The 144,179-nt window shown below is 34.8% G+C and overlaps 2 protein-coding genes across 2 annotated transcripts; one reads left to right on the top strand and one right to left on the bottom strand.

Moving 5' to 3' along the window:
• Positions 1 to 25,700: 25,700 nt before the first annotated feature.
• Positions 25,701 to 134,750, bottom strand: LOC128246715 (ephrin type-B receptor 1-B-like). Its single transcript, XM_052965088.1, has 21 exons — positions 134,663 to 134,750; positions 104,184 to 104,281; positions 79,056 to 79,737; positions 67,356 to 67,511; positions 62,422 to 62,602; positions 62,012 to 62,204; positions 60,881 to 61,027; positions 55,970 to 56,042; positions 55,538 to 55,567; positions 54,615 to 54,641; positions 53,581 to 53,695; positions 52,758 to 52,810; positions 51,914 to 51,955; positions 49,618 to 49,761; positions 48,303 to 48,494; positions 46,762 to 46,823; positions 41,740 to 41,838; positions 34,375 to 34,488; positions 33,544 to 33,738; positions 32,977 to 33,119; positions 25,701 to 31,387 (listed from the first exon to the last, which is right to left on the bottom strand). The coding sequence occupies exons 1-21, from the start codon at positions 134,748 to 134,750 to the stop codon at positions 31,093 to 31,095; spliced, it is 3,129 nt and encodes a 1,042-aa protein (XP_052821048.1). The 3' UTR covers positions 25,701 to 31,092.
• Positions 134,751 to 136,705: 1,955 nt separating this feature from the next.
• On the top strand, positions 136,706 to 140,385 carry LOC128245908 (uncharacterized). Its single transcript, XM_052964127.1, has 2 exons — positions 136,706 to 136,745; positions 137,783 to 140,385. Exons 1-2 carry the CDS (start codon positions 136,706 to 136,708, stop codon positions 140,383 to 140,385), a joined length of 2,643 nt encoding a protein of 880 aa, XP_052820087.1.
• The last annotated feature ends 3,794 nt before the right edge of the window (positions 140,386 to 144,179 follow it).

The following is a 144,179-nucleotide window of genomic DNA, read 5'->3' as shown; positions in this document are numbered from 1 at the left end:
ATCATGGTTGTATCTCGTCAACATGTGTGTATTGGCTCTGGTATCATGGTTGTATCTCGTCAACATCTGTGTATTGGCTCTGGTAACATGTGTGTATTGGCTCTGGTATCATGGTTGTATCTCGTCAACATGTCTTATTGGCTCTGGCAACATCTGTGTATTGGCTCTGGCATCATGGTTGTATCTCATCAACATCTGTGTATTGGCTCTGGTAACATCTGTGTATTGGCTCTGGTATCATGGTTGTATCTCGTCAACATCTGTGTATTGGCTCTGGCAACATCTGTGTATTGGCTCTGGTATCATGGTTGTATCTCGTCAACATGTCTGTATTGGCTCTGGCAACATCTGTGTATTGGCTCTGGTATCATGGTTGTATCTCGTCAACATGTGTGTATTGGCTCTGGTATCATGGTTGTATCTCGTCAACATGTGTGTATTGGCTCTGGTATCATGGTTGTATCTCGTCAACATGTGTGTATTGGCTCTGGTATCATGGTTGTATCTCGTCAACATGTGTGTATTGGCTCTGGCATCATGGTTGTATCTCGTCAACATGTGTGTATTGGCTCTGGTATCATGGTTGTATCTCGTCAACATGTCTGTATTGGCTCTGGCAACATCTGTGTATTGGCTCTGGCATCATGGTTGTATCTCATCAACATCTGTGTATTGGCTCTGGCAACATCTGTGTATTGGCTCTGGTAAAATGCGTGTATTGGCTCTGGTAACATGTATGTATTGGCTCTGGTAAAATGTGTGTATTGGCTCTGGTAAAATGTGTGTATTGGCTCTAGTAACATGTGTGTATTGGCTCTGGCAACATGTGTTTATTGGCTCTGGTAACATGTGTGAATTGGCTCTGGTTAAATGTGTGTATTGGCTCTGATAAAATTTGTGTATTGGCTCTGCCAACATGTGTGTATTTAGTTATTTAGTTAGTATTACACCAATCGAAATAAATAAATACTCCATAACGGCACATTATAGGGATTCATAAGTAAAGTTACCCGTACACATAACCATTTTACATGGTACATGGTATTATATGTTATTTAATCTTGTACATTACATGACTTGCTATTACCATAAAACAGGTCGAGTAAAACAATACATTTTCATTCCAGTTCACCAGACAGAAAAATGTGTACAGAAAAGTAAAAATATAATTTGCTTTAAATTTTGGAAGCATCTCTTCAGCTATTAGTACTATTCGTGTACAGGCACGACTTCATTTGTACCAAGTAAAAATGTTTCACTTTTTATTTTTCTGTTTTCTATCAAAGCAATATTTTAGGGTTACAAAGGTAAAGTAACCCTTATGTATGTCAAAGTTACGTTTCTTGTATACCACTTCTCTGAAAACTATTTACAATACAAAATCGTGTATATTGCACGACTTTCTAAAACATAATGTTAAAACAAACCGTGTTTAACACTAAATCCATTGACATTCCGGTACATGAGTCTATGAGGTCAACAGATTGAGTAAGGACAAGAAGCGTTTTAATTTCCGATACACCAGACCATATTTAAGCAGAATTAAAACCTCACTTGATTATTCTCTTTTTCCATCACATATAGATTACACATTACCATTTTTCTATCATGCAATGTGAAATAATTATTATAGACTATATTTAAAGGCATTTTGACTAATGCAGACTTTGATAATCATATAATCTCCCACCTCAGATAAGTAGATCCAAACATTTGCCCATGCTAGAAATTTTTATCTTGCCCAGGGGCAAAGATAAAACAAGTACCCATAAGGAACTCCTTTTTTTTATTGTCAACACACAATTACCTCCCTTGTTGAAGAACGTCGTCTCTAGCATCATGGAAACCTTGTCTTGTGGCAATATTTAGAATCCTTATTAATTAATTATCGCTTCAAATGACACCTTAAAAAGGTTTTCGCACACCATTCAAGAAATAATCCTGCACTCTCCTCAGAACTATTGTAAGAACGATTTTACAATTTACATAATCTGAATCATTGCGCGCATATCCATTACAACCACAAAATATCATTTACTCATATACTCATTTATTTTCACTACGCACAAAGGAGTTCCAGCGAAAAGATACAATTTTACATTATTTTGTTTAACTGAGGTGGTAGAAAATCTACAATAGCGGCTCGTGTAAGATAGGTTCATCCCAACCCTCGCGGAGGGTGCTCTGCGAAAACTCGGTAAACCTCGTTTCCGCAAAACACAGCTCGGCCATGGAAAATACTTATAAGCTTGAGTACAAGCTTTGAATTACCTTTTCATCCAATACTAAGGGGGTTTGAATTATTCCGAAGAATAATCTCTCCGCATTTGAAACAACAGATTATTAAAATTGCTCAGTCCGCCGTGACAGTTCTTTCAAAATTACCTTACAACTTAAGGGCAGCAGTAAACTCTTAAAGATTTACTTTAAATGATAAATCAAGCAGTATTAGATACTATAGGAATAAAATATTTAGATAAAAATAATCGATTCACAGTGTATTGAGCATGAGAAAAAAATAAACGAAAACTTGAGATTGTTTTTATTTATTTATTTTTTAAATTTTTAGATTCCTTTTATTCTTGGACAAGTATTTAATTAAATTCTTAAATGAAATATAAACATGTAGTAGATGAAATGTACAAATAGCCAGCATTTTTCTAGCGGAACGCCGGAAATGAAAGACACTCCTATCAAGATCGATTGCCACTAATCAAACTCATAGAACATCCCAAACAAAATATCTCGTCATGAAACAATGCTTGCCAAAGTACAATACTTAGACCACTTCAGAACACTTCAGAACAGATAATGTTACAATTGCAGAACATGCTTATTTATGGAAAATAGCTCTATTTACTACATTAAAATCGAAAGGTACCCCCCACTCCCCACATTACTCAGCATTCCTGTACTTACTCATAGCGTATGCTTCAGGGCTCCCATGGTTAAAATTCTTTAATTTAAATAATCTACTATCAAGCCAGAATCGTATCACAGAAATGCAATGACATTATATTTCTCATAAATATATTGCCAAAGAACTTAGACCACTTCAGAATAATTGATGTTCCATTTGCAGAACATGCTTATTGATGATAAACAGCCCTAATTACTATATCAAAATCGTAAGGTACCCCCCCCCCCCCTCCCATTACTCAGCATTCCTGTACTTACTCATAGCGTATGCTTCAGGGCTCCCATGGTTAAAATTATTTAATTTAAATAATCTACTATCAAGCCAGAATCGTATCACAGAAATGCAATGACATTAAATGTGCTAAGTTATTTGCAATTCATTTCATGATATTTGCTCATTTGGGTGCATTATCTGTAAGCTGCTGGGACTGAAAACAATGTGGAGGTAAATTACAAAGACGTTGTGTCCGAATCGTGTCATGAAAGAAATTAGTAAAATCGTCCATGATGTAGTCGAATTTACTTTGTATAACCACCGACCTATGAATCTTCTTATTGACTTGATGTAAATCAATCATATGATCGGCAACAAACGATTAAGATCTCTTGTTATATTTGTTTTATGAATATTTCATGATCAAGGCATTTTTTTTTCTGCTGCAAACCAATATATGCTCTTTCCGTTTTCTTGACATCTTTCCTGACAAGATGAGGGAACATCAAGTGTAGTTAACAAGTGGCCTAATTGAAAAGATCTAGTTGCTTTAAATGGCATTCATATTGGAGATGAAAGAGGCGTATGTATGTGATTTGTTACATTATTCATTAAAACGCTTCGAGTGCTATTAGTTTTATTCTAATAGTCGATTGTAATAAAAAATAATTGATTGGGCCTGAACTCGGCGACATTCGATTACATTTGATCATAAGTAATCAACAGTTCACCCGGCTAGTTTTTTTTTCTTATTTTATGTGTTCGATTACTTTCCAACAGTATCTCCTTTGAGTTCATTTATACATTCGGTTGTGTTCAGTTTTTACCGTTAACAAATTGGCCGAAAGGAACAACATCACCAAATAACTTCAAACATACAGTATAAAACTTGAGTGTCATTCGAGCGACCAACATTTTTTTTCAAAACGCCTCACAACTAAAAAAACGAATTTGCACATTTTAAACAACACTTAAACAGTTTTTCTTTTTATAATATAACCAGAATATATCAACGTAATGGTGGTTTGTATATTTATTTATCTTAATAAATCATTGTATTAATGTCGGGAACATACATTGTAGATCTCAAAGCTTTCGAAAAATACAATTAATACGTTTTTCCTCCGGTTGTTGGAATACGTCAGAGAAAAAAATGGTTTGCGTTGTGTCAGTAGTGCTAGATGTAGTGTCAGTAATGGTATGTGTAGTGTCAGTAGTGGTATGTGTAGTGTCAGTAGTGGTATGTGTAGTGTCAGTAATGGTATGTGTAGTGTCAGTAGTGGTATGTGTAGTGTCAGTAGTGGTATGTGTAGTGTCAGTAGTGGTATGTGTAGTGTCAGTAGTGGTATGTGTAGTGTCAGTAGTGGAATGTGTAGTGTCAGTAATGGTATGTGTAATGTCAGAAGTGGTAGGTGTAGTGTCAGTAGTGGTAGGTGAAGTGTCAGTAGCGGTACGTGTAGTGTTAGTAGCGGTAGGTGTAGTGTTAGAAGTGGTAGGTGTTGTGTCAGTAGCAGTAGGTGTAGTGTCAGTGGTGGTAGGTGAAGTGTAAATAGTGGTAGGTGTAGTGTCAATAGTGGTAGGTGTAGTGTCAATAGTGGTAGGTGTAGTGTCAGTAGTGGTATGTGTAGTGTCAATAGTGGTAGGTGTAGTGTCAGTAGTGGTAGGTGTAGCGTCAGTAGTGGTTGGTGTAGTTTCAGTAGTGGTAGGTGTAGTGTCAATAGTGGTAGGTGTAGTGTCAGTAGTGGTAGGTGTAGTATCAGTAGTGGTTGGTGAAGTGTCAGTAGTGGTAAGTGTAGTGTCAATAGTGGTAGGTGTAGTGTCAGTAGTGGTAGGTGTAGTGTCAGAAGTGGTTGGTGTAGTGTCAGTAGTGGTAGGTGTAGTGTCAGTAGTGGTAGGTGTAGTGTCAGTAGTGGTAGGTGTAGTGTCAGTAGTGGAAGGTGTTGTGTCAGTGGTTCTAGGTGTAGTGTCAGTGGTGGTAGGTGTAGTGTCAGTAGTGGTAGGTGTAGTGTCAGTAGTGGTAGGTGTAGTGTCAGTAATGGTATGTGTAGTGTCAGTAGTGGTAGGTGTAGTGTCGTAAGTGGTAGGTGTAGTGTCAGTAGTGGTAGGTTTAGTGTCAGTAGCGACAGGTCAAGTGTCAGGAGCGGTAGGTGAAGTGTCAGTACCGGTAGAGGAAGTGTTAGTAGTGGTAGGTGAAGTGTCAGTAGTGGTAGGTGTAGTGTCAGTAGCAGTAGGTGTAGTGTCCGTAGTGGTAGGTGTAGTGTCAGTAGTTGTACGTGTAGTGTCAGTAGCGGTAGGTGTAGTGTCAGTAGTGGTAGGTGTAGTGTCAGTAGTGGTTGGTGAAGTGTCAGTAGTAGTAGGTGTAGTGTCAGTAGTGGTAGATGTAGTGTCAGTTGTTGTACGTGTAGTGTCAGTAGTAGTAAGTGTAGTGTCAGTAGTAGTAGGTGTAGTGTCAGTAGTAGTAAGTGTAGTGTCAGTAGTGGTAGGTGAAGTGTCAGTAGTAGTAGCTGTAGTGTCAGTAGTGGTAGGTGCACAGTCAATAGTGGTAGGTGTAGTGTCAGTAGCGGTAGGTGTAGAGTCAATAGTGGTAGATGTAGTGTCAGTAGTGGTAGACGTAGTGTCAGTAGTGGTAGGTGTAGTGTCAGTAGTGGTAGGTGTAGTGTCAGTAGTGGTAGATGTAGTGTCAGTAGTGGTAGGTGTAGAGTCAATAGTGGTAGATGTAGTGTCAGTAGTGGTAGGTGTAGTGTCAGTAGTGGTAGTGGTAGATGTAGTGTCAGTAGTGGTAGGTGTAGAGTCAATAGTGGTAGATGTATTGTCAGTAGTGGTAGGTGTAGTGTCAGAAGTGGTAGATGAAGTGTCAGTAGCGGTAGGTGTAGAGTCAATAGTGGTAGATGTAGTGTCAGTAGTGGTAGGTGTAGAGTCAATAGTGGTAGGTGTAGTGTCAGTAGCGGTAGGTGTAGTGTCAGTAGTGCTAGGTGTAGTGTCAGTAGTGCTAGGTGTAGTGTCAGTAGTGCTAGGTGTAGTGTCAGTAGTGGTAGGTGTAGAGTCAATAGTGGTAGGTGTAGTGTCAGTAGCGGTAATAGTAGAGTCAATAGTGGTAGGTGTAGTGTCAGTAGTGGTAGGTGAAGTGCCAGTAGTGGTAGGTGTAGAGTCAATAGTGGTAGATGTAGTGTCAGTAGTGGTAGGTGTAGTGTCAGTAGTGGTAGTGGTAGATGTAGTGTCAGTAGTGGTAGGTGTAGAGTCAATAGTGGTAGATGTATTGTCAGTAGTGGTAGGTGTAGTGTCAGTAGTGGTAGATGTAGTGTCAGTAGCGGTAGGTGTAGAGTCAATAGTGGTAGATGTAGTGTCAGTAGTGGTAGGTGTAGAGTCAATAGTGGTAGGTGTATTGTCAGTAGCGGTAGGTGTAGTGTCAGTAGTGCTAGGTGTAGTGTCAGTAGTGGTAGGTGTAGTGTCAGTAGTGGTAGGTGTAGTGTCAGTAGTGGTAGGTGTAGAGTCAATAGTGGTAGGTGTAGTGTCAGTAGCGGTAATAGTAGAGTCAATAGTGGTAGGTGTTGTGTCAGTAGTGGTAGGTGAAGTGCCAGTAGTGGTAGGTGAAGTGTCAGTAGTAGTAGGTGTAGTGTCAGTAGTGGTAGGTGTAGTGTCAGTAGTGGTAGGCGAAGTGTCAGTAGTAGTAGGTGTAGTGTCAGTAGTGGTAGGTGTAGTGTCAGTAGTTTTACGTGTAGTGTCAGTAGTTGTAGGTGTAGTGTCAATAGTGGTAGGTGTAGTGTCAGTAGTGGTAGGTGAAGTGTCAGTAGTAGTAGGTGTAGTAACAGTAGTGGTAGGTGTAGTGTCAGTACTGGTAGGTGTTGTGTCAGTAGTTTTACGTGTAGTGTCAGTAGTGGTAGGTGTAGTTTCAGAAGCGGTAGGTGTAGTGTCAGTAGCGGTAGGTGTAGTGTCAGTATAGGTACGTGTAGTGTCAGTAGTGGAAGGTGTTGTGTCAGTATAGGTACGTGTAGTGTCAGTAGCGGTAGGTGTAGTGTCAGTATAGGTACGTGTAGTGTCAGAAGTGGTAGGTGTAGTGTCAGAAGCGGTAGTTTTAGTGTCAGTAGTGGAAGGTGTAGTGTCAGTATAGGTAGGTGTAGTGTCAGTAAGGGTAGGTGTATTGTCAGTAGCAGTAGGTGTAGTCAGTAGCAGTAGGGGTAGTTTCAGTAGTGGTACGTGTAGTGTCAGTAGCGGTAGGTGTAGTTTCAGTAGTCGTAGGTGTAGTGTAAGAAGCGGTAGGTGTAGTGTCAGTAGTCGTAGGTGTAGTGTCAGTAGTGGTAGGTGTAGTGTCAGTAGCGGTAGGTGTAGTGTCAGTAGTCGTAGGTGTAGTGTCAGTAGTGGTAGGTGTAGTGTCAGTAGTCGTAGGTGTAGTGTCAGTAGTCGTAGGTGTACTGTTAGTAGCGGTAGGTGTAGTGTCAGTAGTCGTAGGTGTAGTGTGAGTAGTGGTAGGTGTAGTGTCAGTAGCGGTAGGTGTAGTGTCAGTAGTCGTAGGTGTAGTGTCAGAAGCGGTAGGTGTAGTGGCAGTAGTGGTTGGTGTAGTGTAAGTAGCAGTAGGTTTAGTGTCAATAGTGGTATGTATAGTGTAAATAGCGGTAGGTGTAGTGTCAATAGTGGTTGGTGTAGTGTAAGCAGCAGTAGGTGAAGTGTCAATAGTGGTTGGTGTAGTGTAAGAAGCGGTATGTGCTGTGTAAGTATTGGGAGGTGTAATGTCTGTTGTGGTAGGTGAAGAGTCCGAAGTGGTAGGTGTAGTGTAAGTAGCGGAAGGAGAAGTGTCAGTATTGGGAGGTGTAGTGACTGTAGTGGTAGGTGAAGAGTCCGAAGTGGTAGGTAAAGTGTCAGTATCGGTAGGTGTAGTTTAAGTAGCGGTAGGTGAAGTGTCAATAGTGGTAGGTATACTGTAAGTAGCGTATGTGAAGTTGCAGTATGGGAGGTGTAGTGTCTGTTATGGTAGGTGAACAGTCAGAAGTGGTAGGTTAAGTGTCAGTAATGGTAGGTGTTGTGTCAGTAGTGGTAGGTGTAGTGTCAGTAGTGGAAGGTGTAGTGTCAGTAGTGGTAGACGTAGTGTAAGTAGTGGTACGTGTAGTGTCAGTAGTGGTAGGTGTAGTGTCAGGAGTGGTAGGTATAGTGTCAGTAGTGGTAGGTGTAGTGTCAGTAGTGGTAGGTGAAGTGCCAGTAGTGGTAGGTGTAGTGTCAGTAGTGCTAGGTGTAGTGTCAGTAGCGGTAGGTTTGGTGTCAGTAGTGGTAGGTTAAGTGTCAGTAGAGGTAGGTGTAGTGTCAGTAGTGGTAGGTGTAGTTTCAGTAGTGCTAGGTGTAGTTTCAGTAGTGCTAGGTGTAGTGTCAGTAGTGGTAGAGTAGTATCAGTAGCGGTAGGTTTGGTGTCAGTAGTGGTTGGTGTAGCGTCAGTAGCGGTATGTGTAGTGTCATAAGTGGAAGGTGTAGTGTCAGTAGTGGTAGGTGTAGTATCAGTAGCGGTATGTGTAGTGTTAGAAGTGGAAGGTGTAGTGTCAGGAGTGGTAGGTGTAGTGTCAGTAATGGAAGGTGTAGTGTCAGTAGCGGTATGTGTAGTGTCAGAAGTTGAAGGTGTAGTGTCAGAAATGAAAGGTGTAGTGTCAGAAGTGGAAGGTGTCGTGTCAGAAGTGGAAGGTGTAGTGTCAGTAGTGGTAGGTGTAGTGTCAGCAGTGGTAGGTGTAGAGTTAGTAGCGATAGGTGTAGTGTCAGTAGTGGTAGGTGTAGTTTCAGTAGTGGTAGGTGTAGTGTCAGTAGTGTTGGGTGTAGTGTCAGTAATGGTAGGTGTGGTGTCAATAGTGGTAGGTGAAGTGTCAATAGTGGTAGGTGTAGTATCAGTAGCGGTAGGTGAAGTGTCAATAGTTGTAGGTGTATTGTCAGTAGCGGTAGGTGTAGTGACAGTAGTGTTGGGTGTAGTGTCAGTAATGGTAGGTGTGGTGTCAATAGTGGTAGGTGAAGTGTCAGTAGTGGTAGGTGTAGTGTCAGTAGTGGTAGGTGAAGTGTCAATAGTGGTAGGTGTAGTGTCAGTAGTTGTAGGTGTAGTGTCAGTAGTGGTAGGTGTAGTTTCAGTAGTGGTAGGTGTAGTATCAGTAGTGGTAGATGTAGTGTCAGTAGTGGTAGGTGTAGTGTCAGTAGTGGAAGGTGTAGTGTCAGTAGTGGAAGGTGTAGTGTCAGTAGTGGAAGGTGTAGTGTCAGTTGTGGAAGGTGTAGTGTCAGTACTGGTATGTGTAGTGTCAGTAGTGGTAGGTGTAGTTTCGGTAGTGGTAGGTGTAGTGTCAGTAGTGGTAGGCGTAGTGTCAGTAATGGTATGTGTAGTGTCAGTAGTGGTAGGTGTAGTGTCAGTAGCGGTAAGTTTAGTGTGAGTAGTGGTAGGTGTAGTGTCAGTAGTGGTAGGTGAAGTGTTAATAGTGGTAGGTGTAGTGTCAATAGTAGTAGGTGTAGTGTCGGTAGCGGTAGGTGTAGAGTCAGTAGCGGTAGGTGAAGTGTCAGTAGTAGTAGGTGTAGTGTCAGTAGTGGTAGGTGTAGTGTCAGTAGTGGTAGGTGTAGTGTCAGTAGTGGTAGGTGAAGTGTTAATAGTGGTCGGTGTAGTGTCAATAGTAGTAGGTGTAGTGTCGGTAGCGGTAGGTGTAGAGTCAGTAGCGGTAGGTGATGTGTCATTAGTAGTAGGTGTAGTGTCAGTAGTGGTAGGTGTAGTGTCAGTAGTGGTAGGTGTAGTGTCAGTAATGGTATGTGGTGTCAGTAGTGATAGGTGTAGTGTCAGAAGTGGTAGGTGTAGTGTCAGTTGTGGTAGGTGTAGTGTCAGAAGTGGTAGGTGTAGTGTCAGTAGCGGTAGGTGTAGTGTCAGTAGTGTTTGGTGTAGTGTCAGTAATGGTAGGTATGGTGTCATTAGTGGTAGGTGTGGTGTCAGTAGTGGTAGGTGTGGTGTCTGTAGTGATAGGTGTAGTGTCAGTAGTTGTAGATGTAGTGTGGGTAGTGGTAGGTGTGGTGTCTGTAGTGGTAGGTGTAGTGTCAATAGTGGTAGGTGTAGTGTCTGTAGTGGTAGGTGTTGTGTGAGTAGTGGTAGGTGTTGTGTCAGTAGTGGTAGGTGTAGTGTTAGTAGTGGTAGGTGTAGCGTCAGTAGTACTAGGTGTAGTGTCAATAGTGGTAGGTGTGGTTTCAGTAGTGGTAGGTGTGGTGTCTGTAGTGTTAGGTGTAGTGTGAGTAGTTGTAGGTGTAGCGTCAGTAGTGATAGGTGTAGTGTCAGTAGTGGTGGGTGTAGTGTCAATAGTGGTAGGTGTGGTTTCAGTAGTGGTAGGTGTGGTGTCTGTAGTGATAGGTGTAGTGTCAGTAGTGATAGGTGTAGTGTCAGTAGCGGTAGGTGTAGTGTGAGTAGTGGTAGGTGTAGTGTCAGTTGTGGTAGGTGTAGTGTCAGTAGTGGTAGGTGTAGTTTCAGTAGTGGAAGGTGTAGTGTCTGTAGTGGTAGATGTAGTTTCAGTAGTGGTAGGTGTAATGTCAGTAGTGGTAGATGTAGTGTCAGTAGTGGTAGGTGTAGTTTCAGTAGTGGTAGGTGTAGTGTCAGTAGTGGTAGGTGTAGTGTCAGTAGTGGTAGGTGTAGTGTCAGTAGTGGTAGGTGTAGTGTCAGTAGTGGTAGATGTAGTGTTAGTAGTGGTAGGTGTAGTTTCAGTAGTGGTATGTGTAGTGTCAGTAGTGGTAAGTGTAGTGTCAGTAGTGGTAGATGTAGTGTCAGTAGTGGTAGGTGTAATGTCAGTAGTGGTAGGTGTAGTGTCAGTAGTGGTAGATGTAGTGTCAGTAGTGGTAGGTGTAGTGTCAGTAGTGGTAGGTGTAGTGTCAGTAGTGGTAGGTGTAGTGTCAGTAGTGGTAGGTGTAGTGTCAGTAGTGGTAGATGTAGTGTCAGTAGTGGTAGGTGTAGTTTCAGTAGTGGTAGGTGTAGTGTCAGTAGTGTTAGGTGTAATGTCAGTAGTGGTAGATGTAGTGTCAGTAGTGGTAGGTGTAGTGTCAGTAGTGGTAGATGTAGTGTCAGTAGTGGTAGATGTAGTGTCAGTAGTGGTAGGTGTAGTGTCAGTAGTGGTAGGTGTAGTGTCAGTAGTGGTAGATGTAGTGTCAGTAATGGTAGGCGTAGTGTCAGTAGTGGTAGGTGTAGTGTCAGTAGTGGTAGATGTAGTGTCAGTAGTGGTAGGTGTAGTGTCATTAGTGGTAGGTGTAGTGTCAGTAGTGGTAGATGTAGTGTCAGTAGTGGTAGGTGTAGTTTCAGTAGTGGTAGGTGTAATGTCAGTAGTGGTATGTGTAGTGTCAGTAGTGGTAGGTGTAGTTTCAGTAGTGGTAGGTGTAATGTCAGTAGTGGTATGTGTAGTGTCAGTAGTGGTAGGTGTAGTGTCAGTAGTGGTAGGTGTAATGTCAGTAGTGGTATGTGTAGTGTCAGTAGTGGTAGGTGTAGTTTCAGTAGTGGTAGGTGTAATGTCAGTAGTGGTATGTGTAATGTCAGTAGTGGTAGGTGTAGTGTCAGTAGTGGTAGGTGTAATGTCAGTAGTGGTATGTGTAGTGTCAGTAGTGGTAGGTGTAGTTTCAGTAGTGGTAGGTGTAGTGTCAGTAGTGGTAGGTGTAGTGTCAGTAGTGGTTGGTGTAGTGTCAGTAGTGGTAGGTGTAGTTTCAGTAGTGGTAGATGTAGTGTCAGTAGTGGTAGGTGTAGTGTCAGTAGTGGTAGGTGTAGTGTCAGTAGTGGTAGGTGTAGTGTCAGTAGTGGAAGGTGTAGTGTCAGTAGTGGAATGTGTAGTGTCTGTAGTGGAAGGTGTAGTGTCAGTAGTGGTATGTGTAGTGTCAGTAGTGGTAGGTGTAGTTTCAGTAGTGGTAGGTGTAGTGTCTGTAGTGGAAGGTTTAGTGTCAGTACTGGTATGTGTAGTGTCAGTAGTGGAAGGTGTAGTGTCAGTAGTGGAAGGTGTAGTGTCTGTAGTGGAAGGTTTAGTGTCAGTACTGGTATGTGTAGTGTCAGTAGTGGTAGGTGTAGTTTCAGTAGTGGTAGGTGTAGTATCAGTAGTGGTAGGTGTAGTGTCAGTAATGGTATGTGTAGTGTTAGTAGTGGTAGGTGTAGTGTCAGTAGCGGTAGGTTTAGTGTGAGTAGTGGTAGGTGTTGTGTCTGTAGTGGTAGGTGTAGTGTCAGTAGTGATAGATGTAATGTCAGTAGTGGTAGGTGTAGTGTCAGTAGTGGTAGGTGTGGTGTCTGTCGTGGTAGGTGTAGTGTTACTAGTGGTAGATGTAGAGTTAGATGCGGTAGTTGTTGTGTCAGTTTTTGTTGGTGTTTTGAATTTAGTGGAAGTTGTAGTGTAAGTATTAGTAGGTGTATTCTTTCAGTAGTTGTCAGTTTTCTGAACTCAATACATTTTAATCTAATAATGATTCCATATCATTACAAACAGGCGAAGTCAAAGTGTTAACCATTTAATGTCCTTCAGTCCTTCTGCGTTAAGTACGAACAAGTGTTTTGCGACATGTAAAGCATGCAGATTTATGATGTTTTTCTATCGTAATATTCCTTTTATTATATAAATCCTACTCAATGTTTAACGTTCTTATCTTACTTTAACTCACGAAACTGAATATTCTGGAAATTACGTCATTATAAAATCGAATTAATAAAATCTTGCATTTTTATTATTTAAAACCCAAACGTTATCACATTTAAGTAGTTCACAAATTGAAGACATAAATGCCATTTACGTATTTTTTTAATATTAAAATTCCTGCACAAACAAAACACTTCCAAAAATTACATTGAATAGGTAATTACTTATTTATTGGAACAAAAATTGCTAAATTTGTACATTCGTACGTAAACTGGAAAGGTTTGCCAATCGGACCACCTTGGTCACATTTCTTCGAAGACAATCTTGGGAGTATATGGACGGCTTACAATGTTAGAAGTCTGATAACCACGTTGCAGTTAAGGCTAAGGAATTAAATCATAGAATTCTTAATTATTTATGCAACAATACACTTTATTAATGGTTATCAATTTCAAATAAGAAATACAAATAACACGTTTAAACACTACACTAAATTGATATTTTTATAATTGAATTTACGCACTACTTTCATTAACGCAAATGTGTACGACAGTAGAAGTGCAGATGTACGGCAATGTGTTTGGCAAATTACGGCAGTGGTATGGCAGTTGAACATTACTATGATGGCAGATGAGCACAGAGGGACTTGAAAGTATGATGCAGAATCCAGCAGCTGCCCCTGGCTTACTTTAAATAGTTGCATGTGGCCTCAGTTAGGTAAAATCAGTCCTGATCCTGAAAATAAAACTTATTTTTAGGGTCAAGACTGATTTTGACCAACTGAGCCATCAGTCGTCTGGCTCATTGTATTAAAAAGACGAGATTGAGACATTGAATTTGACTTCTTCGTCTTAAAAAATATAATTGTACCAGCATTTCGCATACCATTAAAAGGACATAAACTTTTCTTGCCACGGCAATGTGTACGGCTGTTGTATGGTCATATGTACGGCATTGGTATAGCAATGTGACTTGCAGCTGTATGGCAAATAATAATTGTCTTTAAAAGCACTTTTTGAAACATAACGTTAATTTTGTTTTTAACCAATTATAAAATTTGATAGGGTACGGCTGCCCGTTCTTTTAAAATAGTTCTTTTTATAGTGTTTGATAACTGCATATAATATGTTCACTCGGCAAACATATGTTATGCTATTTTCAGGTCGTTTCACATGAGGTGTTCTGAGTGTCCTGTTTGACACAATATGTCCTATGCTCAGGACAAATATGTTATCGTACAGTGATCTACTTAAAGAAGAGGATGCCAAGAACTGGGTCAAGGCAGCACTCGCGCTTCAAATAACAAAAGAGGGACTGAAAGAATTCATCGAAGATGGACTCCAGTGTATCCACAGTGACATTTACAACAGAGTCAGGTCTGCTAATTGCCAACCACCAGAGGCACATTGCACAACTTGTTTCATTGAGAACTTGCTGCAGTGCCCTGACCGCTTCAAATGTCACAGGTACAGAAACTGCAATTTTCACACCGTGCATCAGTACACACCTTGTCCAAACAACATATGTCAACATGTTCGTGATGAAATCATTCAGCACCACCGATTTTCGGGTCCATCATGGAAAAACACGAATGCTGACAAATGGTGTACCAGCCCCTGGGAGATGGGCAAGTGCTTTCTCCCTCCTGATGGCTACAAGACCGTGTCCTCAATCCAGGACAGCGACTTCAACGGCGTGATCAGTTTGCTCATCAATTGCAAGGACTTCGAGGGAAAACTCTCATTTAACATATCAACACCGACACATCTTTTGACAGAGGTAAGAATATCTTACGTTATTTATAACGATTATGCTGTAACTTGTTTGTTAAATTGCAAATATGGGGTTTACATTGCCTTCAAGGCTAAATAGCCAGAAATGCGTCTTTTTTGAAAGGATACAGAAATGAATTATTTTTATAGTTTTTTGGGAACCAATTATTTATAAATAGGTTTTACAACATATTACTCTTGTTTGTACGGTAACCATTTTCTTTTAAAAACAACAGCGCTGAACCATTAAGATTTTCAATCTTCAGAGGGCTTTGCAAACTCCACCTTCTCAAAATACTTATAAGCATTACAATATTTGGAAATGTTCTCTAGTTACGCCTTTCAAAAACACGTTGTGCATTGTATTGTTTACATTCTTTTAGAAGATATTTTTCTGTTTCCTTTTAGTTAGTGAAATCAAAATAATACAATACCGATATTTAAAGCGTTTTGTTTAAATAATACTCTTGTGTGTTGATTAACATGCAGAAGATATTTTCGTGGTGGTATTTTTTGCTAACATGTATTTAAATCTAAAAATGAACACTCAGTATGACAGCAACTTGGAAAAGTGACAGCAACGGCTAATTTTGTAATTTCATAATAATGGTTTGTCACGCAATTCCGTCCCAATTAGTCGATGATTAAACGTTTCTAATACTGCAGGCAGGTCAAGCATTGCATTTACTTTCTTTTTTAAAATCAAATTCACTCTAAATCAAAAACAATATATGGAATGATATAGAAGGAACCAAAGTCTTAAATATAGTTAAAATGATTCAATTAAACTGAAGTTCTGTTTTGCCATCCATTTCAAGAATTACTTTTACTCAATTTGGTGCAGTTACACTATACGTAGTTCTCAAGTATGTGTTGAACACGTATTGGTGTATCAAAATGTGGGTTACATTCTATGTCAGTAGATAAGAAAGTAAATCAATTTCGGCTTAGACGAGGGCTCGCCCGTTACACATGTGTCACCCCTTCCTAATGAATAAGATTTTACTTAACATATTACAGGTATTACAAAATCTGCTAGTATGTAAGGACACACTGACATAATAGTTACCATGATAAAAAGATATTGAGCGTTCAATAAATGGTTTTCACCATTCTTCTCATCATCGTCACTGTGAGATCAGTCGAGAGTCGAGATCATAAAAGCTATTATCAGTGCATGTACTCGTATATACCCGTGGCATTCCACTCTCAAATGTTTATACCTATGCGTTTGTCATTCATGAAAGTTATAATGTAACTTTTTATTCTTATTAATACTATTATGGGAGAACTTTATGACGCTTTGTAGCATTTAAAACCAAATACACGTTCATATATTTCATGTTTAAACCAGTTTAAAAACGGGACTTATTATAGTTTCACCTGTTATTTTATTGTTTTACAATTAATTATTATATTAACTTTAAACCTAATGAATTGATTCACAGTAACGATGTGCTCTTCTGAGATAAGTAATATAAATTCAAATTCAATATTGTTTTAGTTATGGCCCATTTATTGTTTGGACGGGCGGTGTCCAGTATGTTATCTGATCAATAGCTTTAGAAATCTTTGTCCAATCATGACTAAAATTTGGTCACAATATTTTGGCATAAGTTTAATTACCAGCCATAAGCTCTAGTCACTTGAAAGTTATCACCCTTTTATAATAGAAATAACATAAATGAAATTAGCTTAAATTTTCGGAAAATCGATAACCAATGGAATTTCTGTAGTCACCCGACAGTTATTGCCCTTTAATTATAAAATAATGTCTAAAAAAGCACAATTTAAGTTTTACTCATGTGAGCGATATAGGGCCATCTTGGTCCTCTTGTGTTTATATATTAGGCTTTTGTACAGCAACAACAACTACACCAACAACAACATCAACACCACCGCCACAACCAATAATTACTTTTATTAAATAGACGATAAAAATATCGCAACAACAAATGATTGCTTCATTTTGAATAATCACGTGTAAACATTATTGTTGTTATAGGTCATTCAGCGATGATATATTTAATAGTACAGTTTCACGCTGAAGGCTGAACAGCCAGACAATTTCTGAATAATACGTATCAACACTTATTGACAATTAGAAATTAACCGTCCCCAATAAAACATGGTTAAATACTATTTTACAAGGCAAACACTGATACATTTACTATAGTGTGTTTTATAATCGAAGATTTCCATCTTTTGACTGTAACATTAAAAACTGTATATTAGCCACATTTAGATTTTGATTAAAATTAAATGTTATACGGAATAATCACCGAATATCTTGACTCTATAGTATATGAAATTACAAAACCTCAAACATTCATTTTCCTAAAATAAAAAAAATCGGATTATTTCATAACATTAAATGCTTGCATTTCAAACTTGATATATTGATATTATCTTTGCCTTGTAACAGCTCCGTGAAATCGGACGTGCTATGCGACATTCCTCAAGTCTGAAGGTGACAAGAGCTAAACTGCACGAGTACCTGAATAAGCTAAGGACGCTGCTCAAGGATTCAAAAGAACTGGTGAACCGACCAGAGGGTAACAGGGCCGTTTACGAACTGGATAAGGTAAGCTTTTTAAGGAAATAGTTATATGGCAACCTTTTTCAAAATAATTTAACAGAACCTAGGCTATGGAAACACTTGTGATATGAGTTCATATCATACGTTTAATGTGTCGTTTCCACAAAAAATCTCATAACCTAAGATATGCAGAGATATCAAAGGGTTTGGGAATATTGTACAAGTCTGTAAAACTGAACATTGGATAAAAGATAGATTTCTCCAAAACTGTGAAATACCTTTGAACATAATTTTCACGATAGTGTATGCACAACCAAGGTATCAAAGAAAAGTGTGGGTACATCCAACTGTCTGTTTGTGCTTTTTGTGTCTTCCTCAAGGCTTTGCAGCGCGGATATCTGGGCGAATATCACCCTTTTCATGAAACTCAGATCAAATGTTCGTCACAGCGTGTAGAACAGACGTTTAGATGCTCCGGCTCAAAGTCAATGTCACAGTTCAAGGTCAAATGTTCGAGCCTTAGGTTTCATGTTCGCTTCCTATCTTCTAAGCTCCTTGAAGGATGTTAGCGAAAAGGGGGTCAAATATTCACACTAATGAGGCGACGTGCAGAACACACATAACAGGCCCGCCGACTAAGCAAATGTCACTGTTAAAAAAACTTTGGAGTAGTTGAGTTCATATCTGTTCTCTATCTCCTAAGCCCCTTCAATGATTTCCAAAAAACTAAAATAAATTCCAAACCACATTAACACGATGCAGGATTTACACTCCAGGCAATTAAGCTCAAGGTAAATGTCAAATGTTCAAGCCATATATTTATTGAACACTCTATACCTCCTTAACCCCTTGAAAGACTTTCATGAAACATAAAAAGGCAGAACAGCTCAAGGTCAAGATCACAGTTTAAGGTCAAATACTCTAGCCATGCACATCATAACCGACCCGCATTTCCTTAATCCCTGGTGGGATGAACATGAAACCTAGGTCACATGTTCACTTAACCGAACCAACGTGTAAACCCCACATTATAGGCGAGCCGACTCAAGGTCAAGGCCACAATTAAAGATTTACGGTTGGAATAATGGAATTCATGTCCGCCCGCAAGCTTCTAAACCCTTGAATGAAATTATGAAACTTGAGTGAACTTTAACCACATTTACATAAAATGCAGTACTCACACTGTAGTTGTGCCAGTTTAATGTAAAGTAACAAATCGAAGTCATAAATTTCACATCGGTTCCATATCTTTTAAACTTGCGATCTCTCACTACATCAAATATTGTGGAACAAAATGAGACAACCAATAAAGAAGACGTCTGTTTTTGTATCGAAAACAAATAACGGTCTCGTTAAGTTTGTCTTATTATTTAAATTTAATTTTCTTAGTGTTTGCTGGTATGTCTTCACCAATAAGATCGAATGACAGATTATGATTATGTCTTTTAGAAAGCCTCCGATATAAACAAACTACATAAATCATGAATTGATTTTACTTAGTGAATTCTACGGCGGATTGTGCATGTTTGTATTGTCAACATCTAACTCCATACAGTTATTTGTTTTATGATCGATTAATTATACATGTACATTCTAATTATTTTAGCTCGAGAGCGACGATTTCACTATCTGTCCAGAAAAGACTGAAGCTATACTGAATGAAGGTAGGTTGTTAAAACATTGTTTAGTTGGCATAATGGCTTTTGACGAACACAATTGTTATTGATTACAATTTTAAATGACATGTTTCACATGCTCTGTATATTATTGTCAGACTGTATTTATCAGCGTATAAGTTTATCAGTTAACTTTTCCACTTTGTAAATAACAATAATATCAAAATGCGGTTATGTTGTTGTTATATGATACCCTCAATTAAGAGGAATCATCAATTTGAGCTTCTCAAACACACTATATTATGTTTAGAACTGGAGTTATGTTAAGAACTTAAAACATCGAAGTTTATATATCTGGTATACGTAATGAATGTCTCCGGAATAACATTAGATCAATTAAATCGCTCACACTGAAGTTCATTCTCAATTTACAAATTAATCGATAAAGATATGTATGTAAAGCATGTGATGGTTTTGATTATTATCCATAGATCTACGACTACGTTTGGCGAGCCACTACCGAGACAACCTTGCAAATATGCCGATATCTCCTATTCTTCCAGACAGGGACGCCAAACTTGTCATGTTCTACGTGGCGCCAAAAATAGTGGAGAAGAACCATAGAACGCCTGATTCTGAAGCTGAAGGTAAAGATGTTACCAGATACAAAGATCTGTTCGGTTCAGAGTTCCGGAAAAACAACATATTCCTCGTAGGAGAGCCAGGCAGGGGGAAATCAACATTCTCAGCAAACTGTGCCCAAGAATGGAGCAGGAAACATTTAAGAATGGACACGAAAGAAACCATGCAGCGCGACACCGCTTTGTTTAGCGATACAGACTATTTTGAAAGTGTTGAGTTTATGTTTCACATCAAATTGCGAGATGCTTGTGATTTCTGTGACCTGAACGAAATCATAAAGGATCAGATTATAGCTCAAATATATCAACCTGATGATGTTGACGCCGGATACAAATTAGCACAGAAAGTGCTGGAATACAACAACTGCATCATCATAGAAGACGGTCTGGACGAGTGGAAACACCCGACGGACAGCCTGACGGACCGGCTCTGTCGTTGTCCTAGAGATGAGAAAGGCATTATTCCGTTTCGCAACTCCGCAATAAAAGCGAACGTTCTTATCACAACACGTCCATGGCGATTATCTCAGCATCGCGTTAAGGATTCAAAAATTCATAAATACCTAGATATCAATGGTGTCTCAGACGTGGATGAGTTTGTCGATAACGTTCTGTCTGTCATAAATGGCGAAACCGGGACCAAGCGTTCTAACGATTTTTTTAAATACGTTGAACAGCTAGGAATAAAAAAGGTGGTGTCAGTACCAATCATCACAATGCAGCTTCTTTGCATGTGGTGTGATGGCCTGACATGCAGTGGATCGCTCTGTGACACATATGCAGCCATGATGGATATGCTGTTTGGACGTTGTTCCGGTCACTCGGTAACTCTCATTCAATTGGACGAAAACAAAATGCCTGATTGTTTTTCAAACAAAGAAAACGTCATGAGCAAACAGGCAGTTCTTATAAAGCTGTGTCGTTTAGCGTTCATTACACTGTTTTCTCGAGCAGATAAATCTGCGGTTGTCTTTGATGAAACTATAGTCAGGAACGAAATGCTCGAGGATGATAAAATGGTGTCTCTGGAATCAGGCATTCTAACTGAAAGAAAATCAAATTCATATGGCCGAAAGTCTTCACATTTTTCTTTCATTCACAAAACGTTCCAAGAATTCCTTGCCGCAGTGCATCTTTCTTTAAACGAAGACGAATTCGAAAAAACAGTGAAAAGTCGACACATTGGTAATTCTGGAAATAATGTATTAGATATTTCACAAGTGTTTATTTTCATATGTGGAATAAAACCAGACCTAGGAGTGCAAATTTCTTCTTGGATTGGAGATTGTATTCCCAAGACCTCAGTCCAAAACTCATTGGAATATAATTACGAGTACGAGACTCCCCGCCTGGACCATAATATCATTGATGCACTACAGTACATGATTGTATCCGGGTATCTTGAAGCCCAAAAAAACAACCACGTTGACATCCCTTTAACTCTCACTCACTTCTTGATTAACATTTACGAGGATGTCGCTACATTAAAAAAGCTGATGCGAATAAACAAATGCCGTGTTTCATCATTATATATTTGGGACTGCAATGACACAGTGAGTGTTGGGGAGCTTCATACGGTGTTCACCTCCTCCTACAAATCCCTCACATCAGTTGAACTGAATTACCGTAAAGGCATGTATGACCTGTCAATGTGTAACAGGCTGAAACATCTGAGAATAGCTGAAATCAATACTTTAGACGTGCAGGTGGATACAACAAATCTTACGACATGTGAACTGTTGAACGTGTCAAGAAATGTTGAAGATGCTATCATTTTTTCGTTAACCTGGACCAATAGTGTGAAACTGAAACACCTCATTTTAAGAGAAGTGAATAATACTATCTGGTATAATTTTCCATTAACGTCTCAGTTACAATACATTTGTATAAGCTTCGTAGATCTGCGTGAGCTCCACTTATTACTCCCAAACTCTATCACCTGTATTGAACTGAACCGTGTGACAATGACAGCGGAGGCGTTGAGGAAGCTAGTCGAGCGGATGGAGGAAATACTGCACACCGTGAAATGTGTGTTACGTGGCTGTGATGTGAAACCTGCCAGTGATGTGGAACACATAAAACAGTATGTGAAAGATTCAAACGTATTTACTCTTGAAACGTGTAAAACTGAACAAGGATATGAAAAACTCGATTTTGTTTTCAGATCAAATGTGCAAGCTGTAGCTTGTAACCACAACTGGAGAAGAATGTGGGGAAGAATGAGAAAAAGAATCATGTGCTCACGGCCCCCAGAACACAAGGCCCCAGAACTCAAGACCCGAGGAACTCATTGCCCCCAGAACTCAAGGCCCCAAGAACTCAAGGACCCCAGAACCTAAGGCCCAAGAACTCACGTCCCTAGAACTCAAGGCCCCAAAACCTCAAAGCACCAAGACCTTACGGCCCTAAGAACTCAAGGTCCACAGAACTAAAGACCCAAAGCACTCATTGCCCCCCAGAACTCAATGCCCCAAGAACTCATTGCCCAAAGACCTTACGGCCCCTGAATCTAAGGCCCCCAGAACTAACGGCTACATAATTCAAGGCCCCAAGATCTCATTGCCCCCCCCCCCCCAGAACTCACGCTCCTAGAACTAAGGCCACAAGAACTCATTGCCCCAAGAACTCACGCCCCTAGAACCAAGGCCCCAAGAACTCATTGCACCAAGAACTCAAGACCCAATAACTCAAGGTCCCAAGAACTCATTGCCCCACGAACTCAAGGCACAAAGAGCTCAAGGTCCCCAGAACGCACGCCCCCAGATTTAAAGGCCCCAAGAACTCAACTCCAAGAACACAAGGCTCTCAGAACCCCGGCCCCAGAACTTATGGCCCCCTTAGAATACCTCGCTTGTCAAAATACATTATTCATGTTATGTTTAGTGCTTTAACAGCAATGATTGTTAGCATTTTCATTTATATTATGAAAAATAATGATATTTTATTGTATTAATGATTTATTAACATACTTACTTTATTAAACGATGAGATTAGAAGTATGATTATTATTTCTTCAGTATGCATGTAACAAACACCAAATAAATGTGCATGCACCTGTTAAAACTTTTTTATCACTTAGATAACGTAAAGTGAATTTGATGACAATATTACACTTATTTAGAAATTAAATATTACGCATTTGTATATTTGACCTAATAAATATGTTGTAAACTGCGTGTTTTTATGATTTGAAATTGATTTAACATATCGAGTATTTGTGTCGAGCCCGCTTGCGATGATTTGGAGTTGTCGCCACAATGGCGGTTCGATGTATATGCGTCCTCCCGTCTGTGAATGCGTACGTCTGGTTTTGGCACGTCTGGGCTGTAACTTACTCATGCATTGATTGCTTTCAAAATAACGTTATACAGGTGTTCACATGGAGAAGACGGCGTGTTGCGGAAAATGTATATAAGTGAAATAACATGGCCACAATTGAGGGTCATTGGTTAAAATATATCTCTATTATTGGTTTGGTCGTCTGTAACCCGGATATGCATTGGGTGAACTGAATAATTTGTCGCAAATTCTCACCATGAGAAAACGGTGTGTAAACAACACTTTTGACTATGGTCAAAGTTCAATATCAAACTCGAGGGTTATGGGTCAAAATCCCCTTAATTATGGCTTACCGGGCTGTAAACTGGCTATATATTCTGTGATTTAAAAAAACTTAATTGCATTAATTGTCACCATGAGAAGACGGTTTGTAACCAAAACTTACGCCAATTGGTCAAAGGTCATTGGTAAAGGGTCAAAATCCCTTGTTATATGGCTTGTCCAAGCTGTAATCATACTATACAGTCGTAGTTTTAAAACAACCGAGGACAAATAGTCACCATAACAAGATTGAAAGTCGGGTGTACAACCTATGGCCGTAGGTAAAAAATCCGGGTCAAACTTAAGGCTAATATAATTATCAAGTCCCTTGTATTTGAATTCTCCGTACTGTAATTTGGCCATGCATTTATGAATTGTAAAATAACTGGTCACCAAAAGAAGAGATCGTGTCGCGTTTAGGACCAGTTTTTTTGGTTAAAGGACCCAGTCACACTCAAGGGTCATTGGTCAAAATTCTTTTGTTTTATCTTGTGCGGGCTGCAACCTTGCTTTGCATTCGGTGATTAAAACATATCAAATTGTCACCATTAGAAGATGGCGTGTAGCGTGCCAGACCCATGTCTATTGGACGATGGTTCAGATCAAATTAAAATCATTGGTCAAAATCACTTCGTGACAAATACAATTTTGAGGTTTCATTTGACGTAATAACTTTAAATGAACACTTTATATATCAGTAACTATTGCAAGATTTATTGACAAAAAATACGAAATTGCAACCAACGTAGTATATAAATAATAATGTTAAACATTATAATATATATTGTAAAGCAGCGCACGTGAAAGTTTTGTACGTATAAGATTTCAAATTGTAATTTTGAACAGGATATCAAAGAAGTCCCCTAAATAGCACCTGAACGTCACAATTACTATGACGTGATATGTGAAAACTGAAAAACGTCCAAACAGCTTTTATTAGCAAATTGCATGGGCAGTCTTCAATTATTGAGAAGTCGGAGATAACAAACGGGGCGTCCGAAGTTCATAATAGAAGACAAGGGACAGAAGCATAGAATGTGTTCGGGAAACTGTTAAAGTAACCAAATTAAGTAAAGCCTCGGTTCATCGGATCCTTACCGTTGACAAGAATATGACAATGTATTTGCAAGATCAGGATCCTCCGATTTTCACAACAGGAGAAAAATAAGAGACGGGTGGCATACGTCTGTTGAGTTTATCGTGCGAGTAGAGGATTCCCTTTTAGACTGTACTATAATTACAGAGGAAACTTGACTACATTTCTTTGATCCTGACAAATAGGCTCGTAAGCGCTGGAAAGATTATGTTAATCACCTTTCTCGTCAGAGGCGGGGTCACACGCGGAACAACGGGGGGGGGGGGGGGACATCCGGCACCCCCCGGTCCCCTAAAATTGCCCAAGTTTACGTTTTATGTCAATATAAGAGAGAAATAGAGTAAAGAAAAACGCGCAAAATGCGCCATTTCAGACTGGAAATTGTAAACCTTTTCTTTGGGACATACCCACAAACCACCCTATTAACACTTTAAACCAAACTCAGAAGGGGTTCTGAGCGCGGGACGCAAGTCAAAAGGTTATACCCCCGAAGCTACGCCCACCTTGGGGCCGTCTTGAACAAACGAAGTGGTTGGTCGGTCGATCGGTCAGTCAGTCCGTTGCAATTTTCCTTGTCAAGTGGATAATTTCAAAACTACTGGATGTAATTTGATTAATCTTCAAATTGTCATATTATGATATAACATAATGAGAGGAAGCACAGTTCACAAGAATCATAACTCTTTTTCAACTTACTGAAAAGTTATTGTCCTTTGTGAAGTTTTCTTGTCCGTAGCATAACTTGAAAACTGTGGATAGAATTTAATTAAGCTTCATACAGTGATAAGACATAATTAGATGAAGTGCTGTCTGCAAGTACCATAACTCTATTCAAGCTTATTAAGAGTTACTGCCTTTTTTTACTCCTCTTGTCCTGACCGTGACTTGAAAACCACTGGTTGGAATTTTATTAAACTTCATCCATTTGTTGAATGCAGAGGTACATGTAGTGAACTGTACAAAACAATCACATTATTTTAGCTATTAAAGGAGGTGTTGCTCTGTGTTACTTTTCCTTGTCCGGAGCATTACCTGGCTACTAAAGAATGGATTTTGATAAAACTTCGTACAAGGGTAAAGCTCAACGACAGGAAGTACAGTGTACAAAAAAACAATATAACTTTATTTTAGCTATCAACAGAGTAATTGCCCTCTTCACTTTTCTTGTCAGCAGCTAAAGGCAGTCTTAATTTCTCAATGGATTTAATTAAGCAACACTCATTGGTTAATTATGATATATGGAAATGCAGTGAACAATAACCTTGGAGTGATGGCCTTTTGTCAAAGAAGATGATTGCTGTTTTTGTGTTAAGGTGGCAGTCGGGGGTATTCGTCACTCCTGTGACAGTTTTATATAATATTATATATAGTTTATATTTTCATTTACTATGTTTCGTATTTCAATATGGCGTATTGAAGTGATTTTGAACAACAGTGTATGATCTTCCTGTTCATATTCTTCATTTTTGAAACTCTTTTAAAGAATACTTCATCATTCCTCAATATCAAATACTGTACTATAATGTTCATACATGTATATCATATAAAAATACTTTATTTCCTAACTCACATGATTGTACTGTACTGTACATATTCTATATGTGTATTATATGTAGTCTACATATTTTATATGTATCACTTCTAAAGAATACTTCATTTCCAGTATCACACAAAGGTACTGTAGTGTACGGCTATGCAATAATAAAACAAAAACACATACTATATGTTTTGATATTTTTATTCGTCTTAAGAAATTATAACAGTTCCCAATTGTACCATCAATAATCATATATAATATATTTATTTCAAAATATCCAAAAAACATACACAACATCATTATGTACACATGTAACAATCTGTCTTCAAAATACAAGTACATGTATATATTCATTGCAACATTATCTCCCTTTGATTTCTTCCATCTGTCACAACTCTATATACACACGCAGAATTATTCATACGACAAAAACTGTATGATTTGTAAACAGGTTAATATTCCGACTTCAACACACAAACACATAGATTTTTTTAAATGTTCCATTATCCTAGCATTAATGTTATTGCTTTTCAACTTAATCAGTAACTAATTTAACAGGCTTTTCCTAAAAAAATTAGCAAACTTTTATGAATTAAACATTGTTAATTAGTCTTTGTGTCATTACTGAATGCACCATATGGTTGAGTTAACTCTAAAGACAACAATACTTTATTTCGGTGTAGCAAATAAAGAGGTCTGTAAATATTGTGTATCAAGTGGAGTAATTAATAATCTCACAATTTAATGTTTATATTCTTTATCTTTATTTCATAAGTTTTCTGAGAGAAAGACCATATTAAAATGATAATTTATGCACTGCTAAAAATTACTTTCACTTTAAAACCATTCTGAAATCTTTAAGCATTTTTTTGCATCTTTATTAAAGCTGTTGTAAAAATGGGTTAAAATAAAGGTATAAATTTAAGACATTTAGCACAGGAAAGCAAAATGCTGCAACACGTTGATAGTTTTGTAAAAAATAGGAATTTAGCCGAGTGATTTCCTAGAGGAGAGTATTCTATATTTCACAAGTTACAAAAGTCTATGAAATGCTGATATTAACTGAACTGATACCTATAAGAAGGTGAACATTAAGACAAATTTTCAGAGCAAAAGATCCTAATATTTACATAATTTAAAAGTCAACATAACAACTCAACATATCTACACTTTTAGAATGATCTTTCTTTTTTAAAACACATACTCAATGCATTTAGAATAGATTTTATTTACAATATTTACAACATATATAACGAAAGCGTGCGCACTATTGATGTGTATTCATCAACTTATTAAAACTAAAAAGAGTTTTAAATGAAAGGTAATAACACAATTTGTAACAAAGACTAACTTGTCCACAAGAATGGATGGAAAACGGAAAATTCAAAATCTCATTTACATATAACTTTTAAAACGTAAAACAGATTGTGCATAGAGTTGAACAAATAAAAACGAAATCCCTGTCTATCCTAGGAAATTTTATTGATTAGTTATTTCATTATTTAACATATATATAAAACTTATTTAAATTGTTCCGAAAAAAAGATATGTTTGATAATTTATTATTACCCATTATTTTGTATCTAATATTCATTTGAAAATAAAGACTTTCAAAAGTAAAACCATGGTAAAAAATTTCAACAAACAAATAATTATTCATTGAGAAAGTTTCGTATTGTGTGTATTTAACGTAAGAAGATAAAATGAATTAACATTGCCAAGATCGATAAGGGATTTGTCTTACTCGTTTGGTGGGAAATACTTAGGTGTATGATTAATCGAATTATTAACAACATAAAAATAACAAGTAGCCATTTCACAAAATCTATAGAGTTTATCCGGGCATGGATTTCAGTCTTTCAACACTAACGCTGCTATCAATATCAGCAGCAACAGTTTCCTTGGTGAATATATGTTCTCCGATTGAATATGCTTCTTTAATACGAGATAAACAAATTGATTTGGAGGTAAACATTTACATAGCAAATGCGATTTTGCTCAACAAACTAACTTAACATACAAATAACAATTCTGCCAAAATGATGTTAATAACTTTGTGTACATGTTACGCATAATTTGCATATTTATTATTATCATTGAAAACACACTATTATTTTAAGCTTCTCTGCGTAGACCTTATTGCTAGTTGTAAAACAAAATTGCAGCTGTATGGAAGATATGGTGTGCATAAGAAAGGAACAATTAAACAAAAGTATGCGAGTTTTACACACACTGCTCAGTGAAATTATGAATATATGAATGATGACATTGGCTTATAACAAATTTAACTCCAACATGAATAAGGTTATAAAATGTTCTTCCTCTTCTCATGCATTATTTCTCTCTGAAATTACAGAAACCGTTTAAAAAAACTTTTGAAAATTCCAAGTATGTACAAACCATTGTCAGTTATAAATATAAGTAGATATACAGCTATTCAATTAAGCGAGGACAAGGTCAAATATGGAGAGAAATTGCGAATGAGTGAATGACATGTGATATGTTGTAACAATGAACAACACTTAACCCTGTAGCGCCGATTTCGTGTCATGAAATTTATCTCCTTGGGTAGTTATAGTGGGGTTTATAATGAACATATCCTAACCCTGTAGCGCCGAGTGCGTGTAATGGAATTTATCTCCCATGGTAGTTAAACTTGGGGGTAATAATGAACATATCCTAACCCTGTAGCGCTGAGTGCGTGTAAGTGAATTTATCTCCTTGGGTAGTTGAAGTGGGATTTATAATGAACATATCCTAACCCTATAGCGCCGATTGCGTGTAATGGAATTTATCTCCTGGGGTAGTTAAAGTGGGGTTTATAATGAACATATCCTAACCCTGTAGCGCCCAGTGTGTATGGAATTTCTCTCCTTGGGTAGTTAAATTTGGGGTTAATAATTTACAACACCTAACCCTGTAGGAAGTAAATGTGGGGCTAATATCGAAAAAAATGATAACATCACAAGCTATAACTATACCTTATTTACGATAAATGTTTTTATAACAATTAAGGAGCTCAGCACTTTTTATATAAATTTCTTAAGCAAGTTTCTCTTTTAACAACTTTTACAATTTGCATTCATAGTAATGGTGTGATATTCAGACCAGGCGGTAATATTGAACCCCGAAAATATTCAACCGTATCAGGTATCGGAAAAATCGTCTAAAATAAATGTAACATTCTTGAAATAATGATTAATAAGCAGATTAATTCTAATTTGTGGTTTTAGTAATTTGAATGGAAACAAAATGGCACAAGAGTATTGCTATTGTTTGCATGAACATTGGAATGTATACTGATAAAGAGGAAAAAGTCTTTGCATAAATGTGGTAAAATTGTGGCATAATTAAGCTAGAATGTGGCATGTATATGTCATACTTCGATCCTGACATGCGGTCATTACGGTGATAATAAGTTGGTGGGAAAAAGACCCTGTACTCAAATTCAGCAGTAAATTGATTCATTGCAACAAAAATGTTAAATATTGTACACACCTTAGATTGACATAAATATGACACCTGACTTCCAGTATAGACTCTCCGACACAAAATGTTACAATATGCAAGATATTCATAAACATTATTCTCAACTCAACTTTAAATGTTATAAATGCATTAAAATGGTTGGAATTTTTAACAAATATAAATTATATTGGGTTTTTTTCTGTAATAAAATTATTTTTTTCTGATATAATCTCTGTTCTGTAATATCATTTAAAACTAAGTGAGAACAGGGAATGTTCTTTCCTTAAAATAACACTAATCTTTTACAGTAACGGCATAAAAATAGCTCATTTTCTCAAATACAAATTATAAAATGAAAATATATTATTTTTTTAACAATATTTTAGTTTTACCTTTATTTTGGTAGTGAAATTAAAACTCAGTTTTAGCTTTAAACAGTCAGAATTTCATCTACTTTGTTAGATATTACATGCTTGATGCTTACATTGTAAGACTCACAAATATGATATAAACATGGTTTAGTAAGACTCATAAAAACAACTGGTAAAACCTTGATAAAATCAAACCAGAATTTATATGAAAATAGGTAATGTTTTATTTCTGACTGTGAAACCTAAGCTTAAACCTTATATGCACTTCTTTTTGTTTCTTTTTAAACACTCCAGTTTTACTGGTATTTTAATTTACGAAGATCTCATATAGTATTTTTCTTAGCTAAATATATCCTACATTATATTATATAATACAAAGAAGATTGGACAACTTATACCAAACTATTTTGCAATTTGAGCTGTATAAGCACTTAACTTTACAACTTGATAAATTATTCATAATTTTTCCCTTGAATTTATGCTTTGAACAGACCAAAACTTGTTTATCATTCAACTTTCAAGAAAAGTTGTAGCATTTTTGCAAAGGTTCTTAAACAAGACATAAGTTGCCCAAAATTCCAATCATCACATTTTTTTTAAAGTTGCTCCCTGCAACATTGTCACATGACCGACACCTTAATCATGTGATCGTCACATGACCGACACTTTAATCCTGTGATCGTCACATGACCGACACTTTAATCCTGTGATCGTCACATGACCAAACACCTTAATCATTTGATTGTATTTGACAAAAACTATCAAAACACAATTGGAATAAATGACTACATCAGATACAGAACATTGATACAGAATGGTATGACAAGAGATTTCAAAGATCTGGAAATTATGCAAACAATATGGAACAAGAATGATAGCATGAAGGAAAAATATATTCACAATTACATAAGCACTATATTTCAATTGTAAGACAAAAACAATAATGTCATGGGCTTGATTCTGCAATACAAATTATAGAACAAATATATATTCATGAGTACTCATGAAGTTTAATTAAAACAGTGCTTGACGATTTAAAAGTAAGAAGAGAAAGTCAATACCAGTTTCAGTTTGAAAAAATGGGTAAACAGAAACGCAAACTGACATGTTCAGTGAAAGAGAGCAAAAAGTCAGCATTCAAAAGTGACTTAAACATGACTTTATAATATTACAACACCAAGTTGTGTAATGCACGGAAACAAAGAGTTGGGGCAACATATATGTTGCTCTAGTTTGTGTATCACATTAAGCACTGGGAAGTCTCCTCGGAGCTGGTCAGGATTGTGGTTGCTAGGTACCCAGTTGCCATGATGATGTTTCCATGGCGATATCATCTAGTTGTCATTGTGTTATCAGATGGTTGCTATGGTGATATCAGCAAGTTGTCATGGTGATATCAGCTGGTTGCTATGATGAGATAAGTTGGAGGCTATGGTAATATCAGGAAAAATATTATCTTTGTGATGGTCATTTATCTTGATGAAATAATGGCATATACTTAGAATCAAAAACCAAGCAACACGGTAGTTGTTGCAATTCTTACATTTGTTAAACGTTTTTGAAACTAAATCTAGTATGGTACATTTGGAGCACTCAAAATAACCTATTTATCATTTCAAATACCACACAGCCACAAATTCCTGCCAGCTTCCAACAAAACATTTACAACAATGTTGAAGCATTCACTGCAAGTCAATTCAAAAATCGTCTTTTGCCGAATGCTTCGGAACCCCTGTCGCTATACAAGAAATCCCTCGGACATTTGCATATGCGGCAAGTGAACTGTCGGTCCGAGCAACTGAGCACGAAGCGTCTGTATACTGTTCATGATTTTCTTCTGGTGCCCAAGAAGCGAGACACCGATTGTTTCCATGTCCTTGACAGTCAGTCTCAACACTTGCTCCATGCTGGTCACCCCCGCCGACACAAAGTTGTCCCGATACCGCTCCATCTTGATTGCATTAAGCCAGTCCTCTATTGAGGCGTATGTATTGCTGTTCTCTGGTGGGCTGTTGTCCATGAATATGTGAGGCCTACAAAATATTTAAGTCAATGTAAATTTATCATAAATGTCTTCACAAGCATGAAATAACCTCATTGTATCAATATTAGTTGTTTAAAGATGCACTCATATGGTCTGACAGTTTTGGCACTTATTTAAAAAAATTGTCTCAGAATCAGCTGATTTTGGCACTGACCCCTTCAATTCAGTCATGATTAAGTTGCAATAGAAAATGTCTCAATTGTGAGGAAAACAGCTGAAAATATCAATTTTCTTAAACCATACAGCCTTAGTAGGCTTCTAGACCTTGAACATAAATTTCGACAATTTACATGTAAACCTGTGGTCTAACATTTAGTTAGCAGCCAACCTGCAAAGTGCAGCTTTAAACACTTATATGGCATAATAAATGAGGAGCTTTAATGTTATTGATCAATTGAGTATTATTCTGAAATTAATATAAAAACTCTTTTATTTATTTTATAAGGCGATGAAGGACTTCTGAATCTATAATACCATAACTGTACACTCTGCAAGTAGAAAAAGTAGTGCAATGATTTGTCACACACAAAACATCAAAATCTTGCAGAAAGGCGTACTTTAGAACAAGAAAATGTTTAAAATGAGATATTCACACTGCACAACTACCCCTGTGATTTCCTTATGTTTAAACTTTGACAATGTGTTAAAAGACCAATTCTAAACTTTTTATTTTTAGTCATACAGCAATAGTTGTTGAATATGGTCTCAAAGTCTTCCATCCGTCCATGTGAAAATGAGGTGCAAGTGCGATAATTTCTTAAGGTAAAGACCTTCCTGATCTATATGGTATAATATTAAAGCGGTAAGACCTAGCTTATAAATTTATTAAATTTATCATTAAACAAGATGAAAATAATCCTCATTTCACAACCAATCAGAAACCCCTAATGCATATGCGATCTGCCTCCAATCCTATTGACAGCCAATCAGAAATCCCTAATGCATATCCGATCCGCCTCCTACCAATTTACAGCCAATCAGAAATCCCTAATGCCTATGCGATCCACCTCCTACCTATTTTTAGCCAATCAGAAAATAACTAGAATAAGAGTGTCATGAAATAACTCATTATTTGTTTCAGTGCAATGTTGATGAACTCTGCATTGCTTTGTATACCTGTGTTACATTACGGCTGACCTCGTTACAGATGACGATAGCAAATGGAACTCAAAGTGCTCGCTAAATTTTGAAAATGAACATGAAATCTTGAAATAAAGTCTTAATTACAACAAAAGTCAACTGTATAAGCTTAGATTTTTTTATTCTACATGGAATGGTTTAGAAATGCATAAAATAATATAAAAAAACAGCATTAAACAAAAGTGAAACACAAATATCCTGTAACAATAATTTAACTCAAAATCACAACTCTAAATGATAGTCTTTCATGTTGTTTAACATTAAGTTGCACCCTAACCTAGCTTTAGCCATTTTTCAGAGTAGCTCTGGCACATCTTCATTTCTAGTTAATTGTTTGTTAATCATTCAGTTGCCTCCCTTATCTAAGTTCAGCAATATTTCTGAGAAGCTCTGTTATTTAAGTACTGTTTTATCAAAACATTCAGTTGCCTGCCTTACCTTGGTTTAGCCATTTTTCTGAGCAGCTCTGGTGCGCGTATGAGTTTGTCTAGTGACTTGACAATGTTGACAAACTTGGGTCTATTGCTGCGATCTTTCTGCCAGCAGTCTAACATCAGCTGGTGGATTGCCTCCGGACACTCCTGTAACCAGGGCAAATGAAATTCTAGAATGATATCTTCAAAACCGGCCTGTATTGTGTATTATAGTATTGAGTGACAAGACGCCCCCAACCCTAACTGTTAAACCAATTGAGGATTCGCTATTAACATGATAACATGATAACTCTGAACAAACAATGCATGTGTGCTACGTTAATGAATTCAATTTTTATTTTATATAACTAAGTATGTAATTATTGAGGTTGGTCGTATTCCGATTTCAGCGCCATATTAATTATGAAAAGCTGCTTCATTTTCAAACGTTTATTTAACATTAAAATATTGCTTATGATATGTCAAATATTTTGACCTTGACATGTAAATCAAATAATGATTAAATTGTTCATAAGTTCCAAATAATAAAACCTTTATCAATATTATCAACCAAACTTCTCCTCTGACTCACCATTGGAGGCGGCAGTCGGTACCCCTTCTCAACAGCACGAATCACATCCTGGTTAGACCAATTCCAATATGGCCGCTCGCCGTACGAGATCACTTCCCACATTACCACACTGAACGACCAGACGTCGGACGCTGATGTGAATTTGCGGAATGTAATGGCTTCTGGAGCTGTCCATCGTACAGGTATTTTACCGCCCTGTTTGCATTAGATGTTAAAAATGTATACAAATATTTCACTTGGACAGATTGATATTTACAAGTCTGCAATATAATGCAGATTGTATCTTAGTTATAATCCAAGGGAGGCTACCCAATCTAAAGCTGTTAATGATTTCCCATCATGTGTTGCCTCCCTTAGCAAAGGGGCTTTTGAATCAGGAAATAAAGTTTGATCACAGTATCATTTTAAGTTGAAGAGAAAGTCAACTCGCATAGCTTAAAAACGGCAGTGAATTTCAAGACAGTGAAAACTACAACCCAATGAATTTCAACACTTCAAAGTTTTTGTTTGTAACTAGGACGTTCACAATTTAAAGCTACAAATCAATTTGTCGGCAAGAATCAGGGCTTCATGTCCAAAGTAGGGTAAGTGGCTTAGACCGGTTGAAATTGTTTCCAAAGCTGTTTAGCTGTTAAGATATGTTTCTCACTATTTTTATTGCAAATATCCAGCAAAACAACCACAAAGGTTACAACAGTTATTGTACAATAGTCATTTATTGAAAGCTTTCAATCCCGATTCAGGATTAACTCTATCATCCCTGTTTAAACTTGGTCTCATCTTATACTTGCACCTACGATAAAAGCCAAAGCATTGGGAAGCCTGTATTACCTTTGTTGTATATGCGCCATCCGTAGTGTCGATGTCCACCTCGCGGGAGAGGCCAAAGTCTGCTACCTTACACACCAAACTCTCGTTGCACAAAATATTCCTGGCAGCTAGGTCCTGTAATATACACAGACATTCTATTATATACCATAAGTTACAAAGTATTCCTGGCAGCAATGTTCTGTCATATCGCACACATTCTATTACATAACATGAGCTTCAAAATATTTCTGGCCATTAGGTCCTGTAATATACACAGACAATCTATTATATAACATGAGTAACAAAATATTCCCGGCCGTGAGGTTCTTTGATATATGGAGAGATTATATTATATAACATGAGTAACAAAATATTCCCGGCCGTGAGGTTCTTTGATATATGGAGAGATTATATTATATAACATGAGTAACAAAATATTCCCGGCCGTGAGGTTCTTTGATATATGGAGAGATTATATTTTATAACATGAGTAACAAAATATTCCCGGCCGTGAGGTTCTTTGATATATGGAGAGATTATATTATATAACATGAGTAACAAAATATTCCCGGCCGTGAGGTTCTTTGATATATGGAGAGATTATATTATATAACATGAGTAACAAAATATTCCCGGCAGTGAGGTTCTTTGATATATGGAGAGATTATATTATATAACATGAGTAACAAAATATTCCCGGCCGTGAGGTTCTTTGATATATGGAGAGATTATATTATACAACATGAGTAACAAAATATTCCCGGCCGTGAGGTTCTTTGATATATGGAGAGATTATATTATATAACATGAGTAACAAAATATTCCCGGCCGTGAGGTTCTTTGATATATGGAGAGATTATATTATATAACATGAGTAACAAACCATTCCTAAGATCTCAAAACATATCAAGGTAATAAACTATGGCATGAACTTAGTTTTATACAATGTACCTATAATTATAATGGAAATATTAAGAAAAAAATGGCTGGGAGCACGATTCGAACCGGGGTCCTCTAGGTCGTAAGATTGGACCATATGCATTACACCATGCAGTCATTGATGAAGAGATAAACCCAAAGACCAAAAATATCCATGAGTCTCTGTCACTTTCCATTGTTTTTTAATGAAACAAAATACATCTAAACATTTTATTAGCTAAAACTGCTTTTTCTTGTGATCTGAATTCATAATATAGATGTCCAGATGCCAATCTATAATTAACGGATTCCGTTTCCCAGTTATCAGTGTTGCCTGCTTTTTCTCTTAAAGCCATTTTATAAGAGCATTATTGTCATTACCTCATTGGCGACTCAGAAAAGATGTTTTCAGTTTCCATCAACTTTATAATTACTACTTGAGTTAAGTATGAAAAATGGAAATGAATCCTGAAAAGCGGTCTTAATTGATAAAATCCCTTTATTTTCATCATTCTCAACAAAAATTACCCTAGTATCTCAGTTTACCAACTCGCTTGGTTTTGCCATACTTAAGCCCTCCAAAGTCGGCACTGTCAATGAAATGAAAGAGTTTTCATGTCAAATCAAGTGCTGATTGTTTTTATAACAGATTCACACTAAATGGAATGAATTCATACAAAGATGTTCTGACAGAAAACAACAGAAACCAATATTTTGGTGAAAAGTGATACTCATCCAAACTATCAATCATTGTACACAAGTCACATATTTCTGACACTAACACTAGTATGGGGTCAAACCGTTTGATGTGACAAATAATCTTTTCAAAGAATGACAAATGGCACAAAAATAAACCTCAATTTTGCCAACAGTTTAATTTCTGAGTATTTGGTACTTCAACAATTTATGTTGCATCAAATAATAACAGTACATGTAGTACATTTTATCCTCCAAATAATGGAAGGAAAATTGTCAGAACTTTCTTTTCTATTGTGAAATTTAAATCTTGAAGGAAATATACCTATACTTTGTGTTAACACTCATGTCACAGCCAATGGGATTGGCGGACAGATTTGATTTAAAACATTAACAATGCTGAAAACGTACCCCAAAAGTCATCAATTGTATTAATTAAATGGGTTACTAGGAAGTCTGAGCATGAATTATCTGGCTAGTCAAAAGACCTGCATCCAGCTTATGGAAACTTGATGGTAAAGTGAAGCAATATAGACCTGCATCCAGCTTATGAAAACTTGATGGTATGGTGAAGCAATATAGACCTGCATCCAGCTTATGAAAACTTGATGGTATGGTGAAGCAATATAGACCTGCATCCAGCTTATGAAAACTTGATGGTAAAGTGAAGCAATATAGACCTGCATCCAGCTTATGAAAACTTGATGGTAAAGTGAAGCAATATAGACCTGCATCCAGCTTATGAAAACTTGATGGTATGGTGAAGCAATATAGACCTGCATCCAGCTTATGGAAACTTGATGGTAAAGTGAAGCAATATAGACCTGCATCCAGCTTATGGAAACTTGATGGTATGGTGAAGCAATATAGACCTGCATCCAGCTTATGGAAACTTGATGGTATGGTGAAGCAATATAGACCTGCATCCAGCTTATGGAAACTTGATGGTATGGTGAAGCAATATAGACCTGCATCCAGCTTATGGAAACTTGATGGTATGGTGAAGCAATATAGACCTGCATCCAGCTTATGAAAACTTGATGGTAAAGTGAAGCAATATAGACCTGCATCCAGCTTATGAAAACTTGATGGTAAAGTGAAGCAATATAGACCTGCATCCACCTTATGGAAACTTGATGGTAAAGTGAAGCAATATAGACCTGCATCCAGCTTATGGAAACTTGATGGTAAAGTGAAGCAATATAGACCTGCATCCAGCTTATGAAAACTTGATGGTAAAGTGAAGCAATATAGACCTGCATCCACCTTATGGAAACTTGATGGTAAAGTGAAGCAATATAGACCTGCATCCAGCTTATGGAAACTTGATGGTAAAGTGAAGCAATATAGACCTGCATCCACCTTATGAAAACTTGATGGTAAAGTGAAGCAATATAGACCTGCATCCAGCTTATGGAAACTTGATAGTAAAGTGAAGCAATATAGACCTGCATCCAGCTTATGGAAACTTGATGGTAAAGTGAAGCAATATAGACCTGCATCCAGCTTATGGAAACTTGATGGTAAAGTGAAGCAATATAGACCTGCATCCAGCTTATGGAAACTTGATGGTAAAGTGAAGCAATATAGACCTGCATCCACCTTATGGAAACTTGATGGTAAAGTGAAGCAATATAGACCTGCATCCAGCTTATGGAAACTTGATGGTAAAGTGAAGCAATATAGACCTGCATCCAGCTTATGGAAACTTGATGGTAAAGTGAAGCCATATAGACCTGCATCCAGCTTATGGAAACTTGATGGTAAAGTGAAGCCATATAGACCTGCATCCACCTTATGGAAACTTGATGGTAAAGTGAAGCCATATAGACCTGCATCCACCTTATGGAAACTTGATGGTAAAGTGAAGCAATATAGACCTGCATCCAGCTTATGAAAACTTGATGGTAAAGTGAAGCCATATAGACCTGCATCCACCTTATGGAAACTTGATGGTAAAGTGAAGCAATATAGACCTGCATCCACCTTATGGAAACTTGATGGTAAAGTGAAGCCATATAGACCTGCATCCACCTTATGAAAACTTGATGGTAAAGTGAAGCAATATAGACCTGCATCCAGCTTATGAAAACTTGATGGTAAAGTGAAGCAATATAGACCTGCATCCACCTTATGGAAACTTGATGGTAAAGTGAAGCCATATAGACCTGCATCCAGCTTATGAAAACTTGATGGTAAAGTGAAGCCATATAGACCTGCATCCACCTTATGGAAACTTGATGGTAAAGTGAAGCAATATAGACCTGCATCCACCTTATGGAAACTTGATGGTAAAGTGAAGCCATATAGACCTGCATCCACCTTATGGAAACTTGATGGTAAAGTGAAGCAATATAGACCTGCATCCACCTTATGGAAACTTGATGGTAAAGTGAAGCCATATAGACCTGCATCCAGCTTATGGAAACTTGATGGTAAAGTGAAGCCATATAGACCTGCATCCAGCTTATGGAAACTTGATGGTAAAGTGAAGCAATATAGACCTGCATCCACCTTATGGAAACTTGATGGTAAAGTGAAGCCATATAGACCTGCATCCACCTTATGGAAACTTGATGGTAAAGTGAAGCCATATAGACCTGCATCCACCTTATGGAAACTTGATGGTAAAGTGAAGCAATATAGACCTGCATCCAGCTTATGGAAACTTGATGGTAAAGTGAAGCAATATAGACCTGCATCCACCTTATGGAAACTTGATGGTAAAGTGAAGCAATATAGACCTGCATCCAGCTTATGGAAACTTGATGGTATGGTGAAGCAATATAGACCTGCATCCACCTTATGGAAACTTGATGGTAAAGTGAAGCAATATAGACCTGCATCCAGCTTATGGAAACTTGATGGTAAAGTGAAGCAATATAGACCTGCATCCACCTTATGGAAACTTGATGGTAAAGTGAAGCAATATAGACCTGCATCCACCTTATGGAAACTTGATGGTAAAGTGAAGCCATATAGACCTGCATCCACCTTATGGAAACTTGATGGTAAAGTGAAGCCATATCAATCAATAACATTCATTACTTTTTTGGGAGTTTCTTGCAGGGGAAAGATGCTCGTATGTACCCAGACAAAATCTTTTTTGTGAGAAAATAACAATTATAAAAAAATGTATAATTTATATACTAAATGCTGCCCAGACAACCTATGATATATGGATGGGCGGTTATTTCTGAGAAACAAACAATCATTTTTATTTTTTTCTCCTTTCTCTGATCTATAACAGTAATTTAGTTGAATTCAAGCACCCATACAAAAAACATTAAAACAGTAAATCTAACAAACATGTTGTACAATATCGTTCACATTTTTCATAATGTGCGATTCACCTCTGGCAATCATACATTAAAGGAGATATCAGATTTCAGACCATTAATATTATTCCCTTTAATAGACATGTTTTCTGTTTTAACCATTCTAGAGGCTTGTACGAAATCACTGAAACCATTAATCAAGTGGACAAAGTTTTTATGGGTCATTAATCAGGCTTCTGTCCACTCGGTAACAGGCCATATTGGATAAAATCAGCAACACTAAAACCTTTATATGACCCCTACGAAATCTAATATCCCTCCGGACAGATTTTTAACGTCAAAATAGATCAAGAAATATGGATACCAAAGAAGTCTTACTTTAGTTTTAAAAGTGTTTGTATAATGCATTCAGTATTATGTATAAGTCATATTTCATGTATTTGAAACTTAACAGGTTTATTCCAAGGTAGGTTTAACGACCAGTGAAAAAAGTTTGTTTAATTTCGAAATACAAAATACAATAATAAATTAATTTGAAATAGTCATTGACTCATAGAATTTTGTTCAAGCTCAGGTGAGTGGTTCATTAAGTTTGATGACACAGACCAATAAATGAATCACCATGTCGCATATGCCAATAAAAAAAAGGAGAGTACATAATACTTGGCTCTGATTGGCTTGTTCCATTTTTGCAATGAACTTAATAATAAACTGATTATGAAGATCGTCTGCAAGATCAAACATTACTATCATGACATTAGGAAAATATAGCCTTTTCCTCTTCTAGTAATTCTTAGCATTATATAGATCTTCAAGCATATTCCAGAAAGTTTCTATAGAAAAAGCCTAACAAAAATTTGCATAATTGCTTCATACTCAGCACAATTGGCTTCAATAAGTTTACATTTCATTGCATAGCCTTTTTGAAATATGAGCATTGCTTTTTACGGTTAAATCTTGGAAATACAAATTACATCATAAAACTAAATGCAGTTCTCATAATCTTCGAGAATATTGGGAAAATGGCAAACATATTATATAATCAATGACAAAATTCATTCCTCCATTCTACATGGGATAAAATGTTCAATCGCCATAAATCTTTTCCGGTGGATTTATTCTGTGATTTTCATATTTTACAACTTTTTTGTGCAGTTTTACATAACTCATCAAACGATATTGCGCGAGTGACATCGTACATTCCTGGAAATAATGCTGTGATGTTTCCCAGACTCGTGACAGTGTTGCGGATAATGTTAAAAGTGGAATTTTCTAATTCCCTAGTGCATGTATAGTAAATCAACTTGAATGAAATCAAATGGGAAGGTTTTAGCGATGCGACATAAATTCTTGCTCAAGTAATTGCATTACAAATATCATTCACCGTCTTTTCCGTGCGATTCTCAGCTACATGCTAATGTTGATTACGATACATAGCTTGTTTTTGCTTTTAAATTCATAATCGGAAATGATATATTTTGCCCTTTGAAAGATAATGCATTTTAATCAAATTAAAACCATGCAATTGATACAAAACACGGAATTTTGAACGGTAAACTGAATTTCAATAAAATAAAATTATATTTTTAAAGCATAGAGAAGATATCCCTTAAAAACCCAGATCAAGTAGTTTGAAAAATATTCTAAACCCACAAGAGATTCCAACGAATGCCGCCTTAATGCAACGTTTATTAAGCTGATGGACAGGATAATCTGTATGGCTGTAAGAGGGCATTAACGGCAGTGACAATTGATTCCACGTCACTAACAGGACTGTCAGAACTGTAATGCCGAGAAATTGTCCGAATACAAACCTTAGTTTTCTGGCACCCAGGGATTAGGAAATGACGGGATGTTATTTTTGTTTCAATGACGGTTTTAACGCTATTGTCAGACTTAGCGCTAACGTTGACTGTCCAGTAAACCCCAAGGTGACAATATTATAATGCGTATCATTTGAGCAAAAACTCAGTATGTCCATGTATGATCAGAAACCAATATCAAGTTCTTGCATCAAATTGACAGTTGGATTGCCATGGAAAACAGCACTCTATGAAATAGATATATACACGGAAAGTTCTGTATTAGACTGGATCGAGCATGATTGTGATATTATTGTGGACAAGCGAAAGTCTGCATATTAGATAGGGATAAAATATGAAAACTTTCACCAAAATATAAGCCATATTTCCCAAACTTTTAAATAATAATATATATAAATAGATGAAAATCAAAACCAAAGTAGTGTGGATTTTTTTTCGTAATTTCCTGTAAATGTGCATTTTTTGAGTGCACATGCTTCCTGCTTGGAGATGTAAGCGGAAACCAAGAGCCTCTTTTTGGCCAAAGTAACGTGTGTATAAATGATTATTGTTGTAGTTACCTGCATGTAATTTATGGCATGGTTAAAACTTCGCCTTCCTGGTTACTGTTTTCATAAACAGACAAAATCAAAGAAAATACTCTCCAATACGGTGCAAGTATGTATACATACCCTATGAACATAACCCATCTCCGACAAATACCGCATACCCGACGCTATTCCCCGCATCATTCCCACCAACTGTATAACTGTCAACTGGCCGTCATTTTTCTGAAAATAAGATCACTTTTTAAAATATGAATTAATTGTAAAAGTATCCTTTAAACTTTCAGAGCAGTAATGAATTGAAAGTTAACAATGATAATGTTAACAACATCGTTCTGAACAAATTGCCCATTTTTGTGAACTATCTTTTAATGTTCCCATATACATAAATAAAATAAGTACAGCTGAAAAAGGTGTCTCAAAGTTTATTAAAAATACTACAGATGACAAAAATTGAAATTTAACAACAGTGAAATTTACAACATTGCTTATAAACAAAATTCTGACCATCCCCCAATTTCTTTTATATTTATGATTTTCAAATGAAAATCCATTTCTATCCCTAGACTAAGCAACATTCATTTTCAGTATTAAATTGAGCATGGAATAGCTTATCGTTCCTGCAGCTCAAAATTTAAGTCAGAACAAAGCCCTAACCTTAAATCAATGACTGGACTAAATATGAAATGGAAATTAGGAAAAAAATTTAGAGACCAGCCTGAAATTACATGTATTGTCCACATTGGTTTGAATTTTGAACCCATTGCTGTTGGCTTCTTCGTAAAAAATGACAAATCAAATCACAATTATCATAAAAAAGCAATTTTGTGCTTGGAATTTAATCAAAACTTCAATTCTGGTTAGCACATTATGGCCTTAAACTGTTTTTGCTGTTCAATTTTCGGCTGAAAATTGCGTCTCTTCATGTTTGTCATCAAATAGCGCTGGTTCAAAACATGCCCGAGGGTAGGAATAGAAGATAACATTAAAGGTTTACAGAATTCTGAGAAAGGATGGTTAATAAAAATGCATTTTAACATGTTTAGTTGTGTGATAAAAAATATTAAACTTTCTTCAATATTATTATCAGTTTTGTTTTCCTAAAGCATATGTTTCAACATTTAATGTGTAATTTGAGATGGCAAAATGTAATAATTTTTTATGAACGTATCCACATTTTTTGCCCCGCCGGAATACAACTAGGCATATCAGGGACTATTTAGACTGCAGGTGTATCCAGAGAGGTCCGAATTTGACAGGCCCTGACAGACCCCCACCCCAAAAATGGACTTGGCCAGATGTTTTTTTCATAGTTGTTTTTTTTGATACCCAGAGCACCACTGACCCAAAATGTTTGACATAATTTCACTGCTCCTGTAGTGGAATTCAGACATCATAGTTTACAGTTTGACTTCATCCTCTGGATGTAGCCCAACTGCCACCAACACCCACCCACCCCATGGTTGGGGAAAGTAATTGATAAGAGGCATTACATGTCATTATAAGCAAGTCTGCGATCGGTGAGTCACAGAAATAATTATTGCTGCAAACTTCCAATTTTGCTGACTTTTGAGAGATATTTCACAGCTAAACAACATTGCTCCATCTATTCCATTAAACAACGATCAGATACAGAAAATATACCTCCCCCCTTATTGGTTACAAATCATACAAAAATTGACTTTTATCTCAAATCTGCCCCTGAATTACGATCATTTTCCAATCATGCCGGGCGAGCAGAATTCTTTACGATGTCGCTGGTTTCAATTCCCTATGCAGCATGAAAACATATTTAGTAAAATTATCCACAGGCGAAGTCTATGGTATAAAGTGAACAGGATGAGTTTTTTAGCATTTGTCTTACCCGAAGCCCCCCTTAGGGAGCCAGTTTGTATTATTTATATTCCCCGATTCGAGACTTTGATCTGCCCAAGGTAATAACGGTTATATTAACTGTCAGAATACTCGCAATCGTTGAAGCCATAAACAAAATCATATCTGTGAAATGTGCTTCTTATTTGGCAATAAATTTGCAAAATATTTACAGCTTTTTGTCAGTTATGTTTTCTAACATGAGAAGCGCATCTATGGGTAATGTCATAAATTAAAAAAAAAAGCTCCAGGTTTTCTTCAAGTCTTTAAGGTATCCGTTGTACAATAATTTAAGATTAATATGCCTGGGGACCCCTCATCTTTTTGGCAATAATTGAAAGGGTGCAATGGAGTCATCTATAATCAACAATATATTTTTCATATACAATTAAATATATCAAATACCCTCTATGACTATGTACCTTGTGGGTATACATCTCAAATAAAATTATGTTCTGTTCTGGTCAGTTCTATTGTTTCGTCAATATTTTTTTTAATCACAATAAAAAAAAATGGGTTTTTTTTAATCACCACTAAGAAAATTGACACAGACCATTTCAACTCTTTGTTTTGAATATAATTACTTCTCACAAATATTAATTTAAAAAAGAGATCATCACTCCGTGCATCGATATGATGAACGCAATTTTAATTAAAGTACTGCAAACACAGTTTTGTTCTTGAAAATTGGTCATCTTGCTTTTGACTTCAGTTGTAATAAAGAAAAAAATAACAAAATGTGTTAGAATTAACCTCATGTAATCATGTTTGGGTTATTTAATAAATAAAATATTTATAAATTTAATTTATAAATATTTATACATCTTTTTTTTAGCTTTTCAGTAAAAAAAATGTTTTTATAAATGGAAAAGAAAACAAACTGGTTTTACCCCAAAAATATGAAAATAGGCATGAAAAAATGTCCAAATAATAAAGGAATATGAATAAATTTGAAGAAACAATAGAACAGAACAGAACATAATTTTATTTGACATATACCCACAATGTACAATGGTCATAGAGGGTATTTAATATATTTGTCATTAAAAGTTCAGAAGGTTGATAATGTTCACTTAAAGAAGCTTTTATGAATATGGAACCAGATACCTTAAAACCTTGGTGATACTTTATGACTTTGAGAGGACAATTTTATGGGGAAAACCTTTCTTCATACATGAAAATAAAGTAATATTCAGGCATGTAAATCAATTAACGTGACAGCAAATTATAACTATACATGACTTGGCTATTAGATAACAAGTGTCAGTGTGTGCTCGGTCATTACGCTTCCTATTATTTTAAAAACTTTAGAGAAATGATAATAGACCAGGCTGAAAATGTCTTCAGTGTTTGTCAAAATACCCATCGCTCGTTGTTTTCGACTTGAGTAATGGAAGCCTGCATTATGATTTTATCTTAATATCTTATAAATCATGCGACGTATAAAGACCAAGAATATGGGGCTGTAGGATCTTGCGCAATTTCATTGCTTAACAATGACATTTACAGGCTAGACATAGTTTAAGATAACCAATTTACTATTATATGTGAATTTAAGATCCCTGTTGACCCCATTTTTTTTTGGTATCATTTGAAAGGATTTATGAGAAGAAAAAAATCCATAAAAAAATGAGAGGACACGAATCCGTAATTTTTTTTTACCAATATCGTTTTAAGAAACATGTAGCATTTCTGTCCTTAAATTAAATGGCAAAATGCAAAACTGCACAATTATACAAAAATGCAAAACATTACCCCAAAATTAACATCTGAAACCCATATTATTTTGTCCTTAAAAAATGGCAAAATGGGACGTTGATATAATAAACAAAAAGTCAAAAAAAAATATTGATAATGCATTTTATGCCATTTACTTTATATAACAGTACTCAGAAAGTAACATTTTTTCAATTGGTACCAAAATTATATAGTTACCAGACTTACGAATTTAGAACTATTTTGGCTCACTCAAAGAGATGACCAGCATATTTGTAAATCAGTTATACCTAAACAATTAAGAACTGACACTGACCAATTATTATCTAATTACATGTAACTATTAAAAGCTGTGTTCAGGTTACAATCAACCTTTTAATAAATTCCATCAGCATTTCGGAGCATGGCAAAATAATTGTCTTGTGAGAATAATTAATGGCTGCTGTTAAATTATTCAGTGACAGTTTCGGTTTTGTATATTCTAGAAAAACCAAGAGTTGAAATAAAACAAAAAGTAACTGATGCACGGCCACTACTTGGCCAATAAATCTGTCAAATATTCCGTTTGTGACCAACAAATTGAAGGAAACAAGGGGAAGAAAAAAACTGCAAAAAATGTTTACAGAAAACAAAGACCGTCCAATCAATGGTTAACACCCCATAAATTTATCGTATCTAGGAGATCAATGCATTTTACATGAGCGTCGACACAGTAAACTCCGTAACAAAGTTTCAAATTGTCATGAGATCTGAGTATATATCTCTCCCAGTGTCCCTGTAATTGTAACATACGGTTTTCACCACCGGAATTACTCCTGTGAAGTTGCTATAACAGTTTGTCATGAATTATTGATGCTCAATCATTCTCGGGAAGCTTACAGAGAGATAGGGTTACATTATACCAATAATAGATTAACATTTATTTGCATTCATCTATGTTACATAATGCGTGACTATAGACAATTTCATCATTGATTGCATTTTATATTAACAAGAGCAGCACAAGGACTTGCCAACTCTGTGGGGGGTTTTTTAAGTAAAAATGGAGCATTACTTAACAATCGATCATTAAAGCTAATTTTAGTTAAAACTGGACATTGTTGATCATAATCATCAAAGCTAATTTTAATAAAAACTGCACATTGTTGACAATCATAAAAGCTAATTTTAGCTAAAACTGGACATTGTTGACAATCATTAAAGCTAATTTTAGTAAAAACTGGACATTGTTGTCAATCATTAAAGCTATTTTTAGTAAAAACTGGACATTGTTGACAATCATTAAAGCTAATTTTAGCTAAAACTGGACATAGTTGACAATCCTTAAAGCTATTTTTTTGTAAAAACTGGACATTGTTGACATTCATTCAAGCTATTTATGCAATACTGGACATTGTTGACAATCTTTAAAGCTAATTTTAAAATATAAAGCATATAAAGCATTTTTCTGGCATGCTCTTCAGTAGTATTGACCATTATTCCTTCTCTTTTTATATCTTTATAAACCTCTATGTCTCCAGTTTATTATCATATATTCATTTTCGTATATTTTACACTTACCCTCAAAAAGCTGTCGAGAGATCCGTTGGCCATGTACTCAGTGACAATCATGATTGGGCTTGCTGAAATACAATTATTTTGATTATTTGATTAAAAAAGAAGCATATTCATTTTCAACTGAAATAAAATTGATTACTAAGTCAGAAGTATTTTGTTTCCTGTAGCCATATGGATTTAGCTTCGCTTTACCAGCAGGTAAATTTCAGCTAAGCTTTGCATTCATAGGCTTACATATATTAATAACGATATTAAAAAATCTGTGTAGAATATCATTATGTTATCTATCTGTGTAAAATAGCGATGTCTAAAGATAATTATGCGTAATATATCATATTGTTATCTATCTGCGTTAAATTGTGATGCTATATGTCTCTTGTTTAATGTCTGAAAGGCCTTGAACCATATGCCTTTAAATTGGTGATGTTCAAATGATCGATTATAATCATAGATTGATTAGTTGGTCCTGAATTTGGCGACAATCAATTGTCATTAGTCATAATCGATCATCGATTCAACTGGCGAGTTGTTTTTCTTCTTTCTTCTCATTATTTTCGATTCAACTGGCGAGTTGTTTTTCTTCTTTCCATTAATTATTTTTGTTTGGTAAATTTGCAAATTTTCTCCTTTTAGTTCATCTATGCATTTGAAAGTGTTCAGTTGTAATTGCGTACAATATGGCGGCTAGCAACAACAATACTAAATAACTTAAGAATTACGAGTAATTGTACAGAATAAAACTACAATTAAGGTTTTGTCAAAAAACGATTTTACTTCAATCAATAATCCTTTACTTGAGTGGAACTGATTATCGATAGTCAAACTGGAACCGACTCCCAACACTACTCTTGATAAGTTTAACTCCCTGAATTATTGCCTACTGGGATTGCCCAAGTAGGTTTCATTGTATTACTAAACCAAGAAAATAAAAAAATAAAAATATGCGGAAAACTGGCATACATTTGTCAAAAGTTGGCAACCACTAGGACAACTATATCAAGTTTATAGGTTCGTCTGTCTATGAGCAAATTTCTCATCTGACAATCTCAAGTAATACTCATAATTCTCATTTAGCGTCTTGTCTGCATTGCAAACAATCATGTTCAAGGCCGTAACTCGTCTCTTGTCGCACTCCATTCTTCAGCTGAACGGCCATAACTTGCAATTCACTGTCTGACTCCAGCGTAATGCTCTTTATGTCACAAAAGTGAGCTGACACATGGGAGTGCTAATTGAAACAAACTACTTTCCAAATTTGGTGAAACTTGACTGAGTGGGTGCATTTGTGGCTGCGCATTAAAGTTGTTGAAAATATTCACAAAAAGCCTGGAGCAAATTACAAGGTAAAAACTTTTCCAATCAGAATTGTCCCATCAAACATTAAACAGTTTCATTAAGAAACCACACTTCTAGCACAAATCAACAGAATTTCATAATTAAAACACTAACGAAACATTTAATGAGCCTTTTAAGAAAGACTCGTATAGGAGTCTTCCCGTTAACAGAAGTTTTTAAAGACTGTTAAAAATGATAATAAAACTTACATATACCTTTTGTAACGACCCCTTCTAAAAAGATCACATTCGGGTCATCAAATTGTCCCATAATGCTCGCCTCTGTGAGAAAGTCCAGTCTATTTTTATCCGTTGCCCCGGCCTTGAGGGTTTTTATAGCGACAGACATTTCTGGGCGACTGGGCACACGCAACTTCCCTTTACAGACATCCCCAAACTCTCCTGAAATTAGGGTCAAACAGAAATGTTAGAAATGACTGAAGAATACATGAGCATCAAAACTGAACAGAATTGAAACTCTTGAACAACGCTACTGTGTATGATAAAAGCATATTTATGATTTTAATCTACTTTTGTCAGGTCATTATCATATCAAAAAAAAAAAAAAGGAAAAATATGCAATGCAGAGAAATATATACATTTTTTAAAGGGGCTATACAATAGATGGTTCAAAACTCGGCAAATTAATTATTTCCACAAATAAATGCAACAATCATGTTGCTGTCTCATCTCTGTTTCCTGGTTAACAAATAGCGCAAAATGGTTTCCCAGTTTACATCATATCTCTTTTTGAGTACAGATAAATATACCAACACTGTTGCTAAGCTTACTGGAATTAACAATCCCCAGTTAATTTTAAATTGAAAAAATACTTAAAACTGCAAAATATGCATGTGTCGTAAGCAATGTGATACATCAGTAAATAAGACTCAATGCATTGTACATTGAACCATCTAGTGTCTAGTCCATTAAAATTCAATTTTGCGCCACTAAACACTCATAGGTTGTTTGGCTACTTACTAAATTACATGCCACCCAAAAAAAAATTAACCGCTTGTGAGATAATGTTTTGCTTTTGTTTCTCATTGAACAGTTCGAAAGTAAAATCTTACATCGCTACCACTACTACCGCATGCTCAACTTGACACCAGTTTATCTTAGAAAAGGAATGCATTATTGATGAAATATGAGCCTAATATCAAAAACAATGAAAGTAAATAAATAAACAATCAAGGGCCATCATTTGTGTTTAGGATAATATGGAGTTATGTAACCTTATTGTGTGATTAGCATGAACAACTGTGTATAAAGTATGAATTCTATTGAATGAACAGGATTGGAGATCTGAGTAAAAACTCCAAGTCCCCAGCTAAATCTTAAACCAAACATAGGTATGAAGTAGATTTTAATGAAGGGTAAAGGAGACGCAAGTGCAAATCACAACTTGCCCTAAACTTCAACCAGATGCTGAGGAAGCCTCCGATGCCATGGTGAGTAGTCAAGCCCTCCTTATTTTTCTCATTTTCAAACAAATTATGTTCCCATTTGTATTGTCTTTACATACCTCCACCTATGACTGACTCTATAATGATGTGTGAGGCATCAATCTCTCGTGTAAATTCTCGCACAGCCTGATTCGGGTCTTCGTACGTATGCGGGTCCACGTAACTCTTGATTGTCCCAGACGGTTGAAACAGTGGTACCGTCACTGAAACAAAGGGAGGTTATAGTGTTAAAGGGAGGTAAAAAAATCCGATTTTGCAAATATCGAATGAATATGTTTGTGTGAATTTTTTTAATTACATGGAAGACTTCAGTGAAAAAATGATTATCCTTATTATTTCATTAAGCAGATTATATCATATAAATTATATCAAAAGAGGTCAAGCCATAATTGAGTCAATTGGGCGTGGGGTGACCTTGAAGTACTCTAAAAACACACATTTATGTCAAAATGTTCCAATTAACATAAAAAGAAAATGTGAAAAACATAAGATCTAGCTTTTTTTTTTTATTTCATCCCACTGAATGTTTAAATGAAATTGTTCCTTTTTATACCAAAATTAAACAGAAACAGGAGTTCATGAAATATAATGATAAAATTATTTCAAACAAAATATTTTTTATGAAAGAGCATTAAGAAATTGTCAATGTACATTGCAATGATTCAAAGTTAAAACAAAATTAATCACAGCAAATGCCAGAGTAAACACAGTAAACATTAGTTTTTGTTAGAACTGATTTAAGCCCAAAACGCCAAGTGCTTCTCATTTTCATATTACAATATTAAAACAAATAATAAAAGTACTAAATATGAACTACATTTGTACATATCTATGGTTACAATTTGCTAATTTAATCTATCTCATGAAATACAACAAAAAAACGTCATGATATATTTTCTTACTTGGAGAAAACATAAAAATATGTTGAATATTTACGATTACATTTGTGACAGAAACATAGCATAAAATCCCCAGTTGGTGTCCCAAACAATTTGAACATGCACTCCAGTGTTCCAACCAAAATGATAGCTGTGCACAGCAAACATTTGCATTTTGTAATGGTTGAAGGTTGCTATTATGTACTTACAAAAATAAATGGTTTGATGCAATGCAGTTGAAGAACCATTTATTTTGTGTAAGTACATACCAACCATCTTTGACCTTTTTAGTGGTCTACGTTTCATTGTGTAAACTACCTACTTGACTGGCCAGCCACTGTTTATGTCTATTGATTCACCTGATTTAAATCAACAACAGCTGATTTACTGAAATAAATGTTCTCAAAAACTTGAGAAATACTACCTTTTCATTGGATAAAATAAAATGTTGACCACTAAAATAGGTAAAATGCATTTCTGCAACGCACCCAAAATTATAAAACTGTGCAGGGTATTTACTGGAATAGTAATTTTCTGAAAATGATTAGTATAGGTAAATATTTATAATAATTTCTAGTAAGCAGAAAGTTAGAGCCAGTTGAGTAAAATGTTATATGACATTAACAACAGATTTATCGAAGACAGATCCACGTAGTACAATATTGAGCCATCATATAGACAAACGTATGACAAAATATTGTATGATCAAGAAATTCCATTTGATGTTATGGTATTTTCCCAAAGTGATTTGAAAAATTTACATGCAAATTTTGTATAATTTGAAAGAGATTATAAATACAATAAGTTTGATAAGATGGGGCATGTCTTTAACTGACATTCAAAATATGAATAAATCAGTAGAGTTTTAAACTAGCAAATACAGATATCTAATATTGCTGACATGTTTAAACTTTGATATGCTAATATTATTTACTAATAAAATAAAAAAAAAAAAAAAATTGTTATTTTAATTATAAGAAATCTTCTACACTACAAAAAAAAAAATCTTATAAAAAAAATGATAATAGCAAAGAAAAATCCAACTTAATGTAAAACTTGTTATCCCTTAAATATTTTATAATTCATTAAGAGTTTTTTGTTAGTCTGGAGAAATACAGATATATAACAGAATACAATTAAACGTAAGGGTAAAAGATAATGTGGTAAACCATAAGAAACCCAATTGATATAAAAAATAGTGAATTAGCCAAAAAAGTAAACCAATTTAACAAGTACCTTTTGGAATTGATACAGAAGTCACTGACAAAATCAAAGAGAATTTTTTGGGTATAAATCATAGTAAAATTTCAACAAATTTTTCAATATCCTTAATTTTTACATAATTATTTCTAAATCGACCCCATACTTCACATCCATCTACTTTGCAATCAAAGGGAAACAACTACAACATAGACAAGCAAAGGGAAGCTACTCTTACTGACTACTACATGTTTCCTCTCAAAGGGAAGTTACTCACTTGATCCGTTTAAATGGATATCTAATGGGGGGCAGTGCAAAACTAGAGGGAGAAAAAAATACATGATGCCCGCAATGAAATGATCAATGAGGTACTTTAAATATACTTAAGGGAATTTTTGGATCAAGTAAGCATTTGTTTCTATCAAAATGCTCCCAGCAAAATTCAAATTTAATTGCTGTTAATTTGCTGAACGAATTTCTATAACCTCTGCAGTTGTTATCATTAAAGTATTTTGTTATTATCTATTTACGATCAAGCCAAAGCAAAAGCTATCTGGCAAGCACTGGTTATACTTAAATACATACTTCATCCAAAAGTTAGAAATTTGCAAACAAGCAAATAAGGAGCTCAATATTGCAATCCACCAACAACAAAATATGATGATGGAGGGGGACAGACCATGAAAAGAAGCCAGCACTCTAATAATATTGTTTTGCTTTTTTGCCCTTAAAAGCATCAGAACTGGTACATCATAAATTGGTATGTTTTTAATGTTATTTTTACACATATTAATTGCTTAACCATATTCAAATCATACAATAAAATCAATCATATACACATGTATAATGAAGAAATCTTTTCATGGGAATTTGATTTCCAGAGGATTATAAATCACATTTTGGCCATAACCACAAGGAAGACTATTATCATACAGTTTTTAAAAATTAGAACATCATAATGTACATTTATCTATTTCATCAAATTATTAGACAGAAAAAATGTTATAACAATGACTACATCATGCCAACTGCTTCAATTTGCACTGAATACAGCGGTGCTATTCATAGTAACATGTCATGTGACTTCCTGTTAGGTGACATGTAACAGTCTAGTGACTTACCATGGTGATATGGGCTGTCAATGTCGGAGTTCTTTCCATCCCTGTGTCTGTTCCTGAAGTGAGGAGACATGTCAATGATTTAAACAGGTAAGTAGGTTATTGTTATAATTAAACAACTTTCTAAAATGGAGATTTAAAGGGGCACATTATAGTTTGATGCCAAAAATATTTTGTTAATTTAAATCCATTATTATGTTTAAATAAATTGTAATGGTAAAAACTAAAACAAAGCATATCTATAAACATTTAAAGTGTATTTTATGTACATTATAATCTGTATCAGTTTTGACAATTCCTGCTCACTTTTAAGCTGTATTTTGTGACTTAAAGTACATGTGTGACAATCATTTATTTGTTGACAAACCCTACCAACACTCCAATGGCGAGCATATTGGAGAAAACAACTTGATGATATATACTAGCAGAAAAAAGAATTTGTGCATATTATCATGCACATGTTTTAAATGAAATTTGTCGAAAATACTGTCAAATCATTCAATGGTTCATTACAAGGTGCATATCTGAATCATTGATACATAAATATATTTACATTCATCTTAAGTCCTTTTTATAGTTGACCTTCATATTGTACAACATGCAAGTAGTTATGATGTCATTGTTTACTTCTGATTGGATTAGCGTGACATCATTTAACAAATGATATAGGTCGTTACAAAAATCAGCTCTTCTTTTATACAAATGTATGTCAGATCTACATGTAGGTTATTTAAAATATATACATGAATGTAAAAAACAATATTTAAAGAACACAATAGAAAATGATGTCAAATACTAGCCCATAACTTCTTACACCATTCCCAACCTTTTAATGAGAATGAAGATCATAATTCCGGCTATCGCCATACACAGGGTCACAGCAACGATCGCTCCCACAATAATCACCGTTGTTGGGCCCGGCTCCAGCTCTTTTTCTGACTCTGAGAAGGTAAAAGTGTACTCAGTTGAATGTAATGAAAATAATTTCTTATTGCACAAGTAAATTGAAGAAGATTGGCAAGATTACAAATTTCCAAATCCTCTATGAAGTGGTCAAATAACTTCTCCGCTTCTTAGGATGTATAATGACAATATTTGAAGTTGTAGCTTGTCTTAACCAAGAAGAAACTATAATTCCATGAATCAGCTGTGTTGCCTATGCGAAGGCCTCTCATTTGTCTTGTAAAGGTCACCTTTAACTTTGACCTACTGACCCAAAAAATTCATGTCATGCACTGACGATGACCAATGTGCGTACCAAGTTTAAAAACTCCACTACATTAGTCATTCCAAAGAAATTGATAGGAAACAAGAGTGACGTTGACACCATCAGGATGCCAGACAAAATAATCCCTATTTTTGCCTGCAATGCTTCGCACGCGACACAAAAACCTTTTCATTAAAGTTTAAAAGGAAACAATCAAATTAAAGCTAAGTATAACTTAAAATCTAATCCAAATAGACAAAAGACAAAATCTTTTCATGTAAGTATATAATTTTCATCCAATATTTCTAATAGATGCATTTTGTTAAAATTTATACACAGCAAATGCATTTAATTGTGTAATCTACATTTATTATTTATTTTTGATGCAAATATGTGATGTGCAAAAATCAGTTATAATAAAAAAGCAATAATTTTACTGAGTTAAGATTTCACTACAGCCAAACTGCCTATTTTTATAAGATTTCTGTCTGCATAATCTTTTAGTTTCATATTAACGCTTCACAATCATCATACCACAAAATGCTCATAGTCATTAGTAAATCATGGAGTCAGCAAAACGTTAATTTTCTTCAACCATAGGAGAAACAGTAAGTATTAAAAAGACCTGACACCAGCCTAGTAATGTTTTTTACCTTTAACTTCAACTGTAGAAGAATTGTCTAGAGTGACAACAAGAAGTAAGGTTTAAGTTAAACAAGAGCGCCACAGAGCGATCACATCTGTTTTCATTTTCACAATGATTTTTGAGTCGTGGCAAAGGTTAGCGTTTATTGCACGACAGTGACAATGGTTTTTGAGTGAAAATCGTTTTTGAGTCGTGGCAAAGGTTAGCGTTTATTGCACAATACTGACAATGGTTTTTGAGTGACAATGGTTTTTGAGTTGCTGCAAAGGTAGGCGTTTATTGCACGACAGTGATAATGGTTTTTGAGTCATGGCCAAGGTTAGCGTTTATTGCACAACAGTGACAATGGTTTTTGAGTCGTGGCAAAGGTTAGCGTTTATTGCGCAACAGTGACAATGTTTTTTGAGTCGTGACAAAGGTTCAAGTTTTTGAACAAACAACAACACAGCCTCCGTTCTTCACCGCCAATCTTGGAAAAAAAACACTCATGATTTATATATCTAAAGTTATTTCATTAATAGCTAAAAAAAATTGCATGACAAAGCCAACAGCGCTGCTGACACCAAGGCTACCACAAAAGCCCGACTTCTTTCTTTCAAAATAGACAAGCTAAAAATATCTGATCTAAAAGCATTGATAAAGGATACTTTTAAATTAAACTGTAAGTTTGCATCCTTAATGATTGATTTCGAACGAAAAAAAGGAAATTAAATAGGCAATTTTAGATTATATATTTCACAGAGGATAATATAAATTCCCAATCCAACACATTTTCCATTACATATAAGGATATATATTTTAGAGTATAATAATATTTTCCATTCATAACCAAAATTCATGTCATTCAGGTAATATGAGCTGGTTTACATTCAATCTCGACTAAAGTTAGTTCTACAGACGATGCTAAATGAAACATTTTCTTGAACATACCAGAGGAAGTAATATTGTCTGTTGTAGAAGCTATAAACATTTGCAAGAAAGTTATAATGTAAAATATAGCTTTCTTTTTGTCTGGTGTAGAAGCTATAAACATTTGCAAAGAAGTTATAACGTAAAATATAGCTTTCTTTTTGTCTGTTGTAGAAGCTATTACCATTCGCAAAGAAGTTTTAATGTAATAGATAGCTTTCTTTTTGTGTATACAGTTATGTTAATAAAAAGATACATTTATATTGTGTTACATGCAACATAAATTTGTAACCCCAATTATAAATTTTAAAAAATAAATGTGAATACAAAACATGCTTGGTTGACACATTGTGTATAAACTCTTTTAATTCAGGTTACATCAACATAAACGCAAAATATAGAAGTGGATTAAGAAATGATAAAAACAGTTGTGGAGTACAAAATGATACATACGATATGGGGTCCTTGTTGAGGCGAAGAAAGGAGAACTAAACTCTCCCCAGCCCTTGCTTGTCTGCCCCTTAATCTGAAAAATAAAACAAAAAGAGTAACCTTTTCTGAAAGACACAAATATGTCAAGGATTTTTTCCAGTCCTGAATACAAAATAGTTTTCTACCTAAAAGAGTTCAAGCAATATATGGGTCGTCTAAAGATTGCAATTTCAAAAGCCACTTCATAAAGTTGAAGTAAATTTTCAAGTCATCAATAACACGTTGGCATACATAATTTATCAACAGAGAGAATTAAATTATTTTCTTATTATTTTACATAGATAATACCCTAAGGACACTTTAAGAATATCAAAAGCTCAGCGCGAGACAGCAACCTATTTCTTTCTATTAAAAACGCAGTTACAATTGTTTTTCGCTAAGACTTTGATATGTAAACTGTTCATTTCACTTATGAAGAAGTAGAAAATTTACCGAACAAACAACAGTAAAAATCTATATAATTCCTTTGAATTACGTCTGTCTGAGTTTCAAATAGTATAATATGGTTTGGCTTGCCTTCCAAAACATCTAATACGATCATTTCTATCACAATGAATTCCCATTCCCCCGTTTTTATGCTGTCTGTTTTTATGTCATCCTGGTATGAAAAGCGGCAATAATTCAATTTATGTTTCCATTACAAGAGAGCTATTCATTCCCAAACAAGGCCGTCCATTTCCACGTTTTCCTAAAATTCGACTGACGATGTAAGAGGGAATCTGTAATGGTGCTATTCAGTTCAAAGAGAGAGAACGGTTTATGAATCCCCGTAAATGGACAGAACATAATTAAATCCTACATAGCCCACATATGGTTCGTTCTCATACCCACCTGACACAATAGGACTTGATTTACAATACTGCTTTCCTATTAGACCTATTCCGGTTTCGTGCTAATCAAATCTATGCGATATGTATGATAGTAATGATTTATATAGAAAAATGAGAATATAAGAATTTTAGAACTTGATATAAAGAATTAATAGGAAAATAATGATGCATATAAGAGTTTTAATAAAACCTAATGTTGTTGTTTGTTGTTGTTGTCATGTTGTTATTTCTGTTGTTGTGGTCATTGTTGTTGTTGTTGTTGTCATGTTGTTCTTTCTGTTGTTGTGGTCATTGTGGTTGTTGTTGTCATGTTGTTATTCTTGTTGTTGTTGTTATAATTGTTGTTGTTTTAATTGTTGTCATTATTGCTGTTGTTGTGATTGGCATCATCATCACTGTTGATCTTGTTGTTGTTGTCATTGTTGTTTTTTGTGTTGTTGTTGTTGTAATTGTCATTATAGTTATTATTGTTATAATTGTTGCTGTTGTTGTTATAATTGTTGTTGTTGTTTTAATTGTTGTCATTATTGCTGTTGTTTTGATTGGCATCATCATCACTGTTGATCTTGTTGTTGTTGTTGTTGATAAGAGCTAACGTATTCATTTATTCCATTAAATCAATTATTTTTTATGACCAAACTACTTCATGAATGAACTTCATCCTTAACATGCTCATCATACAAAATGGACATTTTCAATTTGAAACATCTCTCTAGCTGAACTTTAAAAACAAACTAATGGCTGGTCCCTACCCATCAATTTGTGTTGGACCTTTCCTGGAAAGTAACAAGATGTGGGAGACAATTGAATTAGCCTACAGGAGAAGTTATTAGCAAGAATTCTTATCACTTCAGATGTCGGCCATTTTCAAATTGGACATTGAAAAATATTGCCTTCGACATAACAACATTCTGCTCCATTGGGAAATGGAGGTAGATTTAGACTGTTGCTGAAGGGTACAAAAAAATCACATTTATAAATATGTCCTGTTATGAAAATGAGTCGTGTGAAGGAAAAAGAGACATATTCCATTTCGTTATATTTCTTGCCAAAAAAAAAGCAGGCATTCATAGCTATGTTTGCTTATTTTCAAAAAGACTAATCCATTCAATTTCATATATTGTTATAAGTTTGTTTTGTAGTCCTCATAATCACATGATTAAAATTCGTTTTAGTTGTTTATGCAAATTTAAGTCCAGACCAGACGCATTTTCTGAATCAACATCACATATTCTAATCAAATGCTTCAAAATTAAAGATACTCTTATAACACATCTCTTCTTTTGCAGACAATTGAAATCAACAAGAATTAAGTCCAGTTTAATTTCTACACTTGAAATTATGCACTAGGTGACTCATATTTTTTCTCCTACCAAATGTTTTAAAACACAACAATTTAAAGACAATGAACTTGTTCATCCTCGCGTAATATCACCTAACTAAAGTCGACTAGCTTTTCCCCTCCAAAAGCGTAAACAATTAAATTTAAAAACCGTGAACTTTTTCACCCCTATGTTGCATCCCTTAGCTTATTTCCCATCATCTGGAGTTTAGATTACGCTATATTTCCATCCAATACATTCAACATAATTCTATTTTCCCTGTAAAAAAACTATGACACAGGGTCCCAGAGAACACCAAATCAAAATTCAGGGAAACCTCTGTCATCCTAATACAATCAGTGATCAAATACATCTAAATTTTCCAATTTTAATATGGAAATAACATGACATTTCTTCAGTCAAACATGTGACTTTGAACTACTAGAAGCATAGAGTAATTAAACCATTAAGGAGAATAAATCAGCGAGGTGACTATAAAAATGCGAGAAATTGAAATTAATCTAACTTGTAACTGGCTTTAATTGCTCATATTATCCTTCTTCGGGAGACAATAACTTCAATAAGCTTGAATCTCTGACAGATGTTGATTCCAAAATGGGAACATTGATGTGTCCTCAGTGAGCACAAGATGTATATTTCTAGGTGAACAGTGATCTAGTTGATGTTCAAGCCCAGATAAATTGAATTAAAGTTGTAAAAAACTGTATGTGAATAATTTCCATGGCGTCTCCTGTATGGCGGAATTTAACAAAAAAAATTGATGGCGTCTGTCATCAGATTTATGTTAGTACATAAGAAAGGACTGTGCGTGTGCATTTATGACCAATTTCTAAAAATAAGAAATTGACTAGATTCAGTACAAATATGAAAATATTTTATGCAAATTTTTATCAGAAGTTTTTCATAGGCCTCTTATATGAGATTTATCAGCGTTCAAACCCCTCAAATATCTCTAATCCATAATAAAACAGCTTGTATTTCAACCACCACCGGACAAACTAAAAATCATGAGCAAATCAGCCATATAACTCGTCTTAAACAGTTTTCAATCTATTCCAATACACATCACACTGATAGAATTCGAGCCCACTGGAATATTGTAAAGCCAGCCAATGTCGCGTACGACCGATTTATCGCTCCAGAGCCTCCATTTACATGTGTAAAAGGGGTACACAGGCTTCAATATGAAAATCACCAGTAATTTCTGTATAAGCCAATTGCGGAACTGAACTTCAAAGGGATATCTTGCGGCCACGTGTTTGCCAGCGTTTGAAGTGCATCCTGGGACATACGTGCATCAGTGAACTCGATGAATTTAATGAGTTTTCTATGAGAGGCAGCACTGTAATTATTAAATAACATCGGCCATGATCCTATGTAGAATTACGAGTTTTCAGTGCCAAGTCTATTCGTCAAAATCTATAAAAGATACACGACGATTTATGGGATTTGCTCTTTTCACCAGACAAAATTATGTTAAGGGAGGAAAGAACATATTTTGCATGGAAGTTATTTCAAGCAAACTTATTAAAATTAAAGGCCTTTTTTTAAAAAGGAACTTTTAAACTGTTCTGGCATATAATGTAAAAAACATTAACACAATAGCAATTTTTAGATTGTCTGTTTCTTAAGTATAGACAAGATGTGTGTTAAGTTAAGAAAATCTTCGAGAGTTTTACTCTTGAAAGGAAACCTTTCCATTAAAATGTTAATACACAAACCTTTTAAGTGCTAGAAAGCGTTCACCAGTTCATAGCATTAAGGAATATCCTGCATCAGGGAGATTTTAAATAGGACTTAAGCCATAAAAGTGGACAACATTTCGTAAGATTTTGTGGGAAAACGTTCTAATACTATTACATGCTTGTGTGCACTGCCTTACAAGATATTTTCCACTAATTAATTTCTCGTTAATGGCATTACAAATCTTCCCAAAGACGTCCTAAAAAGGAGAGATTTGCACAAGCTTCTGATTTGGTGAGGACAGAGGGACAAATGCATTTAGTTTCCATTTAAACTGCAGCTGTAAATTCCATTAATTCCATTACTATCAGCGTTCACTCTTTATTAGTTTCAGAGCAGCATTTTAGGTGGATTACAATAATAGATGCAGATATACATGAAAGAGATTGTCCCAAAACTTGAGCAATGTACGGAGAACCATTTCTAGCGCTCTTTTAAGTGCACATTGAAACTCTATTTGTATGAGAATGAATTCTTTTAAAACATAAACAACAAGGTTAATGGTTTCCCCGAGTTAAATTATCGTACTTAAAGCCTTAGATATCCATTAAAGGGGCTAGACACCCGATGATACAATTTCAAGAAAAAGGAAAATTGTCCAAAAATTACATAAAATTGACATTGTTGTGTACTTTGAATTCTACTTATAGATGTATAACATCGCTTACGACACGTGCATCTAAAGCAAGTTTTGCAAATTTTTCCAAATAGAAATTTACCGGGCTTGTTTACCACGTAAATCCCAGTAAGTTTAAAAATAGCGTTGGTATATTTATCTGTACTCATAAACAGATATGATTTAAACTGGAAAACCTTTATGACATACTTTTAACCGGTGAAACACAGATGAGACGGCAACATGGTTGTTGCATTTATCATTTTAATCATGTAAAATAATGTATTATTGACAATAGCTATTAAGCTTAATTCTTTAATATTCCAAAGAAAACCCATACCTGGTATTCATACTCTTTGTCTTTGATAAGGTTCTGGAAAGTGATGGAGTTTGTTTTCGTGAAATTGGACTGGGGCTTCTCACCGCGAAGAGCGTGGCGAACCTCAAACTGTAGGACTGTGTTCTCCGGGGTTTCCCCACCGCTCACCTGATCCAAAGGGAAAATTCTGAGGTTAGGTTTAACAATTATATAATAAAAATGACAGCAGTTTCTCTCAACGGACAGCGTGACAAAACTTAAGCTGTAGAACTGTGTTCTCGGGGGATTCCTTCCTGCTCATCTGATCAAAAAGGAAAATGTCTGAGATTAGATTTACCGATTATATAAAAAATGAACCGCAGTTTCTCTCAACGGACAGCATGACGCACCTGTAGGACTGTATTATCTGGAGATACACGCAGCCCACCTGTGGAAATGGAAAACAATGCGCTCTGGTTTATCCCCAAGAAAAGTGTGAGGAATCAAAACTGTAGGTGACAGGGGTTTCACAGCAAACACCAGCATAAATTGGAAAGTATCTGAGGTTAGGTTTATTGATTACATAAAGAAGGTCAGTCGCCTTCACTCAAAATAAACTGATGCACATCAAAATCTAGGACTGTCACTCTGGAGATCTATTGCATTTCACCTGTGGCAGCGGAAAAATATATAAAAAAAACAACAACAATCAAGTTATTCCCCTTGAATAGCTTAACGAACCATGAACTATAGGACTGTGTTCGCCGCAGTTGCTCAAAGCATTACCTGCAGGAAATGGAAATCAGGAAATGGGGAGGACTAAGGTTTCTCCTACTTAACACGAGATTCAGATTCTCGATGGTTTCTGCTGGGCAGAGGAATATTTGGAGTGGACTTGAAATATGATCAGCAGAATAATTCATTGAAATTTAACAATTTTCATAAACTGACTATTAATTAATCATTTGTATGAATCTTCATCAAATAATTTTACATAAGTCAGAAAATATGATCAACGGAAAAATTCATTGAAATTTAACAATTTTCATATATTGACCAGTAATTGATCATTTGTATCAATCTTCATCAAATAATTTACCATCAGTCAGAAAATTGGCCATGAACATTCTGAGTTACCAAACTTGCCACAATTCTGATGATTATAAGCCATACCTGCCACTGCAGAGCTATAAAGTTGTCTCCATAGTCAATCAGCTTGATGTCTTGTATCTCCGCAATTGTTGATTCCGTCGTAAACTCGTGCTGCACATATTTTGGCTGCAACTGACTGAGGACGGTGACACCGTTCTCAGCGTAGATCTTCACTGTGTACTTTGTGCTGGCCCGCAGGCCTTTCAACTCAACACTGGAAATAAAGGGGAATCAGTGTTGATCTTGAATAATGTAAATGAAAGTGTCACACATTTGGATAAACAAAACATCATCTGAATGTATCAAAGTTCATTGAGGGCTTCAAAAATCTTTCTAGGAGCAATATTGCTGTTCTGAACAGTTAAAAACATCTCTGCTATAGCATCATGCCAATGACTCTTCATGAAACGGCCCCATTGCCCATGACCTACCTGGTGGTGTTGAACCCCTTTGCCTTCGGACTATAGAGGACCTCACTGAGACACTGTGAACACTCCACACGGTACGTTGTGTCTGTCCGTCCTCCAAGCTGCTCAGGCAGTTGCCATGACAACTGCACTATCGTGTCACTGATGTCAACTACCTTCACATTCCTTGGGGCTGAAGGCGGCTCTAAAAACACGAGGGGTTATAATAAGTTGTAAGATTTTTTTTCAAATACAAGGGAGGTAACTGAAGAGTGAATGTTAACCCAAGGGAGATGATTTAGAAGAGGTTAATCAGACACTGTATTTCTAAGGGAGGTCATTCAGATGAGCATGCAATTTAGAGAAAACACGTATTTAAAAGGCCATTTATACAACAATGGAGGCAATATATTAATTGATTATTAGCCTGATAGGGCACACAATGTGAGAGCATAAAGGGGACGATTATTGTGCACCAAAGGGAGATAAATCCTAAAAGTATCTCCAGACTGATATCTTAATCAGCGAAAATTTTGGAAACAACAAGCCATTATGTTATATTGAAACAAGGCTTGTCCTTTAAAGAGTTTTAGTGCATATTCATAAAACGCCATTAGAAAATCATTACAAGCTCAACCATATGCATAAAAATTAACAACCTCCTACATAAATGGTAAAAGTTACATTTCATCATAACAGAGTACCTCTTTATACCCTCACCCACTTCCATTTTGCATTTTCATTTGCAGCAAAACAATATGAAAATGAGAACATTATGGGTTATTTTATATAAATATTACCATGGGGAGTTGTTAGCAGGGCGAGAGTAAAACATCATTATGAGCTGACATTAAGAATGTAACAGAACTTGGCCCTGATGTTTTTTTCTGTCTCAATAATTTTGAGAAATGCTGTGTTAAGCTCAAGGTTGTATCAGGTCGTCAGAAAGTGCTAAAGGACATTATAAACTCTCAATGCTCGGTCTAACAATATCATCTTGGGAAGGAATTGAAACTTGTTGCTGAAAAAAAAAAATCTTGCCATAACTTGTTGAAGAAAGTCCTTATAACAAGTGCTCTGGGAAATGAATACCAGTAAATCTGATGTCGTCGTTGTTTCTTAAGTTGAACAAGGGGTATACAATTATTGATTTAAACATTATATATTTTACAACAATTTTAAAGAAAGTTATGATGACTTATACTTGGTCACTCTCGTTGGCACGATGTTGCGCAAGAGTGTGGTCTTGTGTTTTGGCGGAAACCTGAGTACCCGTAGAAAAACCCACTTGTCCAGCTTGTTGACCACTTACCATATCTATATGTGCCCTGAGGCCGGAAATAGAACCTGTGTCGCCTTGGTACGCTAACCACTGCACTAACCGGACAACCAGTACAATTATTAAAGCTAATACAGTTATGGGCCTTGTGATACATGAGAAGATTGTGTCTGGCAACAGGTGCATAAAGTTTCATTAGAAATATCTATAATCTTGATCATTTGTTTAAGTTTTTGCGCATTTGCAAAACGAAGAAACAAAAGCTATCAGATTATCCCAACTTTTTTTTTCTTTTCTTTTTTTTCAAACTCAAAAAAGACAGCTAAAATATAGTCCATTATAAGCAAACTGTAATTCTCCGTATCCACTAGTCCTGAGTGACCTATTGACTATAATGTCTCATTAAAAGGCTGCGTACCAAACATTTGCACCTGCATAATTTGTGTCATAAAGTACAGAATTGTGGGATTTTCCAGAGTGTATTTCTTCGCCAAATTTATAGTTATAACACAAATAACTTAATAATGATAATAATGTCACATCTCTCTGTATGAAATGTATTTTTTGTAATATACGACTTGAGTCAGGCTACAGTTGTTACAGCTTTTTCACAATAGGGCTATTATCATTTTTTTCCGACCAAAATATTATATCATCATTATATCAATACATTTCGCGAGTGCAAATGTCAGCGCCAACTGAATTGACAGACAGTCTCCTATCACTCAATATTCTTGAATTGTATCAGACGTGGTGCAAATATGTTTTGTCATTAAAACATATTTTATCATTTTAATATCAACATTATTGTGATTATGATGAGAGACCTGATAAAATGCTATAAAGTGTTACAATTGCGACATATCATTGCGATGTCTTAATTGAAGCAATTTAAAGTCTGGAACATGATTTTATACATCATTATGTAAATTATTACTCGTGGCAGTGGTTTTAATTGCATATCAACGTTTTGATGGATATTGCATTTCAGCTATAAAACTTTGACAGACTCGATAAATATGTTCATTAAATGTAAAAAGCGAACAATTTAGATTTTTTTCTCATATTTTTGAGTTACTGAAAATATTTTAATGGTGCACTTTACCTTTATAAGTTCTGAAGGCTTTCTTCGTTTCCAGATTGAGAGAAATTACATAACACTAAACCTTTGGTTTTAAAGTTTACAAAATTGCTTTTCTTACAAATATATGTGGCAACGCGGACAGATAAATTTTATCGCCTTAAAAGTCACTAAATTTTTTATCACATTTGTTAAAAATATTGCTTTCTGTGAAAATTTTGAGTAATAAATTTCGATCTTACACTAAAATGCAACAAATGTTAAGTTTGTTTTAATTTTCATTTGGAGAAAAAAAAAGTCAATTTAATTTGTGTTATTTGGAAGATAAAATGCTTCAGCATGTAAAATTATAATGTTAATTGTGATATCATTTTGGTGAAGTAATTTCAAACATTTGCAACCAGGTGTTGTAAGAGCTTATAAAAGATACTTTAAATATTAAGAAATACAATAACCAAAACCTATAATTTAAGAGCAGTGAAAATAACTTCATTAAAAATAACATAATATTTCACCAAAAAAATAAAAAGAAAACACTTTCCTTTCTGACAAATTTTTGTGGCAACGGTTCGATGGACAAATTATATCACCTAGTCACTCTCATAAGATTTGTATCGCCTTATATGAACATTTTAAACTCATTTATCAGAGAGCATAACTCTTATATAGATCTTTATCAACAAAAACACGGCAATTCGTTTTTGAAATGAAACCTGACATTACACTGAAACTTGCATAAATTGGCCATCAGACGAAGCCCGTCATTTCAAAGATTTTGATTTATCGGTTTGTTTTTATATAATCTCTGTCCAACTTAACTCAAGTAGAAAAAAATCGGTAGAATATCATTAAAACATGACCACCCTCCCTTAATCTCACCTTTATATTGGAGTTGTGTATTTTGATGAATATTTCTAAACGAGAGCGAATTTAGGATTTACGCGATAGACTAACAAAGACAGACCTCAAATTATTCTTCGATAAAATCTTGATATTTTACTCCCGTTGTCAAATGTACAATGTATGCTCACAAATGACGACAATTTACAGCAATTATGTGTGTTAGTAATTAAAATGAAACGTTACGCCTCAAGATGTTAAACAGCGGCAAGGATTTTTATTACACCTATTGCCCTAATATGCTTAACATTTTTACAGGATAATGGAATCATATGCTTTGTGTGTAAAAGAATTTGTAATCCTATATAATTTTGATGTTTCATGATGAAATGTGCCCTGCTGATTTATTAAGTGTCACCCAATAGGTGTTGTTAAAACACACGATCAGTTGATAATTCAATTAAGCTTCAGGACAGGCATTAGTATAACTGTAAACAGGCATATATAATTAAACCCTGTGATAAAATTGCGTAATTTTAAACACTTTTTAATTCCGGGGGATTTTCATCCCCCTCCGGGAGACCGGGGGATGGGTCGAAATTCCGGGGGATTTTATCCCCCTCCGGGGGATATGGCATGTATGGTTTCAAAAATAAGCATTGAATTTAGGCTGCACACAGCATTGAAAAAACAGACAGTTTACTTAAATTCCGTCAAAGTTTGAAATACTAAAACTTTAATCGATAACGTATCATCAACACAATATAATATCATTTCAATCCCTTAAATTATTTGTTATAAATATGATTTATAGAAATCAACATGTTCCAAACCACAATAAATTATAAAAAAATACCGCGCAATATTTTCCGCAAATATTAAATGAAATATAAATGATAAAAACTTTTCCTAATTGTTTGTCCAAATATGACACATGAATGGCACATGTTTTTGTGCAAACATTTCTTTTTCATTTGGACGCAATAGAAAGCTTTTTAAGAATTTCGTGTATGAATATTATTTTGCCACTAAACTTGCACAAACAATTTTTATGTTCAGGAGTTAATTCTTCGACTCCATACAAAGTTGAAATGTAATTGAAAATCTTCTTTGAACAAATATTAGTTCAAAATTAGTATGAATGACTTTGCCGAGGTCATATTTATATTGAGAATTTATGAAATCCAAATATAGAATATTCAATAATAAGATAATAATGATTCTATCAGAAATGTACGAGATATTCAAGGTCATATATTTTTCACCCAGCATAAAGAGATATATTTATTTAAAAAAAATATATCGAGTCTGTTACCTTCATAATCATTATGTAGTAGAATCGTATGTTTTTGTATTACTGAAGCAACAATAATAATCACTGAACTTAGTGTTGGTGGGAATGTCTCCATACCACCCAGCTGTTATGCCTGAACAACTGTATAACCAACTTAAATTGATACAGCCTATTAATGAGTAAGTCATTCTCATACGAAACTTTTCAATTAAATAAAAATTTCGCCTGATTTCATTGGCTGAGACTTGGTTCAATTAAACATAATAATATACTATACTCAGCAAGACTAATAATGCCATATTTGGGCATCTAAGCCATAAACTCCATCATTGATTTGACAACAATGCCAAGGCTTAGTAACAAAAATATCTCAAGAGTTCTGTTTAAATTTTTAAACAAGAATAAAACCCACACACAATCATGTAAGAAAAAAATGTTTGGCCTGATTTTTTTTTTGTCCTTACGTGTACATGGCATGCTTTTCTCATCTTTGTCCGCGCGATAGTACGAGTTGTAGCACTGACACTCCACAGACGTTTCCCCTTCGGTGAAACTGTTCTCCGGGCACTGTCGGCACGCAAAACTCCCTGCCTCCCATTTGAAGTGGTTCCGCCGACAACCTGGGAAAGAAAACAAGTAAAAATATTATAAAAAGTTTTGCAGAAAAGTACTCATACTGTATAATATGTCCTATTGAATGTACCCTAACTGCGTTGGTCTTTCAGAGAACCTAAACATGCTAAAAAAGAACCATATTACCCCATTCAGCAACTTTTTAAAATCTGCTAAATTGGAGTAAAAGAACATGAAATAACTATCAATATCTGCTGCATGGTAGCTGTAAACATTCCATGCCGAGCATCCATATAATAGTCCACAGAACACTCGGCTTCAATGTATCAATACACAACTTTCAGAAATTTAATCACGACTGTTGTTGTGTACATTAGGGTATGGGTTTTCCATATATGCATTACTTCAGCAGGTGCATGAAAATGGCGGCCACTATAAGGAATGCTTATCTTTGAATTTTTTCGCATTTTTTTTTCAGACGACATGACGAGGCGGTTATTAAAAACTGCACATGGAAAGGATTTTTTTTATACTTCTTCAAAATGTTATTTGCCTGACACGTGGAACACATGTTATATTGTTAAAATTACTAATTCCTTAAGAGAATTTTTTCTCCTGTCAACAAATCTTTACAAACAGCCCTTGTATATAAATTTCATATATGTATATATATATTGCAGAGTTCCACTGCAAGACAACATATAAATATTTGATACATTTAGTTGATAGACCCGAATCAGATGATATTTGTTGTTTTTTTCCTCTCCAATAAGTAGCAAGAATGTATACTTATATTGCCTTTCAAAACCAGTTTCAACCATAACAAAAGTGGCGAAAAAGAAATGTTTAATTTAATAATATATTTAACTAATATAATTATTTCAAAGAACAATTTTCACCATCTCTTGACTTTGTTACTCGCAGCCTCCTACGGTTTCAACTGAAAGCTCATCAAAACAAAAGCACTTCAGGGCAACGGAAAGAAACATTGTTTTCTGTACAATCTTTAGCAGGTCCATGAATTTCAATTAAAAATTGATGACATTCTGAATCAAAGTGTTCCTTCAATTAAATATTCAACATTGTCGGACAACTTTTCATTTTGTTTGATTACAATTTTATTGAAACTGACATTTAATTATTTATGCAAATAAGCTTTTATTGGAACCTAATCAGATTTGAACAATATTTATTCGGCATACAAAAACACAATACCTTAGACCTTTGTGCTTTTGTCAATTAGTCAGCCAATTTCAAACTACAATAATCATATAAAAGCCCAATAAAGATCACTTTTTCTGATATAAGCCCGATACCCATCGAAGATCAATGCTGACCAAATGTAATGCGAGAACAACATGATTTCGCCATTTTTTCAGAGAATCAAACAATCACCACAAAAGACCTTCTTTACACAAATTAAATAAAAATTACCACTGGTTACCATCTAAATTATCAGTGCCTGTCACGCAAAGGGCGATGGTGTCAAGAAACCCGTGTGTGCCTCGTGGAAAAGCGGACAATCATTTTTAGTGCAAACAATTACTGCTCCCTCAAATTAATATCTTCTCCCAGATCAGGTGACCATCAATGACCAATCAGATATCTCCTTACAAAACAAGACAAATGTCCTGCAGCCAGGCGCATGTCAATTCAATGGGTGGCTAAATTTGCGTTTTAATTATCCACAAAAGGCACGTACCAGCCCGCGATTTTCACCGAGGCAAAAAATTACTGGTTGTCATTTTTGTTCTTCATTATCAAAACAACTCGCAAATGATTTATAATTCTCCCAACTGGTCATCCAACAATAAAGCTTTATTCACAATATCGCCATAATTGAATAATATCAGGAAAATGGACAATTTTTACATCTTTTTAAGTTGGGGTGACCAATTATCTACACATTTATTTGATATAAACTTTTCCTGCATAAATTTAAGTAAAAGCTGCTAATTTTTTGACAATAAAAGGAAAATAAAATGTATTTGTCAAATTAAACCAACGACTTCCCATAAAATAAAGACAATTTTAAGGTAATAAAATTCTAAACTTATGTTTCTACCTTATAATATATCATGTCTTGAATGGACACAGTATTTTACACAACATTAAGGGAAATATCTCTCATGTTACAAGTATTAAAAACATCCACATGGTTTGAGCTGCCTTTTTTCTATTCTTGCAGCCCATATGTACTATAAGGCTTATAAATATAATTTTTTTGTTTAAATAGGTCCACCCACTGCCACTCATCCGATATACACTCCCTGCGTCATTTGCATTGACAATGTGTCAGCAGCCAATGAGGTTTACAATATTCTTAAAGTCAGTTAGATGGCCTGACCTAGGCTCACTCCGCCCACTCTTAATCATTCAGATTTTATTTCATGTCATCTAACTATTACTTCATATCAATGACAGAACACTTCATATCAGCTGAACAACAGTTATCATCTCACCATCGCATAATTATACCGGACAAGAAAATAATGTTACAGAGTACGAACATCAATCTACTCATTGATGTATATCATACTTTTTTACACAACTACCTTTACGTAACAGCATAATTACAACCATAAAAGAGAGAGCTTTCTCAGTTAACATCACGCGAAAACCAAGTTCTCTTGTCATTTCCTTAACCCATCATGATTACAAGTGCATTTATTATGATTCGCCATTTTATTATTTTTTTGCATGTTCAAGAAAGTCCATCACAGAACTGTCATTATGTTTAAGCGCTATAATTATACTTAAGTTTTATAACAACTTGACTTCAAATGCCTGAGAAAAACTTCACTTCAAATGCTTTAAAGCTGCACTCTCACAGATTTACCATTTTTCCAAATTTCTAACTTTTTGGAATTAGCAAATTTTTGTGTAAATATCTGCAAACCAGTGATGAAAGACTGCTGACAAAAGATCAGATTGCAGATTTTCATATTTCCATTCCTAATTTAATGTTTTATGGCTTAAACCTTTACTAACGATTTAATAAAAATGCATAAAGCATCAAAATAACGTTCTTAACCTAAAGAATAATAATAATAAAAAAAAAAAAAAAGCCGTATTAATACCTACCCTACCTGTTTTTAAACAAGATGTAAACCCTAACCACACAATTTTATTTCTTTTGCCCAATGAGTCACATAACTTCAAAATGACCACACCGGGATGTTTTAGACCATTAGAAGACCAAAATGCCCTCTCATAAGAACGAACCATTCCAAAGGGTCTTTTTCAGGCACTTCACCCACTTAAGAGGACAAGAAACCGTGCCCCGTGAAGGTCCTCCAGCCCTCGTTGACAAGAAAACGCCCGTCAATCATTATGCCCGAAATAATGGTCACTCCTGGGATGGCATAAGCGCCCATTTTTCTCCCGGGTTCGCGACCTTATATGGTACCAGGCCCCAGCGGGTTATCAATTAACTGATGAGTTATGTCAATGGAAAATTGCTTCTTTTTATTAATTGGGTTTTCTTACCCCAGAATAAACTTAATTGGCTCATTTCGTCACCCATTTGTGTGAAGAACTGTAATCTTTGTAGAGAATATAAATAATGTTTCTTTATCATGATACATGAAAATGCTGGATAGTTTAAAATGTCAGGAAAATCAGAAAACTTTTAATCACTTTTTACATTCAGTTTTTGTTCATTTATGATTATTAATTATATCATTTTTTTAATTGTTTTTGGATGATTAAATCTCTTTTTTAAAAAGGGAGATACTTCTGTTCAAAGGGATTCAATCATGTTGTTTTTTTTTTATAAAATTACAAAGAGTAGACTTTGTGTCAATAAAATAGCTACAAGTTTCTCCAAATTGACTATTCTGAAAAAAAATTTTTTTTAAAAAGTCACTGTATCTAACATGTATTGCTGAATGAAAACAAAATGCAAACGTGTTCTTGAACAGCTGTCAAAAACAAACAAAGATTCCACACGAGTGCAACTCCGATCCATCATCGGCAAGACAGGCTTTTAATAGCCCAAAATTCTAACCCAGCCCGCGTCCCGCCTGACGCCCGAATTTAATAACACTTAACCCTGCATTTCCTTGCATCCAATTCCATAACTAATATTGCCTGTCAAACAAATTAATCCACCCCAAATGCAGCGAGACACCAATTTTGTAAAGTGATGAAGTCGAGTCTTGAGCTATCCTGTCAATGGGCTTAAAGGCATGAAATCCACTAAACTTCAGAATCGCAAAATAATGCACAGCATTCACATTTAATGAAATTCTGCTCAACATAAAATTGAAAAGAAAAGAATATGACATAAAAAATTAGAGCTCTGTGCCTGAGAACAAATTTGTTCATAATTACATTGAATGAAAATTGATAGTGCCAAAAAAAAAAATGTCCACCATAATGAAAACCCAAAAATGACGATGACAAATGTGAATCAGTCTCTGTGTCCATGGTGACAAAGAGCTCTAAAAGTCTGGCTGGGGATGAGTTCCGGTCAACACTTCCGCTATTTCACCAGGGCACATTTACCATTGTGACATATTCCTTACTGGACACAATGTGCTCATTTATTCTCAGAGAGAACCAAGAAACTTATCTCTGAGTATAATTAAATTAAGACATTGATACTGAAAACATAGAAGTAGTCCTTGCCATAAAATTCAAAACTTTTTCTCCCACATATAAATGTTTTAGTTTCTTGAACACTGACTGCAACACCACTGTTGCCCAACTTTCTAAATCTAGCAATTAATTTATATATAGCTGCCTTAAAATATAGCTGCCTTAAAATATAGCTGCCTTAAAAAATGGAGACCAACAAGCCTGAATATACCATATTTACTAATAATTAAGGGGAGCCAAAGAACAATGTTCATAGGCTACAGTGTTTGGAGTTTTTTTATTTAAAAATAAAATAAAATGCATCTGGTCTGATTCTAAAGACCCTGACAATCTTTACTCAACGAAGGTCATTGCTAAATCAGTCACCGATGCCAATTAATTGACCAGACCAGATGTGTTGGGAATTACAAACGTTGCCAAAATATTCACACCCAGACTTCACCATTTAAATCCATTGAGCCAGCCATGCAGCATAGCACATCAATTATATTCCAAATTCTTAGTTTTCTTTCTCCTCCACCATATGGCACTGCATATCTAGGACTAGCCTGCAAACTCATTAGTTCTAATCCAATCTTTCAAGGGGACAGGGTCTTGGTGTTGACTCGGAATGTTTCTTGGATGCCTGAGTCGGATAATTGACCAGAACGATCCTTCTTGTCCATCAAAAGCTACCCCATTCTTTTAAATGAATTGAAATGAACTGTCAGGTGGCCTAAGTGACTAATTATTAATTTCGTTAAATGCTGGGATCGACTGCTTGTCATTTTTAGCAATATGTTTTTCAAATACTGCATTTTTCTCAATCCAACCAGAATATTTTAGCTCTAAACTGTTTTTTTTTGTTTCTTATATATATTTACATAATGTTATGTATTATTGGTTTTGATCGACTATGTTGTTTGGCAGACAATCCAAAAAGATCCTCAGCTAGATGTTCACAAATAGAGCAGGTAAAGAAAAAAACACAAAATAATAATAAGAGCTTACATAGTTCTGATATGTATTTATCCCTGTGCTCATGTAATGGAAGTGAAACATATTGAAGGTGCGTATCACAAATCAGGGCTTTATGGGATAATGCGTTTCTTATGCAAATCATCTGCATGAGTAACGCACATTTTACGCTAACTCGAGTTCCATGAATTTCCTCCCTTATAACATTAATCTGATATTCCGATATTTTGTCCTAAATGATATTTTCAGACACACGTCTATGTTACAATGGATAAGATTTATGAATATCAAGACTTTGGCCGTGTCCGTCCAATTATCCCCAGTGTCCAAGTAATGTGAAAATTATGCCGAACTAACGCGCAGGGATTTCCAACGTGCCTTGAGAGGTTTCTTTGATCATTTGTCTTTTCAGACGACGTCTGTTGTCATCGAGTGAAATCTGACCCGCACTAGCCCGACCCTGCCCATGTAACATGCTTTGTTAACTTATGGTCGTCGAATATTACGGGGCATCAGTTTTCGACAATGTTTTGACTTTTGATACCGCATTAAATATTTTGACGGCTCAACAATACATTCAGGAGTTGAACTCAGGTTTGACCAATGTTGGATGATGGTTAATGTGTAAAATATCTGACAATGTTTTCATTAAGTTCCTAAAATGTGTTCAAGCAGAAGTATTGGTTTACTTCAGCGAACATTTTGCCATTATTTGGAGACTTTCTCAACCCTAAGATTTTTTCATCAGTGACAAAATTAATTGTAACAAAATTACAATCACTGTTTATTGAAAGACAATTGAAAAAGATTTTACTAAAAAATATTTCTATTAATCTATTCATGGCTTATTTTGCAATATGTGACCTTGCTGCGATGGCTTCTTTTTTTCAGAGAACACCAAGATGAACTGGATCTGGGTCATTGAGGTCATGTTATTAACAAAACATAGGACAAAATATGTAAGATAAAAAACTTAATACATATATTTTCTCAGTGTTCATTCATTCAACATCTGAATGCTTGTAGAAACTGGAATAAAGATAAATTGAATTGATGAAAGTAATACAGCTATTCCTTTCCAAGTAAAAATATTAAAACTCCTATCTTTCAATTCCGAAAAGCGTTTGAATGATGCCATTGTTGATAAGCTGGCGTCTTTCAAGTTCAGTATATGCCAAGAAAAGCTCACATTTACTTTAAAATTGACAAAGTAGGTTGACGAAAGACACATGGCCTGGATATGGTCACATCAAATTTCGGAGTATTTGTTTACAATTGATTCCTGTCTAATGACAAGCGATACATCCAAGGGGCCTAACTTAATCATGGTCATTATTCCTCATTTTCTGCAGAAAGATGCGAAAATCCTGATATTCCTTGGAGAAACCATAGAAATTTGTAAAACACAACAAAAATTAGGAAGCCGCTGTTATTAGGCAGTTATTTTCTGAAAATAGCAATGCACAATTCAAGATTTTGGCAGTACGTCTAGAGAAAGACTTATCTGAGGCTCCCCTCAAAAATTGTGTGGTTAGGGTAACATAATTCAAAAGCAGACCTGTAGGGTGGGTAGGATTTGGATTTCTTTATATTATTTCGGCCAAAAAAATGGTATGGTTACGGTTACATTCTTTTCAAAAACAGGTAGGGTAGGTAGGCTTTTTTTTAATTTTATTTCTTTATTAGGGCTTTATATAAGACCATTATTGTCATCATTGGAGAATGGTGTTAAAGCATTCTTCTGTATAAATTTTTATAGGTTTTAAACTAAATATTAAAACCACCCACTTAAAAAAGTTGCTGTTTTTTTTGTTTGTTTTTTTTACCTACTCACTATTAAAACCGGTACGGTCGGTGACTATTTTATAGGTAGGGTTGTGTAACCTGAACCAAATGTTGTTGTTTTTTAGGCCTTATAAGGGCCTTTAATGTAACATCTTTGAACATTGGGGAATATGGCGTAAAAGTCATTTTCAGTATAAGGGTTTTAAAACTACACATTAAACATCTCCGAAAAAAAAAAAAAACAGCATACAAAAACAACAACAGCAGGTTCAGCACCTATTACGTAAATAGGGTGGGGTAACCCTAACCTTTCTTTTTTTTTCGGCCTCAGTCCAAGAACTAAGGGAAACTAATTGTCGGCTGATTAGCAGAAAATCATTAGATAGTTAGTCTGTCTTACTTCCCTCAGAACTTACAATCCATCAAAACATCGGAAACACCAGCAGATAATTACAACAATCGGAATTGTACCTCGTCATCTGCACAAAATTATTGTGATTGGATAGTTGACATGATTTATAGGCTACTCACAGCCAACACAAGATTTCTGAATATTTGTATGGTTAAATTATAGTTGAACATTGTTTTCTGAATTGCTTTCAAATGATATGAATAGGTATGATTATTAACGTAAATTTATAAATTTCCTCTTCCAATCATTTTTTATTTGTTTATTTAAGTTTATCAAGGTCTGCCCACACCCACTGGCTGCATGATGGCTTGAGCCAGCCAAGACGCCATCATGACTTAAATTGTGTAAACAAATATATGATATAAGTGACATGAGATAGAAGTGACTGCAATTCGCAGTCAAATCGAGACAATGCAAGACTTGAAGAAACAGAGTGAGGGACCAGCTATCAGAGTGCGATACCCTAGCTAGCTCTTTTGTGAAAAGACCACTTCTTAATTTAACTAGCTCAGTGTAAAGCATCAATACACAGGGAAAAAACTTTCCTTGGTTAAACCAGTACTGATCGAGTACAACATCAATAATGAACAAGCCTAAATTCTTGTCCAAAAATTAAGCCCGGGCCTCCATCATGCAGCTATATTATAAAAATGTAGAATTTGAGCAAGCCCGAAAAGCATTATACCAGTGCAGGGCGGACTTGGGCTCATTTCAAACACTGCTCTTCATTTCATAGTTTATTGTTGCATTGTGTTTTTTAACAATATAGCTATAAAATATTAAAATGATTCTATGATTTAAAATGGCAGATACATTTAATATTTATCAAAAGGTAGAATAAAACTACATTGGTTAATTTCAAACTGTCATGTCTCATTATATCCCATGCATATGTGTATGCATACTTAATACAGGTTTTATTTTTTGATAACTTAATTGTTGAAAGTTCAATTCATACAAAACTATAAAATTTCCCTGTTCTTATCAAATAATCTCAATTTACAAAGACATTCTCATGTCTGAATCAAAGAAATGTCACTCAAACAACACCGCCAATCTACGAAGCAATAACAAAATTATTACACTTAAGTAAATTGAAAATATTTCTTTTAATAAGATTAACCGCACTCCAACACAAAGAACATGTTGGCCTTTCATATTGGCGAAAATGAGAAAATGATAATTTAGCGGCAAAACTGAAGTAAAAACGAATTTTTATGTCCGTTATTTGTGATCAGTCAGGTTTAAGAGCCTTTGTACCACAAATTGACGCAGATACACAAAAAATACAAAAAACATAATTTGAATGGAAAATTGCCGTATTGAAAACCTATTTTAAGTGCATGGTGTCCCGCAACGCCCCATAGAGGGTTATAGTCACTGAAATTTAAGGTAAAGAAAAATTAACAAGGCCAGTTAAATTTATTCTAGTTGGGTATATTAATACAGCATTTGTCATCTTTTTGCTACTGTTTTGGGAGAGGGGCTTGGGGCCTGTCTGTTTTGGAAAAATGAGTCATTAACTCATTTTCACTTTATTAAATTGGTAGTTCAAATTTTGCCTAGATATACTTTGAAAAAATAAGCAGAAAAGAAAAAAAAAAAAAATGTGATACAAATACACAAGTTTTCCACACTAAGACAGATTCCTGGGTCCATTCTTTTATATATTTTTTATTCTTTTCAAATCATCAATGTGAAAGTTTATTTCTACATTCGTGAAAAAAGTATGTATTATTTAGAATTTGAAATGTACGCATTTATGTAGGGCTGAAATTGGACAGAAAAAAAAGACACTGCAATATGATCTTCAAAAATAATGAAAAAGCATGAGCAAAAATCATCACCATTGCCTGCACCCATTTCAAAAAGGTAAACACTGAATTTTTTTTTTTTCAAAAATCATGCACGAGACATATGTTACAGCTGCTCTTACAATTATACCATTGTAAATTGCAATGGCCCTATAAAAAATTCATGTGAAAAAATATCCCGCAACCCATTTATAAAACTTGTAATGGTCGAAGCACTGCAAGCTCATGAAACCCTATACCTGAGTGATATCCTTTAAGGTGAAACCAGAGAACCCAGAATAAGAATTGTCCCACCCTGAAATTGATTTTAGGTGACAGCTACGTCTTTATTTTGACAGGGAGTGATCGAACAGTAGCGTTTGTCTCTTTCCTTTAATTAGAAGACAAAAACTTCGGGAACTTCTCTTTTTTATGTCACAATTTTCCACTAATTACTGGACACAGGCTAATTACTTGAATTTTGGACAAAGGCCTCCCCATTTAAAGTCCGGAAATTAGGGACCACTTTCCACCCAAGGACAAAGAGAGTAAATCAGTCTGTAGGGAGAAATTGATACTGAAATTTGAACGATCCTTCATACTTTAAACCTTTGGAATTTTCAACAAAGTCAGCAAGTGTGGTAGAAATATCTTTTGTTTAAATGGTTTAAATTTCATGTCAACACCTAATTGCATAACTTTTAATTCAATAAGTATTCCCTGAGCTTATAAATTCCTACCACCTGAGGAGTAGATTATATTGTTTAAAAAATGTTTGTTATAACACATATCAATGGTAAGAACTATTTCCTTGCATTACAAGACGGCTGTTAAAAACTTCTTGTAAGCATTGAGCTTGACACTATCTTCAAACTTACACAGCTACAAGCTATAAATGCCAGAGGAAGAAGCATATAACAGCATTTCTGCGAGCATTCTGATATACAGCCGCATAAAATTCCACATTGAAAATGTCAGTTGCCATGAACAATTCTGACAATAAAGACGTTTGTTCGCACGTAAAACATGCAACCGTTTTCAATTACAACAACAGTAACATTGTCGGCAACGCTTCAGACACATTCTACCAGATGCTTAAGTCATTTCCGAAAAACTGCCCGAGCTTGATACAGATAATGACTTTAACAGCTTCTTGGGCTGACGTTTAACTTGTGAATCTTTGGGAGAATTTCAAACAGAAAAATGATTGGTTCATGCAACCACTTAAAGATCTCACCCAGCGAAATTTTACTTTTAAAATTTACTAATTCCCTAAGTGGCAATCATGGACAATTCTGATCTTTAATTGCCATTTACCTCTCAATGTGAATGCCCTGGAAATTGATACAAATGTGTATAATATGTTGTACCATTTTATGAGTGTTCCCTTTGATTTCTTCTTTTCATTAATTCCAATATTGGAAAGGTAACAACAAGGCGGAACTGTTCAATAACTAACATGCAGATAAATTACATTGCCATTCAGATATATGGCATGCTATTTATTGAACATTGTCCCTTTACAACTTAAAGTACAATTCGTTCACTTCACCCACAACCCTTATGATTAAGATAATACACTTGCATTAAAGTGCTCATAATTAAGTGATTTCAATAAGTCAGATTAAGCTGCACTCTAACAGATTGACTGTTTTGACAACTTTTTAAGTTTTTGTCTTTGAATGAGCCAAATTTTGCGTTAATGTAAGAAAACTGGTGATATAAGACTGCTGATAAAAAAATAAGATCTCAGTTTTTAATATCTACGATCAAAATTGATGTTTTATGGCTAAAAGCGTTACTTAACGCTTTAAAAAAAATTCAACAAATTTCGGCAGTTTTACGAACAATTGAGATCTGATCTGTGGTATCCTACATGTATATGACTGATTTGAAAACACTGATGCCAAAATCAGCTGATTCTGAGACAAATAATGACTTAATTGTCAAATCGATCAATCTGTGAAAGAAAAGCTTCAGAGTGCTGTAACTCGTACTTAACATACATAAAAGTAACATCAAATTTACAAATGCTTACTTACCAACACACTGTTCATCGTTAACGCCCTCGTAACCAGGGTCACAGTGACATCTGCCGAGCGGAATGTCCCAAGTCCCATCACTCGTGCAGTAAAACAGAGGGCGTGATACTTGTGTTGAATGAGCGATACACGCACCTTCCTTTTCCACGTTTGATGTCCGATCAACACCTGTCGGCGTTTCCGAGAAAAATGCGTATAACTGAGTTGTATTCGGGCATACTTTGTAATACACTTTGACGGTCACTAACGATAAGCACGCTCCCGTGTCCTGAAACGCGAAGTATACTCCACGTAGGCCTTTCCTCAACGGCATGAACTTTGTCACATTATTTAGTCTCGAGTCTGTTGCACTTTCACCCAGTAAGTGTGCTGGAATTATATCTACCAATGTATACGAAGAGTCATCCCACGTGGGCATATCATCATTGGCGATGTCTTTATCAGCCTCGTATGAATATAAATTAAACGTCTCTCGACATGACTGTATTTTTTCTGGATCACTATGTTTTACGCACTTTCTCATGGTGAACACCATTTCTATATATAGGCTTTTGGCATTGCCAACATCTATAAATGGTGTTCGTAACCAATTGTTCACATTTTTGCTCACCACGTGACATGATGTGTGCACTTTATATGGATTTAAACGTAAATCTATGATGTATGTCGATAACTCGCTCCACTGAAAATAAAAGAGAAAGAAAAATAAGCAAAATAATATTAATTTTGTCTGTTTTGGTGAACACTTTTAACTTCATAAATTGTATCACTAACCAATTGGTAACTAATGTTTTTCCAAGACACAACAGCGGAATTTAAAATTAGCCTCATGTACCTTATACCCATGAGGTATCTTCCAAAAAAGCAGTATTTTTTATTTGTAAGCAGTGTGTGTGGGTGGGGGACAGGGCTTAGAATCATGGACTGGGGAGGGAGGGGGGAAGGGTAGCTCCTGAATAAAAACTTCATATAAATGATCAGGCAACAACTGCACAAATAATAATTCCATTCACAGAGCTCAAACAATTCCTATCCATACAAATAAATGTCTTATAAGTTCAGAACATCCCCATGTTCGATTACAAATGAAGACAGATTGTTTCATTAGCCGAATGACATCCAATGTTTACAATTGGACGGCAATACACTTAGGTCAATATATCTCACACAGGGCCCAAGTTCTTGCAGATATTAACTTTTCTCCTATAAGATAAGACACTATACATAATAATTGACACTGTCATAATTTTTTATCTTGACATAATATTTTTTGGCTAGACCACTCCATCAAACCACATGGTAATAACACTATTACTTCATGCAATACATATTTTGCATGATGGACTACATAATACTAAATTGCCATTTTAAGTTTTGAAGATAATGAACTTGTCTATCATTGATGCACCCATCATATTTATCTTAAAAGACGCCCAAAGCATATTATTTTGTGTCTTGTCAGAAAAGAGGCCACATGAATATGTCATATTTGTCCTAAAAGATGCCCCATGCATGTGATGTATTTGTCCGAACAGACGCCCTATGCAGGTGATGTATTTGTCCTAAATGATGCCCCATGCAGGTGATGTATTTGTCCTTAAAGACACCCACCCCAAGCATGTGATTTATTTGTCTTAAAAGATGCCCCATGCATGTTATGTATTTGTCCTAAAAGAGGCCCCCTGCATGTGATGTATTTGTCTTAAGATGCCCCATGCATGTTATGTATTTGTCCTAAAAGAGGCCCCCTGCATGTGATGTATTTGTCTTAAAAGATGCCCCATGCATGTTATGTATTTGTCCTAAAAGAGGCCCCCTGCATGTGATGTATTTGTCTTAAAAGATGCCCCATGCATGTTATGTATTTGTCCTAGAGGCCCTGTCTCCTGCGCATGTTTTATGACTCCCTTATCTTGTCTTATTTTTTGGAATAAGAATTGGTAGTGTGTAGCCTTCAAATAATATTTAAAGTAATAAAATGACTGACTGATATTATTTGTCTAACAGCAAGAAAGCTCAATTTTAAGATTTTTTGAAATAGAAAAAAAACATGATTTAAATACCTTCAATCTGTGAATATGACAAATTGGCATGCAAGTCTGTTATTGAGGGAAAATTTATGGTGTATGAAAAGGCCATATCCCTTTGAATGTATACTAATTTTAAATTATTGTTTGTTTACTTAACAACATTTAATCAAAGACTGATTCATTCATTTCTGTATTTTATTAGAAAAAGTAGTGAGGCCAAGACAATTCTATACTTTGTTAGGCTGGTGGATGGAACCACTTTCCTGTTTATCGAAATACGAAAATAAAAATGTCCAAATTTTTGTTGAGATGCTGCCACTGGTGGGGTGGGGGTTGTGGTGCTGCTGCTTTTGCTGTTGCTGATTTAGTAGCAGATGCTGTAGTTGTAACAATATCTTTATACAAGAAGAGTAAAATGGCTTGAGAACCAAAGAAACAAAACTATAACAGCCTGAGGGAAGAAGCCCATGTATCCAATAGATGAGAGTGGATTTGATTAACTTTTTCTCACCAATTTTCCTATGTTTATTCAGCCGCTGACCAATTCATCTAAATCATAGGAAACTTCATTAACATCTATTAATCCTGTTGGAATAATGACAGAAGAGAAATATTCGGAAGTTCTGGAATAGTGAATACAATTCAGGCTACTCAGATGTACTGGTTACATGTTAGTGTATCTGAGTGTCTGTGTTTCTTTTGTACATAAAGGTTAATTATGATCCATTATATTACAATTTGAGCAAGCAACAGCAATGATTAAGTTTGTAATATTGGTATAAAAACATGAACTACTTTAGCAACTTTTTATTGTTGAACTTCAGTAAGTAGCTAATTAAGTATAACGTCAAGGCACCTCATATTTATCAAAGTGAACCAATCATGTATGCCAATAAACAAAATAAAAAAGACAACTGACCCTGAGTCAGAACAACGAAGTTTTTATAGCACCCAATTTCTCAAGCATAACTTATGCTCAAAATAATCTTCATACAATTTTTATTAACACATCCAGCGGAGCCAGGGTTACTTTTTGTTATCAATAGATTATCTGCAATCTGAGATTTCTTCAAGAAGATTTCTGTTACTTCAGAAAGAACTTACTTGATCACTTAATCAACCTTCCAATGGATAACTACCACTTTTATTACATACCATTGGCTAATTTAAGTATTTCTTCATTCCCTTAATTAACAATCTACTCAGGAAAAATGGCAAAATTATAGTAATTTGCTGGTAATAATGTCCTGCTAATTACTTCAACAGAGTATGTTTTAGGTCAATTACATCAAGATTTCCTTTCCAAAGCAGAAAACAACTTTTGAAGTAGTAATAATATGCCAAGTGCAAAGAAATAAGCTGTTCAAGTAATATGAGGCACTGGCTTTTAGAAGATTACAGTATGGCGCAGGCTTTTTGGTAGGGCTTAAAAGACACTTCCCTATAGTGATTAGAACTGATCTAATATTTATGACACATGTTGTGTGAATATTTTTTGGCTTTGAAATACCCATGAAAATCTTTTGAAATCTTGAAAGGGTCAAGTGTTTACAGAAAAGAAGAAATTGCTTTTCCACAGACACAAGCTGTAATGCAATAAAAAATAATGAACAGCTGAGTGGGGTATTTTTGTTGTATACTTGTTCACCAACTTATTACAAGTATTTCCAAGTGAATCTTATGACAGTGTACTTAGTGGTGTATGCATAGGTAAGAAACCTGTCAGCTCAGTTGTTAAGAGACCTGTGATTTTACTGTGTCCGCACTCAGTAGGGTTTGAGCCCTTGTTTTGCTCTGGGCGCACTAAATTTTCCTCCACAGATAACTAAGTTAAAGTATGACTTAAGAAATACACTGTTTCAACCAAATTAATTTTCTTTGGCTGAATTGCATACTTACATGTATAATGTACAATTACATTTATTGTAGTTATAAACCATTAAAACTCAAGTAGCAGGGTGGTATCCAGGAATTGACATTATAGGGGGCGTAACTTACTGCGACATTCAACCATTTGACATTAAGCCCCATCCTCATAACTGAAATTTAAATGTTAGCATGGGGGAGGGGTTGTTGAGGATATACTGACCCCAAAAGAAAATTTTAACAATTTGTAGTCGGAAACGGTGCATTTCTGCAACGTATGCCCCATCCCCCTGACCACCTAAAAACACTCTGAAAAAACACACAATATTTTGCAAAATTTATCTACATCAAAAGAACTATGTACATGGATGTAGGTGATAAACTACTTGAACAGCATGATACTAAGTTTTTAAATGAAAGCGTCTCCATTCCAAACAAAATGTACGGTGTTCCAAACTGACGACCATCAGAACTTGAAGGAGGCAAACAAGGTTATTCATAAAACACACCGCCTCCTTCAATGATAACTACCATGATTGTGGAAAGAGTGGAATGGAATTTCTTCACAAATGCCTAAAATCTTTTAAATGGAGAAAAACAAAAAAGAAAAGTCAATAGAAAATTTAAATACGCCATACGACGCAGACAAGCATCAAAGTATAATGTGCCAACGCCTGGAGCGGACATGAGATTTTACAGAATTTTCGCATGGAGATTAATATAGTTAAAGGTACATGTGTCTGTTCATTCCAGCTACATATCGAAAGCACCCCATGGCAGTCTTTCTTGGTTTGTGCTAATACTCTGCTAATCCCTGCCTCTGACCCCACAACCCCCCTTCCCTACCCCTGACCCCACTCTTCCTAAACCCCATACATTAACTACACATCTTGGTGAAAAACGCAAAATTAATTTTCGAAATTTCTTTTTAATTCAGAGCTGCACTTATCTATTATACTTTCCCAGCGATCTTAATATGTCACATCACATATCACTGCATATACAATAGGACAGCAGTTGGACATCAATTCCCACAGAAAACCCTCCACCCAAGTATACGTTTTAAGAGATGAAAGGCGGTTGAATGAGACATTTCAAATGATGAATTAATCTTATATATGCAAACTGCAAACAAATCATCTGTCTGCACATACCCCTCATGCCAAGCAAACCTCTGACAAACAAATTATTCTGATTTTAAACCTGTCACTGAGCAAACTTTATCATTTGAAGAAGGATAACAATTTGTCAAAACAAAGACATTACTGATAAAATGGGTATCATCAGTGTATTTTAATGGCATCTGCTTTGAGATTTGAGTTTGATTGGAAAAATTTCTTCCACAACATACTGCATCTTTCAAATTGTTAAAATAATTATACTGAAACCACACATTTTGGTTGCGAAATTAAAAGCGTATTTGGAGTTCCAAGATGCACAGAAACTAAAAAATCGACATTTTTCATAAATCAGACTCTCAAATTTGTCAATTTGTTTTAAACTTTTATTAGGCCCCCAAAAAATATGTTTGTTTAGGGTAATGTCAATTTCAAAAATAGGGTAACTTTTTTACTTACTGAATTTAAAAACAGTAGGGTCAGCGCCTACTTCGGAGGGTTCACAGGGTAACCTGAACCAAATGTATTTTTTAGGCCCTTTACAGGATTCACAATATACAAATTCACTGTATTTGTCAGGGGGGATTTGGGGAGAGGGGTTTACATCCTTCTGAGATTACTTGCAAAGACTGGCAACAAGAATGTTTCAGAAACAAAGCAGAAGTTTCTTGTTTCTTTGATTAAGAGCCTCAACATTTATCATAGCAAATTACCTACATTCCAAGCACTAAAACTGAAGACGTCCATCGCTCACCAAGGTGGCACAAGTTATCTGGATAAATTACCAAACTCCTGTGCAATTCTTACAACCAATGAATTTCACATCAGAGAAATTTTCCTGTCATAGGAATTGCAAAAGATTTAATTAATGTTACAGCAGATGTGAACAAGATGTGTGAAAATAAAAAAAAAAGATGTTTTGCCCCAAACTCATGGTTATAAGCCATAGGCCAAAAGCATAACACTAAAAGCAAAGAAATTTGTCAAGATTTGGATTACAATATGAGGGCTCAAGAAAAAAAAATCCGCCCAATATTAGGTTGGATGCCTGTGGGGTTTTAACCGACAAAAGCAGATCGGCTCCAGCCCTCATGACTGCCAAAACAATTTGCTGCAGAAACACTTTTGTTTTCTTTTTTCACCCTTGTTAGTGACAGGGGGGTTTGAAAAATGAATATTCCACAAATATTCCAATTTATTTTTTAGAGGGTGCCAACCTCTTCTTGTCATTTAATCCTGCCATCTTGACTGCCATCTAATTATTAGCTCAGAATTACGCTTCACAATGGATTCCAGCAGAAATTAATGCAAGTTTTCAGAAAGTTATTTCCGAGCATTCCAGTGATCTTTCCAAAGATTCCTAGGAACTTTCCTGTCCACCATGTTTTGAGAAACTTGTCAGTGTATACAAAACCAATAATAAGACGTACATTTTTTGCTGACATACATCAAAGCAAAGTTTTTTTTTCTAATTACAAAGCTTTGCCTTTTTCCTTTCTTTGCTTACAACTTTAAAGTCTAACCTGGTTCTATGGTAACAAAATAAATGAGGCTGTCACAATTGTAACTGAAGCCATAAATACAGTTTGTTTATATTGTATTTTGTTGTTCGTGTTTTTCAAATGTTTATTAAAGTACATCACTACATTTTGACAAACAAATCAACAAAAGACAGCTGTGAAAATGCGAAAATATGTGAACTTTGAAAATGCAGCTCAGTGAGTTGATAAATTTGGCAACGTTTGTTAAACGAAAAGCATTGCTAGGGATTGTATGAATTATCATTAAGTTCGTACAGTCGTTACATAGATTATAAACAGCCTTACAGACAACAATAACTGTTGGGCTAATAGCATGTTAATACAGACACAATGTTATCGATATGCGTAACTTGGCTGAAACAGTGCACACACATTCAAATGCTAATTGGCTTATCAGAGAAAGAGTCTCGTAAATAGTTTATTTTTTTATGTGAGAAACACACTTGCATTTGAGTCATCTCACAGTCTGTAATTAAATTGATTCTACCTTCAAAGAGAAAGTGTAACCAACAATGAGCCGATTGTTCAGAACTTTGTTGAGGTTAACAACGTTGTTAACTCCAATATTGTTACCTTCCAAATCGTGTCTGTTCTAGAAGTTTAATGAATACATTTTAACAAGATTTGATACATATCTTTTGACTTATTTTATTAAAAAATATGAGCATAATTATCATCAACTACATAATTCCACTGTTTACAGTTAACACTGATAGGTATTGTTAGGAGATGAATGATTTATGATAGAGGCATCAGAAGGATGTGCACCCATCCCTACAACCCCTACCCTCCCCCCCCCAATTTTATTTTTTTTTAAATTAAATAGACTCCAAATGAAGGGGACCTACCCCAAGAAACTTCTAAAATTTGCTTTATGCAAAACAAATATTTGACCATTATATATACATGTAATTGTAAAATTTATCAGGACAATTTTAGAGGTTTTGGTAGAATTGTTTTGAAATTATGTGCTATAATAACAAAAATTTATGACTCATATGTTGTTATAACTTAAGGTGTCAGACCATTAAACAGAATCATTATTTAATCATGTTTTCAACCACTTTTCAAGCAGTTACAGAATGTCACACATTATAAGCACAAATATCATGATACTTCCAACAAGTGCACTCTTGTCAAGGTCACATTTTAACACATTTCAATTCATTAACATCGCAGAGCGGGGAATGTCATTTCACTGGAAAATCTAATAAAGGTCTAGTTCTTAATAAATTATCTAATTACAACCTTACAACATTAATGGCTGAATGACTGATACAAATACTCATAAAATGGATCCTCAATTTTGTTGAGTTTCACTCTAGAATTCAATTACAGACTTGGAGCAAAAATAGAGGAATATTTCAAGAGAAGATTGACAAGGAATTATCTGAGCAAATAATGCATTATTCAAATAAAAGAAATGCAGAAAATGAGCATAATAACAACCCAAATATGCTGCCTATAACAATGAATTTATTCTGCTAATGATTTATACACTACCATGAAAAATGTGCATCATGGTCGCTAAAAGCTTGGAAAAGCTATTTTTACCAAGAACACATGCATCATGATCAGGGGAAGCTTGAAATGACCATATTAGTCCAAGATGGCTGCCAATTAATGCCAAGATTACAGAAAATCACAGTAACTCACTTTTCTCTTGACTCTGAGTCACATTGAATGGGAAAACATGACGACTGTGGAAAACATGAGGTCTTCAGACGGCTGAGACATAAATATGGCGCCATCTATGCCTGACAAAGGATAATTTTCAGCCATGCTCATTGCGGGAAGGGAAAGTAGTTGAACTCTGTCAACCGGGGGTAATTACAGCAGACCTTCTTGCTGACTCTAGTCACATGTGAAAGGGTAAGGAAGACAGGAAAAAATTGAGATGTATGTAAGACTCCGCAGCAGACCTTCGGAGATTCTTATTAAAGTGACCACTTCCACTGATAGCTACTGTAATTGGTGTCAACGGGGGTAATGTATGAAAATTGGAAATTATAACTATGCACGGAACAATGATGTCTCTATAAAAGTATGATTTCGACTGAATCTCAGTATTCCGGGATAATCATTTTTGGCTTCCTGAATGATGAAAGTTGCGTTTTAAAAGCCAAAATATGTGTGTTGTAAAACATAGAACTGTCACTAAAAAATGAGATTACAAAAGTTATCTAACTTAGAACAAGGTAATACAATGCAATTTGCTGATTTGAACAGTGACAAGCAGAAATTGGTCTTTATGATAGTAAGTATGATGTCATCAAGGTTATATGACATCATGGTTTCCTGTGACTAAAAATAGAATGGCATCACACATGGTGTGATATGTTTTGAATGTCATTGGTACTTTTCAGATAATAAGTTTTTTATGCAAAAAATATTTGAAAGGATGGCAAAAATCACTGCCTCTTGCGAAATTAACTGCAAGATCCGTTTTTGCTTTATTTCAGTCTGCCACCATACAAGCTAGCTTAAGCCATCATGCAATATGAAAACCGTTCCATGACACAAAATGATGTATAGGTTTTACAATGTGGTCTAAAAAAACTATCCACTGTTTGAAAATATTGACAACAGAGAACTGTGAACCCATCGCATCCCATTGTATTGAAGCCCCAGCATGTCTCCAGCATTTTAATTTAATCCCCGTCCAATTTTATCTCGTACAAAAACAGTATCGAATCTTGATAGGGTTGTCAGTGTTTGACAAATTGGAGGGTCATCACCTCTTGCATGCTGGGCATGTAATTTATACCCATACGTTTGTGGCTACTTTTTGATAAATTATGACTCCAGTCTATCATATTTTTGATAAATATTGGGCTGAACTGGTGACATGCCTTGATAAAATTGTTTGCCGTTTGAATACTTTTTAGACCAAACAAACATCTTACATTTATTTGTTATCTTAATGATAACATATAAGATATTTTAAAGATACGTACAAAATGACATCAATAACTCGAATATTTGAAGCTTTAGAAACATTTTAATTCATAATATAATACTATTATTTTCCAGTTTATCTTTAACTCGCATTTTTTAAATGATTAATATCTTTAAATAATACGATGTTGTTTGCAATTGATACCACACCAAAATTCGAAAGACCATAGGTGACATTTCAAATTCTATATTTCATGTTTGTAATCCATCATAATTTCACAATTTTGCGACTTAATTAATCAACTTCATAAATTCGGAGTTCAACTCTACAAATTCACGATTTCATGAAATTGAAATCTGAATTCATGCAATTAATTGAAACCATGATTTGTGAATTTAAAACCATGAATTTGTGAATTTGAAACCATGAATTTGTGAATTTGAACCCATGAATTTGTGAAAAGGAAATCATGGGAGTTTTGAATTGTTGTCTTTTGTAGTGGAAATTAATTTTACTGATGTAACTGCCACCTATGCACATGGACATTAAAGCTGCACAGTCTCACAGATTGAACATTTTGACAATGTCAACTTTTTTATTTTTGTCCAGAAACGAGCCAATTTATTGCGAAAATACATGGAAACCATCGATATAAGACTGCTGACAAAAAATCAGATCGTAGATTTGCGTATTTAAAAGTTCAAAATCGGATGTTTTAGGCATCTTTATTAAACAGTTATAATAGTAACTCTTTTAGCTATAAAACATTAACTTTCAAATGGAAATATGAAAATCTGCAATCTGATCATTTCGCCAGCAGTCTTATATATCACTGGTTTTCAGATATTTACGCAAAAATTGGCTCAATCAAAGACAAAAAAAAAGTTGTCAAAACGGTAAATCTGTGAGAGTGCAGCTTTAAACTTCACGATTGTTATTCAAGAGGTGTAAACAGAAGACATTTAGTGAAGAAACAGAAGCCAACCACTGAGTGATTTAAACGACAGGGCAATTTTCTTGGAAGATCATTCCTATCAACAGACGGTGATAAAACTTTGGGCTGAAACCTTGTGTCTGTAAATCTTAGTGAAAACAAATCATTGGAAATAGAAACTCTAACTTTCTAGTTACCTTACAGGCTTTTGCTAGTCATTCCATGGGTCAGATATATTCCAGACCCATTCGGAATGGCAAATTTCTTTAAGATGATGAAGAATTCCCGTTTTAAGCATCTATAATGGCTATTTCTAGGCATTCCACTAGTCAAATATTCTAACCCATTCCAAATGGCCAATTTCTTTAAAATCATGCAGAATTCCTAATTTAAGCAGGTTACGACTTTTTCACTGGTCAAAAATTCAGACCCATTATGAATGACAAATTTCTGAAAAATCATGCAGAATTCCAAATTTAAGCAGCTAAGTAATATTCCTGCATTTTCATTCACAAATTAAAGATTTTATCAATAAATATTATCAAACAAAAGTCCAAAATATGTGTTCCCAAAATACTTCGAAAGAGCCTTGCCTTTAATTATACCTTATTGGAGAATTGTTTTTTTGGAAACATTAACTTTCCTATTAGAACGGCAATCTTTGATATCAGTCAACGTTAATCAGAAGAAACCATGCAATCAGCAGGGTGCATATGTACTCTTACCTTATGCATGGTTCGTCTCAATTAAAGGTACGAAGCAGTTAGTGCACCCAACCCTTTCGATTGAAATAACACACAACTGACGGGGCTTTCATGCTGGGATTGTATAATTTCAATTATCCCGCTAGTAGTGGGTGCAGAGACTATTAACTTAATTACTTGCCTGGAATTTATGTTATTTCCTCGTACTTTGAATTGAGTTCATCTTGCTTAAAATTACCATTTATTCTGAGCTTATTATATGTTTTGTTTACTTGTATGACCTGGGTATAATCATTTCTTTATAATTAAATTGTTTTAAGGCCAAAAACAATGGTTTGATTAGGATTACATCTTTATTAAAAACAGGCAGGTAAACGGTCAATTTTTTTTTTTTTATTATTATTTTTTTTTTATTACGCTTTATGTAAGAATGCTGTTGTTATATCATTGCATGATGTTAAAGTAATCTTCTGTATAAAGCTTTTTTAACATTTTAAAAGTTTTTTCCTTTTTTTTACCAACTGACATTTAATAATAAAAGGGGGTTGGTGCATACTTCGTAGTTAGGGTCTAACCTGAACCAAGCGTTTTTGTTTCCTTGGGCCGAAGTAATAAATTCACCGAGAAAAGTGCAAACGAAGATTAACCAACTTCGAAGCAACTTAAATTTTTTACCTAAAGACCTGAAGATACAATTACCAACAATTATTCTCGCAATTTCAACAGCGGAAAATTATGTTTTCCCTACATGAACTGTCTCCGAAGCCACTCAAACGTGATATAGACAGACATAACATTGTAACAACAAACAGTCGACCCTGACGAAAACAAAGCAATTACGATCCCACCATTGGAACTTTCCTGGAATTATCTAAGAGGTATTGTGACAGACGGAATATATAATATGTCTGCAGACACATGGAACTTCTGAAAAAAATAGTTTTACAAAAAAATAATAAAAAATAAATTTGGAAATGTGGTTTATTTCCCATTACAAAAATAACACTCTGGTTTGTTTTTTTATAACAAACTTTTAAAAATCACTTCATATTACTCGTTCAAGTCTATAGGGTCTGACATCGAAAAATAGGTTTGTGTGAAATGTGATTAGAAAACACTTGATTCCATTTTTAAAACATCTTCAAAGGTTCAAGATAGATTTCTTTTGTAAATATTTATTTTTAGATGTGAAGGAAAATGTTATATTTTGCTGAAAATTAAGGGTGATGCTCTTGAAAATTGAATCATATTTAAGGCTTGGAATATACAAAATTCTATTAAAAAAAGTATCCATCTGCCAGTTGCTCTTTGGAGAAAAGTTAAGAAACTCATTTCTGGTATTTCTTTAAAATACATTATTATTTATAATAAACTTAACATAAAAATATAACCTAGAATATTTACATATAAAACATATTTTCAGGATCCCAAACACAGAAGAGATAGCTCCACCATTCGGCAATAAATATACACCATTCACATGGCCTTTGGCCTGAAATTAGCAGTAGCTGCTGATAAGCCCCGTTCTGGCTGATACTGGGGAAAATATCAATCCATATATCACAGTTGAATATGGAAAACAGACCTATTTGACAATTTAGCATTTCGTTACACATTATAACTTATACTAAGTATCAATGTAAATTGTTCAAGCTACAGGAGAAGTTCAGTAGCCCAAAATCTCTCATAATTATTTCCCACCATCCTTAGTGGTAATTATTTAAGCAGTTTGATTGCGAATTAGCCGTAAGCACAGATGAAAATAATCTTCTTTCAAAATGATAAAAATCACATAACTTATATAACTAACATTCAAAGTCATATATACCTATTACTTAAGTTACATCGAGCCTATTGTTCAGAACTTTGTTAGAGTTAATAATGTCGTTAATAGCATCGTTGTTAACATTTAAGGTGAAATATTTTATGATGTGATCATAAATTTGAATACAAAACAAAAACAGCTGAAACAGTTGTCTTAAATCTTGTTAGAAATACTGCAGATCACAAGACAGTGTATCCATTAAATTTTCAGAGCGGTAAAAGAATTGAAAGTTAACAATTATGATGTTAACAATGTTGTTAACTTTACACACAATATTCTGAACAAACAGCCCAATGATTTGTACAGAGCAAATGATACAAAGTTATAATAAGGACGAGATTTCTTGACATCAAAGCAAAGAAAATAGACATTAAGATACCACAGGCCCATAGAATAGAGATAGATATTTTTGCAATTTTCATTAGCAAGGAGCAAGATTCTTTGACATCTAATTCATTAAACTGGAGGTGCTCTTGTTGACTTTGCGTCGCCATGTTTCTCTTCTTGCTCTGTTTCAGTGTCAATCAAGATTTCCACGGAATTCTCCAAGGGCTCAACCAGCGGACTGAGAAACAAGGAGGTTTATTTAGTGATGCTCTGGAAGTGACAAGTTTGTGGGAAATGTGATAACTTAAGACGGTGCTATCCAAGATGACAGTTTTAGGTTGTTCATTAGGCTTAGATGCCATAAGGTATAAAAATAAACATACTTCTATTTGTCATAGGATACCTTTGTTCGTTTTTTAATCCGTAAAATTATTGTTAAAATTATTATGTTATAAACAATAAACATTATTCAATGATTTCAGACCCCTACCCCATCCTACCCCCCCCCACCCACCCCTTAAAAAACAATTACTATTATTGCAAAAATGACCTATATATCACTCTGACACTTATAGGAATGTTACAGTGGTTTCTATAAAAGAAGATAAACCAGCCCATTCTTTATAATATGCACACTGTATGATACAGTCATTCAAAATATACACTATCCCATGCTTTAGAAAATGCATCCCATTAACCGTTCATTATTATTTCCCTAAGAAATGTACTAATAGGAAAAGGACAGGAAAAATATGTTGAAAACATGAGCATAAACAAAATCTACATATCCTGAAGGCTTTTATTTCTAAGCTAACAGCCCTGATACCCTGTGGTTTTATGTTCAAACTACATATTGAAACAAGATTTTGGGCCATGAAATGTCAGTTTTAGGCCATGTTTATGGGCAAGTAAGAAATAAACTATTAGCTGGAGCCTTCTTGGAAAATAGCAATTCTTTTTTCTATATATATATATTCCGACTTCTTATTTATCCTTCTTCCACGATAATTATAACCATTTCAAAGGTTATTTATGATAAATTTTACAACATCGCTATTATTAGCATCATTTCATAAACTATTCTTAGAATTTATAAATTTTCCAAAATATTGATAAAATATCATTTTCAAAAATTATCAAGAAAATAAAACAAAAACGCTGGCTTTTTTTTATTGCACAGAAGTTTATCAAACTTATATTAAGGTTAGAATATAATGAAACTTATTCTAAATGTTACAGTATTGCCCTTTTTGTACCTGATGTGTTTTCCCTGTTGTTGACTATATATAATACATGAACTGCCATATTGGAATGGTAACAGGTATGGGTGGAAATCAACCATGCTTTAACCATTGTGCAAATAAATTACACTCGATCTTAGTTATAGAACGTTGCCATTGACAATATGGTTAAAAACTGTTACGTCACACACAACTCTCTTGATTGAAATGAATAATACACTTAATTGTGCTGATCGAACCACTCGTGTATAGTTTTAATAGCTCATGAACTTAATTAGTGCAGTAACTATTTCATGTATATAATATTCTGCAAACCATTAATACTAATGCAAATTGCTGTAAATAAATTGTTGCGCAGCGTACGCTGATGAGACAGGCACTTAGTGGCAGCATTGTTTTTCAAGAAGACTGCATTTTTGTATCAAAAATCAACAAAATCAATACCAGTCAAAGCTAATTCCTCACACAGTGGAAACGTAATCAGCAGTATCTGTCACGGTTTCAAGGAGGGAACTCGGAGAAGACATTTAGCAAATTAGCTTGAACATATCTACAAAGCCAACATCCAGTCCATACCTGAAAAAATTAGCTCAAGAGGACACACTTTTCAATACGAACATTGTCAACTGATTAGCCACTACAAATTTAGTGAGATATAACCGCGACCAAAAGTTGTGACAAATTATGCCCCTGGTTATATATGGTGGATAAGAGAAACAGATTTGACAATGACCTGTGACCGTCAACGAAAATATTGAATTATTAGCTAAGTAAATAAATCTTTCCAATTTGGGGGACATTCACTGGTGTTCGGTTTCGATCAGTAAATTTTATGTACTTTACTTATTAACTTATTGCCAACACATAATTAACAAAACAAAGTATAACCTCACAAAAATCATGCTTCCATGTAAAAACAGGGTCAACAATTTCTACCATATTAGTCGTTCATAAGCTGGATTACCTACAATGTTTGTTTTGCAGAGCCTAAATTTAGGTAGAATGTATAGAAATTCCTTCAATTGATTATGTTCGGTCAATTGAAAGGCTAACAAATAATCGCATAAAGAAAAACAGATCAAAGATTTCCGATTTTCTTACTCATGGTCGAAGGAGATAAACTTGTGTCAACATTAGTCTTAGCGAATAACTTTATAATTGATACCAATTTATTGTCAAGTTTACTGAAAGAATTCGTTTTAAGTTGATTATTCATGTATTCAAATATTTGTGAAATTTCAAAATTATGAAGAATTTTTATCCAATTATAGGACTGAATTTTATTGTATCATTTCTATTTAATTTTATCATTTTTCATGATCTTGTCCGAATTTAGTTTTAAAAAGTGTTTTTATGCTTTTTTTATGTATTTAATTTTTTCTCAAAAAAATTAATAAAAAAATGTTTCAATTATTAAGTTAGATGACACCTCAAATTATTAAGTTAGATGACACCTCAAAAGTCTTTTTCTGTTAGGGATTCAAAATTAACAAATTGAAAATCACTCCAAGAGTTCTTTCAGTTCATTTTGAAGTCAACAGATCATGATATCCTATAATTCCCATTGGAATAAATGTAGCAAAGACCCCAATATATTTTTTTCCAGAATATTTTTTTTATAATACACTCAGTCCCCATGGTATTTCCATTTTCACAGGGTCAATTGCAAACTTTAAGACAATATTTTCCAAGAAATTGATATAATGTGTCTGTCTGGGACGCCAAAATAATGGTTTTCCGGTCAGACAAAGTGATTGTCATATATATCTCCAACATCAAACATTTTAAATGTCCTGTTGCCATGAAAACGTCAGGAGAAAAATACTTTTAACAAAGATTTTTTTTTCTAAAAACAGACAGAAAAGTCTTATATTAATGACGACATATCATATACATTGCATGAAGTCATCTTAATCCGTCATTTATACAGTTATCAGTCTATTTATAACCCATACTCGTTGACTGATTGGCATGTTTATATATATAATATATAATATTATAATACGTATTATATACATGGATAAAACACAATTTATCTCTGATCAAGGGTCATTTTTGACATGCTTCTTGTGAATTAAGTGTAAAATGTTTAAAATAAAATAAACTCTGTTCTGTTCAGTTCAGTTCTGCATCATTAGGTCATTTATCTTAAATTAATAAAACTATTTACTCCGAAATTGCAATCCTAAATCAATACTTTAAAACTTGAAACATGAAATGCATTCTAAAATCAAGTGAATCTTGCAACTAGATCTAATGATAAGATTTTGAGCAACAATTATTAGTTATTAATGCAGCAATTGTTTTAATCATTGATCTTTGCGGTAAGAAATCCTGCTGAGATTTAAAAAAAGAACTGGTTTGAAATATCAACATGTAACTGCACAACTTACCCAGATAAGCAGTTGATACTTGGGGAAACAATTAATAGTTAAGTGTCACTCTATTGTTTTAATCATTTGTGTCAAAGAAACCTGCTGAGATTATTTAAAGGACATGAAGCAGCACAGCCTATACACCGACATTGACAAGGAACAACAATTTATAGTGATCAAAGTGTCACTCTATTGTTTTAATCATTTGTGTCAAATAAACCTGCTGAGATTATTCAAAGGACATTTTTTCAACATGAAACAGTGCAACCAGTATGCACCCACGAGGAGCAACAATTAATAGTAATCAAAGTGTCACTCTATTGTTTTAATAGAAACAGACACCTGCTGAGATTCAGGAACGGGTTTTCAACACAGAGCAGCACATCCTATACATACATGATGATGTTCAAGGATCAACAATTAATAATAATCAATGCGTCTATTGTTTTAATCATTTGTCTCCAAAGAGAACATGCTGAGATGAAAGGACGGGGTCTTCAACATGGAGCGCTGCACAACAAAGCTAGACAAGCAGATGATCAAAGACATGGGCCTGTAAACAACATCGGAAATGAAAATCATTCAATTATTGGCTTTGTTCATAGCGTATGCATGCCTGGACATTGTTCCGATTGATTTTGTCACCCTGCTTAATTCTCGCTGTGTCTGTTCTGTGTTAATTATAACACTCGTTATGAGTGTTCATGGAAATTTCTCTGAACCTCAAACCTCGCTGCCAATATTCAGGAGGCCATTTCAATAAAGGATTTTGGTCGTATTACTATGCTGAACTATACTTGCATCACAATTGGCAATAAATACATTATTTATTTTATTTCCTCAACTTCGTGTTAATTTTTCAATTTCTAAGTTAAATTCACATAAATCTATGTACAGCAATTTTATTTCCTCAACTTTGTGTTTATTTTCAATTGTGTCTAAAGTACAATTCGCATCAATATAATTATGTACTGTACTGCATAATAATGTCACTGTGGCAATAAGATAATATCCATTTACGAGAACAATCATCAAAAAACATTATTGAAACTACTTCCTGGAGGCCATTTCATCAATTAAGAATCCTTATGAGCTATTTCATAGGAGAGATTTAACCAACAATAAGTACTGCACTCTGTTATTTTTCCTATAGGTAAAAAAATCGCTTCTAGAATTCTTGAAAGGCTCCTCAGAAGGTCTCATTAAACTGTCCTACAGAATTTGCCAAATAAAGATAGAAATAGAAGAAGTTAAGGAGTGGCAGAAGCTAAGCATTAGCAACAGCCACTACAGTAAGAAGCAGCAGTAGTAGCAGTTCAACACCATAAGTTGGCCTAACGAAGACATTTATCAATTTGCTGATATTGCCAAAAATAATGCATGATATGTTTCTGGACCTTCATAATGGTAGATTACTTGTTGGCAATTGAACAGCAGCAGCAGGAGATGATAATAACTGTAGTAGAAGGGCGGCAGTAACAGTTAAGTTACATAAACTGTTGTCGTAGTAAAAAAATATTGTGGTAGTCAAGATTTTTTGTAGGGGCAACAGCTGTTAAATTGTATAGAGTCATAGTTGAAGTTGCATCCACAGCAGTAGTAGCAGCAGCTGAGCAACAGCAGAAGCAACAGCACTTTATGGTGAATGCAGTTACTCAATAGAAGCAGATATTGTTGTAGACCCAGTGGTAATCAGAGCAGGAGTATTGATGTCTCGGCAAAAGTCAGCAGCCCGAGACTTTTTTTTCTAGCATTTTTTGGTTGCGAGGGGGTCCTCAATTTTATATTCTATTTAAAAATGTTTTAATCAAAATTCATTAATTTCATGTGTGTCATAATTTCAATTGGGACTTTTTCCAATTATTATAAAAATACACCAAAGTAAATTTTATGAAATGTCAATTCAATTAACATTTCATTTACTGAATAAAGTCTCAAGTACTGTTCATTATCCCATCTCAATAGTCAAATTCATATCAAAGTTTGAAAAAATTGCTCAAAATGCATTTCAATTTAATTTTGTAAACAGAAGTCTTGTTAACTTAACAAATTGTAAAAACTAACTTCATTACCTGTGAACGCCCCCCTTTTAGTGAACCAATTTGGAGACCGATTTTTAAAGTGCGAGACACTTGATTAAAAAAAAACTTTGTAATATTCCAATCATCCAAAGTGGAAAACATGTAAATTTAAAACAAACACATCTGAATTAAGGAAGAGTACTTCAGAATTGGAATTCTGACATTCTAGAAAGGTTATTTGAGGTGGCTAAATATGAGTGTGTTTAGATATCGCAGGTGGTCCAAAGTACTTGTATTTTGGCAAATAAAGCAGTACAAAATATCATGACCTAAGCCTTTAAGAAACAATTTTTGTTAATAGAAAATTACATCAGTTTTGGGTTTGTTGCCCATTAATGTGTTAATAAATATTTAATCTAAACTAAACCCGGGTTGTGATTGACCAGTGACAGCTGAAAGGTTGATACCATTTGGGCCAATTTTTTTTTTGGAGGGGGGGGGGGGGGATAGATCAAAGGGGGTGACACACCTTTTTGGCAAAAGCAAAACTGTCTTTTTAGAAGCAATTTTGCCCTTTTGAGAGCTTTTCTTCAAATATGAAGCAAAATGAAGTGTCAATAATAACACCAAATAAAGTATAACTTTATACAGCCAAGAGGAACAGATTAAATTTTAATATTATTTTAAACTTTTTTGTGGTCTATTATTGAGCCATTTAAGATCCGCTGAACTACCTGAATCCTCGCGCAAATCGACAAATCACGGTTAACCCAAAATGAAATGAAAATGTTAAATTTCTTAAAAAAAAATACATTCAAAATTTCATTCTAACCAGCTCTTGAATTGTTCGCAAATATATTTACTTATAATGCAATTTGACCACATTATAAAGCATTGGTCAATTTTATAGGTATTTCATGAGCATTTTACAATTGTGGTATTTCTTCCGATTAATTTTATGTCTGATGTCATTATTTGTTTGCAAACAATGATAATCCAGACACAATAGTACCAAATTTCAGACGTATAATGTTCAACTTGGTAATAATATACATTCAACGCGCTCAGCCGTAGAACAAAACATTTGCCAAAAAGACCAAAAGTATCAAATTCAGGAAAATTATGATTTTGGAAAAATTCTTCTTCAAAATGTAAACTGGGACTTGAAAAAGTTATCTTATGAAAAAGGATTTGAAAAAAAAAGTCAGACAAAGAACAATTCGAACTAATGGCGAAATAATCTCCATGACCTTGGTGACAATACAAAATTTGGTCTTTCTAGATTCTTTGTGACAACTTTAAATTTTCTTTTAACGATGCCCTTGGGCAAAACACCCTTTCCTTTCATTTTCGATTTATGACTTACCAGTGAGCACTTCGATCAATGTGAAACGCGCCAATGAACAGAAATTATTGATAATTCGCTATTTGTCATAATTTTTGTCCACTACTTCTCAATAACGAATTATCGCTCAATAAAACTTAAACCACATATGACTTTGTTGTGCTGGGGTTCAAAACAACAATGAAAATTTTTATGCTGCCATTTTGAAAAACATGATCAAATTGAGATGTTAAAGACATATCGCCGATTAAACCCAGTGGGTTGTGACACAGTATCTGTTCACAATTATGATCGACCAACCGAATCCATATAAAAGGCTTCGAGACTTATACCTCTCCTCGCAGTTATTTGAGACAGTTTAAGATGATTCATTTTATTCATAATTGTAACAAACATACCTAAATATGACTGTTGAGTTAAACAGACATGTTTAATACTAAATTTTGCAAGAAATAACATTTGGTGTTTATAATGATTGGTTTTCTAAATGACTAAGTGAACAAGCCATGGTCCAAAGCCTGACACGCTTTTATAATAAAAACTAAAAAAATATTAGTGTTTAGCAAGAAATGCCTCACAAAACACACTATACTAGCCTGTGTGACAGTGCAAGCTTCTAAATAATACACTTATTTATTTAATCCACGTACTGACTAAAATTTGGGAATGGCCCCGACCCTATGGTTCCTGTATCTATGTTCATTTATGCAAAATTTGGCTCATTCTAAGACAAAAAAAAATAAACTTGTCAAAACAGTTAATCTTCATATCGAAAATCCATCAAGCACGTCATCTTATTTTGTTGTTTTGTACCTTATTTTTTTTTCCCTATTATCATATAACATCCTCTGCTTAAAGCTATTAAGTTTATGACGTTTATGCCGGTGTAAATTGCTTCAGAGGAGCAAAACTTCCAAGCACTATTACAATTATACAGCTATTATTTGAAGATTGTGAAATGTTATGAAAGAAAAAAATACATTGATGGCCCTTAAAAACGGCAATACAGTTCTAAGAAAATCTAATGAATTTGAAGCTACAACTGTTAGATAGTTCTTCATTGTACTTGTTGCCACTTAGAAGCCATAAAAACATAACAATGCTTTTAACGATTTCAAATTGTTTTAAGAATGTTGAATTAATCAGAATAGAGCAATTCTGCCTCATTGGAATTTTTACTGAAGCCGCTCTGGGAAATAAAACTTGTTAAAAGTATATTTTTCACAAAACAAATCAATAATAAACAAGAGGCCCAAAAGGGCCTATGCTCTACTGGCATGGCTTTTGTGGTCATATCAATCCAGAGCATGTATGTATGGGTAAAAGGCAACCGACATATAGTTTATGTTTTGTGTTTGGGTTACCTGAAAACGTAGCACGTTCAACATCTGAGCCCAGAAAGTATTGTAAGCAGATTAGCTGCATGAACTATTTTAATATGTGCAAAGTAAAAGTCATCCGACAAAAAAAAATGCTTTCAAAACTGTACTCATAGTAAAAATTTCTGTAGTTTTAAAAGTTAAAAAAGTTGGTCAAAGTCAAGGGCATCCTAGGACAACATTGATCAATTTGAACAAACATTCACAATCAGTTGTGCTGAGATGGATGCACGAACACACAAAAAGATTTTCAAACCTTTCCAGATTTCTGTTTACCAAACCTGTGAACCCTGGGTGTGGCCAGTAATGACACCAGGTGCATAACTTAAACATTCACAACCAATTTTGTTAAGATGAATGCGCAAACTACAGAACTTAAAGCTAAAAAATGGCCTTTGGGCTTTCAACAAGAACAAGGCAGGGTAATTCACATAATCAACTGCAGAAGCAAAAAGCAAATTGTCTCTCAAAATCCTAGTCTTGCAAATTGTCTCCCTTAACTCTAGACTTGAATTTACATGTACATGTAAACTTGGCTAAAAATAGAATTCGCTCATGCAGACCTGGCTAAAAATAGAAAGCATTTCTTTAAAACTTTCATGGCCCATAATCTAGGCGTTCATGGGCGGATCTTGCTGGTTTTCGAAAGGAACCGAGCTCTAATGAATATCTAGATACTGTACAAGTTTCATCGAGATACAATCAAAAATGAAGACTGTATCGTGTTCACAAGCAATTGTTTACAGACACACGAACGCACGACCGCACGGATGCACATACTACATACACATTACCATTGCATAAGCTCTTCTGGCCTTTGGCCAGTAGAGCTAAAAATGGGAAATATTAACCCTGTTTATAAAACATCAATATGTTTAGAATTGGTACTTAACACCATTAAAATGCTTTTAACAATCTTAAATTGTTTCAAGAAACTGAAGAGAGCAATAACGCCTGTTTAGAACTTTACTGAATCAACTCTCAGAGAAAATACAAAATTATACAGATTTCTCCAAACAATTAAATCAATAACAAATTGGGAATTCATTGACACTGTTTATACATCAAAATGTTCAGAATTGGTACTTTCACTCCAATGCATGTAATTATAAAAAAATAAATCGATTTGGGTGGAAAAAATAAACAGTTTTGCACAAAACAAAGTAAACATAATTCTTCCACATGGAAGGAAAACTTAAATAGGCTCTGAGAAAAACAATTAATAGAAATGACAATGAATCAATACATCAACAAAAAATAGAGTTTAATTGTCAAATAAGGAGGTTTTCATAGCCTGGTTGTCGACACTTCTTCCTTCGTTACTCCGGTGCTTGCTGAGAAATTATCGATGCATCTTAATAGGAAAAGGCAAAACAATAACATATGGATTGATGTTCAATATCCTATGTTGAAGGGGCTTCAACCAATTTTACAGATTCAATATTTTCTACCCATTTTACAGATTCAATATTTTCAACCCATTTTACAGATTCAATATTTTCTACCTATTTACAGATTCATTATTTAAAACCCATTTTACTGATTCAATATTTTCTACCAATTCTACCCATTTTACAGATTCAATACTTTCTACCCATTTTACAGATTCAATATTTTCTACCCATTTTACAGATTCAATACTGTCTACCCATTTTAAAGATTCAATATTTTCTACCCATTTTACAGATTCAATATTTTCTATCCATTTTATAGTACCAATATGTTCGTCCCATTTTACAGATTTGATATTTCTGGCTCATTTTACAGATTCAATATTTCTGACCCATTTTACAGATTCAATATTTCTGACCCATTTTACAGATTCAATATTTTCGACCCATTTTACAGATTCAATATTTCTGACCCATTTTACAGATTCAATATTTTCGACCCATTTTACAGATTCAATATTGTCTACCCTTTTTACAGATTCAATATTGTCTACCCTTTTTACAGATTCAATATTTTCTACCCTTTTTACAGATTCAATATTTTCTACCCATTTTACAGATTCAATATTGTCTACCCTTTTTACAGATTCAATATTTTCTACCCATTTGACAGATCCAACATTTTCTACCCATTTTACAAATTCAATAATTTCGGTCCATTTTCAGGTTTTCAAAACATAGATTTAAACAAGGTCTATTTCAAGACTTTTTAGTTATATATATATAAAAATATATATATAAAAAAAATATTTAGCAGATTTTGTTGGTGACAAAATTCACCATTTCAACATCTACCAGATGTGATAACCAAAAAAGATTTCAAGGCAGCAAGATACATCAAGTGTTTAAACCCAACCCTGCCAAAAATAATATTTTGTAAATAAATTACATTTCATAGTAACAATCCCATGAAACTAAACTAAACAGATTTTCAAATCTTTCATCGGGACCGAGACCAGAGTGAATTTTGACAGCATGTTTACATTTTCATGTAATTGTGACTCAACCTGCCAAATGAGATATGTCAAACCTTTACAACAAAACACCACGACTGTAAACACTGTCACATGACCTTTAATTGTTTTTTAACAATATAAACAATTGATGGAAACATTTTTCGTGCAAATGTCAATTTAACTTTTTCACAACTTTTTGGAAATGTTAAATCTACTTCATAAATCATATTAACTACACCAGAGCCATGATATCAAAGACTGATGCTCATGAAATGTGGCAAAAATCTTAGATTTTCCTAAAAGTTTGATAACGACTAATCTTCCATTTTTTGTCGACAAATGTTTAATAAGATAACAATGTCATGAAAGATGGCGAATTCATAGAATTTCCGAAAAAATAAATAACTAACAATTCTTTCGTTTTTTGTCTACAAATGTTTAACGAGCTAACAAGTCTTTGTCTAAATTAAATAAGGGTTCATTTTCTCAGACAGAAATTACTCTAACTTCAACAAGCCTGTTTTCTTAAGCTTAGACATTAGCCAACCTAATCCTGGCCATATGTAACACATTGCTGGAACGTACACACAATTCCAAGAAAATTATCTTCCAGCAAATCTCTTTGATAAACTTCTGTCTGGAAACTCAGCAGTATTTTAGATTGCAATAAAATTATAATTTATCGCATGGCACAAATTAACACAATACGGAGTCTTTCACAGAGGGTGGGGTAATGTTATCTGACAATAATCCTTTTAAACACTGTTGCCAAGTCTTGGAAAAACACAAATACAAATTGTACTGTAACGAACACATAAAACAGAAAACTATGAATGTGTATAACTATTCTTGCTTGCTTTTTATTTGAATTCACTAATTCCACAAAGCAAATAAAATGCTCATAATTTATAAGTATTCAATCAAGAAGGTTTTTTTTAATTATTTTTAACAGTCTTACCTTTCATCATAGGAAATTTCAAGGAAATGCTTGAATTTCTTTGAGATTAGACGATTTATTCAACGCATATTTTGTTGAGAGACTGTTGAACGCTGCCAAAATAATTAGTTAACTTATTTTAAGTTGTATGCACTATTTTTTCAGGCTGAGTAACTTACCCCATTGTTTGTGAGATCAGGCGGATCGGCAGGAACTATTTTCTTCGTCCAGTTTAACGAACCCGAAATTACTGAGGATGTGTCTAAAATCACTATATCTGAAAATAGACAAAATATAATGTTATACACTATTCAATACTTGATAGACCTATCACAGAAGTAACATGTACCCCAAGACGCCCCTTGGAAACAGGAAGTGGTTAAATGTTGTCTTGGAATTACCAACAAGAGCAATCGTGCATTATTATAATAACTTTGAATACCAAGTAGGATACACTGTTTAATTTCTGACCAATTTTTTTTTAGACCAAAAATGACAAACCGGTAGCCTTTAGTATAAAAGCTTTTTACACTTCATATAACAACAGTACTCCACATTATATTTCTTATTTTTTTACAAATGGTGTTGTTTTTTTCACTGACAAGACTGTAAAACTGGCAGGGTCTATGTTGGAGGAACGGTTTGGAGTTGTTGCTGTTGTTCTTTAGGTCTTATAAAGTCAAGTGCCATAACTTTATTTACGCCGAATGAAGTGTCACCCAGTTCAAGGGAGCAATAGTGACCAACATTGCTATGATGTTTCATGTGTGTATGTGCAATAGTGACCAACATTGCTATGATGTTTCATGTGTGTAGGTGCAATAGTGACCAACATTCCTATGATGTTTCATGTGTGTAGGTGCAATAGTGACCAACATTCCTATGAAGTTTCATGTGTGTAGGTGCAATAGTGACCAACATTGCTATGATGTTTCATGTGTGTATGTGCAATAGTGACCAACATTCCTATAAAGTTTCATGTGTGTATGTGCAATAGTGACCAACATTCCTATAAAGTTTCATGTGTGTAGGTGCAATAGTGACCAACATTCCTATGAAGTTTCATGTGTGTATGTGCAATAGTGACCTGAACATTCCTATGAAGTTTCATGTGTGTAGGTGCAATACTTTAGGAGACAGGATGATTTTGTAACAAGACATCATATTTATCCCCATATATATCTATCCGAGGGTAGAATAATTTAGTCTTAATTATATTACTGATACAATGCAAAAAGAAATAGTTCTAATATTTATAAGTTTCCAACACCAGGCACAATTGATCCAGTCGTTTTCTACACTGTAAATCATGAACTAATTTATTTTATTTCATCCTCATGGCATTTTAATCAAACAAATTTACCCAGAAGAATGAATAATTCTCTTTGAAATCAACATTTTAAATGCCGCTCAGTGAACAATTAATAAAACATCCATGAATTATTTGTATTACACTATTTCCAATCAACATCTTATTTAGATCCAGTAAAATATGCCTATTATTTTCTGTATTCAATGCCAACTTTTATTTTCATTTATTCATTATATATTTACAAATTCTTGATCATTTGTGTACATTTTCATATATATAACTTTTTTTGTGTTTTTTTTTCATATTCGGCTAGTTATATTTTAATGATTTTGTTTATCTAAAAACCAAAATATTTGTCTTTTCTTCTGAGCATTAGACTCAAGTATTTCAAAATTGTTTTTAATAGAATTTTTGTTCATACTTTTTGTTTATTTTTTATACATGTTTATAAATGACTTAATTATCTAACTCATTAAAATATTGATTTAAAAAGAGGTGGAAAAGCATCTTAAAACCTTTTTTTATATATATTACCCATCCCCAACAACGATCAACAACATATAGACAGAGCAATAACTCAGGGCTGTTCAAACATTGTGTATCTTGGAGTGATTACGAGGGACCATAAACTATTAAACACCACGACTAAGGTGCGACACAAGTGCCGTTATACGGCTGTAAATCCTGCATGATGGCCAATATCTCCCGGTAGTTGTCACATCTTAAACCACTTGTTCTAATCTTACATGCTAAGTAAACATAGAAACAATGTACATGCACAAATTTCATCTCTTTTTTTACTAGCAAGACCACAATTAAAAAAGTTTGTTTCCCTACCTACATATAAAGTGTGGATAGGAAGGTATTTATTTATTTATTTATTTTTTTTTTATTTTTTTTTTTTTGGGGGGGGGGGTCTTTTCTACCCATTCCCCACCCCTTATTTCCCTAATGAAAAATGATTTAAACAAATGCCATCATAGAGGGGTTGAACCAAATTGTGTTGTGGGTATTTTTAGGAGTTGGTCAAGAAACTAATTATTTATCAATTTTGGCCTCGCCTAGATTTATTGCACTGTTTTACATGTGTAAATATTCAAAAGCTTATACTGTGTGCTCATTAAACGAGATTTAAATTTTATTACATCATGAAACATGCAACAAATTGTTCATTTTTTTTTTTAATTCTGCATGAAAATTTAATTATAAAAGATGTACTTTCAGGTGAGTCTTGCAGAACTTTGAGCTACTGGAGTTAATTAAAAAGGAGCTTGGTTTAATTAACAGCATTTTAAAGTACACAAAGAAATCTGAGTCATAAACCTTATGCTGCTTAAAAAGTGCTCGGGGACATCCGTAAAGTTACCAGCAGAATCTACATGATAAATGTTCTTATATTTTTATTGAAACGTGGTTTACGCCCATAATGGTGTTATGCCAGGAAATTTACCATCTTTTAAGGATTACGATTTTTAGTGAAACAGGGCTAACTTTTAGCTCCGACGTAACAGAGTAAGACATTTCAAACAATTTGGTACTTAAGGCTGCACTCTCACAGATTGAACGTTTTGACAACTTTTTTATTATTGTCTTGGAACGAGCTAATTTTTGCAGCTTGAAAGGACATAATGATAATATGTGCTGTACTGAAACTGTCTGTACTGTATTTAGGAATGAAAACGCTATTCTTGATCGATTTTTCGGCCCCCAGGCGCTGGATTGCATTTTCAAAATAGTAAATTTGTAGTTTCAGCTTGGGCAACGATATGGCGTTCAATAATAATTAAACGTCAAAATCACTTATCTTGTCTCTGTTTTTACATAAAACACCTCCTCCATAGCTGTATTTTTTTTCAAAGTTCACAAAAATGATTTATCTTATATGACATTTTACACCATTATTACGTTGAGGACACTTTGACGGCTTCATTCTAATCCTTATAACAAATTTACAGAAGGCCGATGAAGCAAAAAACAGTCCCTATTCCTTTTGGTCTAGCTGTATTGGAGACCTAAGCAAACATTTTTCAAAATGTTGAATAAACATCACTTCACGCAAGACAAACAGTATTTGAATAAATTGCTAGTCCTGGGACACATTTCTCCCAGTTTGCATGAAACTTGTCTTTAAACTCAAAATCCCTTGATGTGGGGTCGGATTTCCAAAACATGCAATTTTCAACAAGCCGCACATTTGCTTTTAACTTTAAATGTTAATAAGAAATCTGTCAAAAACACTTTCAACTATAAATCTTTCACGATGATGGCAATTCTACTTCAAACACAATGAAAAGCTTGTTTTGTCTGCTGGACTTACAGAGACATATAGTTTTACAAAAAGTAGATGGAATAAATGAGAATATTTATTTACACATATTTTCTGAATTAAATTGTTTTTTCTTGATTTTCGAAAAAAAAATCGAAAAATCATAACCATGAATCAACCAAGCATAACAAACTTTTAAACCTAAAATGCTTCTATTAAACGACTCATTCAATTTTGTTTAATTTCCAGGGCTTTTTCTATAATAGCAGGTCCACGAGCTATCCTAAATAAAACCACAAAAAAAGTCGGCCATTTTGATGACTTTATCCTTAACCCTAGTATACTACTCTTAGGCTACACACAACTATTTTTTTCCTGACAGAACTAGATAGGAGATTACCAACCTGGTTTCAGTTTCAAACGAACAAAGGGACATAATTTGATAATTATATTAAAGCCAGAATTATGGGCAATAGCTTAATATGTGTGTTTTGTCTTGAATTGTATGAGAGTTTAATAATGGCAAATGTTTAAAATTCTGTACAAAAAGGCAGACACTGATGACACCAAATATATCACAAAACGTTTATTTCTGCAAAAGCCTAAGATGACACGGCATCTTTTAGGACATATTTGTTATACTCTTTTATAATACAAACTGTTATTCAGCTTACTAAGTGCTGTTCCTATTGGAGGCTAATGCATCTTGTTTTATATTCAATATGATACATATCAGCTGCCTGCACTAATGCTATAAATTTCAATAATAGTCCCTGGAGACATAGAAGAATTTGTGTTTCTAGAAAGCCTTGTAAACAATCAAATGGATCCCCAGTGCTTCTCTTATATTCAGTCTGTTCAGCATTATTGCATTATGATGCAGAAAATGTACCATAAATTCGCTTAAACAATTTAAGGAATGGCTATATTGGGAATGCAGAATACAGCGTGTGTAAGCTTATAAGTTATACTCGCACTAGGGCCTTCCCCATTCGGTGAATGCTCCGTTAAGATTGTAAGTCATTTTAGTTTTTTTTGGAGCATAGTGCACATACAGACAGAATGTAAACCTGGTTAGAGCTACCCTGGTTCTTTAACGTGCATCAGTGTATAGCACCCCCATTTAACGTGCGACCCATGGATTGATAGTCAAGTGTGTTACCATACGACCACGGATCCGCCGCAACATACAATTTAGTTCACCATTTTTGAATAAGCCAATCAGCAACAAGTTTTTTGTGCACTCTATTTTGCTTATTGGCATACCTATGTTATTGTTTCATTATAATTGGGCTGTCAGACAACATTGGTATTGATCTACATACCTTAAAAAACAATAAACTTAAAGCTTAGTTAATATATTTCAAATTGTTTTCAGCAGTCGCTGTTGCTCCCAGTTGGAATGAATTTGTTTGTTTGTAATACATAATGAAACATAAACAAAGGTTACATCAATTTGGGTTTGTTCATCCAAAAGTCTTTTTCGATGACTCCTTGCAAAGTAACAGAGACGGGTTCATTTAGCCAAAAGTCTAATTTCGATGTCTGCTTACCCAGCAAATACTGAATTTTTTAAATTAAAGTAACAGTTAAAATATTATACCAATGAATTATGTAACAGTCTGCTTAAAACTCAATTATTCCAATGCAGAACATCTCCTATACAAATTTAAATCTCATGAATTTCAAACGTTCTGAAATTACTTTTGTTCAAGACATTATTTATTGGTTCAGACGGATCTAAGACTTTCTTTCCCAGGCATCAATAAAAATGTGTCAAAGCTTAAAGCCTTTAATTGAGCCCCCAGAGTTTCAGCGGAGTTTTGGTAGCAACCTGTCATATGTGTCTCCAGTTTTCTGAAACTAGCTCATGAAAAGGCTTTTTAGATTTTTAGAGACTATCATAAAATATCTACACTCAATTATGTAAGAGGAAACAATTACATGTCCTCATTGGCACCAGTGTCTGAGAAAACTCTTACAAATGTCTGCAACTAATATTTCAAAGCAATATTCAGATACTCAAATATCTTAAGTCTGTATGTGATTAAAAAGTTACATTATTGGTATAGTAAAAAGCCGGAAGGGTGACAATGCGCCGATGTATTCTAGCCGCACGTTTGGTGATTTTATTTGGAATCTCGCATGCTGATTTCATATTTAAGTCAAATTATTCCGTGTGTCCCGCTGATGTACTTTAGCAGCACATGGGTGATTCAGATCGAGTCTTGCATGCCAAGGTCTAGTATCCTAGCTAAATTATTCTGTGTGTCCCTTTTCACATGTTACAATAAACAACAACACCCAGACCTTCAAATGACAAGATATTTGCATAAAGTCACCAGACAACAATGAAATCTGAAATTGAAATTTACGGGTTTCTTAACAAAATATTGAATAAGAAATTTATCAGACACATCCCGAAATCCCAGTTGTTGTTCTCAAATTTAGAATTTTCTTAGAACACTCCATATTTAGAACATATTTAGTCAAGTCTATCAAGACAATTTTGCAAATAAAAGCAATTTCAATGCAGATTTAACTACGGTAGAATTCCGTAAATTGGTGGTGATGCCCATCACAGAGCGCCCATCTTTTTTTCTATTAAAAGTCACAATAATCTCGACCTTTGACTTACTGCGCCCAAAATCAATAGGGCTTCATCTCCTCTGCCAGACCATGACTAATGTACATACCAAGATTGAAGACTCAGTAATTATTGATTGAAACAAAAGTATAATAATAATGTGGTAGATGATGACACCTGACAATTTAAGTAATCCCTATGTGGCTGCCATGCTTTGCAGGAAATACAATAAAAAAAATATATATATATAATTTTGATACATTAATTCAAAATTCCAGTATGCATACATATAGCAAGTCCTGAAAACCTCATGCACATGATCAGGGTTCAAATTTAGACTCTCATACTCGCAAAATGCTCTAGTAATCACGCTCTAGTAAGTTTTCAAAAATAGAAAAAATACGGAAGAGGTCGAGTTTTATCTCGAATTTTTCCGGGATGCTCCGAGACATGCATAATACAAAGTGAATACAAATGACGTAATCACCTAGCTCAATCATTGGCCAAATTTAGCACTTTCCCGCACTATATGTAACCCCCATCACACTTTAATAATATTTCCGCCCAAATGTCAAAGTGAATAGACTTTGTCGATCGATATATTTCATGGTCCAAAGCATCCTCGGTACATTTAATGTTGCTTTCATTTATTTTAAATTTATAATGTTATTGTTTTTAATACTTATAGACTTAATGAGATCTGTAGCGTGCTTGCCGAATGGGTAATACCCGATGGCGAGGGTAAATATTCAAGGTGAACAATGTCAAATTATTAGACAGCTTTGTTATCAAAAAGTGATGATGATTCTTTCCATACCCCCCCCCCCCCCCCCCCCCCAAAAAAAAAACAAAACAAGAATAAGCCATCAACAAGTTCTAGTAGTTGAGTTACTCAAGATTGATATGTTTCAATATTTATCAATATTTATCATATGTCTTAGGTGGAATTTTTTACTTATATCAGACTGGGACCAAAAGTATCTTACTCCCAGTATTAGACAATATTATAAGGGAATAAAGCAAATAATAAAATTGCGAGTTGCCTCCAAAAGCACTTGCAAAATTTTACGAGTGCTCCGAGTTATATTCGAACCCTGATGATATTAAAAACCATCATTTCATAGTCAGATGCCAATGGACTAAATTTGAAAAAAATCCAAGAAAACCATCGATGCCAAGCAAGAATTCAGCAAATGATAAGCACTTAACGTTCACCATTGCATGACAATTACCTAGACCGGTACATACTGTTTATAAGCATGGAGACCCCCTATCATGACACATGATGCCAGTAATGGTGTATCAATTCCAGAGAAAAGGCTGCTAACCATTCTCCAGGGACACACCATCTACGGCACTTCCAATTTCCCACCACTCATGCAATGGTCATAATTAACCCCTAAGCTGATATTGCCGCAGGTTTTGTCTCCAAGTTTCCTCGTTCTCTCGCTACTATTGCCATAGATGGTAATGATTGTATTTACTTTCTCTGGGCACTGAGTATTTTCATACAGACATCTTCACATACTGGGAATTATTATACAATACGTTTGGCTACCATTCGGCATGCTGACCTCACCCAGAAGTTTTCAATGCTGAATGGAAACAGATCCCCTTACAAACAAACTTGATTGTTTTTCCAATACATGAGCTGATCTCCCATCAATATATATAACTGTTTTCTCTGAAACAAGCATTCCTCTGCAGAAAGAGACAGGGACCCCTTGAATGAGCTGTCACTCAATTGATTTCAAGAACTCTGTAAAACTAATGGTGCTGTATTGTTCCTCCTGAATATGATGAAGTGTTGAGTAAACAAACTACTAAAAGCCCATCTAATGTGGCCCTTGTGAGAAGCCATGACAAAAGATGACTCTTAAAGGAGACATTCTTAAAAACGAATGAACCACATGATTAACAGCATCACTTTAAAACCCTGCAATGTAATATCAATATTCAATTACAAGTGTGTTGAGTCAAAGGTACATGCCTTTAATGTCACCAGAGACATTTGCAAAAGTGGACTGCTCTTAATGTCAATATAATCAAATTCAGCCAAATTTCATTGAATTTTCCATGCAGCTCAGCTAAATGAACACCCTTTTATTGTTGGTAGACTTAACCTATACTCAAAAAGGTGGTGTGCTGTATGCAGAAATAAAAATAGGCATTATTCAGTTTGCAACCTCTCAAAATTGTTTGATATTATCAAATATATTTGTTTACTTTACAAAAGATTTGGGTAGAAAATGATAAGAGATTCTGTTTCACCGAGTGGGAACGGGGGGTCAATAATACACACTAGTACACAGCACTCTGTAAAAGTCAGTGTTTCAAAAGGGGACATTTTAACTGCACTTATTGTTACCAGATTTGAATTCCAAGAAATTTCTACAAAATTCAAATAAATTTATAATGTGAAACAACTGAGCCAATAGTGAACAAGTTCAGTTGCTATTTCTTCAGCTGCTACATGTATGGAAGATAAACACAGTGTATTTATTGCAGCTTTATCAGCTTCGTGAGTGTTTGCTTTTCTTACCTTGTATTATTAGTATTCAGCACTTGAATTGCCCGCTACCCGGCCATAAACGGGCAATATTTCTCCCCATTTGGACAATGTCACTCATTCATATATCTCGCTATCAGTGAAACTCACTGATCCAGACTACTTGAAGAAAACAGGACAAATCTGAATGACTTGGGAGAAATATATTTCTGCTAATAAATATTACAAGTTACATTTATATTTTTAGAAATCTTAAAATTTTCCTGGCCATACAACTACCAAAATTTCAGCATTGCACCATTCTGCAAAGTTTTGTCCAGTTGAAATTTTGGCTCAGGATTGCATCATTAAAATACAAGCAGGTCTTAAATATTCCACACAGATAGCAGCAGAAGAAAGCATACTTTTTTTACAGGATAAGAAATATTTTCATATCTTTTCTGTCAAAAAAAATATTAGGAAATTATTGTCACTAAACTATTTGTTTACATCAGTTGTGACCCCTGGTGACCTATGAGTGAACCCCTTTAGGTCATGTGACTCTTCACCCTGAACTTAGTACATAGACTTTCATGAATACCATCTAAGGAGTTTCTCTCTGGCTTATTTGTTAGTTATAATTGTTACATGTGCTATTCTTTCACTTTTCACCCAATGTCTATACATGCCTTCATCATATTGATATACGACCATGCCAGTGCCAGTAAAATATATGTTCTGTAGAAAAGTTACAATGTTTGTGGGAAAATGTTACCAAAGAAATCTTGTAAGAAAAACGAGTTAGCAGATCAAATACAACTACATGTGTGAAAGTAATCACACTCACAAGCGTGTGACGGCTTATGTATCCTCTAAATGAGGCATTCGTTGGCTCCAAAAACACTGAAAGTTAGCCCCAAACAACACTTCAACAAGACAACGTCAACATAATCCTGAGGGATACTGCTATTTCTTGAAATATATGTAACTTCAGGGATTTAAATTCAAAAAATTATTTAGGAGGCTTTTTACAAATATTAAAAGGCCATTACTACTATTATACAATATTAATATTAATGGCTCTGGCGTATATATTTAATGGTTTAATGGCACATATATTGAATGTCCCTGTTGCATACATTATATTTTATGTCTCTGGTGCATATATTTAATGTCTCTACTGCATATATTATATTTAATGGCTCTGGTGCATATATTTAATGTCTCTGGTGCACATATTTAATGGCTCTGGTGCATATACTTAATGGCTCTGGTGCACATATTTAATGTCTCTGGTGCGTATAACATTATTCAATAGCTTTGGTGCATATATTTAATGGCTGTTACATAAGTGCATGAAAAGGTTGGAAGGCTTATCAAATCATGGCATTCTTTTAACAATCTTTGAGGTGACGTTCACTGAAAAGCCAGACTCATTCTGAAAAGCCCAGCCTCATTCTTTATTTAATCATACCAACAAAATGCACGTCTGGGTCTCAAATGATTTTTCCTTTGTCGCGATACTTATAATTTTATGCACTAGGATGCCTACAAAACAATCACACTAAGAGGTTGCATTACAGATAATGTCAAACATCTCAAAACCCCGACATCAATTAGAATTTTAAACATCAGTTATCTGTTTTACAAAATGACTCATAAACTAGCAATTGAGCCCAAATAACATATCCACCAATCGTCCCCTTGCCATTTGTCTCATTTTGGCGGAAATTTGGCAGAACAGGGGACGACAAATGACAGAGTACGGCCCTGTCATGCGACCCAAACACGCCAGCACTAGCATCTAATGACGAACCTGGTTTCTTCATATAGCTGTTCTCTGCTCGGCCAATTTAAACGAATTGTTTTTATGAAGTGTGTCTGTTCAACACTGTAATTTTCATTCTTTCCCTTTCAAAAATGCGTTATTAGGAGATTTTATGAGTCCCGAAAATGAGTTGTAGCTGTCTTCTAACTCAATCCTAATTATAAACAACTGAACAAGCCCTATCTAATGTTTTCTGATAATTGAAAAACAGGCGTTGATGGTTTACTTTGATCGGTTTTGTTTCAAAACTATGTGTATAATTATTCCTAATAATTGTTCCAGCCAAAAATCAAGTCTGCACTTGGCAAAAGAAAATTGCAAGAAAATACCTAAAACCGGTTTAACAGTTACATAATCGGTTAATCAAACCAATCGAATGGGCATGCTCTTTTATAAGTTTGAGAGATTTGTTGTCAAATCCACCTGATCATCATCGCGCCATTATTTTTAAGAAATTGATCCCTATCATCAAGATAAGACCATCATATGAGGATTAGCCATGATCTGCCAATCAACACGAGTGACCCACATTTTTTACATAACTGAGCCTTGAACGTTATCTTTTATTGCGGTGGCCTTAAAATTCCAAATACAGAAAAAAACTGTGGCACACATTGTAATATAAACCTGCAGATTTTTATGCTTCTTATACCCCATTTCAATCTTGCCTTAATCTTATCAAACAAGGACTTTTCTCCGAAAACATAAAACATTTTCTTAAGATAAAAATAGCCATTAATGTTTGAAATGGCTTGGAAAAGTTTGTTTTTTAAACTCACAGTTTATCTCTACAATATTAGTCACTTTTTTTTGCACATGATGTTATATTTCTTGTTCAACGAAATTGACGTTTCAATCAAATTTAAGGCAACTTGGATAGAGCATGTAATACTCGTTTTCCCCCTCGCCTTTTAAGCAAGACAACAAATAACATTAGGAAGCTCCTGCCACATCTATCATTATCTAGTTCGAAACAGTTTTCGAGAGTAGAACAATTGATTTCCTATCTCAAATTGTTATTACTTTAAGCTGCTTCTTTTCATTTTAAACAAGAGCCCCATCATTATGCGATGTTAGACAATGCTCTTGTAAGAGCTGTGACACAATTCTTCTCCGCCACCGTTTCCCGTTTCTATTTTACTCCTTTAAGCATTCCATTACTTTATTGATTTACCAATTTGATGGCACTATCATAAAGCCTAGGACTAACTATAGCACTTGCGGAACATATGGGAAATTCATGATTTTTTATTTCTCCGACATCACCTTTTGCCATCATAAATTGGTAAAGCCAACCATATCGGGGAAACAAAATATTGACATTCGTTTGCTCCATGGAAAACTTAGTCCGCCAAATAAAAATAACCGCAATTTTGGATGTTTAATGAATTCTCGTGCTTGCATGCGATGAAGTAGCAATTCTGAGTGATTTGTGACGAGGGGGTCTTAAGTTAAGCTAGATAGGTTCTTCAGCCAATTTTCACTAGAAAGAATATTGATTGACTAAATACCAGCTTAACTTCTATCTTCATCTATCATGGTTACAACAGCATTTTCCTGTTCATTTTCTTATCTTGTGTTACTTGATCAGAAATTTACAGCTGCATCAATGTAAGATGTGAAATAATGAAATAGGAAAAGAGTCTCACTCTAAATGAGTTCCGGTTTGAATGCACACGCACTTCCTGCATCAGATTTTGCGTTAAAATTGTGGCAGCCAATGAGGTAGTATTCTAAGATAGTTAGGATGTCCTGAAGTAATATTTTAATGATGAAGAATGGACAGAGTTAGGGTAGTGTTGTGTAGCATACTTCATGTCAACTTTTACTTTAATAACAAAAAGCTGGCCAGACTGCTGCCAAATTAATTGTGTGATCTGCTTAATCACTCTCTTATAAATGAATTAACGAAAATTTGGCAGTTGTTTTCAGTTTTTGTCAGAGCCTTTCTACACGATGAAATCAGAATATGTCCTGCAATCGCTGGCCATGATTGGCAGAGACAGGAGCATAGTAGACACTTACATTTTATAATTAAACAATAAATATTTGGTAGGTTTTATATATCTCTTAAGTCGGAGGAGTGCAAACTGTATTCATTCTGACTGAAGGTTGCAACTTTCACCAGTCTTTTAAGATAAATTCATCTTCTTCGTTTTGTTTGTTGATTTTGCAAATCATGCCTCTGCGAAAGGCAAAAATCAAACAAAACATCAGGGCAACCAGTCGTGTTGTCTGAAACCAGTAGCTGGGATTTTATCAACAGGGTTCCTTGGCTTTATCACATGATATCACATGACCAAAGCTTTATCTGGGCTTTCATTGATAGCCCATAGATAGCCCACTATTGAGAATGTAATGGGTTCAGATAACTGGACAAAGGTCTTGCGGTAATTAATGGTTAAGAAAATATTAGAAAACAATACAAGAATTTAACCTGAGCATGTGTTTTCATTTCGCCTTCTGTTAAGGAAATTCTTCCCTAATCTTAAGAAAACAGTGACTTTAAGGTTTTCTGTGATAAATGAGGGCTCTGATTTGATGAAATTAACTGTTTGAATTCTTGAACAAATTTGCATAGAAACTGGTCAAAATACTGGCACACGAAAATTTACGATATTAAAGTTTATGATATTAAAGTTTACAATATTAAAGATGTAAAAAAAAAATAATAAAAAATGTGTGTTGACGAAAATATGTCCAATGTATTTTTCTGAGTCGGGGAGACCTTAACAAATTTTCATAAGGATCAAACATTCAAACAAGATAAGTTTATCAGAAGTGGCCACTGGTCAGAAGTTTAGCCTGATTGGACAAGTGACCATTAGCTGGTCAATAAGATAACATTATCAATTTTGGAATGGTCACTTGAGTCTTTAGCCGAATTCAATAAATTTCAAAAATCATTTTCTAAGGAGTACAATCAATCAAGTCACGCAATTATACACTTAGAAACATTAAAACAAAAAAATTAGAAAAATCTCTTCACCACATGAAAAAAACGAGCAATATCCATTAAACTTACCAGTGTGATAAATGTTTAGTTAATTTCACAATATATCATTCACAATATCATCACGGAAACATTGTTCATATATATATCACCATTTCCTTTGAAATGAATGAGTCAAACGAGTCCAAATGTTCACGGCAGTCATTGTTTTTCAATTAAACTAATAACATTTTACGTAAAAGTTTTACTTTTAAACTGTTAAAGTTTATATGTTTTGATGGTAATCTTTCACCAAAAAGGAAACAAAATGCTGGTTCCAGATTTCGATAGGACAGGAGGACACCATAATAAAACAGTGATTGAAAGTAGCACAAGCCTGCAAGCTTGGTAAAATAACTTCGAGGCTTTCTCAGGAGCTGGACAAAACATCTCACAGACAAGATGGACAAAGCATCCCAGATCATTTTGAAATGGTGGTCAAAACATCAGATCCCATAAATGTTTGTTAGTATGGAGTCACATTTATCGCCACAGCAAAGGTGCTTTTTTCACAAATATTAAATAATGTAAATGATTGCTATTTATCGGCTTTGAGTGTCAAACTGATCTGAGAGGTTTTTTTTCCACACTGACAAAATGACGTTTTGTCCACCTAGTCAAAAATGTCATGTGAGGTTTTGCCCATGGGATGTTTTGTCCAACATCCTGCTTGCTCACATCCTGGATAATGTATGTATCATGGCTTGTACACTTTTTTTCATGCACTTTTGAGAATAAGAATGCTGGCTTGTTCATTCAACAGTCTGATTTCAATGACTGCAGCCTTTTCATCAGGGGAAATATCAGATTTTCTCTAACAGTACACAAAGTCAATTATCTTCCAACTGCATCATAATTAAGGCATTGGATTGCAGTCTGTTATCACCTCAAGATTAAATGGGCAAAGAAGCCCAGATGAATATTGAGGATCATGACATAATTTGATTGAAATCTACTCATGGAAACATTGAAACCATGAGTAAGGTGCTAAACTGCTAATACAGATGCAAAAGATTGCTTTGATGATGGTCAGAAAGAAATGGACATGATCATATTGGAACTGGTGTGCACAGGAGATGAGCAGACAAGATATGATAATTAATACAAGAATACCATAAATGATTCCATCATGATTTGATGTTATACAACTTAATAACATTGATAATATTACAATACAATTGATAAGATTTTTAGGGAATGGGCGAGTGGTCTAGTGGTATACTGGTGTCCATCTCTCAGCCTGGGTTCGATCTCCACAACCGGGTGAGAGTGGTCTTGTGGTTTAGGTGTCCATGTCTAATCCAAGAGTTGTGGGTTCAACCCCAGGGTGAGAGTGTTTTGGTAGTATAAGTGTCCACCTTGGGTGAAGTCATGGGTCTAAATCACCAGCAATTTGATAGAGGTATAGTGGTATAGGTGTCCATCTCTCACCTTAGAGGTTGTGGGTTCAATTACAGCCAGGTGAAAAAATCCCTGCTTTTTTTTTTGAGGAGCACTGACCTCTAAACATTATATAAAAATGAAAATGTAGCAATATAACTTGCATTTCATGAATATGTTGATAGGTTTTTTGAATAAAAGGTTTGAAAACAAGTTGAACATTATATAAATCATGTTAAGTATTTCACTTCATTCTGCCAAACAGCACTATTTTTCCCCTATCGAAGGACCCTGGAGCCACCATTCCCATGAAGTCGAAAAACAACACTATCGCAGCTTACATCATAAATGAGCTCAAAGAAATAGGTTTGAACTAAATTTTTAGACGAACACTAAGTCTTTTCATACTTATGAATAATACAGCTCAAATGGGAATTATTTTTCAATAATCATATTTCTAATATAATATTCCACAATTATTTATGAATTTCGAATGAAATTAACATTTTATTTCCGTACTTTTCCCATATATACAATAAACCCTGTGGTTTTAATTTGAAATTAACATTTTATCACCTTGCTTTTGCCAAGTAATAATTCAAAACTGAAACTATTAAACTCCAAGATTCCAACATAATCTTCATTCTACACCTTTCATGTGGCAAAAACCATTCTGGAAGTGCTCTTTAATAACTTTAACATGTGTAACAAATGCACCATTATCTGTCAATAGCTTTGTGTTGTTGTTTTTTCCATATTTTCTTTGAATTGCGAAACCTTTTCCGAGAAAAATAACACTACAAGAATTGAATCTAAGCACCGAAAAAGATCAATGCTAAATGCACTTGGCACCTAAAACATATAAGCTCGAATCCCCTGTTGAGCGTCTAGCAGAACAGGAGAAGGAGAAAAACTCACAGTAGCTCATTAAAAATAATTACAATTTCTGAAGTTTCTCAAATGCACAGAGTGTGTAGAAATTCTGATCATTAGTCCCACAAGATTTGTCTGCCAGAAATTCTCTGTTTTTTTAACAATGACCCATTATGATTGATATCAAAAATTAAATTAACTTTTAACAATTTTTTATAATTAATTTATAATAAAATTTTGGGCCGATAGTTCAGAACTTTGTTAAAGTTAACAATTGTTGTTAACTGTTTCAAATCGCAATGTATCTCTGAATGGATACACTTTGATCTGCTGTATTTATCATACGATTAATATTGTGACTAATGTTTCATCAGAACTTGTTAATATTTAAATATGTGAGCACATCATCAAAAAGTTAACAACCATGTTGTTAATCAGGTTGTTAACTTTAATAAAGTTCTGAACAATCAGACCAATGCTTTTCTAATTAGATAGTGAAGATAATGGTAATCCAATGATGCCAAATCACCTTGAAAGGAGCCATGTCAGTGACTTTAATGTGTCTATTTTTAGAGTTGCAGCCATAGAAATTTTAGCCGATGCTGGGGATCAAACATAGAACTGGTTGAAAAACTGGCTAACTGTGACTTTCACCAGTCTGCAGCCAATTGTATAAAGATTCTCTGGTTTGGTCAGTTAGTCAAAATGTTCCCTAATAAGTCAATATCCATCCAGTTAGTACTATATACCAATTAAATCATTTTAGTTTGCGAATTATCCAACTAACCTGTAGACAATTAACTTTTAGATGATATATATATATACAATTTGCTGCTGAAGACCAGAACTCATAAAATAAGCCAATGCTATGAAAAGCTGCCTTTCGGCCTCACATAAGCACCAGACACTTTCCACAACTTCATGGTTTTCAGAGCAAGCAGTGTGTGCAATTCCCAGTCTGATAATTTAGCATTGATAGGTTCATATTTGTAGGTCACTATTATGCAGCTTATATTGTATTCAGAGCTGTAGGTCCAGTGACTGCCAAATGTCAGTTAATGGTGATCATTAACCCTGGTATTATACCACAGATTAATGAATGTTTGGAAAATCTGTGTGAATCAATTTATGCCACACTTAAACACATTAAATGATATGAACTTCATTTTGCAGCAAAATATATTATATCTGGTAAAAGTGCAGGACCATCTTTACAAAAATAGATTTAAGGTAAATCATTTTTTTATCAACACATGTGACATTCCCTCCAAAACCCATTGGCAATGAGTGCTCTAAGTACCAACAGAGTCCTTTAAGTTAGAAACCTCTTACAGAAACAACAAACCACACCTCAGGCTCAAAGCCCATAAAAACGGGCTCCCACTGACAAAGGGCATTAAATCCTTTCAAAAATCTCATTTTTAACAATATTTGGAAGGCCATAAAGATCTGGTCAAAAGATTTTCTAGAAGTGAAGGCATCTGGTTCATATATCTTGGCAATAGGCTTCTGTCAGCGAGGCAATAATAAATCTCTAATTCTTTGAAATAAATCACAAATTAGAAATATAATTCCTGATAAGTTCTGGCATTATAAGTGGATCAGGGCATCTTGTTTTTCAATTGAGTATTGTTTTTATTGGCTGTGGACTAATTACAAAATCATCTGGAACAAATAAACATTTCAGGACCACACTGACCACTGCTGAGAGACACTAGGGTGATGGATTTTACAGACTCCACAGAAAAAAACACAGCCCAACTATTCATGTATTGCAGCAGTTGTGATAACTATCAGACTTATCCATAGATTCTAGAGGACAGTCTCTCTTCCAAGTCTAGACTCAGGCTCATAAAAGCTCCTTTAACAAATTACAAAGAATCATCTTTAATCCATTTGTTTTATAAACATAAATGCGAATAATTGAACAATTTCAAATAGTTATAAAATTCAGCAAATTTCCCAATCAATATGAATGAAAGATACAATGAAATAAAGATTTGCAGATTAGCCATTTATATCTGAACTCAGAATTGAGACTGTTCTAAATCCTGGGCCCTGGACTTTTACAATTCAGTTACCTTTAAATTCATACAGTACGTACCTCAAAAAGGCAAATCATTTAATGATTATTGTGCATATGCCTTGGGACCATACATCATTTCATATTTTGGCAAAGTTAATTGTTGTTTTTACACTGAAAACGGTTTAAACTGTAATCTTATCTTCAGAAAATTATCCTAAAGTTATCCCATAAGTATGCATTTTAAGATACTTAAATAGATTGTTCCCAGCATTATCACTTAAGCTTTTAACTGTTCCTTAACTTTGATTTATATTGTATCAGAAGCTTAAGACAAGCAGATAAGTTTACTCAAAATAATTATACTCAGCACAGAAATTATCTTAATCCCGAGTGACATGATAAAGTAATCCGTTAAATGGTTTTCAATATTAGGAACAAATTTTCTGAGAATAATTTATTTAAAATACAGTTTTTCTACGTGTATAGGGAAATATAATACAAAAAAAATATTACTGTTAACAATTAAGAGTTACGATATTTCGATCATTTTCAGTAAAATCTTAACTATTAGGAAGGGGCCATGCAGGCAACAGGCTGTGAGGTGACTTCATTGGCTTTGAATGTACACATAAAATTTTATTATTTTTACAGTTATAATCTGAATATAGTTTTACGCAACTAAGTTTCATTTTTAACAGAATAAAATCCCATACCAATTGACTTCATACATTTATTACATAATCCTTGTATTACTCAAACCAATATTCTGCACTAACGTATATATATGAACTCCTACACAGTACACAATCTTTGATTGCAATCATTTTATTTTCCTGCGGGCCATGTTTTCAATACTGGGACATGATTGTACGACTTTTAAATCACTTTCCGTCAAGATTGTATCTTTGAACAAGATACATCACAAATAAATGCAATATTCTGTATTCTATTCAACAAAGGATCAGATGAGAACCGATACATAGTCCTTTAAGTCATTGCGACCAGACAGTCCTATTTTGAACCCAAATAAACATTGTTCGCACCGCTGCACGGCTTTGTTTTTGTTGCGACCAAATACCATTTATCAGTCGTCGAATCAGTTGACTTTCCCCTGAAGTCACCGGCTGACATTACTATTCAATCTCTCACCGTTTGCTGTACATTATTGGTATTTACCTATTAAAATTTATTATGACTTGGCGAATATTTTGACTTACTCATTGAAATGAAAGTTTTTAATTGTTAACTTGTAAAGGCTATTGTTTCGGTTGCCAATTAATCACATTAAAGCTTTTACTGTCATTTCGTAAAAGAAACGAAGAGATGGGATGGACATTACACAAAATTGATGGGGTGAATTAGGAGGCAATAAAAGATATAGCAATTAAAACAAAAAGGAAGACAAATCAAATCGAAAACATTTATAATGTTTTGTATGCTGTGACTTATTCATTTAATTTTTAAGACTTTGACAACAATATACTGATATTCATTTCCAATACCAAAAGAAAGGTTATTTAAATCAAAATCATTTACTTATGTTAAGTTTTGTATGCTGTGATTTTTTCAATTAATTTTAAAACTTTGACAACAAAATACTAATATTCATTCCCGACACCACAAGAAAGGCAATTCAAATCGAAAACATTTACTTATGTTTCGTAAATATTTTATGCTAGGTTATTTCATTCTATTTTGACAACAAAATACTAATACTCATCCCAAACTTCTTCTCAAAAACATAAAGAACACATTTATCACTGCCAGTAACTTTCAGTAAAGCTGACTTCGCATTTGAAAACAATATTTTTTCAAAACTGATTAACATGTCAATGACTGACATCAAGTCGAAATCGAAAGCACAACTCCAGAAAGCGAATCAACAGAGCCCCGTAAAAAAACTATTAATTTGAAAAGATAAATGTACATTTTATGTTTCCAAAGGCCACGCATCATTGAACGGAGAAAATCAGAAGTTCCGCCAAGCTCCTGTGGAAATCCACAGTAGGCTGCTAACTTATCTGAGTAAATCAGTCGACAGAAATGACAGATGCTAGCAGGCAGAAAATCAGAAAATTCCGTGCAAGAAAATGAATGGCCTTAAACAATGGAACAAGCCGGCTGTAGCCTGTAGTATTATTTATCGTGACAAGAATTGGTACTTTCTGTAGTTTATATTGAAATTGATATTTACAAAAGTATATACATAATATAATATATAATCAGTGCTCCAGCCAGGATTTTAAAAGGGCTGGGTGCTAGGTCAGAAAGGGCACATTTGCTGTGCATTGAATCACATGCGATGGCCAATGTTCAATTCTTATTGTGTATGCGTTGTAACCACTTTCCATACAAATAGTTTGTTATGAATATACCTTAGCTGCCATCTTTACGTAAGTTTCAAAATTGTGTATATCTTATTTTAATTCTTATTTCAGAAAAATGTCTCTGTCAAGCAAACAGACATAGCAGCTAGGGTGTAGAAAAACAACAAGCAGGGTGCTGGAAAAGGGCAACTGGGTGCCCCAGTCCCCTGTTATCTAGGCCTAGCTGGAGCACTGAATAATGACCCCTTTTCTAGAGGCAAAAACAGTAAGACCAATAATGATTATTGCTCTCCCTTAGACTCAAAAATATGATATAATTCTAAATTTTCTTTCAATTCCTTATTTAGCTCCTTCAAGTACTGCAATTGGTCTCCAAGAACTGCTTAAAAGCAGCACAAAACCCCTTATAAAATTGCCGGAAACCATATAGTCCAATTATAGAATAAATGAACATTATGGCCCTTTAATATTGCTTCGTCTTAAAAATGACATGAACAAAAGAGGGGAAAGTCTTGTTAATAAGATTTTAAGTTTGAAAGGGATCACATTATTGCCAAAACTTGGCCTGTGGGAAAGAATTATTTGAGAATTACGAAAAAAAGTAGTGTAGGGATACTCCCAATGGCTAGAAAAGTCATGTTCCCACAATTGAAAGTATTAATTTAGTTATAAAATTGGTAGGAATTGGGAATTTGGGGGTGGGGCATCTTAGAGAAATAATTGGTTTAAGAGTTCTTGGTCAAAAGCAGTTCTTGAACTGAATTTCAAGTCCATGTAAGAAACAGTTCATGAACATTTCAAGTCAACTAAGTTGTAAGTTTAAGCCAGTAGAGTACAATGTTCATGGAGATTTTCAAGCCATTAATTTTAAGGCAGCTCATGGTCATTTTAAGCCAGTTATTAATATTTCAAAACTATTGAGAAAAGGTCATAAACAACTAAAGTGGGTCAAAAACAGTTCATAAACATTTCAAGACAGTCATGAACATGGCAAAAAGCCAGTCAGATTTATAATATCCTGTCATAAACATATCAAGCCAGTCATAAACATATCAAGCCAGTCATGAACATTTTAAACCAGTCATGAACATATCAGGCCAGTCATGAACAAATCAGGCCAGTCGTGAACATATCAAGCCAGTCATACATATATCCAGCCAGTCATGAACATTTCAAGCCAGTCATGAACATATCAGGCAAGTCATTAACATATCAAGCCAGCCATGAACATTTCAAGCCAGTCATGAACATATCAGGCAAGCAATAAACATATCAGACAAGCAATGAACATAGCAGGCCAGTCATGAACATATCAGGCAAGCAATGAACATATCAGGCCAGTCATGAACATAATAGGCAAGCAATGGGCATATTAGGTCAGTCATGAAAACACATCAGGCCAGTCATGAACATATCAAGCCAGTCATAAATATATCAAGCCAGTCATGAACATATTAGGCCAGTTGTAAACATATCAAGCCAGCCATGAACATTTCAAGCCAGTCATGAAGATATCAGGCAAGCAATGAACATATCAGGCAAGCAATGAACATTGTAAGGCCAGTCATGAACATATTAGGCAAGCAAAGGACATATTAGGCCAGTCATGAACACATCAGGCCAGTCATGAACATATCAATAAAAAATTGACTCAACTTTAATTGCCTTTAATAGGTCATGAACTGAATACTCCTAAAATCATAAATTAATGAAAACATACTATTCCCTAGTATCAAAATAACCTGATATTTAACAGCAAAATTTGACAAAATGCATGAAGAACCGCATAGTGTACCGAAGTCACTGTTTGTAAGGTGAGTAATTTCATCAAATGTCAGAAATATTACAAATTAAAGTCAAAAAAATAACAATATTCATCAGTTATTGAAAAGAAAGGTTACTTTTTCAAAACCAATGAAATAAATCAAATGTGGTAAAAAACAACGACACAATGATACATAACCTGGTGGCCAGCTAACTTTTGTCGTCATTTTTCACAAAGTTACTCACATTATTGCCGTGCTAGATGATAAATGTTTTAAATGCAAGAGCATCTCGCTTAAGCATGGTTGAATATTAACACTCTGGCAGGACACTTTCACATTCCGTACATACAAATGACAATGTGGCGTAACCATGCAATGTTAAGCGTTGAAGATTTATTTTCTCAAATTTTACTCATTGGATTAACTTTCTGCCCTTCTGAACTCAAAAAGGAAATTTTGGCTGCTAAAATGAAAATGATTCAATTTTATATACTGAGCTCATGTTTAAAAAAGTTTTGAAGAATAATAAAAACCTTAAAATTGGCTTAAACTTTTTAATTTGAGCCTTTGGAAGAACAAAATATTCTAATTTGTTTTCAGTTTACTCGGGATCATATAAATATTCCACAAGATGAATTATGTCTTGTAAGATTAATTTATATATCAAAATTTGTGTTAAAGTTACTCATATTGCCACATTTTAAGTATCTCTTGAAGTTAAAGGAATTGTTTAAGTAGTTTAAATGAGTCATAAAGCTGTAATTTATTAGATTTTAATACAATAGATCGCGATCAACATGGTGTTTTTTTAGTTTTCGAGAGACTTGCAGACTTCCTTAAATCGGACTTCATGTCAAGAAAGTTCATACATTCTGAGTAGAAAGCCATGTTCATACAATCATTCTCTTTGAATGCAACGGAATGTCTTAAAACCAAAATTGATAATGACGGTATAAAAACATTAATTTGATTTTCTCAATTTCCATAAATAACAGAAACAAATTATGACATATAAAAACGTTCAGTCAATTTTCTTGCATGTTGAAATATTCATTTCCATAAATATCTGAAACTTTGAAACAACAAAACTTTAAATATTTTATTAAGACAAAATTCATTTTAAAAACCAAGGCAAAATGGAAACTTTGCATGTATGACCAGCATTTTCCACTCGAAGTAATACTTGTGGGAATAATCAAAATCGAAAAGAAAAGGCTCGTTTCCGAAACATTGTCTTATAAGCGATATCAAGTCCTTCAATTAATGCATGTTAGCGATTAAAAACAATTTCATATTTGTTTCGAAACAAATGTACATTTAATTTCCCGAAGCTTTCGACTCTTATTTCAATTCCTAATTTGCTATCCTCCTGAAAAATCGCATTACGGATTCGTTTGCAAATTTATAAAACATGTTTTTGTAAGGACTTAAGATTCTCATGGAAATTTGAGAATAACTGTTTTTGTTGGACAATACGTTAATATCTTACAAGCATGAAGGAGTTGCATAAACAATGTAACGCAATCCTGACCACGGACTATTGTATAAACCTCTGATCATGATTTTATTTAACATCAGGGCCCATACACATAAACGTTTAGTGTCTGACTTTGGGACTCAGACTCAGAAAAACAAAATGTTCATTTTGTCATTAAAATGCTATTTATAGGAACAAAGATGATAAAAAGTGTTCTTCCTGTTACAAATAATATGTTTTACAAACAATCAGACGTCTTTTGTAAAAAGAAATGTTAAATTGTAGTTATTTCCAAACAATTAGGTTTTCAATTTTCTGAGCCTTCATCTCAAACTAAGACTTAAAACATGAAAACAGGCCAAGGGTTCCGTCCACGCTAAAGGGAGCCCAGAATTCCAAAACTCCCAACATTCGGTGCTGTTATTCCTCAGAAGTTTGCCAGACTACAAGATCAGCTAGGCAAATGATAGCAGTAAAAATGGATGCTATTTTTGGACATATAAGCACAATTTGAGCCTTTGAAAGCTTCAAAACTTTCAAATAAATACAGTTTCTTAAATCAGCTTTTAAAACTTCCTTCTTATCTTTAACGATGACATTTCTTCGTGAAGTACATAAAGACTTGTTAATTTTGACAGAGATTCCAAATATTTGCCAGTATATTAAACGGCAGTCTGACCGACACCTTAGCTGAAATAATTCATAAAAAACACCGAACTAAGGCATATTTATATATATATACAATTAATAGTTATAATGTTTTGACAGTTTTATATAAATAACTAAATTGTTCTATTCCTTTTTTAATTTAATATATTTTTACTAAACATATGGTAATTATTAATGATATGCACTAGAAATATGATAATCTTACAATCTAGATAATTATGTTTGCACAAAATTTATACAAATTGCACAAAATATTAATAAAATTGAACAATTATTTCAATTATAATTCAATTTGATAAGTTGTTTTTTTAAGTTTGATTCAAGCGAAAAAACTCATTTTCAACTTCTATTAATAAGATATTATTACGTTATAATAACAACCAATTAAATTTTGACAGTTGGAAATGAAAACGGCATGTTTATGCGAAATATGCACTAAAGATTTAAAATCCTGTCTTAAATTTAACAACCCCTATCGCAATCTTAATTTTCCAAATATCACCAACTTGCTGTGAAGTGATATTCCGCTTTTTGTGATCAATTATTCAAGCAAGCAAAAAGTGAAGTATATAGGCTTAAAAGTGAAAATAAATAAGATTTTTTTCTCTCAAATATTTGAAATGAAATTATGCACAGCAAAACATAATCAAGTCATTATTGTTGAGAATTTGTAGCTGGCTAAAATTGCTAATTTAATGTGTGATTCTTTTTCAATCTTAAAAATAACTTTCCATAAAAAAAATACTTTTCATTTCACGTACACACTTCTTTACTATTAAAATTAATCATGTCAAACATGCTAAAATGTTACAAATCACAAACATTTGTGGCATTAAAGTTCATGTGAAATGTATAATAGAACCCCCATAGTGTGCTTCTGAGCCGATAAAACATCGATGTGAACAGTTTATAAATGGACGGACAACGGAGTAAACGCCTAATCCATCCATAATCCTATTTTCTGCTTTTGGCTATCATCCTTTCACCTCGGGTAGACTTTTAACCCTTGAAAAGATTTAAAACTCATTAATTAGACATGTCTGGTAAGTTTTCGCTTCACAATAAAGGGATTTCACATCATTTTTCATGAGAATGAATGACAAAAGATACCACTTTTTCAATGCAAGTGCGTATGATATTCTTTTTAAACACAACAAAATGAAAACATTTGATTCATTCAAAGCATTAAGCTAAGAAATTTTAGGAACAAAATCTTAAATCTGAGTCTTGTCCCAGTGTATGAGTTGCATAATATATAAAATAAAACTCATAAAGTCATTCACATTTAATTTATAGATAAATTAATTTCAGAAATTAATATATATGATAATTTTGTAATAAATATATGCAAACATTTCAACCCAGAACATTCAAGTCATTAGCAATAATTTAATTATGCATCATGAAATGGCATGCTAATTATTCACTTTTGACAGTCCGCGAAATATCAATTGACAGGAGGTGCATATTATAATTATACATACATGATGACCGGTGCAAATCAACATGACAGCCAATCTTATCTTCGTTATCAATGTCATATTGAGTTGATAAATAGTATTATGTCGTTAAGACAGTTTTCTTTTAGAACTGAAAAGAAGGATTGCGCCCGCTCTTGAAGACTGTCAATCAGACAATGATGAGGATGATGATGATAGATGATGATGATGATGATTTATATAGTGATATGATGATGTTGATCATGATTATGGTGGTGGTGGTGCTAATGATGGCGACGATGATGATGAGGATGATGATGATGATAATGATGGTGGTGGTGCTAATGATGACGACGACAATGACGATGGTGGTGATGGTGATTGTGATGATGACGATGATGACAACGACAAGGATGATGATGATGATGATGATTTTGCTGATGATGATGATGATTTAAAGTTTTATTTTCTTACATATATTCTCATTAAACAGTAATGTCAATCATCAAAGGACATCATATGATCATATAGATATTTAAGTGACAATTCCAAAACCTATGCTATGACAACTCAAGCATGGGATAATAAATAATTCACGAATTCCGGCTCTTGTTAGCAGTGGAACAGGCTGTTTATTCACCAGAAAAATTCAATACAACTGTGCTTTAACGAATATTCCCCATAACATGCCTTGTTAGAAAAGTAAACAATTGGTGTTTTTAATGATGAGGCAGTTTCACTGCTTTTTAACTTTTTCTAAATTTTGGGGCGTTGTCAAATATATACTTGCGCTTGATACCCTTACACGAACATTTTTAAAATTTTTTTAAAGAGAATAAGGATTAAATTACTCAGTTGTTTTACCCAAAATGCTCTAATGCAAAACTCTAAAATTATGTACACTATAATTTTCATTTCAAAATAATTTTTCTGAAGATTGGGAAAAATATCTTATATTTTGCTTTGGGAATGGGTCCGATAGTCAGACCCGTGGGTACTATCGAAAAAGCCCTGAATATGATCATGATTTGACAATATTTAAGATTAAGAATCCAGAAATTGGTACCAGCATCTACAGAATAGATAATGCCACTTTCAAGAAAACACATCATTCAACAAGTAATCATAGACGGTTACATAACTGAATAGATGAAACTTGAAATGGGTACCAACATCTACAGCATAGGTCATGCCACTTTCAAGTTAACACATTTTTCAACAAGTAATTAAACGGTTATGTAACTAATTGACGAACCATTCCTGACACCTCCCCAGTGACCCTGATTTTCTATTAATGCAAGCACCTGACTGACAATGATTAATGAGATCAGAGTCCCTGAGGAGCTTGGAGATTTGTAGGGAACCCCTCACATCCAATTGTGTTACAGAAAATGTGCATGAACATGACTTCAAGTCAACATACCTGTCAATTTACCAATATATTAAACTGTGCAGAATTAGTAAACACACATGAACTAGTCATAATAAACTATGTAAAAGCTTAAGTAATAGCATAAAATATGTTGTCAAAATTAGCACATGCACCCAAGCCCTGCACTGGTAAAATGATTCTTAGGGTTGCTTGAATATGAATTCTCGATTTTATATCGCACAGCAAAATTGTTGATATTAATTTTTAATGGTATAAGCACTGGAACAAGGATTTGGGCTTAACTGTTTAACTTTATAGGTCCGTGTCAAATTATGAATAATTTCAACCACTCCTTCCTAATTTCATAATGCATGGACATGAATGAATAATCACCATGCAGAGCAAAGAAATAAATACCATGTCTTACGTTTGACAAAAATACTTGACAATTAAATTACAGGAAATGAACTTGCTGACCAAACAAACACAAATATTTACGGTTTTAGTGTCCCTAAAAAAGCAACAGGGCTTTAATCTATGGGCTTTCACTCCAGGGCAGGGTTATAATCTCTAATCACCAGAAGTCCCGGTGACCCCTAATTATCTCATTGTAAAATCTACCCCTGGCCCCTAATTGAGAAATCAAAACCGGAAAATTACAGGTAACCCTGGCTATTCAGTGTCATACCCATGCAGGACAGAAGTCGGCCTTCATATTTATGTCTTTCTTTTATAGCATAAAATATTCAACAAGTATAGATCACTCAAAATAACTTTTGGGCGATATTCAAGTATTTAAAAAGTTACAAGCATATGATTAATTATATATTTGCCTCCTTTAATCCATAATTTTTAATCCAGTCATCATATTAATTAAAGTTTTACATCAATTCGCCTGAAATCTAATGCTAGTGTTTGGCGTCAAGAACTCCATTTTTACTTATACTGGGCTTGCGGGCTTGGGCTAATTTTGAGCACTGTTATACTAAACTTATAATCAGAATTCATTTCTTTCAATGATTTTTTTGTCAAAATCTATACAATGTATACTAATTAATTTATAGTTAGTAAGTTAATATATTGAACATATATTATATTTATTGATTTAGTTTGGCCTTTCGGAGTATTGCTATTAAAATTACCTCCCAATTTAAGGAGACATTTTAGTAATAACAAGCTATAACCATTACTTTAAAAATGTATCAAATATAGCTTTTTTTAAAACCATTGACTTGTGTTAACTGCCAACATAGCATTAAATTCAAATTATCATTTCTATACGAAAATCAACCAGCCCGAGAACCCTTAACAAGGTGGCATTTTTAAAATTGCACCAATTACTGAAAGCTATTAAAAAATCACAATTTTTGTGAACAAAAGCTGTTTATAAATACTAAATAAGCAAGTGTTGTGGCTTTAGGCAAATCACAATGTTGATACAAAAATGACATTGATAGCATTAGCAGAAAATTTAGTCGCTGAATAAAGAGAACATCGCATGACCAACAAAATTATCTGTTACATCACGTCAAGAAATGAATGAAACAAATCAATTATGTTGGGAAATGACTGGAAATATTCAACTGGTCATGGCCGACAATGTATCGCCATGTCGTCAAAGTATTATTTCAACATAAATACAGTCTTTTCAGCTAGCGAATATTTAGCTGACATCTGAACACACAAACATGGAAAAATATAGCCTAAAGATCTTTCTTGCTGATTTTATCTGTAACATATTTACTTTCTGTTTAGTCACATTTCCCCTTAAATATCCTTTTTTTGCCAATTATTTAACAGCTGTCTGTTCAAATAGGGATGACTTCATTTCATTTATTTTAATACTGTGGCCGAATTAAGTTCAAGTCCATTTAATAAAAAAAATCCAAATTTGAGCAATCTCAGAATGAATATTAACAGTGCTAATTGACTTGTGCTATTAAGTTTTGACCAGCATTTTCTTCAAGCATTGAACCAGTAAAACATCAAAAATTCTGGATTTTATATAGCACTTAGCAGGGGGTTTTATAATTTTATTTTATTAAGTGTAAGAATTCTGACTGATGACTCTTAGAACCTTATAAATAAACAAAAATGTTTTTATTATAAATATTACGTTACAAAAATTAACATGCAAATACACAAGATATTTATAGATATCAGTGTAAAAGAATTTTGTAAGCAAGTCTGATTGTCTTTAATAAACAAAAAAAATGCTTAAAAATAATAAAGGTAATAAATAAACAGACTGGCACTAATAGTGTACACAATAATGAAAGGAGGCTCGAGAGCTAATGGCCGGGACTCAGACAAACTGATACACAAGAACATTTTAGTATGGACATGTTAATCCCAGGGCAGACTAAATATTCAATTAGTACTTGTAAGAGCTGCTATTTAGAGCCCTTTTGGACATCTGTATATTTGTTTAAACTGGGAACATTTTTTCTTTACACAAGTGTTTCCCCCATTTTTTCAAGTGACCAGAGCAATCATGTAGGTAAACAGAGAGAGAAGAGAAGGACAAATAAACGACTGAATGGTCATCCCTGGGGACAGCACAATCGGCGATCGACCATGCATTGTGTCGGACATTTCCACACAATACCACAGTGATGTGTTAAAGCGCTAGTACAAATGTTTCTACGAGATGTTTATTTACTTCTAAGGAAAACTATTGTCCACAAAATCATTGACAATGATTGTGATCATACAAAGAGATTTCCATCTTTGGCAATATCAACAAAGCTGTTATTTCTAATTAAAGTTATTCAAATTCATAATAAAAAAAGTCTGTCTCAGAATAACGCCATTCAGTTTCTTTTCACTTTTAATTCAATGTGAACCATCTTACTGTTTGTTTTGCGAAAAACGTCATTACAGTAGAAGAAATATTATGTATTTGTACAAATTGGAACAGAGTTTGATAAATTAATTAATATAATCATTATCTGTGAACAATACACAAATAACAACAGCGACAAGATTTATGATTTCTTGCAAAACTTTTTTAATTATTATTATAAATAAAAACATTTAAGAATACTACCATATTATTTTTCTGAAAAAATCATTATCATTCATTAGTATAAAAAGAATACTAGGTGTTAAAAAGGAATTTGTTGATTTAAAACAATTCATATTTGAATATACCAGGCGCTTTTAATCAGCATCTTTCCCTATGAAAATGGTTTGAAAACATGCAATTTTCCCCAATATCAAGTTTAATACCTCGAGAAAATGTCATTCCCCAAAAAGGCTTTGGCACGCTACCTTGTCTATAAATGTGCCCTAGTTCCTTTACCCTGAGATGAGGAAACCGTCTTGTGGTGCCCAAAATTATATATTAAAACTTAAATGAAATTCTAATTATCTTATATTGTTTTATTTTGCCTGATTTTTTTAAACAACTTATAACTCAAGAATATAGTATATGCAAATTGCTTACTTTGTTCTATTGATAAGTAACTGTATATTATTTTATATTTAATACATAATAAATCATAATTTTGTTTAATTACTATTCCTAACGGATTTAACAGTTGTCATTAGAATAGTACGTGTTCTTTCAATTTTCTATATTTTTGTTATTATCGAAGAATTTGACTTCATTTAACATTTATTGTGTGCTAGTAAAACTCATTTATTGAAAATAACCCCCTTTTCCCAAACAATATAATACACCTTGAATGTCGCACCTGTCCAATTAAAACAGCGGCAACATGAAAGTAAAATACGGTGACATACATGTATATAGTGATCCGTAAACAACCGGTATTTCTGCACTATTTCAGCGAACATTTAAATGAAAATTTACCAAAGTAGAGTTAAAATATATATATAACTATTCCCCTACCTTTTGCGTGTACTCCAACAATGCTAAAAGATAAAATTCCAAATAAAACAACAGATCTAATTCCAACACATCTTTCAAGCACCGCCATGGTTTACCAACTAAATTGTAACTTCACGAAATACACTGTAGATTAAGCGCATGCGCATTCGAGGTCCTATAAAGCAAGGGAATGTTCTCCAACGGGGATTGGACTGTTGAAATGAATGGTCGTTATTCAACATGTTTTATATCATTTATTCCATGTGTTAGTTTATTATACAAGTCAATCGAGGAAGGATTTAAATAAAAGTGTAATAGTGCTACAAAACGGGGAAGATATTTGAACTCCTACTGAAATGTATTTACATAATCTTTAAACTGGGTCCTATCTAAAGAAAAGGGAGACAACTCGAAGTTGATTTATTCCACACCAGGTTTATTTCATTCCTTTATGATATGAATTATGCATATCGGCGGATCAAAGAGAAAATCAACACCTAGATTATCCCGATAGGTGAATTACTGTGGAATCTCTCCGCCTCCGGCGATTATAAATTCAAATAGAAATAATCTGGTTGTTAATTGAACAACTTCTAATTAAATTTAGTATCTTTAATTCTATTTACTTTCACAAGAACCAATTGTGCAACGTTCGCACATCTTAAAGATTTAAAGTGACTTGCTCATTTATTTATTTCAAGTCGCCAGACATTTTCCCAACACTCTGTAAAGAAAATCTCAATTGTAAGAAAATTAATTTTACAAATTGAAAAGCCGCAATATAGTTGGTAACTGTCATTTGTTCTTAGAAAATATGTCGTCTGAGGACTATTTTACTCCCTACGAGATCAAAATGGTCTGACCCCTTAGGAAAGAGCTTGTGGCCCACATATCTACATTTGAGTACCATAAGGCTACTGCGTACCACTGGCAATGGATTTTTAAACTTATTTCTTCTTTTAATTCTAAAGTAAACAGGACGATGCCTATTTAGGCTATTATGTGAAAAATTGAATCAATTTTCCCCATAATTATGCATTTTGTAACATCTAAATGTGAGAATATGTAGCCAGTACAAATGTCAGGCGCGTAGCTAGGGCTAATTTTGGATTTCACAGATCGATGACGGACAGCATATTAACTCGTTCACCCCCTACCCCCCCCCCCCCTTTATTTCAAGTTCGGGATTCTTGTCAGTATGACAAAAACTTCGAAGTGTCAAAATTTCCTTACGCATTATAAACGCACAGTCAGCTACACGCCTGAAAGTGTATATTTATATAAACAAAAAAAATCAGATTTTTACATTGGAATTTTAGGTTGTGTGTTTTTTTTTCGGGGAGGGGGGTAAAAATATTAGTAAAGTCTCTTTAATACCGCTACCAGGGGACTGACGGACTGAGGGATGGGGTATTGAACCGTAGGAGCTGGACAATAAAACAATGGGGTATTAAAGGTTCAATATTCAAGATTATTCGAGGTTATTTATACACAAAAGTTTAGACTATTTATTTTCATTTTAAGGTATGTATCGCGAAGGCGTGATTCATTACCAAAGGTTGAGCATTCACGTCTATCAAATTTGATGTCCATTAATTCCGTGCCTTAGCAACCACGCTAACGACGCTGGCGAACGTTTCCATGCAAAAAGTATGTACGTGATTTCCGGAGAAGGCCAACATAGAAAAGATTGGTTTCTTTTACGCGAGACATATATTATATTATCTAAAGACAGCGCTACGTACATTCGGATCACACCGGCCATTTTCCACTTCGCTCTCGTTTGTAAAACTTAGGAGTGAAGTACCCAAAGCATATGAATCATTCGCTCGAGTCTGCTTCCTAAGAAGAAACTAGTACTGTATTTATATCCAAGCCTCTAGAACGTGACTCTGGTGGAGTTTGAACCCGCAACCTCTTGGGTAGAAACACAGAAATCAACATTGATACCAAAAAGAGAATTAGCTACTGCAGTTAATGAGAATATACACAACGAACGCTTAATGCGAGTGTATTATATCTGATGATGATTGTCGCTCGATTAAGACAATATTGACGCTATTGATGACGACGACAACGCTATGGTGGCTGCTCGGCTGCTGCTGTAGTTTCCGTGTCACTGTGCTGTACTGATGATGATGATGATGATGATGATGATGATGATGATGATGATGATGATGATGATGATATAGATGATATAGATGATGATATTGATAATGATATAGATGATGAAATAGATGATGATACATATGAGGAGGAGGAGGAAGTGGACATGAAGACGACGACGACGACGATAAAAATGACGATGACAACAACGACAACGATGAACATGACGATGAATGATGATGATGATGATGATGATGATGATGATGATGATGTTGATGCTGATGATGATGACGACGACGACGACGACGACGACAACAACAGGTACAAATTTGCGAATATTCTCATTAAGTTGCCAGAAAACTATTTTGAACTGGTCTTAGCCTTTACATTCATTTCACCCATTTGCTCTCTTAACATCAGCAGTCTCCAATACCAAAATAAAAGTCCGCACCAAAGCGACGCCAATTCACAAACAGCATCATAAACAACAATTATTTTAGAGAATGAGTGGATAATTTATCAGGGGATCAAACTAAATTCTGTTAGTATGCAAATTGAGGCCAGGCCTCTACCCATATTCCATCTAGACAATCACGTTTGACCCTGCGAGACTCCAGTTAGATGGATTTTAATACACGTTGAGTATTGTAAATGTGAAATAAAATCGTATCTTTCAGAATAATCACAGTGGAAATGTTGATGTCTTTTTCAGATCATTACAAAACTAAATAATTTGTACGAATGGAAATATCTCCAAAAAAAAATTGGCTTCAACAGAATGCCGCTTTGGCAAACTTACGTGCAACCCGAATTAACCACTGCTTAACTTACTCGTTAAATATCTCATGCTCCAAACATTAATGCTTATTTATGCCTTTCATTCGGTAGCAGCTTTATAGACTCTTTTGGAACATTATTATATTTGTTTGTTTTTTCAGATTTAATTTATTATTATTTGTTTGGCTTACGAGTATTCGAAGTCTCACACTATCCCTACATACGGTTGTTAACTGTATCTCGCTACCGACACTACAGCTATCGCTACTGACACTCCAGCTATCGCTACTGACACTACAACTATCGCTAGTGACACTATAGCTATCGCTACCGACACTACAACTATCGCTACCGACACTACAACTATCGCTACTGACACTCCAGCTATCGCTACCGACACTACAACTATCGCTACCGACACTACAACTATCGCTACTGACACTACAGCTATCGCTACCGACACTACAACTATCGCACTTGACACAACAACTATCGCTACCGACACTACAACTATCGCACTTGACACAACAACTATCGCTATTGACACTACAACTATCGCTACCGACATTACAACTATCGCTACTGACACTACAGCTATCGCTACCGACACTACAACTATCGCTCTTGACACAACAACTATCGCTACCGACACTACAGCTATCTCTACCGACACTACAACTATCGCTACCGACACTACAACTATCGCTACTGACACTCCAGCTATCGCTACCGACACTACAACTATCGCTACTGACATTACAACTATCGCTCTTGACACAACAACTATCGCTACTGACACTACAGCTATCGCTACCGACACTACAACTATCGCACTTGACACAACAACTATCGCTACCGACACTACAGCTATCGCTACCGACACTACAACTATCGCACTTGACACAACAACTATCGCTACTGACACTACAGCTATCGCTACCGACACTACAACTATCGCACTTGACACAACAACTATCGCTACCGACACTTCACCTATCTCTACCGACACTACAACTATCGCTACTGACACTACAACTATCGCTACTGACACTACAACTATCGCTACTGACACTACAACTATCGCTACCGACACTACAACTATCGCTACTGACACTACAACTATCGCTACCGACACTACAACTATCGCTCTTGACACTTCAACTATCGCTACCGACACTACATCTATCGCTAATGATCCTACGACACTTGCTACTGACATAACATCTATCGCTACCGACACTACAACTATCGCTCTTGACACTACAACTATCGCCACCGACACTACAACTATCGCTCTTGACACAACAACTATCGCTATTGACACTACAACTATCGCTATTGACACTACAAATATCGCTACTGACACTACAACTAACGCTATTGACACTACAACTATCGCTATTGACACTACAACTATCGCTACTGACACTACATCTATCGCTAATGATCCTACGACACTTGCTACCGACACTACACTTATCGCTACTAACACTACAACTATCGCTATTGACACTACAACTATCGCTACTGACACTACAACTATCGCTATTGACACTACAACTATCGCTATTGACACTACAACTATCGCTACCGACACTACACCTAACGCTACTGACACTACAACTATCGCTACCGACACTACAACTATCGCTATTGACACTACAAATATCGCTACTGACACTACAACTATCGCTACTGACACTACAACTATCGCTACTGACACTACAACTAACGCTATTGACACTTCAACTATCGCTATTGACACTACAACTATCGCTACTGACACTACAACTATCGCTACTGACACTACAACTATCGCAACCGACACTACAAATATCGCTACTGACACTACAACTATCGCTATTGACACTACAACTAACGCTACTGACACTACAACTATCGCTATTGACACTACAACTATCGCTATTGACACTTCAACTATCGCTATTGACACTACAAATATCGCTACTGACACTACAACTATCGCTACTGACACTACAACTAACGCTACTGACACTACAACTATCGCTACTGACACTACAACTAACGCTATTGACACTTCAACTATCGCTATTGACACTACAACTATCGCTACTGACACTACAACTATCGCTACTGACACTACAACTATCGCTACTGACACTACAAATATCGCTACTGACACTACAACTATCGCTACCGACACTACAAATATCGCTACTGACACTACAACTATCGCTACTGACACTACAACTATCGCTACTGACACTACAACTATCGCTACTGACACTACAAATATCGCTACTGACACTACAACTATCGCTATTGACACTACAAATATCGCTACTGACACTACAACTATCGCTACTGACACTTCAACTATCGCTATTGACACTACAACTATCGCTACTGACACTTCAACTATCGCTACTGACACTACAACTATCGCTATTGACACTTCAACTATCGCTATTGACACTACAACTATCGCTACTGACACTACAACTATCGCTACTGACACTACAACTATCGCTACTGACACTACAACTATCGCTACTGACACAAAAACTATCGCTATTGACACTACAACTATCGCTATTGACACTACAACTATCGCTACTGACACTACAACTATCGCTACCGACACTACAACTATCGCTATTGACACTACAACTAACGCTATTGACACTACAACTATCGCTACTGACACTACAACTATCGCTATTGCCACTACAACTATCGCTACTGACACTATAACTATCGCTACCGACACTACACCTAACGCTATTGACACTACAGCTATCGATAACGACACTTTTTATTCCGCTATGGACACAACAACTACCGGCACTTGCACTATTGTTATCGCTATTGAAACTTAACCTACCGCTACTGACACTACACCTTCATCCACTGACACCACATTTACCACTACTGACACAACAACTACCGGCACTTGCACTATTGTTATCGCTATTGACACTTAACCTACCGCTACTGACACTACACCTTCATCCACTGACACCACATATACCAATACTGACACAACAACTACCGGCACTTGCACTATTGTTATCGCTATTGACACTTAACCTACCGCTACTGACACTACACCTTCCTCCACTGACACTACATATACCACTACTGACACAACAACTACCGGCACTTGCACTATTGTTATCGCTATTGACACTTAACCTACCGCTACTGACACTACACCTACCGCTACTAACACTACATATACCACTACTGACACTACATATACCGCTATTGACACTGCACCTACCGCTACTGACACTACAACTACCACAACTGACACTACATATACCGCTACTGACACTACACCTACCGCTACTGACACTACATATACCACTACTGACACTACACCTACCGCTACTGACACTACACCTACCGCTACTGACACTACACCTACCGCTACTGACACTACATATACCGCTACTGACACTACACCTACCGCTACTAACACTACATATACCACTACTGACACTACACCTACCGCTACTAACACTACATATACCACTACTGACACTACACCTACCGCTACTAACACTACATATACCACTACTGACACTACACCTACCGCTACTGACACTAGACCTACCACTACTGACACTACATATACCACAACTGACACTAAATATACCACTACTGAAACTGCATATACCGCTATTGACACTTCACCTACCGCTACTGACACTACATATACCACAACTAACACTAAATATACCACTACTGAAACTGCATATACCGCTATTGACACTTCACCTACCGCTACTGACACTACAACTTCTGCTACAAACACAACACTTACCGATACGGACACTACACCTACAACAACTGACACTACACCTACCACTACTGACACCATATATACCACTTCTGACACTACATCTACCGCTACTGACGATAAAACTATCGCAACTTACTTTACAACTACCGCTTATGACGCTACACATATCGCTACTGACAGTACATCTACCGCTACTGACATTAAACATACCGCAACTGACACTACACCTATCGCTACTGACACTACATCTAACGCTTCTGACACTACATCTACCGCTAATGACATTAAACATACCGCTACTGACACTTTATCTACCGCAACTGACACTATATCTACCGCTACTGACATTAAACACACCGCTTCTGACACTTAATCAATCGCTACTGACACTTCATCTACCGCTTCTGACACTACACCTACCGCTACTAACACTACATATACCACTACTGACACTACACCTACCGCTACTAACACTACATATACCACTACTGACACTACAACTATCGCTATTGACACTTCAACTATCGCTATTGACACTACAACTATCGCTACTGACACTACAACTATCGCTACTGACACTACAACTATCGCTACTGACACTACAACTATCGCTACTGACACAACAACTATCGCTATTGACACTACAACTATCGCTATTGACACTACAACTATCGCTACTGACACTACAACTATCGCTACCGACACTACAACTATCGCTATTGACACTACAACTAACGCTATTGACACTACAACTATCGCTACTGACACTACAACTATCGCTATTGCCACTACAACTATCGCTACTGACACTATAACTATCGCTACCGACACTACACCTAACGCTATTGACACTACAGCTATCGATAACGACACTTTTTATTCCGCTATGGACACAACAACTACCGGCACTTGCACTATTGTTATCGCTATTGAAACTTAACCTACCGCTACTGACACTACACCTTCATCCACTGACACCACATTTACCACTACTGACACAACAACTACCGGCACTTGCACTATTGTTATCGCTATTGACACTTAACCTACCGCTACTGACACTACACCTTCATCCACTGACACCACATATACCAATACTGACACAACAACTACCGGCACTTGCACTATTGTTATCGCTATTGACACTTAACCTACCGCTACTGACACTACACCTTCCTCCACTGACACTACATATACCACTACTGACACAACAACTACCGGCACTTGCACTATTGTTATCGCTATTGACACTTAACCTACCGCTACTGACACTACACCTTCCTCCACTGACACTACATATACCACTACTGACACTACATATACCGCTATTGACACTGCACCTACCGCTACTGACACTACATATACCACTACTGACACTACATATACCGCTACTGACACTACACCTACCGCTACTAACACTACATATACCACTACTGACACTACACCTACCGCTACTAACACTACACCTACCGCTACTGACACTAGACCTACCGCTACTGACACTACATATACCGCTACTGACACTACACCTACCGCTACTAACACTACATATACCACTACTGACACTACACCTACCGCTACTAACACTACATATACCACTACTGACACTACACCTACCGCTACTAACACTACATATACCACTACTGACACTACACCTACCGCTACTGACACTAGACCTACCACTACTGACACTACATATACCACAACTGACACTAAATATACCACTACTGAAACTGCATATACCGCTATTGACACTTCACCTACCGCTACTGACACTACATATACCACAACTAACACTAAATATACCACTACTGAAACTGCATATACCGCTATTGACACTTCACCTACCGCTACTGACACTACAACTTCTGCTACAAACACAACACTTACCGATACGGACACTACACCTACAACAACTGACACTACACCTACCACTACTGACACCATATATACCACTTCTGACACTACATCTACCGCTACTGACGATAAAACTATCGCAACTTACTTTACAACTACCGCTTATGACGCTACACATATCGCTACTGACAGTACATCTACCGCTACTGACATTAAACATACCGCAACTGACACTACACCTATCGCTACTGACACTACATCTAACGCTTCTGACACTACATCTACCGCTAATGACATTAAACATACCGCTACTGACACTTTATCTACCGCAACTGACACTATATCTACCGCTACTGACATTAAACACACCGCTTCTGACACTTAATCAATCGCTACTGACACTTCATCTACCGCTTCTGACACTACACCTACCGCTACTAACACTACATATACCACTACTGACACTACACCTACCGCTACTAACACTACATATACCACTACTGACACTAGACCTACCGCTACTAACACTACATATACCACTACTGACACTACACCTACCGCTACTGACACTAGACCTACCACTACTGACACTACATATACCACAACTGACACTAAATATACCACTACTGAAACTGCATATACCGCTATTGACACTTCACCTACCGCTACTGACACTACATATACCACAACTAACACTAAATATACCACTACTGAAACTGCATATACCGCTATTGACACTTCACCTACCGCTACTGACACTACAACTTCTGCTACAAACACAACACTTACCGATACGGACACTACACCTACAACAACTGACACTACACCTACCACTACTGACACCATATATACCACTTCTGACACTACATCTACCGCTACTGACGATAAAACTATCGCAACTTACTTTACAACTACCGCTTATGACGCTACACATATCGCTACTGACAGTACATCTACCGCTACTGACATTAAACATACCGCAACTGACACTACACCTATCGCTACTGA

The sequence above is a fragment of the Mya arenaria genome, chromosome 9 (assembly GCF_026914265.1).
Source record: "Mya arenaria isolate MELC-2E11 chromosome 9, ASM2691426v1".
NCBI classification, from domain to species: Eukaryota; Metazoa; Mollusca; class Bivalvia; order Myida; family Myidae; genus Mya; species Mya arenaria.
Note: the sequence above shows the minus strand (reverse complement) of the source record. Positions and strands in the feature narration are given on the sequence as shown.

Bases quoted from the DNA above. Each gene is read 5' to 3' on its own strand.
- LOC128245908 (XM_052964127.1), top strand. From the start codon at position 136,706: ATGACGACGACAACGCTATGGTGGCTGCTCGGCTGCTGCT. The intron at 136,746-137,782 runs GTAGTTTCCGTG...CCGACACTACAG, and splicing joins GTGGCTGCTCGGCTGCTGCT to CTATCGCTACTGACACTCCA.
- LOC128246715 (XM_052965088.1), bottom strand. From the start codon at position 134,750: ATGGCGGTGCTTGAAAGATGTGTTGGAATTAGATCTGTTGTTTTATTT. The intron at 61,028-62,011 runs GTATGGCTTATA...CCTTTGGATCAG, and splicing joins TTATAGCTCTGCAGTGGCAG to GTGAGCGGTGGGGAAACCCC. The intron at 52,811-53,580 runs GTTGGGAATGGT...TCCTCACTTCAG, and splicing joins ATCTTCATTCTCATTAAAAG to GAACAGACACAGGGATGGAA.